The following is a 142,019-nucleotide window of genomic DNA, read 5'->3' on the forward strand; positions in this document are numbered from 1 at the left end:
AGACACACACACCCTCAATTTAATTCACAAGTCTCTCCCTCCCCTCAGAAAGTCCCACATCATAGCCTCCAAAAAACAGTAGCTAAGAGGGACGTCTTCCTTTTGTGTCATATTTGTAAGCACAGGTCCAGGCTTTAAGTGCTCTGTCTGAGCAGTTTTTTGGTCTTGGGAGGGTTTTTTTGCCCTACCACTTTCCCTGCGAGAACCTACTCTATGCCACTTAATCTGAGCAAATAGTAACCCACAGAAAACCCATATTGTGCCTAGAAAGTATGGGACCATGGTAAATGTGGATGAGCCCTAAGACAAGCAGGGCTCCTTTGCTGCTTCTGTAATTTAGCAAAATGTTGAAGATTAGATAACAAATAAAGGGAACGTATTTCAAGGGCATGTGTTTCAATAACCAATGGCTTATGGTTATTAGTTAGGAAAGGAGATCTCCACCAAACATCAGGAAGAACTTTCTGACAGCAAGAGCTATTCGACAGTGGAATGGTCTCCCTCAGGAGGTTGTGGACTGTCCTTCCTTGGCAGTTTTTAAGCAGAGGTTGGATAGCCATTTGTCATTTGCTTTAGCTGACTTTCCTGCATTGCAGTGGGTAGGACTCAATGACCCTCAAAGTCCCGCCCAACTCTACAGATCTATGGTTTTGAGGACTGTTTTGCACCCTGTAAGAGCTGCAGCAATGGTGGAGGACATATAACATTCCATACACCTCCCATGTTTCCCTGCTCAATCTGAGCAGGCTGAAAGCAAAGAGTAAGGTTACCATAACTTCCGTCATAGAGCTTCAGTATGCTGATGACAACATAGTGTGCGCACGCTTAGAGGATGACCTCCAAACCATCCTAAATATCTTTGCAGAAGCTTCTGAAAAGCTTGGCCTATCACTCAACATCCCAAAAACCAAAGTGCTGCACCAACAAGTACAAAATAACCCCTCTGCAGCGCCACAAATCCAACTCAGTGGTGTAACTTTGGAAAATGTCAATCACTTCTCCTACCTAGGCAGTTATCTTTCCACAAGGGCCAACATTGATGACGAAATCCAGCATCGCCTGAGCTCTGCAAGTGTGGCTTCCTCCCAATTGAAGTGCAGAGTGTTTGAGGACCGGGACATTCGCAGGGAAACAAAAATGCTTGTTTACAAAGCTATTGTACTACCAACCTTACTACATATTTGTGAAACATGGACCACTTATAAATGCCATCTCCAACTCCTCGAAAGATTCCATCAACGGTGTCTCCAAAAAATTTTACACATCACTTGGGAAGACAGGCGAACTAGTATCAGTGTACTGGAAGAAGCAAAGATCACCAGTGTTGAAGCAATGATTCTTCAACATCAAGTTCGTTGGACTGGTCATGTTGTGCGGATGCCTGATGATCATCTTCCAAAGCAACTACTCTATTCCGAACTTTAAAATGGAAAGCATAATGCTGGTGGTCAACAAAGAGGTTTAAAGACTGTCTCAAGGCAAGTCTTTAAAAATGTAGTATAAACACTCACAACTGGGAAACACTGGCCTGCGAGCGCTCCAGTTGGAGAACAGCCTTTGCCAAAGGTGTCATGGGCTTTGAAGACACTTGAACTCAGGACACAAGGGGAAAACATGCTAAGAGGAAGGCACGCTTGGCAAATCCACACCATAATCAACTCCCGCCCGGAAACAATGTTCCCACTGTGGAGGGACATGTGGATCCAGAATTGGTCTCCACAGTCACTTACGGACACATTGTTAAAACCGTGTTTATGGAAGACAATCTTACTCGGCTACGAGGGATTGCCAAAGAATGTTTCCCAAACATTGGCCATGCTGACAGGGACTGATGGGAGTTGGGAGTCCGGTCGCATGTGGAGACCCCCAGTCTCCCTATCCCTGGGCTCTGGCAATGACATCAATACACGTTTACCAAGCACACCTACTGCTGGTTTGTGCTATTGCATGCAGGCTGGCTCGATGCAATAGTTAAGACAACAAGCAAGTTTGTTGAACCAGTCAGTTGGCCGGAAGTGTACAGGTTCTTGAAAGAAACACACACGGAGGGCAGACACACACTGTCCTTGCCAAATGACAGCCTTCTGAGCTTGCCGTGGGCATTAGGTTACTCTCACGGAGCCACACAGAGGCGAAAACGGTTTTCCATATCTCCTGCTGAAGGGATTTTTTTCATGGAATGTCCTGAAGGAATAAAAGTGATTTGCACTGGTCATGAGTCATAGTTTGGAGGCTAGGAAGAGACTCTTTTGTATCATTCATGGGGGATTACTGAGTTACTTGTCTGATGGGTTCAAGATGGACGGGTGTTTGCAGAGCAATAGTGTGAGAAGCATCGTTTTGCCCAAGGGGTGCAGTTCAGATTTTCTTGTTATTATTTATTGCATGACAACCTAAGAGCTTCCTGGGTCAAGCTAAGAGCCCCTCTCTTGCAACATCCTGTTGCCAACTGTCACCATCCAAGTGCCTCAGGGAACAAAAACGGAAAACAGCCATCTCTCATTGCATGTCCCTGGCATTCGATATTCAGAGATCAGCTGCCACTGAACATGGAGGTTCCATTTAGCTATTATAGCCAATAACCATTGGTAGAACTGCCCTTCATGAATTTGTTTAACCTTTTAGAATGATTTCATCTCCTCATGTATTTAAATAAAAGGTTGTTTGCTGCTTTAATGCCTTTAGCCACTTGCTTTGTCAATCCCCCCCCCCCCTTTGCTCATTTTATCATGAACCTACATTTGCTTTGGTCAGAGTTGTGCTTTTTTATTTTCTCCTTTGAATCTGACATTCTCTGCTGAAAAGAAGCCTTCTAGCTATGTATTTAACCATGCTGGCATCCTCCTTTTTTCAGGTAAGCCACCTCTACAGGTAAGTCACCATTTACTATTATTCATAAAGTGTCTGTAATTGACAAGCTTACAATTTAATAATTCAATCTGTTTAGCCAGTCTTCTTAATATATCTTTGCCTTTCCTCTTAATCCAAAATTCTTTTTTTTAAAAAAAAAATGCCCTCTGTGTAGTAAGTTCTTTCTTTCTTTTTCCATTTAATTTTAAATAGACAAATTTGTTGTTCTCAACACTCCGGAGCTGCCTTGGCTTAAAGGTGTATGCTGGAGATTTACAAGGCATTAAGGTAAAATTGGTAGGGATATAATGGGCATTAAGTATTTATGAGAAAAGGTGGAATGGACTGAGTCACCCTACTTTAAATGTTGGATTGGATTTGTATTTTCATTGGATGGAAATTCCTTTTGACTTAAAAAAAAAAAAACACAAGTGAAAGGTGACATGGGGAATATTGGGGTCAAATTTCCATTGTATGGTTTATCAGTTTGTCTCGGGGGTTTCTTCACTGTGCTGTTCTACATTTGTTATTGTAATGTAATATTGTACTGAAGTAGAAATCTTTCCTGAGTAATCTTTGCTGCCATCTAGAGTACTTTAGCTGGAAAGGCAGGTTTTATAAAACAACTGCCCCAGAAAAAGAACACAAAGCTGTATTGATCGCTCCTTGTATTTGCAAAGTTCTGTACCCTTAATCAGCACCGTGAGATTCTCACATGCTGTTTCTCAGAATTATGGCACTTTTGAGTTGATTGCCTTTTTGCATCCTTTTCTTTCCTTTGTTAAGGGCCAACCATCGTGGCATCCGTCCAACTTCTTCCAGATTTGTTGTTGTTGTTTAGTCGTGTCCGACTCTTCGTGACCCCATGGACCAGAGCACGCCAGGCACTCCTTTCTTCCACTGCCTCCCACACTTTGGGCGAACCCATGTTCATAGCTTCGAGAACACTGTCCAACCATCTCGTCCGCTGTCATCCCCTTCTCCTTGTTCCCTCCATCTTTCCCAACACCAGGGTCTTTTCCAGGGAGTCTTCTCTTCTCACGAGGTGACCAAAGTATTGGAGCCTCTGCTTCAGGATCTGTCCTTCCAGTGAGCACTCAGGGCTGATTTCCTTAAGAATGGATAGGTTTGATCTTCTTGCAGTCCATGGGACTCTCAAGAGTCTCCTCCAGCACAATAATTCAAAAGCATCAGTTCTTTGGTGATCAGCCTTCTTTATGGTCCAGCTTTCACTTCCATACATCACTACTGGAAAAACCATAGCTTTTACTATACAGACCTTTGTTAGCAAGGTGATGTCTCTGCTTTTTAAGATGCTGTCTAGGTTTGTCATTGCTTTTCTCCCAAGAAGCAGACCTCTTTTAGTTTTGTGGCTGCTGTCACCATCTGCAGTGATCATGGAGCCCAAGAAAGTAAAATCTCTCACTGCCTCCATTTCTTCCCCTTCTATTTGCCAGGAGGTGATGGGACCAGTGGCCATGATCTTCGTTTTTTTTATGTTGAGTTTCAGACCATAGCCCAACTCATCTGTGACCCCCATACAAATCCCTATCTCTGTTTTTACTCTTCAGAATCAAGGTGCATATGTAGCCTTGCTGTCTAAAACTGCATCCATGCACTCTGCCTCCTTCATTTCCGTGTAATAAACCCATCTTTTTCTACTTCCTGGTGTGACAAGTTCTTTATTAGGCATAAGGGTTAAAGGTATGCCATACACATATTTTTTATGGACGCACGTACTGACCCCACAAAAAGGGTTCCAGGCCTCTCGGAGTTTTGCGTTGAAATCACGTGTGCATTAGATATGCATGTTGTTTCTGACGTACACCTTGCAACACCGACCCTTCCAAAAAATGTGTCTTACGGAAATAAATCAATGCTTTTCCCCAGGAGGGAGAAGGGACTGATGCGGCCAGTCAGTCCCTTCTTCCACCTCGTAGAAAAGCCCGCAGGAGCCGCGCGCTCTTTAAAGAGTGTGCGGCTTCTGCGGGCTTCTGCAGGAGGTGGGAGAATTCCCCCACCTCCTAGAAAAGCCAGTAGAATTCATGCAGCCCCTTTAAAGTGCGCGCGGCTTCTGCGGGAGGTGGGGAATACTCCCAGAGCTTGTCGGGGCTGGTGGGGGAAGCCCGGGCTTCCCCCGCCAGCCCCGATAAGCTCCTGAGCAGCTCTGGGGTAGCCCGCAATGCCTCTGCAGGGCAGCAGCGAGCCTTCATCCCGCTGCCCTGCGGAGGCTTTACATGGCTATCCCTAGCTTTTGTGGGAGGTGGGGGAAGGGACAGAGCGTGGTAAATTCCCTTGTGTAGAATTTTAGTACCCTCGCCAGGTTTCAGCCAAATGATGGGCAGGGAGTCATAGAGGGTTTTGGGAAAAGGCTCTCCAATCTGCATGGTCTCCCTGTCCCAGCAGGGCCCTTCAAGGCTCCATCTTCAGGCAGTTGAGCCATACTGTGCTCATGTATCATCCCCTAAATTGGGTGGGGGAAGGAGAGAAGAGATGGTGTATTAAAACATAGCCTAGGTCTTGCAGAAGGAAGGTTATATCCAGTGCCAGTTGCTAGCTATTGCAAGGAATGTCTCCTGTAGGTTACCAAGTATTATTTTTGCATAGTATACAGGAGCTCTTAAACATGGAATGAAATTGTTTTACTTATCTGAAATTGTGTGATCTATTGTGATGGTGATCCATTGTGATGGTGTATTTCCAATGTCCAGTGTGATCTATTGTGATGGCGTATTTCCTGGCATAGTTCTGTGAAACTATGACAACTGCATAGCAGTTGGAATCATGGCAACTTCCAACAAGATCAAATGTTGGGGGTTCGGTGTGTATCTTCCCCATGTTGTCTGCAATGAACAGTTGGCTGGCTGGAATGATTTTCTCTGGTCTCAGGCATCGGAAGATGACCACGTGGTCAAGACCTGTGAACAGATTCCATTCAACGGAAAACTCTTCTTCATGAAGTTTGGCAGACTCATAAATCATTTTGTATTCCACAACATTGGACTCCAAAGTCCTTATAGAGTTGGTGTCGGACAACTTGATAACGGAAAGCTTATTGCCCTTTTCCATATTTTTGACCCACTTGTTGGCTTGTCCTTGAGGATCAATCATTAAAGCCCTTTGTCTTGAGATGGAAACAATGATGCCATTGTCAATCGAAAAGGAATCAATTGGCAACCCAGCAATCTGCCAGGCACAGATCTTGACTGCTTCCGCTAAATTGCTACTCAGGCTGAAATCAGAAGAAGAAGAAGAAGGAGAAGAAGAAGAAGAAGAAGAGGAGGAGGAGGAGGAGGAGTTGTTTGGATTTGATATCCCGCTTTTATCACTACCCAAAGAAGTCTCAAAGCGGCTAACATTCTCCTTTCCCTTCCTCGCCCACAATAAACACTCTGTGAGGTGAGTGGGGCTGAGAGACTTCAGAGAAGTATGACTGGCCCAAGGTCACCCAGCAGCTGCATGTGGAGGAGTGGGGAAGCGAACCCGGTTCACCAGATTACGAGTCCACCACTCTTAACCACTACATCACAGTAGAGCATGGGACTTTCTCCTCCTTGCACAAAACCAGCCATTTCTTCTGAAATTCTGTATGGTAATCAACAGTAAAGGCTTCCTTTACCACCGTCCCTGAAGATAACAAGACATCCCCAGTGAGGTCAGGGTGCCGAAGTCCTGGCAAGTGTGTTGCTTCCGTCCAACTATCCTTCTTGCTTCCCAAGCCACTGTTCAGCTTTTCAGCCCTGTCCAGCTTCTGAGAGCGTTCGTCAATGCTGTTTTCAAGTTCTTTCTTCCGGTTATTAAGTTCTTCAAGTTCATCCTTCAGGTCCTGGAGGCGGTCCATCACTTTCTTGAGTTCTGCTCGCTTCGTATTGAGCTTCTGCATTTCTGCAGTGAACAAACCTTCATCTTCCCTGAGTTGTTCACGTTTTGGGGGCGCCTCCTTTGTGACACAGTCGTGCACGTCCATGGCTCTCACCCCGTTGCACAAGCCTTCGCAGGTGAATGATACATTCTTTAGGACAGCTGGCTGAAAGTCTGAATGGTTGATGAACTTCTCTCTAATTCTCTTAGTTAAAGCTGGTGGGATATTATATTTGTCATAAGTCTTCAAACCTTTGTGGAATTTCAGATCCCCTAGAGCCTTTTTGGAACTACAGTGGTGCCCTGCAAGACGAATGCCTCGCAAGACGGAAAACCCGCTAGACGAAAGGGTTTTCCGTTTTTCAATGCGCTTCGCAGGACGAATTTCCCTATGGGCTTGCTTCGCAAGACGAAAATGTCTTGCGAGTCTTGAGATTTTTTTTTCGCTCCCCAACCCCTTTTTCTAAGCTGCTAAACCACTAATAGCCTTTTAGCAGCTAATCCGCTAATCCCTTAAGCCTTTAATAGCCGCTAATAGCCACTAAACCGCTAATAGCGCTAAGCCGCTAATAGGGTTGCTTCGCAAGACGAAAAAACCGCTAGACGAAGAGACTCGAGGAACGAATTAATTTCGTCTTGCGAGGCACCACTGTACCTGAAATTTCACATAAATACATACATATTAAAATATTTTCAAAATAAGAATTTCTCATGAAAAAAAATCTGGAAGATTTTCAACCTCCCTCCTTTTACCCCGAAATAGTTTTTGGAGCAGCCAGGTGATTCTTTAGCCAAAGCAAATGGATAAGGTAATATAATGATTCACTTCCCATAACAATTGTATCTATGGTCCATTTAATTGCATTGAATGCAAGGAAGGCTGATGCCCATTGGACTTTTAGGGCAAGCTGCAGGAGACTCAACAGTGGTGGGGAGGTAGAGCCAGTGATAGGCAGAGTCAACTAATTCTAGATTTCTCCTCCCCCTCCTTCCTGATGAGTTTTATAACAGCAACACTGGGGCTAAGGAGGAGCAGGTGGAGGCGTGGGCTGTCTAAGGACAGCTTAGCTTGAAGGGGCAGTGCCCCACTTGCCCATATGGACTAAAGTCTACTGGTTGAATATCTTAATATATAATATAAAGTGAGATGATGACAATGCTCAGTAACAGCAAAGAAGCACATGACAACCCCCCCCCCCCAAATAAATGATTTTTTGTTGTGTTTGGTTTTTACAGCTTCCACTTGGATCAGGCTTTCTTTCTGTCTTTTCTCTCAAGCGCTTCATGACCAGCTTGAAAGGTCCTGGTGGATTCTGCATGGATTTGACACGGGAGGTATTTGCCGGGTTCAGGTTATCGAGAGCCGAAAGGGCAGCTTCCAGGGCTGGCATTGGTTCCGGTAGGTTCCCCTTGCACTCCTCCTGTAATCACATCAAATATATTCACAGAACATGGTCAGGATGCTACCGCACAGTCCAGTGGAACAAGAACTTTGCAAGAGCAACCCTTTCCTTTCTTCCTGCAGCTGCAGCCACTGGATGTGCCTTGACTGGAATTGATTGAGGGCCCTCTCGGTGGCTGGTCCCCACCTGTCAAATGCACTCCATGGCGCAACGGGCACAGGGTCACCCAGAGAGTTTTAGAACTCAGTGGAGATTTGAACCCTGGTTGCCCCGGTCTAACACTCTATCACACTCACTCTCTGGTGACCCCACAAAAGCAGAGCAGTTTTAGCACAACGTTACTTTTAGCATATGTGTGTTTGGAAGAAATGGTTTCTCCCTGCTCTGGGGTAAATAGCAGTCCTGGGGAGGCAGATCAGATCTGGGGGGGGGGGGCAAGGGGTTGAATTCCCTCTCAGCAACATCATGTTCCCAGTGTGACCAGCCCCTCTTATGTCGCTGCTCTTTAGTTAGAAACCAACCAAGGAAGGGCACATCCTGTGCTGACAGTGCAGCCCTGTGCATATTTATTCAGCTCCCGTTGCTCGGTCCCTGCTCCTGCCAACCTAGCAGTTCAAAAGCACGTCAAAGTGCAAGTAGATAAATAGGTACCGCTCCAGCGGGAAGGTAAACGGCGTTTCTGTGTGCTGCTCTGGTTCGCCAGAAGCGGCTTAGTCCTGCTGGCCACATGACCCTCGGCCAATAAAGCGAGATGAGCGCCACAACCCCAGAGTCGGTCATGACTGGACCTAATGGTCAGGGGTCCCTTTACCTTTAAGTCTTACTGAGTTCAATGGGGCTTACTCTCAGGTAAGTTGGCATAGTTGGCATAGGATGGAGAACCCTCTCTTTCTCTCTCTGGCCCTCAGAACTCTCCTATGACAACAACCCCTCACTTTGTCCCCCAATTGTTTTTGTCTGACTGGACTATGTCCATGAACTCTGGCAACGTCCCTTGCTTGTCTGGATGGGGTGTGGATATGAAGAAACCATCCAGCTGTACAAAAGGTAAAATGGGCATTTGTCACCCCTTCCACTTCTGTCTCTGGCCCTGCCCACCACTAGCATGTGGCCCTCAGAAGGTTGCCCGGGAGGAGATGTGGCCCTTGGGCTGATAAACATTCCCACACTTGAGGTGCAACCTTAGGACTGGAGTCAATGGTAGTCCTACTCAGAGCAGATTCACTGAAATTAAAGGACAGAACTAACTTGGGTTCCTTAATTGCAACGAGTCTACTCTGAGAAGAACCAGCATTGCATACATTCCTCCAGGGAAACCACAGATATGGCAGAAAGAGCACATCACTGATAGCTCTTTCAAACTTTCTTAGTTTGGATTTCTCATTTATGACGCTGCACTGTTGGAAACATGAGCTCTGATGGGGAGGGAGCGCCAGGCTTACGTGAATCCCCTGAGCAATAGCTGCTGCTTCATTGGCCTCCTTCTCATCTGCCGCCACAAGCTCCTTCTTGGCATCAGAAACCTCAATGGTTTCCTTTTCTATGTGGATCATCCTTTTCTCCCTTTCTGCGGAGGTCTGAGTCAATTCTGGTTGAAGAGCTGTCAGCTCCTTTGGCATCACTGCAACCTAAAGAGGACAACCAAGGTAGAGGGCATAATCAAGATATTAATTCCTTACTGTTCCAATCTTCAGTTCACCACATTTCCTAATCAATTTCAGATATGGGAGGGAAAATGGTGACAAAAATGCATCAGCATTTTAGTGTGCAATTAGGTGCAAGAATTGACCAGTGATTTTGCTTTCTAACTAATCAGGAGCTGTAGTTTGTTAAGGGTGCTGGGAATTGTAGCTCTGAAAGATACAGTTCCTAGGATTCTTTGGAGGAAGTCATGTGTCTTATAAACATATGGCGTGTATTCCATTGTCTTTGAACAGCCCTGTTAATAAGACCGAGCTTGGAATGGATACTGCAGATAATGAAAACAGTTACAAGTTTCCATATAATCTACCTGTTCCAGTCCACACTTACTTGTGAAGCTCCAAAATCAAGCTTTTGAAGGTCTGTAGGATAGCAATTTGTCATTGTATCCACTTCTTGCATGTCGGCCCTCTCATCTGCTGCAGATATGTTAGGCACGTCCCCCGTGTTCAACAGCATGTTAATGTCCTCTACAAAGGACTCGTCTTTTATTCGGTTATCACATAAAAAGAACACAGTGTTTTTGTTGGCCACCTCTGACTGCAGCATGACCTTCTTGATATCCTCTCTCCAGTCCTCTGTGCTGTTGACCTTCAGGAGTCTGTCGTAATTCCTGAAGGCTCCCAGCTAGGTGGCACTCCCAGCAATGCCCACCAGCATCCCATAACTGAATGACAGTGAAGTTGCAAACAAAAGACTTTGCATGAAATACATGTTTCGCTAAATCAAGTGAAATGCTCTCTGTGCACCAGATAAGCTCAATATAAACTTAAAATTGGATTGTGATTTAAGCTGATGCCCCTTGCTTGGTATCTGAACAAACAAACAGCAGAGGAGTTGGAGCTGAAGGTGCTGGCAGCAGGGGTGCCAACTTGAATAAAATATTGGGGGGGGGGAGGCAGGCAAGGCAATAGAAGACATGATGCGGTACACACACACCATTTGAATGGCAATGCCCATCAACTTTGGTACATTACCATGTTTTAAGATTTAAGGGACGCGGGTGGTGCTGTGGGTTAAACCACTGAGCCTAGGGCTTGCCGATCAGAAGGTTGGCGGTTCGAATCCCCATGACGGGGTGAGCTCCCGTTGCTCGGTCCCTGCTCCTGCCAACCTAGCAGTTCAAAAGCACGTCATAGTGCAAGTAGATAAATAGGTATCGCTCCGGCGGGAAGGTAAACGGCGTTTCCGAGCGCTGCTCTGGTTCGCCAGAAGCGGCTTAGTCACGCTGGCTACATGACCCAGAAGTTGTACGCCGGCTCCCTCAGCCAATAAAGCGAGATGAGCGCCGCAACCCCAGAGTTGGTCACGACTGGACCTAATGGTCAGGGGCCCCTTTACCTTTACAGAAAAGGAAAATATTAAAATGACAACATATTAGGTTGTCAACAACAAATATCCTATGGCATCTGACAACAGAAGAGGGAGAAACAGAGTTTCAAATTGAAGATAAAAGGTTAAACGGTTTAAATGGATGCTGCTCATTATTTCTCCCCCCATCCCCATTCATAATTCAAGGGCAGAGCACATGGCTTTACACATTGGTCCCTGGAATCTCCAACACCTGAAACCCTGGAGAGCTGTTGCCAGTCATTGAAGACAGGGCTAAGTTAGATGGACCAGTGACAGCGACAGCTTTCTATTTTGCTAACCATGGAGGTTTTTTTATCAACCTCCTGATCCTAAATCAAGTGTCCCTTCAGATAACAAACACACCACAGTACAGGATTCTATAGCAAGAGCTGCAGCAGTTGCAGATAGTGGCTAGATGTGGTTGGGGGAGATATGTTAGGGAAAGAGTTAATATAGTCTGGAATCCTAGGATGTTCTTTTTCAGTTAGGTCTGTTATCAAGTGCAGAGAGGGAGTTTTACTGTAAGTTTGTTTTATACTGCTATGTGCCTCAGAATAAGTCTGTAAAATCTCAGAAATCTGCCAGGTTCTCTTGTGTGTGTGCTCGCGCGCGTGCGTGCGTGCATTTTCAGTGCTTTTTTCGGGGGGGGGTTACGCAGGGGTATGCGTAGCCCTAAACATTTTGTGAATCTAACGGGAGAAGAAACTAAACATTTTAAACATTTTATTTTCTTCTCTATCACGGTGAATCATCACTACCATTGCTACTCAGACAGAAGCGAGCGTTTAATATGTGAAGTAGGATTTGGAATCTAGCCTCAGGTAATGTATGTTCTTTGCACTTTTGTCCATTTACTATATTTATTTCCCCTGATTTGGTGATTTCTTGAGTCAAAATGAGAGTACCCCTAAACATTTTTAAAGGAAAAAATCACTGTATGCTTTAGTATACTAACTAAAGTAATGTGCTATGTTTAAAATCCTGGAGCAGCTTCTGCACATATAAATACCACAACATGTGCTTTCTTGAAGAGAAGCACATTCCTCACTGTCCATTTACCCCAGAAAAGTGGCCTCAAATCTCAAATCCAAAATTTCATCAGCAATGGCACGGATGAAAATAATGGGCAGGTAACTTGTGAAACGCCCTGTAAGACACAAAGGAAGACAGTAAGTCTCCATGCAGCTTTGCCATTCCTTCTGGTGACCCCAGGCAGATAGTTGAAACTGCTGATAAAGGTGTGGCAAGGTCACGTCACATCAGAGGTCGTAGGTCTCCAACTCCCAGCATCCCTGACCACTAGTTAGTTAGGGATGATGGGAGTTGTAGTCCAACAGTATTGGGGTCCCAAGGTTGAGAAAGGCTGTCCTATTGCATTTAATCTGACATCATACCTGTAATATCATTCCTTCCACCTCCTGGAGGCCCCATTGCTGAAAGAAGCAGAACCTCAGCAAGAGCGAGCCTTGAGGTGTCCTTCTTTTGTTTTTCTTTTCTTTTGCATTGAGGAGTTCTTTAATCAGATGCAACACTAAAACGTCATTCTCTTTCAGTTACTCTAAGGCTATCAAAGAGTTCCTATGACCTTCCAGATATTGTTGAATATGAACTCTCATCATTCTATTATTATTATTATTATTATTACTATTACTACTAGTACTACTTTATGTAGTTGCTTTTATTTATGTATTGTTGCTTTTTTAATGTATTGTTACTTTATGTATTGTTGCTTTTATTACGTGCACTATTTTATGAATTGTTGCATAAAACCCTGGGATTCCTCAGGCTGAAGGGTGGGGTATAAATTAAATAATCTCAGGTCATACTGCTTGGGACTTATGGGAGCTGGAGTTCCCCATCCCTGGTGTTCAGGATGATCAGTTCCTTTCTTAAGCTCTGGGACCTATTTTACAAAACAATTCAATGCCCATAGTGAAGATATGACGCTTCCTGGTGCATAAGCAAAGCCACTTATTTAAATTTGCATGAGTATATGTGTTTAAACAGACCTCTTTCTGGAAACACGTTATTCTTCATCAGCTTTATGCTTTTGGGACGTGGCGTGGATGGTCATCATCCATTCCCATCGAAACCTCTTGGTAATAACGGTCACATTTCTTTCTTCCATCAGCATTGGTTCACACCATGGCAAAGAGGAATAGACCCTCACCCACCGAGTGGACATGGTCATCTATTAAAAAAGAAGAGCAGATGAAGATTGTTCTTTGACAGAAGGCACAGTCAACCATGTAGACCTGTGACTTGGGGCAGATCCAGTTATCCTGGGCTCCACTCTGTCATGTGCCAGCCCACCTCCAGTGCCTAAGCCAAATCCAACCTACACCCGGAATCAAGAGTTGGTGGGGTCAACCATGGTCCTCACCAAGGCAACCAGGAAAAGACCACACAGCCAACAGAGTGGACATGGTAATCTATTTAAAAAGAAAAGCAGATAAAGATTGTTGCATGGCGAGAATCATAGAATTTCATAATGTGCAAGGACCGTTACAAAAATACGTCGGCTACAATAGCTTCAGAGAATGAAACACTTTTATTAAATTATGCTAAGAATAATTCCCACATGGTGGCAAATATTCAGCATATGCTTGTTTGGTAAATTTCTTCATAATTCTTGCCAAAAAAGAAGTCTTTCACAGTGTTTGCATATATGTCTGCAGTTGCAATAATAAAATACTTGAACTATTGTGGTCTCCCTGATATTTGCTAAACTGTATACTGTACTGCTAAAACTTACCAATCAGTTTTTACTGTTCTGTCTGGAATCCAGCTACAAATTTGCTGGTGGGTGAGAAAGGTGGGCTCTTTGACACAATCCTACTCAGTAACATGTACACATTTCTTGTGTGCTCAAAACACTTTATTGGTGTATTTCTCAGCAATGCTGCCATTTGCACATAACAGGGAGCTGAACTCAAATGTGCTGAGTAAACCTTTATTTTAAATTGGGGTTATGGGAGTGTGCTTTGCAGTGAAAGGCTTTGCAGTGCTGCCTGGTTTAAAGAAAACAGCAAGAAGGGCGAGTAGAGTATGGGAATCTCTGTCTATCTGCTTTGTGTGCGTGATGCTTCCCTCAGTCGGGGTGCAGCTCCGAGTTGGTTTTATTCAGAATATTTACACGACGTGCAATGAGAAAAGTTCTTGGGGGTGGTTTGCAACAATAAAATACCGAAATACCACTATATAGCTGCCCTTTATGGGCACGGGAGTCAACGCCACGGAACTCGAGTCAAGGAAGAAGACGCGTGTCTGGCGGTCTCTTTTGACATGGGCCCCGCATTCTTGCAGGTTGGGGTTGGCAGAAAAGACACGTGTGTGCGCGCGCACGTGTGAATGAGCGAGCGAGCGCGTGGAAGGAATGTCGAAGGCCGGCCGGGCCCCGTCCCTTCGCCCTCTGACCCGGAGGATCCCCGGCCCTCCTCGCCAAGGAACACGCCGCCGCCACGGCAAAGGAGGGCGGCCGGGCGGCCCTCTCGGAGCCTCGCCGCCCCTCAGCCCTGGCCTTGACGCGCGCGCGAAGCCCGGCAGCCGCCGCGCGGGCCTCGGTTCCAGGCGGGACCGTTAGAGCGGGTGCGCAGGCGCAGAGCGAAGCGGAGAAGGCGCTGGGCAGCCGCGTCGCCATGAAGCTGTTGGCGGCGGCGGCGCTGCTCCTCTTCTTCGCCGCCGGCCTCGGTGAGTGAGGGCGGCGGGCTCCCTCACGCGCGCGCCCCGTTTAGGGACCCGGACTGGACAAGCTTAAGCTGTGGCCCTCAGGCGCCGTTGGACTACAACTTCCATCATCCCTGTCCTCTGGGCCTTCTAGCTAGGGGATGATGGGAGTTGTAGTCCAGAAACACCTGGGGACCCCCCCCCACCCAGGTTGAGAAAGGCCCGAGCACCTGTGAGCTGCCTATCATAAAATGAACACGCTGCCTGATGGTTTAAAAACCCTCAACGCGGTTTACAAAAAGATAAAAGCACTGAGTAGACCTACAAAAGTTAAAATACTAAAACGGGTTGCCTCAGCTTTCTAAGCGTCTCTGAGCAGGGAACGCTTTGCGCAGGCTCCTGCTTGATCTCAAGTGGCAGGGAGTTCCCAAGGGCAGGTGCTGCCAAACGAAACGATCAGGCGCTGAGCAATGAGTGGGGCAGGTATTGCAGGTAAACGGGTCCCTATCTGAAGATAGTATCTGGAAGTTCAGTGTTCAAAGTACAGTGGTGCCCCGCAAGACGAATGCCTCGCGAGATGGAAAACCCGCTAGACGAAAGGGTTTTCCGTTTTTCGATGCACTTCGCAGGACGAATTTCTCTATGGGCTTGCTTCACAAGACGAAAATGTCTTGCGATTCTTGAGGGTTTTTTTCCGCTCCCCAACCCCTTTTTCTAAAGCGCTAAACTGCTAATAGCCTTTTAGCAGCTAATCCGCTAATCCCTTAAGCCTTTAATAGCCGTTAATAGCCCTTAAACTGCTAATAGCACTAATAGCGCTAATCCGCTAATGGGCTTGCTTCGCAAGACGAAAAAACCGCAAGACGAAGAGACTCGCGGAACGGATTCTTTTCGTCTTGCGAGGCACCACTGTATTCCATATATATTCTCAGCCATCCTTAAAACAGCACAGAAAACTGGTCTACTATTACCATTTTAACACTATCTGAAGAAGTGTGCATGCACGATAGCTCATACCAAGAACAAACATAGTTGGTCTTTAAGGTGCTACTGGACAATTTTATTATTTTATATATATATTTCTACTGCGTCAGACCAACATGGCTACCTACCTGAATCTGGGTCCCTATTTGTTAAGGGCTTTACCTTGATCTTGGCCAGTGCCAATCTGTGAGCGCAGGCACTCCATGCTGACCAGGCCTCCCTCCTGTCAGCAATTGCGCTGCAGAATTCTGCCCTAACTGCAGCTTCCAGCTCAGTCCCGAGGGAAGCCCCACACAGAACACATACAGAGATGGGTACAGCAGATGGTTTAAGGTAGATGTGGGTATCCAGTTGTCAGATTACTCTCTAGGAAGAGGGGTCAACCTCAGTGTGGAGGAAATGTCCTTTAAAATCTGTCTCTGCCTTGGAACCTAGGAAGCTGCCTTAACCAAGTCAAACCATTGGTCCATGTAGCTCAGTATTGTCCACACTGACTGGCAGCAGCTCTTCAGGATTTCAGGCAGGAATCTCTCCCAATCCTACCTGGAAATGTCAGGGATTGAACCTACCCCTGGCCCAGGGCCCTTTCCCCTTAAAGGAGTGCAAAAATGGTATCTCACACCAGTACAATCAGCCCATTTTCGTTCCTCCTGCTCACCAAACTGTTGTGGGGAGTTAGGCTCATATCAACACATATTTGAGGTGGGAAAGTTCTGGGAGGAAAGTATTTGTCAAAATATATCTCAAAATCTCCAGAACTGATGCTGCTCAAGTCTTCTCACAGGCGATGATGTTAATGTACAGCTCAAACCTCTAAGTTCTCTTTTAATAGTGGCTCATAATGAGATACTAAAAGAAGTTGTAGGGTGCATCTCTGACAAATTAGTACAATAAAATATGGCAAATAGCACTTGTGGGGAAATCAACATGAATAAAATTGGCATAAGGTTTGAAACATAAATTCGCTTGTAACAGATTGGTATAGCTTTGTTATGCATATGGCTAGAAATGAAAACAGTCTAAAACCTTTTGGTTAACAAACTGCTTATTGCTTTCTATACAAATGGTAGCCTGGAATAAGAACTTATTGTGTTATTTGGATGTTATTTTGGATGTATTGCCTTCTGGGTTAGGGTGGGATATTTTATTACTTGTGTACAATGTCATTATATGTTGTAAGAATTTAATAAATGGGGGAAAATAGAAAAAAGAAGAATGGTACTGATAAAGGCACAAGGGTTTGTCTTTCCTACTTCTCTATTCAGTTAGCAATCCTAATTTATATGACGTAAATGTATATAGAATTTCTAGAGAGACAGCCCCCTGCTCCCAAGCAGGCTGCAATATAATCTAAGGACCTCTCCAGACTAGTCTGTTGTGGGTGTAACCTGCCACATATCATTAAGGGTGTTTCCAGACTCACTGTTTTCATGTGGGATTCAGCCATTTCTCAGCGAATTCAGAATGTGCAACTGAATGTGACTGGATGTTATTCTTAGGTGTCTTACGGTGCTGTGACATTTGCGCCTTATAGACATTAAATTGTGATTAACTTCTTAGCATTTTTCTTCTTCTCCAGATTGTCAAACCTTTTTGGACATCACAATTCCAAAGAAAATTCCATCCAACATGACAGAAGATGGTCTAGGAGAAGATGAGGTATTTGGAATTAAGAAATATACTTATTCAAAAGTTTGTGCTATGGAGTGAACATCTACTCAGTGGATGATATTTTGCACAGTGATTCCCATGGGAGTCAACTAGATACCTCTGGGAAACCCACAAACAGGGCACATGTTCCACACCTCCAGGTGAGTGAATGAGCAGAGATCCTCATGTGTGCACTTTACAGTTGTGCATAAGAATCTTTGGCTCCAACCGCCTCCAGACACTCACACAGGACCTTCACCACCTTCACTGGTTCCGATTTGAAAGAGATTTAGAGCTGGGTATCATCCGCATACTGGTGAACACCCAGCCCAAACCCCCTGACGATCCCTCCCAGCGGCTTCATGTAGATGTTAAAAAGCATGGGGGAGAGAGGAGGGAACCCTGAGGCACCCCACAAGTGTGAGCCTAGGGGTCTGAACACTCATCCCCCAACACCACTTTCTGGACATGGAGGAAGGAGTATAACAGTGCCCCCAGCTCCCAGCTCCTCTAGGCGGTCCAGAAGGATGTTATGGTTGATGGTATCAAAGGCTGCTGAGAGATCCAGCAGAACTAGGAAACAGCTTTCACCTTTGTTCCTAGCCCGCCAGAGATCATCAACCAGCATAACCAAGATGGTTTCAGTTGCATGATGAGGTCTGAATCCCGATTGGAAGGGATCCAAATGGTCCACATCCTCCAGGCGTGCCTGGAGTTGTTCAGCAACTCGACTAGACAGGACTCTAGCACTCTCCCTCCCTGGCCTTACTCCTGTGATGTAGTCTACCTCTTTCCAAATCTGAGCGACTTTATCTGCAAAAAAAACTTTGCAAAATCATTGCAAGAGATCCTTGGGTCTTTATCAGGGATCACTGCCTTGCCGTGGCGAAGGGGCTTGAAGAACTCAGAGAAGCTATGAACTATGCCGAGCAGGGCACCCAAGATGAACAGGTCATAGTGGAGAGTTTGGACCAAACGTGATCCACCTGGAGTAGGAATCGGCAAGCCACTCCAGTATCCCTGCCAAGAAAACTCCATGGACAAAGACAACAGGTATATAAAAGTTATGACGCTGGAAGATGAGCCCCTCAGGTCGGAAGGCGTCCAACATGCTACTGGGGAAGAGCGGAGGACAAGTACAAGTAGATCCAGAGCTGATGAAGCGGCTGGGCCAAAGCCGAAAGGACGCTCAGTTGCGGATATGCATGGAAGCGAAAGGAAAGTCCAATGCTGTAAAGAAAAATATTGCATAGGAACCTGGAATGTAAGAACCATGAACCTGGGTAAGTTGGATGTGGTCAAAAATGAGATGGCAAGAATAAACATTGACATCTTGGGCATCAGTGAACTAAAATGGACGGGAATGGGCGAATTCAGTTCGGATGACTATCATATCTACTACTGTGGGCAAGAAACCTGTAAAAGAAATGGAGTGGCCCTCATAGTCAACAAAAGAGTGGCAAAAGCTGTACTGGGATGCAATCTCAAAAATGATAGAATGATCTCGATACGAATCCAAGGCAGACCTTTTAACATCACAGTAATCCAAGTTTACGCACCAACTACTGGTGCTGAAGAAACTGAAATTGACCAATTCTATGAAGACTTACAACAGCTTATAGAAGTGACACCAAAGAAGGATGTTCTTCTCATTATAGGGGATTGGAATGCTAAAGTAGGGAATCAAGAGATAAAAGGAACAACTGGCAAATTTGGTCTTGGAATTCAAAACGAAGCAGGGCAAAGGCTAATAGAGTTCTGTCAAGAGAACAAGCTGGTCATCACAAACACTCTTTTCCAACAACACAAGAGACGACTCTACACATGGACATCACCAGATGGGCAGCATCGAAATCAGATTGATTATATTCTCTGCAGCCAAAGATGGAGAAGCTCTATACAGTCAGCAAAAACAAGACCTGGAGCTGACTGTGGCTCAGATCATCAGCTTCTTATAGCAAAATTCAAGCTTAAACTGAAGAAAGTAGGAAAAACCACTGGGCCGGTAAGATACAATCTAAACCAAATCCCTTATGAATACACAGTGGAAGTGAGGAACAGGTTTAAGGATTTAGAATTGCTGGACAGAGTGCCTGAAGAACTATGGATGGAGGCTCGAAACATTATACAGGAGGCAGCAACGAAAACCATCCCAATGAAAAGGAAATGCAAGAAAGCAAAGTGGCTGTCCAATGAGGCCCTACAAATAGCGGAGGAGAGAAGGCAAGCAAAATGCGAGGGAGATAGAGAAAGATACAGGAAATTGAATGCAGAATTCCAAAAAATAGCAAGGAGAGACAAGAAGGCCTTCTTAAATGAGCAATGCAAAGAAATAGAGGAAAACAACAGAATGGGAAGAACCAGAGATCTGTTCAAGAAAATTGGAGATATGAAAGGAACATTTCGTTCAAAGATTACCATAATAAAGGACAAAAGTGGTAAGGACCTAACAGAAGCAGAAGACATCAAGAAGAGGTGGCAAGAATACACAGAGGAATTATACCAGAAAGATATGGATGTCTCGTACACCCCAGGTAGTGTGGTTACTGACCTTGAGCCAGACATCCTGGAGAGTGAAGTCAAATGGGCCTTAGAAAGCATTGCAAATAACAAGGCCAGTGGAAGTGATGGTATTCCAGCTGAACTATTTAAAATTTTAAAAGATGATGCTGTTAAGGTGCTACACTCAATATGCCAGCAAGTTTGGAAAACTCAGCAGTGGCCAGAAGATTGGAGAAGGTCAGTCTACATCCCAATCCCAAAGAAGGGCAGTGCTAAAGAATGCTCCAACTACCGCACAATTGCACTCATTTCACACGCTAGCAAGGTTATGCTTAAAATTCTTCAAGGAAGGCTCAAGCAGTATGTGGACCGAGAACTCCCAGAAGTGCAAGCTGGATTTAGAAGGGGCAGAGGAACCAGAGACCAAATTGCAAACATGCGCTGGATTATGGAGAAAGCTAGAGAGTTCCAGAAAGACATCTACTTCTGCTTCATTGACTATGCAAAAGCCTTTGACTGTGTCGATCACAGCAAACTATGGCAAGTTCTTAAAGAAATGGGAGTGCCTGATCACCTCATCTGTCTCCTGAGAAATCTCTATGTGGGACAAGAAGCTACAGTTAGAACTGGATATGGAACAACTGATTGGTTCAAAATTGGGAAAGGAGTACGACAAGGCTGTATTTTGTCTCCCTGCTTATTTAACTTATATGCAGAATTCATCATGCGAAAGGCTGGGCTGGATGAATCCCTAGCCGGAATTAAGATTGCTGGAAGAAATATCAACAACCTCAGATATGCAGATGACACAACCTTGATGGCAGAAAGTGAGGAGGAATTAAAAAACCTTTTATTGAGGGTGAAAGAGGAGAGCACAAAATATGGTCTGAAGCTCAACATCAAAAAAACGAAGATCATGGCCACTGGTCCCATCACCTCCTGGCAAATAGAAGGGGAGGAAATGGAGGCAGTGAGAGATTTTACTTTCTTGGGTTCCATGATCACTGCAGATGGTGACAGCAGCCACGAAATTAAGAGACGCCTGCTTCTAGGGAGGAAAGCAATGGCAAACCTAGATAGCATTCTAAAAAGTAGAGACATCACCTTGCCAACAAAGGTCCGTATAGTAAAAGCTATGGTTTTCCCAGTAGTGATGTATGGAAGTGAGAGCTGGACCATAAAGAAGGCTGATCGCCGAAGAATTGACGCTTTTGAATTATGGTGCTGGAGGAGACTCTTGAGAGTCCCATGGACTGCAAGAAGATCAAACGCATCCATTCTTAAGGAAATCAGCCCTGAGTGCTCACTGGAAGGACAGATCGTGAAGCTGAGGCTCCAATACTTTGGCCACCTCATGAGAAGAGAAGACTCACTGGAAAAGACCTTGATGTTGGGAAAGATGGAGGGCACAAGGAGAAGGGGATGACAGAGGACGAGATGGTTAGACAGTGTTCTCGAAGCTACAAACATGAATCTGACCAAACTGCGGGTGGCAGTGGAAGACAGAAGTGCCTGGCGTGCTCTGGTCCATGGGGTCACGAAGAGTCGGACACGACTGAACGACTAAACAACAATGACAAAGGTGGTTCTGTTAAATTGTGAACCACCTGAAAGAGTCTCCTTCTGCTATTTTCTGCAGATGCAATAGAGGCGGTGAAGAAAGTCCTCTTTGCCGTCGCCGTCGCCACTTGGTAGGCTCAACATTGAGCTCTAACCTGTGTCCGGTCTGATTCAAGATGAGGTTTCTGCCACCGGCGCTCTAGCTGTCTCAGTGATTGTTTCATCACTCCCAGCTCCGGGGAAAACCATGGGGCTGTCCAGACTTCATGGAATTGGAGAGGGCACTTCAGAACCAGACAGTCAATAGCCCTGGCTTAGCCAATCGCCGGACAGCAGCAGCAGCAGTCCTTAAGAGCCCTTCAGTCCCCGCCTCAAGGCTGGTGGAAAGAGGCCAGGCAGGACCCTTCAGGCTCTTCTCAGGCAGTCCTCCTGAGATAAAGAGGCTCAGCCAATCCCTGCCATAGCTTTTCTGCCATCATCAAATACATTTCAATAAAGACTGTTCATTTCATTTGTAAAAATTCTGTTTCAACATACTCTTCTGATTTATTGATTTATTGATTGATTGTTTTGTTTTGTTTTGTTTTGTTTTGAATTGTCCAGAGCACACAGACTTACATTATTACAATAAAAAAGAAGACGTACACAATTCACCTGCAGCAACAGTAAGTGACCCCCTAGTCTTAACCCTTTGGCTTCTGGGTGTGGGATGTAAAGGTGCAGCCAAGTGCGACATTCCAACAGAGGACTGACGGCCTCCATGTTCTAACCAGTTGCTGTGACAACCAGTTTGTCGGTTGCTGGTAGTTTTGAAAGATAACTGCTCAGCTGCAGTCGCCTCAGGACCAACTTCCCTCTGGTATAGTTTATTTGCTTGTTATGTAACCTAAGCCTGCCTTCAGGTACAGTTCTGTAAACCTGAATGAATCTGAGAGTAAAATAAAGGTAAAGGTACCCCTGCCCATACGGGCCAGTCTTGACAGACTCTAGGGTTGTGCGCCCATCTCACTTAAAGAGGCCAAGGGCCAGCGCTGTCTGAAGACACTTCCGGGTCACGTGGCCAGCGTGACATCGCTGCTCTGGCGAGCCAGAGCCGCACACGGAAACGCCGTTTACCTTCCCGCTAGTAAGCGGTCCCTATTTATCTACTTCCACCCGGGGGTGCTTTCGAACTGCTAGGTTGGCAGGCGCTGGGACCGAGCAACGGGAGTGCACCCCGCCGCGGGGATTCGAACCGCCGACCTTTCGATCGGCAAGCCCTAGGCACTGAGGCTTTAACCCACAGCGCCACCCGCATCCCGAGAGTAAAATAGCGTTATATTAATATGATTCAGATTCATGTCCATATTCTTTAAGAGGGATTCAAAGGGAATTTTAACCAGGAAGGCATCTTTATTAGTAGAACTCAGACGAGTCAGCGACAAGCTGATCGCTGCATAAACTTATAAAGGGGATTGTTTAACTCTGCTAAAGCAAACCTTCCCACAATGGGGAGGCTGTAGCTCAGTGGCAGAGCATGCGCTGTGCATGGAGAAGGTCACAAGTTCAGTCTCCAGTGTCTCTAGGCAGAGACCCGTCTGAAACCCTGGAGAACCATGGCTTGTCTTAGCATGACACGTGACCCAGGCCACTTACTAATCTGCTCCTGGTTTTGATTTCAGGCGCCCATAATGGCTAGCTCCAGAAGGTGATCAGGTTGGGCCTTTTCTAGTCCACTACTACCTCAACAGGGCCACTGGTCTTATTTTGCTCAGAACTATCCAGAAGGTCAGAGGCAGTATGAGAATTCTCAGTTTATGCACCATGCCTGCTCTAGGCAAAAGCGCCCCACAAAAGATTTATTTGTCTATTTCTTAGAAAGTATCTTACCCAAACTGTTCAGCAGCAAGCTCCCGGAATGGTTTGTTGTTGTTGTTGTTGTTTAGTCGTTCAGTCGTGTCCGACTCTTCGTGACCCCATGGACCAGAGCACGCCAGGCACTCCTGTCTTCCACTGCCACCCGCAGTTTGGTCAGGTTCATGTTTGTAGCTTCGAGAACACTGGTTTACAAGGGATCAAAGAAGCCCAATAGTACCATAGATTCCGGCGTATTAGGCGACTGGGCGTATTAGACGACTCCCCAAATTGGCAGCTGCAATTTGGAGGTTCGTCTTATAAGCCCAGTTGCCTAAAACACTGGGCAGCTCTGCGCCAGGAGAAAGCCTCCCGCGCAGAGCGGAGAGCGCTGCCGGCTGCTGCTGCTTCTGAAGCAGCAGTGGGCGGGCTCCGCGCCAGATGGCTTTCTCCTGGCGCAGAGCGGACCCTGTCGCAGGCTGCTGCTGCTTCGGAGCTTCCGCAGCAGCGGCAGCAGGTGGGCTCCACTCCGTGCCGCCCATACCCGGCGTATAAGACGACCCCTGACTTTTTAACCTCTTTTCTGGGGTTAAAAAGTCGTCTTATATGCTGGAATCTACGGTAGTAGTAGTAGTAACACAATAAAAAATGACAACACATAAATAACAATGGAACTTCCCAATTGAACTTCCCATTCCAGCAATGATTAAAAATGGATGAATCTAAAAGGCACTGAAAAGAAGAGAGCGATGACATGGGAGAAGCCTCCTTAGAGAGGGGAACTGGGTCCTGAGAGAAAGGCCTAAAGTTCATGTGAGATTCTGGCCCTCCCCCCAAATTCTGGAGCCAGCCTGGATTATAATTTATGCTGTTATTCCTATTTCTCTCTTTAAACGCCAGCTTCCAAAATGTCATTCCACAATTCCAACATACTGTTATGCTTTAGTGTGACCTGGAAACAGAAGTCAAGAGAGGACTATGTGGACACCAACTACTTTGATGCTTTCTTTTTCCTTAAAAATAATAAAAAAAACATGTTTTATTGGTTTCGTATAAAACAAATATAATAATAGCAATAAAGAAATAACACTCAGACTACATTGCTTATTAATTGCCAAGGACATCAAAAGTCAATAAAATATTTAGTTCAGCACCCCCTATGGTGTCTCTTGAGAACAACCCTTGGATTTATTCTATGGAAATTAATGGTTACCACTCAATCCAGTGGGAGGACAAGCAAACCACTGCAAAGGGAGACAACATTGTGGTCAGAAGAACCTTCCCTCCATTCCCTGACACTGTGTAATCATAGAATCATGGAATTGTTGAGTTGGATGGGACCCTTGGGTCATCTAGTCCAACCCCCTGCAGCGCAGGGATCTCAGCTAAAGCATCCATGACAGAGGGCCATTCACCCTCTGCTTCAGTGGTGTTGCTTGGGTTGTCAGCACCCGGGGCAAGGCAAGTAATTTGCGCCCCCTAACCCAGGGCAAGGCAAGTAATTTGTGCCCCCCGCTGCACTGTCCCTCCCCCAGATAGTCCCTCGCTCTCTCTCTCTCCGCACCGCACCGCACGCCTGGCACCCTCCCCTCCACAGTGGGCGGCAACCCGGCGGCTCAGATCGGATTCGCACAGCCAGCACTGCAGTGAGAGAGAGTGAGTGAGCCAGGTAGGGGCAGAGAGCTGCGAGTGCGAGCGCCCCCCCCCCCAGATGTTGCGCCTGGTGCGGCCGGCCCCCCCTGCACCCCCCACGCTACGCCACTGCTCTGCTTAGAAACCCCCAATGAGAGAGAGCCCACAACTTCCCAAGGTGATCTGAGCCTCACTTATGGGAAGCACTGCAGTAAAGAGCTGGGCCTCCATCATTGTGATAGGCAGTTTGCTACTAGTATTTATGAATGCTGTGCCTCTCCACTTAGCACTGCCAGCATATTTCAGAAGCATCCCCTGTTTCTGTTCCTCAGCTTGCTAGCTGACAAAGACAAAGTGCAGCGTTCTAGGGGATCTTCATTAGTTACCTCTTCAACCCAACCCTATGAGACTTTTCCCAGAGGGCAGTCTGTGAGTCTTTTTGCAGTGCCAACGTAAATATCATTTTGTTCTTTTCTTCACAGAACATTTTTGCCCAATGACTTTTGGGTTTATACGTACAACCGAGGAGGCTTTGTTAATCCCAGTTCCCCACATATTCAGGTAAAGCTTTTTAATTGTGTTTGCATGTCATTTCAGGCATTTATTGATTGATTTTAAGTGTTTGTACACCACTTGTCAGATGCATCACCTCCCAAGCAGTGTACAGAATTTTGAGGCAATATTGTTATGGGTGTGTGGAGTACCATGACTCTCCTAAATTCCTGCATGCAAGATTCTGCCCCACCCCCCACCCCCACCCCCAAAAAGCAATGTAAAATACAGGCTAACCCTGTTTTTCCCCAATGGATAATTCCCTGGCAGGTAAGTCATTAAGAAACAAACAGAAAGGAAGTGTTGGTTTTGCAAACTTGAAGGCGGCGGGGAGCGGGGCAGGGGGTGGGGAGATGCCATAGCACGAAGTGAGTGTGAGGAAAATCCCACGTCTCTGACTTAGCTTCTGCCAACTTAGCAGTTCAAAAGCACACCAGTGCAAGTAGATACATAGGTACCACTGTGGCAGGAAAGTAAAGGGCATTTCTGTGCGCTCTGGCTTCCATCACGATGTTTCTGTTGTGCCAGTAGCAGTTTAGTCATGCTGGCCACATGACCCAGAAAGTTATCTACAGACAAACGCCGGCTCCCTCAGCCTGAAGCAAGATGAGCGCCACATCCCATAGCTGCCATCCAGGTGTCCTTTACCTTTACCTAGAGGGCCGCAATATGAGAATGGCTGGGGTGGCTCCCTGCTTATGAAAGGCTCTCCCAGGAAGGCACCTTTATTACATATCTCTGGGGGCCAGGCAAGAACATATTCCTCTTCTCCCAGGCCTTTGGCTGATTAAACAATCTATGGCCTTTTAAACGGTGGGTGGTAGTTACTGTTTTTGCTTGTTACTACAATAATCTATTTTTGTATTTTTACATTGAAAACTGCCCTGTGATCCTCAGATGGCGTGCACACATTTGATAGATAATAGTAATTCCCTTGAACAGCACAAATAACTGTGGCTAGGCTCTCTCTTTCTAAGACAAGCTATCACTGGCACATCGACTTGAATGGATGGAAGATGGTTAGAAGCACAATTCTGGGGGAATTGAAACTGTGCGGCAGGAGGGGGAGGGTTAAAAACTGCATGTAAGCCTAGTTGATAGAGAAATTCAATTGTGTAAATGCTGCATCAATTGCTTTTTTCTCATTTTAAAAAATAACTTTAGGGTGAATGCTTCTATCAAGGATACATACAAGGGTTCCCAAACTCTGTTGCAATACTCAGCACCTGTCATGGGCTCAGGTAAGAGATTCCAACAGCCTAAGTCAATTATCTGTCAAGCCTAGCAGCGACCTGTCTCCGGCATAATCCAGGCACCAGATGTTTCACAAAAATACATGCAGTATATGTCCTGTCTCTCCCATCCCCATCCTTGTGTTTCACACTCCTGACTTTCTTCAGTGGAAGTTTGCAAGAGCCCAATATATTTGCTCTTCTCTGAGCAGTGGAAAGTTCCCAGGTGTGGTGCCTACCCAGGTTTGGTTTCCTTTGGAAGGAAATCACTGGAGACTTACTTGTGTTTTGTAATATTTGAGTTTATTTACAAACATGCAGGTTGAGCATAAGTGCAGGAGGCCCTGCTTAAGCATTCCAGTAGACAGCTAAATACCCCTGTCCCTGAATGAGGTATCTGGAGGAGATGGCCAGCACCCTAAGATACTGTGCGCCCAAACACAGGGCTAGCAGACTCCAGGGATTAATCGGCAGCCCTTATGCCAGCCGTTTCCTTCTCTATACATTCATACCTCGGGTTGAAGTAGCTTCGGGTTGAGCATTTTCGGGTTGCGCTCTGTGGCGACCCGGAAGTAACGGAGCGCATTACTTCCTGGTTTTGCCGCTCACACATGCGCAGACGCACATGTGCAGTAGCAGCTAATCGCTACTTTCAGGATGCAAACGGGGCTCCGGAACAGATCCTGTTCGCATCCAGAGGTACCAGTGTAATGTCTTCTTGGAATAATTTAGGGCTTATCCACACTTATCTTTCCTCCGCTCTTTCCTGGCACAGCCCACAATTTAAAGCTCTGTGTCTGAGCACCTGTTTCTAGCTCTGGCGCAGGCTTCCTCAAACTCGGCCCTCCAGATGTTTTTGGCCTACAACTCCCATGATCCCTAGCTAGCAGGACCAGTGGGATGGCAATTGTAGTCTCAAAACATCTGGGGGGGGGCGAGTTTGAGGAAGCCTGCTCTGGAGCATTCCCTGTGAAAACACACTCTTTAAAGCTCAACTGGAGCAAATGTCAATCAGTGGAAAACCCAAATGGATGTTTGCACTGATTCAGCTTTAACAAGTGTTTTTTTTCTGACAAACTGCTCTGTCACAGAGTGTTAAAGCGTGGGCCCTGGACCTCTGCCTGAAAGAGTGGGACCAAAGATAAGTGTTGCTCAGCCCTTAGTTTTCAAAGGGAGAGAGAGGGTCAGCATCATCAAAGGGCAGCCAAGGGGAAAGGGTGGAGCAGAATGTGTTCAAGGGGCTGAGGGTGTTCAAAGTGAGTCATGGACGGTTTTTCTTGGGGCATGAGCACCGAGAAGTGGAGGAGAGGTGCCAGATAAGGAATGGGAGTTTGTTTTGACTCTGGGAGCAATCAAGAAGCCACTGCATGTGAGGTAGGGTATTGTGTGCTCAGAGCGAAAAGGGAGTTATGAAAGACATTCTTAGCATCCCACGAGTTTGAGGTTAGTTTGAGGGACGCGGGTGGCGCTGTGATCTAAACCACAGAGCCTAGGACTTGCCGATCAGAAGGTCGGCGATTCGAATCCCCGCGACGGGGTGAGCTCCCGTTGCTCAGTCGCTGCTCCTGCCAACCTAGCAGTTCAAAAGCATGTCAAAATGCAAATAGATAAATAGGCACCACTCCAGCAGGAAGGTAAAAAGCGTTTCCGTGCGCTGCTCTGGTTTGCCAGAAGCGGCTCAGTCATGCTGGCCACAGTGACCCAGAAGCTGTATGCCAGCTCCCTTGGCCAATAAAGCAAGATGAGCGCCGCAAACCCAGAGTTGTCCGTGACTGGACCTAACGGTCAGGACTCCCTTTAGCTTTAAGCTCACTTTTCCTACAGTCTCCTTGAACCTTGGCTAGTACTTTCTATTCTTTCCAGAGGGCTGTTGCAGTTTGAGAATGTCAGCTATGGAGTTGAGCATTTGAAAGACTCGGCTAATTTTGAGCACCTGATTTATCAAATAAACAACAAAAACCTCCAGAGTCTACTTAGGAGAGAAGATTTGCCATCTACAGAAAGACAACCGGGGAGCGAGGGCATGCCTTATAAGTTGCTCTCAGATAATGCGGTAAGTGCTAAGAGGTTTCTTGCCTTCTTAAACTGGCCTTTAGGAGTGATTACCACCAATATTCATTTTTTGTTTGGAGTCCTCCCTGAGAACTTGGGTTAGTAGGCTTACAATACAGATGCAATGCAATAAATAGACAATAGCTACTGGGGTGGGGAAAGGTGTATTTTCCTTTGTATGCTCATTCCATAACTTACCTATACTGGATGTCTGTGATGTACCTGTACACAGGATATGGAGAATAAGTTTTTAAAAATTAAAAAGAACAGAAAAAGGCAGTGGCATAGCATTGGTTGCTGGCGTCCAGGAGGGTGTGTGTGTGCATCTGCCAGGTGGGGGGAGGGTGCACGCGCACTGGGCGGAGGTATGCCAGCCCAGCCCTCAGTGCTGATGCCCCCAGAATGATTCCATCCCCAATAGAGCAGAGTGGGGCCATCCTGAGCATCTACCTGTGTTTCTCACCCGAGGCCCTTCTTAGTGGGCCCTGTCTGAGGTTAGTGCAGATAGTGGCAACCTGAAAATGGGACTTTTCACTGGTGACTCCTCAGTTGTGGAATGTTGTCTTCAGGGAGGTGCACATGGCATGGCACCACCATTTTAAACTTTTAGGTTTAATTTGATCCCGAATTGGGGTCATATTGTATAGCTGGTTGTGGTGTTCATCTCTTAGTAGTGTGGCATAGGACTTATCCTTTCTATAGTATTGCAGAATGAACACTTCCAGTTTATTTTTCTTTTTGATATTTGTTTTAAACATCTGTACTTGTATCCTTTTTATGACGCCTTAAGACATTTTCTCTTGTAAATGGTGAATAAATGTAAGAAACAATAATACCATCAGGTGGACTTGATGGCCCTCTTGCTTGACTCTCATCTTCATGTCTTGACCAATACCTGCTTGCCTCCAAACATCAAACCCTAATGCTAAACCGTATCAAAGCACCTTTCTGGGCACAGCTGTGCATATTTTCCGAATGCGGCTTTGGATTTTTTAAACGTTATCCACACTCCTCTGCTGAAACCCTTAAACAGCAATGGGACTTGAGTGCATTGGTGCCTATTCTGGAGAGATTTTCTGTAGATGAATAAATTGGGAAAGTGAGAACCACTGTTAGGTGAACTGGGCAAAAGCACAGCTTTTGAAGTGATTTTTTTTCAGTGGAGCAGCTTGATGCAGGCTTTGTTCTAGTAATCTGCTGCTAACGTTAACCCATTTTGTATAAAAACTCCAGGGACCAAAATACAAAAATTATTACTAAATGTGATTTATTTTGTCTTTCCTCAGCCACTGTCAGATGTCACTAAAATACACAGATACATAGAAATATATATCGTTTTGGATAAGGGTTTGGTAAGTTACTGACCATGAGAAACACATCTTCTTGGAATGCTAACAAGGGCAATTCATTGAACCAGCATGGTGTTGTGCAGAGGTTTTCAGCCTTTTTGAGTCCATGCTCCCTTGACCAACTACCGTATTTTTTGCTCTATAAGATGCACCAGACCACAAGACGCACCTAGTTTTTGGAGGAGGAAAATAAGAAAAAAAATATTCTGAATCTCAGAAGCCAGAACAGCAAGAGGGATCGCTGCGCAGCAAAAGCAGCAATCTCTCTTGCTGTTCTGACTTCTGTGACAGCTGCACAGCCTGCATTCGCTCCATAAGACGCACACACATTTCCCCTTACTTTTTAGGAGGGAAAAAGTGAGTCTTATAGAGCAAAAAATACAGTACATTCTTTCTGCGGCTGCCCTGTGGGGAAACACACCCCAAGCCTCAGAAGCCAAGTTATGTCACCCCTTGCCTGCAGCCTCTCACCCCTTTTTGAACACCTTCCCTTGTGGAGTAATCCCTCAGCCTCCTCTTCTTGGGAGTCCTCCAGGCAGCTGCCGCCACTGCCCCTGGTCTCTGAACCACCCCAAAGAGGCCCTGGGAAGAGGATACCCCCAGCCTTAGCAGCCCAATGGACATTGGCCAAAGGTGAACGTGAGGCCAGCACCATACTCACCTTAGGAGGCTGCTGTGGGTTGCGCCAAGCCTGCAGGGTGGAAAGGCTCCCTTTGGCACTGGGCACTCAGCTCCCAGGAAGGCATTGCATACAGCAAGCACAAGAAAGGTCTGCATGGCGCCTACCTGCCTGGCTTCCTACTTATTCGTCCATTCTGAGCAGTAAGGGCTGAGCTCTCTCACCTACTTGCTTGCTTACTCCGAAGCTACCTCAGCTCCTGGCAACCAGCATCCCCTGGCCAGCCTCAGAGGCACCATTTGTTGAGAATTTGTGTATGTGCAGCTACTCACACAGAGTCAATTAAGGTTTGGCAGACAGCCAGAAGGCAATCTGAAGAAGTCTGCCTGGTGATAACAGAGGCATGGAGACAGCTCCCTGACTGGTCAAGCTCTCTCAAGGGAGTGATAATTAGTGGCCTACTAACTGGTAGTTTGTGGTTCAGTGTGTCAGTGAGTGTAGGAGTTGTGAGTCGTGTCAGAGAGAGCTAGCTAGAGATCCGTGTTCTGTTCCTGTAAATAGTCCACTCTATATAATAAAGACCTAACTACAAGTTCCTGGTTCCTGCTTCGTCTATCCTATCTGCAGCCAAGTCGCCAATTGCTTCCGTGGATTCTGCGTGTACTCTGCTAGGTCTAGCTAAGGTCCTGCAGCTAGTCAGAAAGTTGCGAAACACCAAATAGGTTCTGCCAGTAGATTAAGGGCAGCAGATTGGCGTAGATTGGTTGCGGCGAGTTCCTGAAGCAGTGGACGCCTAGGTCACACTATTCGCCTGTGGAGCTTGTAGCCAGGGTTGCTGCAGCAAGCAGCTCCTCCTTTGGGAGGCAGAGACGCAAGAGGGCATCAGAGGAGGAGGGAAGGAAGGAAGGAAGGAAAGAGGGACAGAGGCCAGTGTTGCCTTCGGCACCCCTGGCCATCTTTTGGGCACCCCAGGGTGCCATGGCACATGGGTTGGAAACCACTGGTGTAGAGGATAGAGTGTTGGTCTTAGATGGTGAGATTTGGCATATAGGGTCTAGCCATTTTCTCTCAGTCTAATCTGGTTTGCAGGGCTACTACTGAGTATAAAATGAGATAACACCGTATACTCACTTAGCCTATTAGCAGTAGACTGCAATTCAAGCATGGCAGGAGGTTGTTGAGGACCCTGAAGACCATCTCACCCTGCTAAGGTTGTTTGATTCACTGCTATCCTACAGACACACATGCACTGAAAGGCGAGCTCTAAGTGCATTCAAAGCACTTCACATCCCTTTACCATATATGTTGGCCCAACGTTTGGTTCAGCTCTCAGACCAAGTTGCATATGACCCAGTGTTCTGTTGCACACACTGGCAGTCTACCATAACTATTGTCTATTTTATTGTTTATTTTTGCTATGATTCACGCAACTGTTTTTCTCTCCAGTACAACTTTTTGGGTGGAAGCAAAGAAATTGTAACCGACAGCATAGCACAGCTTATTGGTTTTGTCAACAGTGTAAGTGACTGCCATGTTTTGTTTTTCTTTCGTACTAACAAGAGCCACTTGGATGTTTTCACTTGGCTATCACTCTTAACAGCCTTGCCTTGCAAGCATCTGCTCTGGCAAAGTAATTGCATAGCATTGGATGATAGGTCTTCTGCGACTGGACCTAATGGTCAGGGGTCCCTTTACCTTCAGTAACAGTGAACCTTGAGTTCACACACTCCTTATTCCCCTCCGCTCTTCTGGCACAGCCATGAGAAGGAGATCAGAAGCTACTTGCTTCCCATTTAAAACTAACCAGAGTTTCTTTTATGTCTGAACTGGGACCAGGATGAGGTGGGGTGGAGGAACCCTGTTTAGTTAAAAGTACCGTTTGTTGAAACAAACCAGGATCAAACTTTGGTGTGGGATCTTGACTTGTTAACAAACCATAGTTCGAACTAACCAACCTCCACAGTTCAGAAGTCTCCAGTTAGTTTAAAACCATAAGTGGACACGCTATAAGAGGAATGGGGAGGGGACAGCATTTGAGCCCAAGGATCTATATGTGCCTGCAGTCTGAAAGTCTCATTCTCAAACCTTTACTGAGTGGCTGCCGAGACCATATAACACCAGTCCTGAAAGAGCTACATTGGCTCCCAGTACGTTTCTGAGCACAATTCAAAGTGTTGGTGCTGACCTTTAAAGCCCTAAACAGCCTTGGCTCAGTATACCTGAAGGAGTGTCTCCACCCCCATCGTTCTGCCCAGACACTGAGGTCCACCGCTGAGGGCCTTCTGGCGGTTCCCTCACTGTGAGAAGCGAAGTTACAGGGAACCAGGTAGAGGGCCTTCTCAGTAGTGGCACCCGCCCTGCGGAATGCCCTCCCATCAGATGCCAAGGAAATAAACAACTATCTGACTTTTAGAAGACATCTGAAGGCAGCCCTGTTTAGGGAAGTTTTTAATGTTTGAAGTTTTATTCTGTTTTTAATGTTCTGTTGAAAGCCGCCCTGAGTGGCTGGGGAAACCCAGCCAGATGGGCGGGGTATAAATAATAATAATAATAAGAATAAGAAGAAGAAGAAGAAGAAGAAGAAGAAGAAGAATAGGCGTATGTACAAGATTCCAGTAGGGTTCAGTACAAAAAATAAATAAATCATTCATCAGAAACCTGCATCTAACACTTACGTTCCCTGAAATGAATCCTCATTTCATGTTGCCGAACCTGGCTACTATCTCCATGTTAATTCCCCCCCCCCCATCCTGAATGCTTACATTTGTCTGAATGGCCACTCCTAGAAGAGTTTGGATTAATAAGCTTAGATTGAATTATCTGATACCAGGATGTGGGTGACTGATTCTATTTGTCACAGCAGCCGCCACTCGCTGCCCACCATCGACATGCACCTGGACAGTGTGTGTGTCGCTATGTGTGCACTGTGATGCCCCCCCAAGCTGTCTGGAGGCTGCCTCCCTGAGGCCACCCCCTCATTTGCCTCATGGGCGCACCAGCCCTGAGCCCCTGGCTTCTTGCATGTGTGATGGCAAACTGGTGAGCCCTGGCACAAATTAGGACCGGGCTCTTACAATCACCCAAATCTTTGTGATGAATTCTTCAAAAATTAAGTTGGAACCGCTGAACATGTATTTTGCTCTGCCTTTATTTGAGCTTGCATTCTTTCCATCTTTTCAGATGTTTTCTAGCCTTAACATTACAGTTGTTCTATCTTCTTTGGAGTTCTGGACGGACCATAATAAAATCTCAACATCAGGAGAGCCCGATGTGTTACTACGGAAATTTTTACGCTGGAAAAATTCATATCTTGTTCTACGGCCTCATGATCTGGCACTTCTGTTAGTGTAAGGAGATATATTTTATCATATAGAGCACTCTAATATTGCTATAGCATGCATACTCATCTACACTGAGAGATAGTGACTCACTAACATAGGCACTATCTCCCTGGGGCTCTGAGTGCCCAAGCACTCACAAGGTTTCACATATCGGGGCTGGGCACCCACAAAATGCAGGGCCAGGGGCGTGGGCACCATGCCCCGTGCCCACTGAGTTTGGGCAGAGGGTGGAAGAAAGTGTGGAGTTTGGGTGGGAGGGGTCCAGTCGCCTCGCTGCTGGAGCTCACGCCCTGCACTACGACGTCATGATGTGGGGCGTGCTGGGCACCCACAATGTGGGGCCCAAGTCAGTGTTGTTGTTCTCTAACATTTCAGAGAGGCGTCTTTCTGGTGGGGATTGAGTCTGGAACCTTCTGCGTGGAAAGCGGGCATTCCACCCCTGAGCCATAGCTTTCACCCTTTACTGAAATATTTATCATAGAACATTGTGCCCTTCAACAATATTTCTTCCTTAGAGTAGGTAGCAAATATCAATAGCATAAAGGTAAAGGTAAAGGTACCCCTGCCCGTACGGGCCAGTCTTGACAGACTCTAGGGTTGTGCGCCCATCTCACTCAAGAGGCCGGGGGCCAGCGCTGTCCGAAGACACTTCCGGGTCACGTGGCCAGCGTGACATCGCTGCTCTGGCGAGCCAGAGCCGCACACGGAAACGCCGTTTACCTTCCCGCTAGTAAGCGGTCCCTATTTATCTACTTGCACCCGATAGTGCTTTCGAACTGCTAGGTTGGCAGGCGCTGGGACCGGACAACGGGAGCGCACCCCGCCGCGGGGATTCGAACCGCCGACCTTTTGATCGGCAAGCCCTAGGCGCTGAGGCTTTAACCCACAGCGCCATCCGCGTCCCCCATAAATAGCATAGCCTTCCATTAAAATGCAGTGCTGTGCAAACTAGGGACAGACACATCAGTTTAGTCCACTTCATATAGCCGTTTTGCATGTGCTCACATTTTACATGTGTTGTTTGCACATTCCATGTGCAGAATTCCCCCCTCCCACTGAAAAATCATCCCAAATGTAGTAGTTTTTTTTAAAAAAAATACTTACGTGGTGATCTGAGGGATGACTCTACATGTTTTCTTTTGTTTAACAACTCAATGAGCTAGAAAATGATAACTACCGTATTTTTCACTCTATAGGACGCACCCGACCATAGGACGCACCTTGTTTTAGAGGGGGAGAACAAGAAAAAAAATTCTCCCCCTCTCTGCTCAGCGCCCCTTCATCGAAGCGGCAGGAGAAACGGAGCCCCTTCCATTTCTCCTCCCGCTTCGCTGAAGGGGCGCTGCGCAGCTCTCCCTCCCCCACAACCTGAAGCCAGGAGAGTCTTGCTTTCCTGGCTTCAGCGAAAGGAACCCGAAGCCTGCGGAGGCTTCAGGCGGCTATCTTTGAAGCCTGGAGAGTGAGAGGGGTCGGAAAGCAACGCGAAGCCTCCGGAGCGTGGCGGGAGCGCTCCCTCTGCGCTTCGGAGGCTTTGCGTTGCTATCGCTGAAGCCAAGGAGCCTGCATTCACTCCATAAGATGCACACACATTTCCCCTTAAATTTTGGAGGGGGAAATGTGCGTCTTATAGAGTGAAAAATACGGTATCTTCTCCCTCCACTGTCAGTGGTAGAATGCCTCTGAATACACTTGGTACACAAGTGAGAAGAGTGCTCTTGCGCTGAGACCCTGCTTGGCCACTGAGAACAGGATCTTGCACTAGATGGGCCTTTGGCTTGATCCTGCAGCCAGGCTGCATGTTGAAAAGAGGGCTGCAAAAGCATCTGGGAGCGTTATGGTGTATTGTCTCTCTAATGGGACTCAGATGGGAAAAGCAGGTGGCTGCCCTGATGGCTGATGAGGGGGGTAACCTTTTCACTGTACTAATTTCCTACAAGGGCTGTCATGTCACCATGCCTTGTTGCTGCCCCATTCCCTGCTTCATGTGGCTATCTCCTGTTTTACAAAGGAAACTGTTAATGTCAGCCCTCAGACCAGTTAGTGGAAATTTCCTAGGAGCATGCCCTGTTAATCTTAATGGGACCTACTGCTGGGCTTGGGATTGCACTATTAGGATCAAAGGATTTTCAGCCTTTTTGTGCAGTTATCTGAAAAATATAGCATTGCAAGAGCGCCAGCAGCTGGCCATAGAAAGTGAACCGACCTTTCCGTAGGTAAAGCTGAAATAAAAAGTGCCTATGATTAGTCACTGTGTTGTAGATAGCATACCAGAGTTCAACCAGAGAGACCTGTTTCCAGATTCCTCTTCGGCCATGAAGCTCACTGAATAATCTTGGTCCATCATTCTGTACAGTGGTACCTCGGGTTAAGTACTTAATTCGTTCCGGAGGTCCGTGCTTAACCTGAAACTGTTCTTAACCTGATGCACCACTTTAGCTAATGGGGCCTCCTGCTGCCGCCATGCCGCCGGAGCACGATTTCTGTTCTCATCCTGAAGCAAAATTCTTAACTCGAGGTACTATTTCTGGTGCTGGAGGAGACTCTTGAGAGTCCCATGGACTGCAAGAAGATCAAACCTATCCATTCTGAAGGAAATCAGCCCTGAGTGCTCACTGGATGGACAAAGAAGACAAGACTCCCTGGAAAAGACTCCGGTGTTGGGAAAGATGGAGGGCACAAGGAGAAGGAGACGACAGAGGACGAGATGGTTGGACAGTGTTCTCGAAGCTACCAGCATGAGTTTGACCAAACTGCGGGAGGCAGTGGAAGACAGGGGTGCCTGGACCAGTTAGTTGAATCCAGCACAGTATTTATATTGTGCCCTTCCTCACAAAGCATTTTGTCACAGAGTTGCCTGAGAGAGCTGCGAGTGCGAGCGCCCCCCCCAGATGTTGCGCCCGGTGCGGCCGGCCCCCCCTGCACCCCCCACGCTACGCCACTGGAGAGACAGAGACTTTGCCAACCTGGTGCCCTCTAGATGTTTTCGATTACAGTTTCTGTCATATCCAGCCATCTGTTGGCTGTGGCTGATGAGAGTTGTAATCCCAAACAACTGGACAGCACCAAGTTGGCAAAGCACCTGTCATAGATGCAAGACAGAAACTGCACAAGAAAACGGTGTCCTTCTCTTGCATGGGAAAGCATAGAAGCACAGCTCAGCGGCCCCTGCCAGGAAAAGTTTCCCTTCTACTGAAAGATTTCAGCAGATGTTAAAGCTAAATAGCAGATTGCTCACCTGGGATTGTGGGCAAATGATGGTGGAAGGGACCAGCTGTGGTAACAAGACCTGGGAAAGCCACTGTGTATGTAATGTTCTCCACCGCTTCTTGATTATGTGAAGATTTTGCCATTTCTTTTGAAGACACAATCCCTTTAGCTACTCCACCATCTCCTTTTGTGTTTTAGTTACAGGGAGAAACCTAATTATATAGGAGCAGGATTTATGGGGAAGCTGTGCCTCCGGAATTTTGATGCAGGAGTCGCTCTGGTACAGTATGGCTGAACTTTCTTGGCTAAAGTGTATATGTTGCCTGTCTTGGATTTAGGTACAGTGGTGCCTCGCAAGACGAAAAGAATCCGTTCCGACAGTCTCTTCGTCTTGCGGTTTTTTTCGTCTTGCGAAGCAAGCCCATTAGCGGATTAGCGCTATTAGCGGTTTAGCGGCTATTAGCGGCTATTAAAGGTTTAAGGGATTAGCGGATTAGCTGCTAAAAGGCTATTAGCGGCTATTAAAGGCTTAAGGGATTAGCGGATTAGCTGCTAAAAGGCTATTAGCGGCTTAGATCAGCTGATAAGCGGCTTAGATCAGCTGTTAGGCAGCTTAGCCATCAGCTGTCAAGCGGCTTAGCTAACAGCTGTTAAGCGGCTTAGGGGCTTGGGGAAAAGGGGGGGAGGGGGGAAAACCCCAGGAATCGCAAGACATTTTCGTCTTGCGAAGCAAGCCCATAGCAAATTCGTTTTGCGAAGCACCTCCAAAACGGAAAACCCTTTCGTCTAGCGGGTTTTCCGTCTTGCAAGGCATTCGTCTTGCGGGGCACCACTGTATTGCAGGGGTAGATAACCTGCAGACACACCCTTTAGGGTATGAACAGGGATGCCTATTCAACTTCCCTGTCTTTGGAGCAAAGCACAATATGATCTTAGGTTCTACAAAATGAACTTAAATCCAGTGGTATCTCAGGTTAAGAACTTAATTCATTCTGGAGGTCTGTTCTTAACCTAAAACTGTTCTTAACCTGAAGTACCACTTTAGCTAATGGGGCCTCCTGCTGCCACCGCGCCGCTGCTGCACGATTTCTGTTCTCACCCTGAAGCAAAGTTCTTAACCCGAGGTACTATTTCTGGGTTAGCGGAGTCTGTAACCTGAAGCGTCTGTAACCTGTACTAAGATGCTCCTAAAATACGCTCCTAAGAGACTTGTTTGCATTTAGTCACCCATAATGGAGTGGAATAATCTGGTTCCTGATTCCAGTTTTCCCTCTTCCTTCTAGTATCAGAAGTCGATGAGCAAAGAGCCATTCTCCGTCATTCTGGCCCAATTGCTGGGCCTTAACCTGGGGATGGAATATGACAACGGCAAAGAGTGCAAGTGCCCAGGAGGTTTCGTCTGCATAATGAACACGGAAGCAGTGTAAGTACTATGACTATTGCACTGAGCAGCTCATAGGTAGTCCTATAGTGTTAGGACTGGACCTAAGCCTCTGCTTGCACTTTTGATAGTGGAAGGCAGCAGCAGAGCTCATCTCCTGTAGCCTTTTTAGACTTTACCGATTGGTTGGGTGAGCGTTGCTCCCGGACGGGAGGAAGGAAGTCAAATGACACCGAGGTTCGGTTCAGAGAAAGAGTTTATTCTGCTCTCCGGACAGCAGAAGGCACTGCGTGAATCGGTTCACAGCAAGCACAAAAGCAAGAGAAATTGCATACAGTATATATATCTTCCAGGCATCCTCTCCCCCCTTCCCCAGGAATCCAGACACGTAAGCTTATACACGTAAGTTGACATCACAGATGTTCCTGCTCCTGTACTCTTAACCATAAAAGGGTGTTCCTGTTCCTGTGCTCTTGGCCATAAAAGGGTGTTTCTGTTCCTGTACTCCTTATCTTGGGGTAAGAAGGTCACCAACTCTAAGAGCACTCCTGGCGCTGTTCCTGGGGGGCTGACAAGGTCTGTGCGTCATTGTGGTCAGGATGTAAGATAAGACCCAGGTGTGTCATCCCTGCTCCACTTTGGAACTGGCAAGGCCATTCATTAGGCGTCACGGACTGATAAAGGAGAGAGCTTTTGTTTATACAGCTGTGTTCTTGTTATGCATTTGCTCAAGTGCTCAAGTTAATGGTTTTTCGTTAATGCACCCTTGGAGAAGGAAAAATGAAGAGTTGGGGGCCTGTTTCAGACTGCCTGCACGGTCAGATTTTAGAGTTTGGAAACTCATTCCTTCACTCCTATCTCAGCACTGTACTGAGATTAGAGATAACAGAAATGGTGGCTACTCTTCTGCAGTTTACCATCATAGACCAGGCACAGGCTTATCTCCTGTGGTTCGTCAACAATAACAACAACAACATTTATTTATATGCTGCCCATCTGACGGGGTTGCCCCAGTCACTCTGGGCAGCTCCCAACAAAAAATAGTAAAAGCACAATACAACACCACACACTACAAACTTCCCCTCAACTTCTGGGACAAATTCAGAGGCCAGGAAAGCCTAATTATGCCTGTGGGTCTGATGTTCCCCACTTCTGCCATAAGGGGTGAAGTTCTGCTATACCTGTGTATAAATAGGGCTTGTGTATTAGCAAACGTTGAAGAGCCAAAAATCTTCCACTGCTATTTGGTATCTGCTGTTAGCATTTTGTACTAAATGTAACTGGAAAAAATCCAGTACAGTGGTACCTCGGGTTAAGTACTTAATTCGTTCCGGAGGTCCGTTCTTAACCTGAAAATGTTCTTAACCTGAAACTGTTCTTAACCTGAAGCACCACTTTAGCTAATGGGACCACCCGCTCCTGCTGCGCCAGTGCCACATGATTTCTGTTCTCATCCTGAAGCAAAGTTCTTAACCCGAGGTACTATTTCTGGGTTAGCGGAGTCTGTAACCTGAAGCATATGTAACCTGAAGCGTATGTAACCCAAGGTACCACTGAAAGTAGAAAGTGTAAAGCTTGTTTAATACTGGTAAAGGTAAAGGTACCCCTGCCCGTACGGGCCAGTCTTGACAGACTCTAGGGTTGTGCGCCCATCTCACTCAAGAGGCCGGGGGCCAGCGCTGTCCGGAGACACTTCCGGGTCACGTGGCCAGCGTGACGAAGCTGCTCTGGCGAGTCAGAGCCGCACACGGAAACGCCGTTTACCTTTCCGCTAGTAAGCGGTCCCTATTTATCTACTTGCACCCGGGAGTGCTTTCGAACTGCTAGGTTGGCAGGCGCTGGGACCGAGCGACGGGAGCGCACCCCGCCGCGGGGATTCGAACCACCGACCTTTCGATCGGCAAGCCCTAGGCACTGAGGCTTTTACCCACAGCGCCATCCGCGTCCCTGTTTAATACTGGAGACCTATGCTATTTCTCCCCTCAAGATAATTGGAGGTGGTTTTAAAGAGCGATCATGCTGTGTTCACTCATTTCTCCTTTTGCCTCTAGACAGCAAGTTCTTTCAGGTCTTTTCTTTCAATAATTGCCGAACACCCACAACTTATATTTTAAATACATGGCTTCCCTCCAAGAATCATGGAAACTATACTTAGTGGTTGTGAAGTGTAGCTCTGTGAGAGGTATACTACAATTCCCAGATTAATTGGGGGAAGTCATGTGCTTTAAATCTATGGTGTGGATGTTGACCAGCTGAAAGTAGGACAAAATAAATGCTCATTTTAAAAAGCTGGATCTTACCTTTCATTGTTTTATAGTGATTCAGTATGATGCCTCGGAGCCGTGTCTGCAACTATGCAGACTGTAACAAAACTTCTTGAAAACTTCATAAAAATGTTAAAAGGTTTTTATTTGTTTGTTTTTTGGTGGAAAAAGATGTTGCTCAGGTCACCTTTCAGGTTTCAGAGACTGGCCTGGCCTCCTGCTGCGCTCGGCAGCCCTCCATTCAGCATGCATAAGAAGGAAGGGGCTCTTGTTTTTATTTTTATTTATTTAAAATGTGTTGAGTCTGTATGCGTGCTTGCCATGTAATAATATCAGATTCATCTTACTATGTTTCAGACTTTCAAGTGGAATCAAAGCTTTTAGCAGCTGCAGCATTGAAGACTTCCAATATTTCATTAAATTCAGAGGAGCCCACTGTCTCTCTAATCGGCCTAATTTAAAATTGTTTTATAAGAAGCGAAGTGCCAGAAGCAGAGCGCTTTGTGGGAATGGTGTTCTGGAAGCTGGAGAGAAGTGTGACTGCGGCTCTGAAGAGGTCAGTACCTCCTAAATAGAATCATAGAATCATAGAGTTGGAAGAGACCACAAGGGCCATCGAGTCCAACCCCCTGCCAAGCAGGAAACACCATCAGAGCACTCCTGACATATGGTTGTCAAGCCTCTGCTTAAAGACCTCCAAAGAAGGAGACTCCACCACACTCCTTGGCAGCAAATTCCACTGTCGAACAGCTCTTACTGTCAGGAAGTTCTTCCTAATGTTTAGGTGGAATCTTCTTTCTTGTAGTTTGGATCCATTGCTCCGTGTCCGCTTCTCTGGAGCAGCAGAAAACAACCTTTCTCCCTCCTCTATATGACATCCTTTTATATATTGGAACATGGCTATCATATCACCCCTTAACCTCCTCTTCTCCAGGCTAAACAATGTTTTCTAGGTTTGTTCATTTGAATGTATGTCCTGCCCTGTTCCAGGTGTTTTGGGTTGATTATTTAAAATAAACAGAGAAGCAGACATTTAGAATAACTCCCACCTACCTCTGCCTGCCTTCCACTTTTGCTCTGGGAAGCCTCCAGGGCGGCTCAAACTCCCCTTTCGGAAAACTGGCGAGTTCCCGCCTCCCCCCTCGGAAATAAAGACACGAGACACCAGAATTTTAGGTTAATGGGTCAAATTAGGCCACAACTTTATTGATTGCAGGAATTGAGCGGTATTGGTATTGGCTTAGGCATTGGTCCTATTGACTAACCGGCTTCAGCCTGCTTGCTTGAAGACCTGCAAGTGTTAACCACCAGTAGGGGGAGTCCTGCTGATGCACATCAACTAGGAGCTCCCCCGGGGTCACCGGCCTGGCGTGCCATAGGCCCACACCTCCATAGGCTTAGGACAAGGCCACGCCCCCCGGAATCCTTTACCAGACTACCCTTCGATTTGGGGGGAAGGTGATGGCGCTTCCTTCCCCCCCCCCTTTCATCTGCATAACAACACGCCTACCCAATCAGCTGGAGCAAGTAAAGAGGGAGATCCTCCGCAGCCCTAAATAGGGCGGGCCACGCCTCCGGACCAGCCGATTGGCTGGCCGGGGAGATGACACGTCCAAGGATTCCCCCAGTATCTCGGGGGCTTTGAGCCAGCCCCCACGTGCGTGGGGAGGGGCGTGAAGCCCGCAACCGCACCTCCTCTCCAGCTCGGAAGTGGCTCTGCCTTAAACCAAGTGGCTCTCCAAGGTTTCAGGCAGGATTCTCTTCCAGTCCTACCTGGACATGATGGGCATTGAACCTGGGAGCTTCTGCATTCAAAGCTGATGCTCTAGCTCGCAGCAAAATGGAAGAGTAATGAAATCCCCTCTATTCAAGATTGGATCCAAAAGCTGACAGAATATGCTGAATTAGATGGTTGATCAGGAAAAATAAAGAATAAATCAAAACAGGAATTTGTTTCTAAATGGGAGGTTTTCAAAGAATATCTGAAAAATAAATATAGTAGTTTAAATTCTGTTGCAGCATTCGAGGAACTTCAGTAATAGTTGTACGGTAGATATAAGAAATTAGATTTAATGAGAATAAGTTTCATTATAAAAAAAAATGTGTATTGGCAATAAGTAATATGAATTTGAAGTATGGAATAGACGGGAGGTTGGGTCTTTAGTGTTAAGACCAATAGATGTTTTATTGTTTGCTAAGAATATTATGTGTCTAAGGTTATTTTTGTAATTTGTGTATAATTTGGTATTTGTGTTTTTTGTTTGTTTGTCTTTCTTGTTGTATAAATAAAAAACTTTAAATAAATAAATAAATAAATAAATAAACCAAAGCTGATGCTCTAGCACTGAGCTACAGTAAGGTTACCAGATTTTTTTCCCCAATGAATCTGGGGACACTTTTCAACTTCAGTAGGAATGGTAGGATTTTGTCAGGGGACTGATTTGTAAATCCGTGGACTGTCCCTGGGAAACGGGGACATCTGGTAACCTTAAGCTACGGCCCTTCTGGTTGTTTCTGCCTGCTCCTGATGTGTTTAAATTGGGAAAATACTTGTCGCATTCTCTTCTAGCACAGCTTTTGAAATTTAAAAACATCAACAACATGGTTATCAAAGGAAAAACTATGTAGCAGTTATTTGAAAAGCCAACCAAAGCCAACAGGAGACCATATGTGTGTGTGTATGTGTGTGTGTGTGTGTGTGTGTGAAGACCAGTTTACTGTCAGGAATTTAAAACTAACCCTATATCCAAACAACAGTACAAAAAGCTCATTGGCTTAGAGTCAGGTTAGTTTAGGGACCCATATATATCTGCCTAGGAATTAAATTTACCTTCTTGAATTGCCTCATGGGAATTGCTTTGTATATTAAAAATAGTATTATAATCAGGTTTATTTGAGTAAAATTTGAAGTCAACCTTTCCCTTTTGTCTTTTGAAATTCCTCTGTGTTAAAAAGCATAATGTAGCAGAAAAGATTTGGGCAGATTCCATGTATAAACCTTTACTTGTATTTATTTAATAAAATTTACACTCTGCTTGATTATAAAACAACAACCCTCAAAGCGGCTTACAAAAAAAGCTTTGGAGTTTCAGCTTTTACTTTCATATTTTTTTGCACTGTCTAAACTCTTTACTGACCCCAAACAAAAAGCTGTATGATTTTTGTTTTCAGGAATGTAAGTACAGTAAATGTTGTACGAGCTCATGTACATTTCTCCGTGGAGCAGTGTGCAGCAATGAATTGTGCTGTGAAAATTGTCAGGTAAGATGCTAAAGTACTCTCTTCACTGCCTTGGCCACACATTCACCTCACTTTGTTTGAATCGACATTACAACTTCCTCTGAATTTTATCTCCGCAACCTCTGTGTTGCAGCCAATGCGCATCCTACACAGAGCTGGCCCATCAAAGTTAATGGACATGGCAAGTTTAGTTTCATTAATTTCAGTGGGTCTACTGTGAGTAGAACTTAGTTGGTTACAACCATTTGCAGCCGGATGTAAGATGCTAATTAACACTGAACTGCAATCAGATCAAGGAAGGATTTCCTTTAAAGATGGAATGCCACTTTTGAGGATTTCCATATCTACAATTAAATGCTGGTGTTGTTCAAGGGTAGGGAAAGAATCTCGGGATCTCAGCAACAATGTAAGCACTGACACAGGTGAGTGTGAAGGTTTACCAGAGTTCTACAGGCCATTTAGGAGACATCCAAATAATAAATCTGGCTGGGTTTCCCCAGCCACTCTGGGTGGCTTCCATAGAAACAAAAAATACATTAAAATATCACAGATTTAAAACCTCCCTGAACAGGGCTGCCTTAAGATGTCTTCTAAATGTCAGGTAGTTATTTATCACTTTGACATCTGATGGGAGGGCGTTCTACAGGGAGGGCGCCACTACTGAGAAGGCCCTCTGCCTGGTTCCCTGTAGCTTTGCTTCTCGCAATGAGGGAACCGCCAGAAGGCCCTCGGCGCTGGACCTCAGCGTCCGGGCAGAACGATGGGGGTGGAGACGCTCCTTCAGGTATACTGGGCCGAGGCCGTTTAGTGCTTTAAAGGTCAGCACCAACACTTTGAATTGTGCTCAGAAATGTACTGGGAGCCAATGTAGGGCTTTCAGGACAAGTGTTATGGTCTCGGTGGCCGCCCCCAGTCACCAGTCTAGCCGCCGCATTCTGGATTAGTTGTAGTTTCCGAGTCACCTTCAAAGGTAGCCCCACGTAGAGCGCATTGCAGTAGTCCAAGCGGGAGATAACCAGAGCATGCACCGCTCTGGCGAGACAGTCCGCGGGCAGGTAGGGTCTCAGCCTGCGTACCAGGTGGAGTTGGTAGACACGGTTTTATTGATTGCAAGGCAATGCACATGGCCACCAGGCTAATGCAGTTACTGATCAAAGACGGCTCACTGCACTCAGAATTATACCTTCAGTGGCAACTCATCTAGCCTTCTGGCAGAAGAGACTCTTGTACCTTTTTTTCTCAGCCCAAGGCCGGGCTTCACTAATCTCTAGGGAAGAGGCAGGATATAAATAAATATATAATAAAATACTACTACATCTACTACTAATAATAATAATAGTGGATCAGTAAGATAGTCGCACAGTCTGTTTCCCATGGGATTCTTCATCAAAGCCTTGTTGCTCCCATTGCTCTGTCCCAGCTCCTGCCAAGCTAGCGGTTCGAAAGCACACCAGTGAAAGTAGATAAATAGGTACCACTGTGGCGGGAATCCTCCTCAACCCTAGCTGTAGTCCTCCGTGAAAAATGCTATTAATACTTTCCTTCTTCCTTTTCCTTTTCACGTAGTTCAAGCCAAGAAACACAATCTGTAGAGCAGCTGTAGATAGCGTCTGCGATTTCCCTGAGTACTGCAATGGCAGTTCGGCATCCTGCCCAAGCAATGTTTACGCCCAGAACGGCTATAGCTGTGCCTCTGATTCTGGCTACTGTTATGGTGGATCCTGTCAGTCAGCTGATCTACAGTGTCAGGATCTTTTTGGTGAAAGTAAGTGAGACAACTTGCTTTTTTGCTTCTTTTCAAAACAAAGTGAAATATTTACCCTTAAAAACAGCAACCAAGCAAGCAAGCAAACAGGTTCCTTCTGTAACCAAATTGTGTGTGCATGCCCACTCGCACCTATACCACGAGCCTTCCTCAGCTTTTATGCCAGTTGCCCATCCTATGAGTCCTGGGTTTCTCTTGGACTCTCTGAGCAGAATTCAGCGTCACACGATTTAGATTGTTCCATCAACAATGTAAGCATTTCTGCTTGGCAGATGAAATCACCTCCCCACTCCTCCCCCCGCACCCTGTTTTGGGGGGATCTCCTGACACACCTGCCCTTTCACCTGAGCTGGCTGGAGGGAGAAGCCCATGGCATTAGTTGTGCTGCCTTCCACATTTGCAACTATTGCCCAATATGGCTGATTGCCAAGGCATGCTTCTTCTTCCTTGGTGCAGAAGATGGCCACCTGAATTCTGACTGGTATGACCAGGTTTATGCATTTTATGCCAACTTTAAAATCACTCTACTAGCTACCGTATTTTTCGCTCTATAAGACACGCCAGACCACAAGACGCACCTAATTTTTGGAGGAGGGAAACAAGAAAAAAAATATTCTGAATCTCAGAAGCCAGAACAGCAAGAGGGATCGCAGCGCAGTGAAAGCAGCAATCCCTCTTGCTGTTCTGGCTTCTGGGATAGCTGTGCAGCCTGCATTCGCTCCATAAGACGCACACACATTTCCCCTTACTTTTTTAGAGGGAAAAAGTGAGTCTTATAGAGCCAAAAATACGGTACCTAACTACCTAACTAGGGACGCGGGTGGCGCTGTGGGTAAAAGCCTCAGCGCCTAGGGGTTGCCGATTGAAAGGTCGGTGGCTCGAATCCCTGCGGCGGGGTGTGCTCCCATCGTTCGGTCCCAGCGCCTGCCAACCTAGCAGTTCGAAAGCACTCCCGGGTGCAAGTAGATAAATAGGGACCGCTTACTAGCGGGAAGGTAAACGGCGTTTCCGTGTGCGGCTCTGACTCGCCAGAGCAGCGATGTCACGCTGGCCACGTGACCCGGAAGTGTCTGCGGACAGCGCTGGCCCCCGGCCTCTTGAGTGAGATGGGCGCACAACCCTAGAGTCTGTCAAGACTGGCCCGTACGGGCAGGGGTACCTTTACCTTTAACTACACTTAGGCACAAGCCAAAATGTTGTTAGTTACCATGCCAACCTGTTCAGTTAGGTTGTTTTGGTGAAGCCCTTATGAGGAATCCTGCTTCCTCTGAAGACCTATCTTGCCAGGATTCTGCTCTCACCGTAGCCATTGAGATGCCAAAAAGAAGCCTACAAGTAGCTCTCCTACTCCTTCTGCCTCTTTCTACAGGAGGTTATACTGTATATAGATCCATCATAGCTAGTAGCTATTTATAGACCTACCATTCATAATTTTGCTAATCCCCTTCTAAATCCATCTAAGTTAGTGGCCTTCACTACACATTGCAGGGATCTCCATTGTTTAACTATGTGCTGCATGAAGAAAATATTTTAAATAACTAAATAATTTTGCTTCAGTGAAAACAAAGAGTCTTGCAGCACCTACAAGGCTAACAAATTTATTATTTGCGGAGGCAAATCCAATATATCAGACTTTATGCATCAGACTGATTTGTTTTCACACATATGAAAGTATCAGTTCAGAGCATTGCGAAAAGAAAACTATTAAATGTTTCATTTTAGTCCTTCTAATCAAAATCCTTTTAATATTTATAGAGTCAAAAAGTGCTCCGCAAGCATGTTATGAAGAAATTAATGGTGAGACAGATAGATTTGGACACTGTGGGATTGACATAAGAAAGGGATTTAAGACTTGTTCTTTGCGGTATGTGATTAGGAAACAGAAGAAACTGTGGCAGGATGTTTGTGGGCTGGCGGCTTAGGCATCTTCTATTGTATGGTGCATGTTTTTACTGTTGATATAGTATCAAGGCAGCCAGGTGGAGTGGGCTGTCATGACTCTCCCACAGGGACTAGGACACCCAGTTGGAGGGACGGCACTGGGTTTCTGACCCTGACACTGGTGGTCAGTCCCACTAAACTGTGGTTGACAGTCAGGTGTCTGCTGAACCACATCCTACATCTGAGTACAGGGTCAGATTTAAGGTGCTGCTTTTGACCTTTAAAGCCCTTCACGGGCTAGGACCCTCGTACCTACGGGACCGCCTCTCCCGGTATGCCCCACGGAGAGCCTCAAGGTCCATAAATAGCAACACCCTAGTGGTCCCGGGCCCTAAGGAAGTTAGATTGGCTTCAACCAGAGCCAGGGCCTTTTCAACACTGGCTCCGGCCTGGTGGAACGCTCTGCCTCATGAGACCAGGGCCCTGCAGGATCTGATTTCTTTCCACAGGGCCTGTAAGACAGAGTTGTTCCGCCTGGCCTTTGGCTTGGAGCCAATTTGATTCCCTCCCTCCCTCTCTTTCTTTTTTCTTTTCCTTCTCCTCCTGCGATGAGGCTACATTTTAATATTTTAATGTTCCATTATTTTAATGTTGTATCTTACTTTTGTTTTTAAGTTGTAATCATTCATCTTGTTTTTATTATTGCTTGTAAGCCGCTCTGAGCCCGGCCTTGGCTGGGGAGGGCGGGGTATAAATAAAAAATTATTATTATTATTATTACAGCATCAAGGCCAATGGTGCTGGAGCCAGGATTGTCATGGGCATCTTTTCCCCCAAGACCAAGTACCACAGTGTCTCCCACACTGTCAGTCCAATGGTGCAAGAAGCATACCAAATGGGAGGTCATAGAGGTTTACAAGCCCAAGTAGGGGCAGATCTTGGTAATATGGTGCCCTGCGTGAGGCCCAAATTTGACGTGTTCCCCACTCCACCCCAAGCTGCCTTCCAAAAGCCGGAGAAGGGAGGCGCCAAGCTTTGGGAAGGAGGCACAAGGCTCCCTCCCACCTCCTTCCTAAAGCTGGGCAAGCGCTAACTAGGCTTTGGGAAGGAAGCAGGAGGACTCTAGGACCCTGTCAGAGCCCTCACGCCTCCTTCCCAAAACCCAGTGCTTACTTTGGGGGGAGGTGCACCCTTGACTCCTGTGCCCTGGGCTGGGGAACCAGGTGCGCTACCCTAAATCCGCCTCTTTTCCAAGCCTTGTTGGAGCAAGTTGCACACCAGGCTCTGTCTCTGGTGCTGTAACAAGGACCTGTGTGGCACTGTGGTCTAAATCACTGAGCCTCTTGGGTTTGCTGATCAGAAGGTTGACGGTTCGAATCCGCATGATGGGGTGAGCTCCTGTTGCTCTGTCCTAGCTTCTGCCAACCTAGCAGTTCAAAAGCATGCCAGTGCAAGTAGATAAATAGGTACCACCCACACCCTCACACACACACACACACATACAAACAAGCAAACCACACTGCAGCTAACTGAACACAACCAACCAAGCGTTGGACTCTCAAATCTCTCACAATGCCATCATAAATGAATAGATATCTAGAGGACCTACCCACACAATGCTGACATAAAAACCCTGCACGAATACTACACAACAGAACAAAAGATCAATATCTTTCTCCCCTTTCCTCTCTCTTTTCCCCCAATCGCATATGTGTCTAGTACCAAATGTTAACGAACTGTGAAAAAACCTCTATGAATTGAAAGTAGAGACACTATATGTACTTTTTTGTCTGTTTGTTTGATACACAATAAAATCTTTAATAAAAACTAATTTAAAAAATAGAGGACACAACACAAAAGAAAAATGTATTGAGAAGAATGATTGATTAATTAATTAATTAATTAATTGTAGATTGCCTTTCACCAAAATGATTATAAGGTGGTTCACATAAGAAAATCAATACAGCAAAACCATACAACAACAACAAATTAAGATATGCCAAAATATATCCCTTGGGCACAAACTGTTGGGCAGTAATCTTTGATGCCAGGTGTTTCAAAGGTTGAGGAATGACAGCCCCTCCCGTTTGTCATCTGTGTAATGAAAAGCATGCATTTTTAGGTAACATGTTCAAAAACATACTTCTGTTGTCAAATCTGATATTTTGAAGGTGAAAAAAATAGATATTTCCAATACATAATCCCCAACTCTTTGCAAATGTGTGGTCCTGTTCTTTTCTCCAAATGTCTTTGATAGGGATATCAAATGTGGAAAGTTAATTTGCCTCTATCCAACCAGAACGCCTTATGTTGACATGGACGTTCCAGTTCTGTACATTCCGTTCCAAGATACCCTTTGTATATCTCTGGACCTTCAGCAACCAGAGGGCTTTCCGGACCCAATGCTGGTGAAAGAGGGTACAAAATGTGGAACTGAAAAGGTAAGGGATCTGACACAGCATGACTATTACTGTTGCTTAAATGTTGTCACCAGTGCGTATGGTGTCCTAAAGAGCAGCACAAGCAAAAGGAAGACCACTGGTCTCATGCTTGAAGAACTTAAAATCTAAATTCCAGCTATGAAGAGACAGGTATGATGGGCTGGGAGTGATGGGAGAAGCAGAGATGGTAATCGGCAAATGCAGTTAGATGTTGTTTGTTCATAAAGTATACCTAAAGTGGGGGGGACGGACCTCAAGGCCAGGGGTCTTAATGCAGCCCTGCAGACTTTCCTGTCTCCTCAGGCCATGCCCCCTCCACAGATCTCACCTCTCGTTGGCCATGCCCTGTGCCCTCCTGGACTGCTTTTGCTCAGCTGCAACAAGTCCCTGAGCAGTGCTGACGCCTCTTGCTTGCCTGGGTGGAAGCAGTGGTGTAGCGTGGGGGGTGCAGGGGGGGCCGGCCGCACCAGGCGCAACATCTGGGGGTTAGGGTTAGGGGGCGCAAATCCACGGGTTAGGGGGCGCAAATTACTTGCCTTGCCCCGGGTGCTGACAACCCACGCTACGCCACTGGGTGGAAGAGGGAGAGAAGGGTGTGCATGTGAACCCACACAGCACGGCCACAGACTTGCACGGCCAGCTTCTGTCACCCCTCTTGTTCCATCCACTTTAGCATATGGCCCTTGGAAGACTAGTGGGGGGGAACGGTCTTTGGCCTGGAAGGGATTCTTGGTCCCTGGCCTTTGTCCCTTGGCTTCCTTTCAGTTGGGGATGATGCAGTGTTCTTGGGCGATCTCCATATGCCATTAGGAGTGCCCCTCCTGCCATGGTGTTCTTCCTCCAGTTCTTCCTCTTTTCCTCTTGCACCAGACTGAGACGAAGCGAGAGTTGCTACTACCGCTGATTGCAAAAGGGGAAGCAAGTGAGAAAATACCTGCTCATTGCAGCAGCCAGAGACATGACCACTATCCCCCCCCCCAGCTTGTACTCCCCCTAGCAGCCACTTGGGATGCAGGTGGCACTGTGGGTTAAACCACAGAGCCTAGGACTTGCCGATCAGAAGGTCGGCGGTTCAAATCCCCGCAACGGGGTGAGCTGCCGTTGCTCGGTCCCTGCTCCTGCCAACCTAGCAGTTCGAAAGCACATCAAAGTGCAAGTAGATAAATAGGTACCGCTCCAGCGGGAAGGTAAACGGCGTTTCCGTGCGCTGCTCTGGTTCGCCAGAAGCGGCTTAGTCATGCTGGCCACATGACCCGGAAGTGTACACCGGCTCCCTCGGCCAATAAAGCGAGATGAGCACCGCAACCCCAGAGTCGGCCACGACTGGACCTAATGGTCAGGGGTCCCTTTGCCTTTACCTTAGCAGCCACTTGCCACTCACTCCTTAATCTGCCTGTAGGCTTCATTAGCTGCCCTCTGACTTTCTTTTTTTAAAAAAACAAAAACAAAACAAAGATCTTTATTGAAATTTAACATATATACATAATAACCAAAATTCCCAATGATTCCCTCACATAAAATATAATATCTAAATTGCAACAGCTGCAAAATTATACACTTAATTATAAGACCCACCTCCCACCCTCTACTTCCCTCCACAGCAATTCAACTTCTTTATATTTCTTTCTTCCTTTTTTCCCTTGCATTCTGTAATATATTATTTTTGTTAAATTCTGATTTTTCCTTCTTTCTTTATTTGTTTTGTTATTGCTTACATTTTTTATTGTAAGCTTATTAAGATGTCATTTTAGAACAATATTTTGACATATAATCTTCGAAATACTTCCACTCCATTCTTAACTTTTGATTTGATTGATATCTTATAATTGAAGTTAATTTTGCCAATTCTATATACTCACTTAATTTACAAAGAGCCAGTGTGGTGTAGTGGTTAAGAGTGGTAGTCTCGTAATCTGGGGAACCGGGTTCGCGTCTCCGCTCCTCCACATGCAGCTGCTGGGTGACCTTGGGCCAGTCACACTTCTCTGAAGTCTCTCAGCCCCACTCACCCCACAGAGTGTTTGTTGTGGGGGAGGAAGGGAAAGGAAAATGTTAGCCGCTTTGAGACTCCTTAAAAGGGAGTGAAAGGCGGGATATCAAATCCAAACTCTTCTTCTTCTTCTTCTACAAATCCACTCTTCCTTTGTTGGTATGTCCTGAGATTTCCATTTAGTAGCAATCACTACTCTGGCAGCTGTGCCCTCTGACTTTCATAGGAGGTGGAGGAGACTGGAAGAGGAAAAGGTTTTTAGGCACCAGTGCTGGACAAGAGGATGGGATGAAAGCAGGGCATTATGGTTAATCTTGTCCCCCACCCCCCAACCTCCCCTGCTAATGCGGTTTTCCTGTAAAAAGGGTAGATCTGGATTAATGGAGGAGGGGAAAATACAGACTAGCACTTTGATGCAGGTGACATTGTACATACAATGGAAAAATCTTGCATACAGATCTCGCAATAAACACCTGTCTGGAAGCACTCATAGATGCAGTCTGGTGAGTGCAAAAGGTCTGTTGCAGGGCAGCAACTCTTCTGAAAACTGAAAATTGATTTATTTATTTTTAAGGTTTGTCTCAAACAAGTATGTGAAAAGTATGACGTCCTGAAATATGATTGTGATCCTACAAAAACGTGTTTGGGGCATGGAGTAAGTAAAACAAATGTTATATCTTCCATGTTGGTGTTTCTGCTATAAAAAGGAGGTGGGGGTGTTTTCTTTCAGAAACTATTTGGTGTTTTCTTGTGTGCCTGAAGTTGGCTGTACATATGCAAAAGATGGAGGTGGTGTAGTTCTTTTTCTTTCTTTTTTCCAAAAAATTTTTTATTGGTTTTCACAATATTATAAACAAACAAATGCATAAGACAAACAAACATAAATCATAGCCTTATTGAAAATTACACTTGTTAACTTTAAGTGACTTCCTTGCTTCCCCTTGGTTGAATTTCATTGCCTATCCTTTTAACGGTTTTCCAAATCACAATTCTTATAAAATTTAACTTAAACATTAACATCCTTAAATCTTCACATTATGAAATTAAACATGTTAATTCATCACTTAACATAAATAAAATCCTAAGCCAATTAAGTATCTGCAAGCTGTTTTCGGTTAATTTAACTTAACATATTTAACTAAATAATCATTAAATTTAATCCACTCTTCCTGATACTTCTCCTCCTTCTGGTCGCGGACTCTTCCGGTTAGGTCAGCTAGCTCTGAAAAATCCATCATCTTCATCTGCCATTCTTCTATCGTTGGTAATTCTTGGGTTTTCCACTTTTTAGCTAACAATATACGAGCAGCAGTTGTGGCATACAAAAATAATTTAACATCTTTCTTGGGCAATTCCAAACCTGTTATTCCAAGAAGAAAGGCCTCTGGTTTCTTTATAAAGGTATATTTCAACATTTTTTTCAATTCATCATAAATCTTTTCCCAGAAGTCTTTCACCTTGGGACAGGTCCACCACATATGATAAAAGGTTCCTTCCTTTTCTTTACACAAGGTGGTGGAGTTCTGATGTGGTGGATTGGACTGTCCTACTTCAGACTACAGCTGGGGAGTTTCATTTTTTACTAAAACCACTTTGTGGGTAGAAAACTAGCACAGCAAGAAGAGTTCAGGTAATCCTTCTAACTGCTGTGTTAATTTTCTACTTGGAAGGAATTAATATGGGAACTTTTCTTAAAAAATCTCCAATGCATAGCTTGAAGTGGTACAGCCAGCTCTTACCACTTTAGGATTCTTCGACTCCATTCTCCTTCATGTGAAACCACCCCACCCCCCACCTTTCACAGGTGTGATTGTATGATTTCATGTATGTTTGCAGGGGAGAGAAATAGAGCTACTTGCCTGCATGTGTGTCTCTGGTCTGCATGTGTACTAAGCATGTGTACTTTATGTGTGGTAACTTCAGAATTTGCATGGTCACTTTTGCCACAACCACTGTTGGCATGTGATCTGTAGAGGGTTGACCAGTCTTGAATGTAGCCCATGGCCTGAAAAACATTAGCCACCACCCCTGACCTAAATGCATGCTTTCCGCTGCTAATTGTGAGATCAAGGCATCTGTTAACACATTCTAACACATCCATGACTTGGTCGTGGATAGAGGAATTGATCTGGCATACATAACAGAGACTTGGTGGGACATGGCCAATGGCTCTATTATTGCTTCTGCTTGTCCACCAGGTTTCTCTTAAGCACTGCAACCGAGGGTATGTGGGTGGCAGAGTGGTGGTTATTGCAGCAAGTTTTAGGAAGTCGTTAGTTTTCACCGGGCATCCTATTAAAGAGACTCAGTTTTCTGAATGCATGTTCTAGAAGTTGGGCAGGATACCTATTGGGGTACCAACCTCCCCACTGAACCAAGAATTCCCAGCCTGAGCTGCTTCAGGTCATGGCAGATGTTCTGCTGGAGACACCTAGTCTGGTGGCTCTAGGGGATTTGAACATCCATGCTGACATGACCTTACACAGGACCGCTTGGGACTTCATGGAAAGCATGGCCTTCATGGAGCTGTCCCTGAATAACTCTGACCCTACTAATAATCATGGACATGCCTTAGATCTGGCGTTTACCACTGTGGATGTGGGTGGTCTGACATTAAGTTCCAGTACAACAAAAGACGCGGGACGCGGGTGGCGCTGTGGGTTAAAGCCTCAGTGCCTAGGGCTTGCCGATCGAAAGGTCGGCGGTTCGAATCCCCGCGGCGGGGTGCGCTCCCACTGTTCGGTCCCAGCGCCTGCCAACCTAGCAGTTCGAAAGCACTCTCGGGTGCAAGTAGATAAATAGGGACCGCTTACTAGCGGGAAGGTAAACGGCATTTCCGTGTGCGGCTCTGGCTCTCCAGAGCAGCGATGTCACGCTGGCCACGTGACCCGGAAGTGTCTTCGGACAGCGCTGGCCCCCGGCCTCTTTGAGTGAGATGGGCGCACAACCCTAGAGTCTGTCAAGACTGGCCCGTACGGGCAGGGGTACCTTTACCTTTTTACAACAAAAGAAGTGCCATGGTCAAATCACTTCCTGGTGCAACTAGACTTCTCTGTGACCCCCTCTGCAGGGAGGTGGGACTGATTCGAATGGTCACTTAATAGATCCAAATGACTTCCAAAGAGTGGTGGCGGGTATCTTGTCCCCATGTTGATGGCCTCTCAGCTGATTCCCTCTGGACCCAGCCATTATGGCCAGTTATTATCTAGTCTCAACTCATCCATTCTTGGGCAAAGTAATTGAGCAGGTGGTTGCTCAACAACTCCAGGCATGTCTAGAGGATGGGGAATATTTGGTTCCCTTCCATTTAAATGAGTACCAGTGAATGTCCTGTGTGTCTGGAAGCGGTTGGAGGATGGAAGGCAGCTAACAGATTGAGGTTGGATCCTGACAAAACAGAAGTACTGTTTTGGGCGGACAGTGGGCAGGACTTCCTAGCCCTGAATGGGGTAACTGTGCCCTTGAAGGACCAGATGCTCAGCCTGAGAGTCACAGCTGTCCATGGAGGCGCAGGTTAATTCTATTTTCAGGGCAGCTGTGTACCTGATCCATCTGGTACGCTGGCTGAGACCCTACCTGCCTGCACACTGTCTCACCAGAGTGGTACATCCCTTGGTTATCTCTCGATTGGACTACTGCAGCACGCTCTGTGTGGGGCTACCTTTGAAGGTCCAACTCCAAGGGCCTTCTGGTGGTTCCCTCCCTGCGAGAAGTGAGGTTACAGGGAACCAGGCAGAGGGCCTTCTCAGTAGTGGTGCCCTCTCTGTGGAACACCCTCCCATCAGATGACAAGGAGATAAGTAACTATTCAACCTTTAGAAGACATCTGAAGGCAGCTCTGTATAGGAAAGTTTTTAATGTTTAATGTTTTATTATGTTTTTGTATATGCTTGAAGCAGCCCAGAGTTGCTGGGGCAAACCACTCAAATGGGTGGAGTACAAATAATGGAACTATTATTATTATTATTATTATTATTATTATTACTACTACTGCTGCTGCTGCTACTACTACTTTACCCTTAATTTTATTTTAGACTAGAGCTGAGGCCCTACTCAGGAAATACAGTGGTGCCTCGCAAGACGAAAAGAATCCGTTCCGGGAGTCTTTTCGTCTTGCGGTTTCTTCGTCTTGCGAAGCAAGCCCATTGACGGAGTAGCGCTATTAGCGCTATTGACATTTTAAGAGCTAAAAACGGCTTTTTAAGGCTTGGGGGATTAGCGGTTTTGCTGCTAAAATGCTTTTAGCAGCTTAGCGATTCAGAATAAGGGGGTTTGGAGCGGGAAAAACCCCCCAAAAAATGTCGTCAATTTTCGTCTTGCGAAGCAAGCCGATAGGGAAATTCGTCTTGCGAAGCGCCTCTGCAGATGGAAAACCCTTTCGTCTTGCGGGTTTTCCGTCTTGCGAGGCATTCGTCTTGCGGGGCACCACTGTAATAAGAATAAAATTTTCTTAAAGCATATTTTTCTGTTTAAGATAAAGCACGTAAGCAAGGAGTAAACGTTTGCTATTCCTCCCCCCTTCAGATTTGCAACAACAAAAGAAACTGCCACTGTGATCCAGGATGGGCACCTCCAAATTGCAAGGAAAAAGGAGGCCCCCTCGGAGGAAGCATTGACAGTGGGCTTCGCATGCTGGCTTCTGGTTAGTAAAAGCAAGACCCTCCATCCTGACAAACAGCTCTGCTGCAGTAATATCCAAACTGTTTAGAATTAGGACCCACCTTTCACCTCAGCCTGAAACCATGGGACTGGGTTTCATTTTTGTTTTAAGCCATTCATTCCCCTCTTTATTCTTCCCTTGAATTTTCTGTCTTTCCCAAGGCAGAAAGATAAAAAAATGACAGCACGTTAGATTAATAATCATTCCTTTTTCCAAAGGAACTTTAGGATTGTAGGCTGTGTGTTTATGAGAGTCAGTGTGAGTGAAACGTTTTAGAATTCTTGGTGCCTGAACTAAACTGCAATTCCCAGGAAATGGGGGAAGGGTGGCGGTTAGGCTGGTATAAAATTGGTATATGTTTTCAGAATAGACATAACCCCTCTCTCCATCCCTGTATTTCTAGGTCTCTTTAAGCAAATGTTTTAGTACTACTGCCCATCCCTAATAATAATAATAAATTTTATTTATATCCCGCCCTCCCCAGCCGAAGCCGGGCTCAGGGCGGCTAACAATACTAAAATAGTGCAACATTATAAAAATTAATTAAAATCAAAATTGATGGCAACCATAAACTAAAGTTTTGTAAAGATTGCCAAAGGAGGGAGTCAGGCTGCACCCTGACCGAAGGCCTGGTGGAACAGCTCTGTCTTGCAGGCCCTGCGGAAAGATGTCAAGTCCTGCAGGGCCCTTGTGTCTTGTGACAGAGCGGTCCACCAGGTTGGAGCCGCAGCCGAAAAAGCCCTGGCTCTGGTTGAGGCCAGCCTAACCTCTCTGTGGCCTGGGACCTTCAATATGTTTTTATTTGAAGACCGTAAGTTCCTCTGTGGGGCATACCAGGAGAGGCGGTCCCGTAGGTACGAGGGTCCTAGGCCGTATAGGGCTTTGAAGGTTAAAACCAGCACCTTAAACCTGATCCTGTACTCCACCGGGAGCCAGTGCAGCTGGTATAGCACCGGATGAATGTGATCTCGCAGCGAAGGAGTCTCGCCGCGGCATCCTGCACCAGGCTGTGATGGACTTGTGTATTCTGATGTGCCAGCTGAATCCCTGTGGACTAGTACAAAGTCAACGTGGGTGTAATTGCTGGTGTACAATTAATTGGGCCAGAACAAAGCTTATTGGTGCAAGAGTAAAAAAATCCAAACAATATCTTCTTCTTGTAATAGCCCTGGAGCACAGGAGACACTTTACCAGGAGCAGTGGCGTAGTGTGGGGGGTGCAGGGGGGGCTGGCCGCACCGGGCGCAACATCTGGGGGTTAGGGTTAGGGGGCGCAAATCCACGGGTTAGGGGGCGCAAATCCACGGGTTAGGGGCCGCAAATTACTTGCCTTGCCCCGGGTGCTGACAACCCACGCTACGCCACTGACCAGGAGACGCTCTTGCCAAACTCCAGTGAAAGGAACAGGAGCTGTACATGAGGATAGCACTTAGACACAGGAGAGAGAGAGAACACTGCAGAGAAAGAAGCTAAGACATTCCTAGTGCTACCCAGTTACTGCTTTTCTGCTGTAAGCTGCAAGCAGAACTGCAACTGATTTCCTACATCATTAGTAGCAGGGCATTTTTCTATGTGTATAACCTGATACGTTCTGCTGACACCTGTCGATTTGACATAACTTCTGTCTGCAGCTTCACTGTGACCTTTGTGAAGGATGTCATTTTATAACCCCATTTTATATATATTTTAAAACGGTCTTTTAACTTAACACTTTTCCAGCTCTCCATTTATTTTTTTAATGAAAGAGAGGAATAGTGCTGTAAAACTGTGTTACTACAATATTACATTTTTATACAGCAATAATGCTAAATAAAAAAAATAAAAAAAACCTTTCTGGTTGTTGCTGTTTTAGCAATGTGGAAAGAGTTTGCTTTCTAATCTTTAAAAAATTATATAAAATTGGAGCATTGAGAGCCAGTGTGGTGTAGTGGTTAAGAGCGGTAGTCTCGTAATCTGGTGAACCGGGTTCGCGTCCCCTCTCCTCCACATGCAGCTGCTGGGTGACCTTGGGCCAGTCACACTTCTCTGAAGTCTCTCAGCCCCACTCACCTCGCAGAGTGTTTGTTGTGGGGGAGGAAGGGAGAGGAGAATGTTAGCCGCTTTGAGACTCCTTAAAGGGAGTGAAAGGCGGGATATCAAATCCAAACTCTTCTTCTTCTCTTCATTGGGCAGTGCCACGCTAAAAATGTCTAATGCGGCAGCTCTCCTGGTTCAGTCTTTGCTGTGAAATTTGTTTCCATCTAGATATTACAGAAAGAGCCATAGAAGACAACATGCGGACGTGGGTGCTCCTGAGCATATTTCTCTTTCTGCCCATTGTGGTTGGGTCAGCCGTCCTGATTGTCAAATGGGCACGAATCAGCAAATACTTCATAGAGGAAAGCGGGTCCCTAGGTGATTCAGAGTAAGTCACAGTTTATCAGAGCCTGCCCTGTACACACCTGAAATCTTCTGGTACATCCACAATTTGGACAAATAGGACCTGCAACAGAATGCAGTCTTCTTCAGCCATGGCGACCTCCACATGCCCTTTCCCCTCTCACCCACTTTTGCATTGGGCTGGGGGGGGGGGGTTGGGGGAAGTCCCTTGCTTAGGGATTTTTCCTAATTTTTGTTGTATTTCTGCAAACCTTGGGGTTCGTCTGAGCCTGCTGATGCGTCAGAGGTGCCATTTTAGCTACATAATAACACAGATAGGAGTTTGCTGTTAGTATATATTGGGGGGGGCTGTATATCCCTCCAGATGTGGTTGACCATACTGGAGGGAGATGATGTCCAACAACAAAAGAAAGAAAAGCAAGGATAGGAAACCTGTGTTGTTGTACTGCAACAACCCATTATGGCTAGTGTTCAGGAAAGATGGGAGGTGTAGTCCAGCAACCTCTGAAGGGCCATAGGTTGCCCACCCCAGTACATATAATAATAATTAATTTTCAGACTGTATAGTAAAGCTAACTCCATGACAAAGCTGAGGCATGCTTATCTGTATATAATTGAGGTTAAGTACCGGTAATCTTAGGGATGCGGGTGGCGCTGTGGGTAAAACCTCAGTGCCTAGGACTTGCCGATCGTATGGCCGGCAGTTCGAATCCCCATGGCAGGGTGAGCTCCCAGCTCCTGCCCACCTAGCAGTTCGAAAGCACCCTGAAGTGCAAGTAGATAAATAGGTTCCGCTTTATAGCGGGAAGGTAAACAGCGTTTCCGTGTGCTGCGCTGGTGCAGGCTCGCCAGAGCAGCTTCGTCACGCTGGCCACGTGACCCGGAAGTGTCTCCAGACAGCGCTGGCCCCTGGCCTCTTAAGCGAGATGGGCGTGCAACCCTAGAGTCGGACACGACTGGCCCATACGGGCAGGGGTACCTTTACCTTTACCTTTACCTTTACCTTTACCTTTATCTTTACCTTTACCTTACCGGTAATCTGAATTCTCATTACATTTCAGATCTTATACTAGATCCGATGAATATAGCATGTCAGACAAAACAAGGTAAGCTTCAACTAACTTAAAGTATACTTGTTAAAAACAAACTAACTTTCCTTCCAGAGCTGGTTGCAGTCTAGAAAAGGATCACTCCCTAATTTATTTCATTCCTTTGTGATAGTGAAACATGGATTAAATTGTCTAGTTTTCCCCACCACTTAAGGATGGACTGGGTTTCTCTGCAAAATCTGCATGTTACCTTTCCTTCCAAGGAGCCTCAAGGGAACACACAGTAAAATAAGACCTGAAAATAAACATGGGCAGAGCAGTCTTTTACTCTGGTTACTCAGGGGTTGTGCGTGGGGGTGGCCAGAGAGTGATTCTGTTGTTCTGCCAGCAAAGTAACTGTCATATCTACTATTCAGTCTCACTCTACACCAGTCCAAAAATTCGAAGTCAGCTTGGGATGTGAGGGCGATCTGGCTGCGACATCTGTCGCCCCATTGATCGCCAGGGTTGATTCGGCTGATCTGGCTGGCTAGGCGGGTGTCCCCTTCCTCCCTCACCGCTCCATGTGCATCCCTCCCGAAGCTGCGCGCTCGGTGGAAGAGGACGACCCTCCCAGATAGAAGGAGTGTACCGTTCTTCGGTCAAGGGTATACAATAGCTGCGCTCCCCTGCTAGAACCTCCAAACGAGCTCAAAAATTAGAAGTCAGCTTAATAGTCACAATAGACACAGCATTCCTGGAAAACCATCAAAGCTTACCAATTCTGGACTCCACCAGCAACGATGCCCACAAGCTGCCCCCATATGCACCATTGCATCATCAGATACACAGTGTGCATCCCAGTGTCCCCCAATGGCACAGATCCAGTGGCACAGCCAGCAGTCAGTCCTCTACTGCTAGTCTCCAGGCACCCCTACAAGCCAGACTGCTTGAACTCTCAGATGTTGTTCTTTTAGCACAACACACAAAGGGGAGGAAGGAGAACCCCCACAACACAGCACCCATATAGCTCTGGGCTTAGGGGGCCTTCAAAGAGCACTCACATTTGTCCTGAGCCAAGACAATGGATCAGGGCCTCCCCGCAAGGTTATCCAAGGCCAAGAGTAGAAGATGCAACAGGCAGAGTCACAGACACCCCGCAACAGCCATCAGCCTCCAGTTGATCACTGCACTGAGTGACGGATTGTGATGCAGAAGATGAGAGTTTGTGCCACATCAAGGTTGAGGTGGAAATACCCTTACTCAGCTTTTGTATACCTAACTGGGGGGAAATCCAACAGTGATGTCAGGGGTAAAAGAAAGGGAACTTTTAGGAGGCTGTCGACATGGATTCCAGCCCAGGGCATTTCCTGAACCAGTCAGCCAAAGCAACACAAATGGATGACACAGCTCATGGGGCATTGATTTTCCCTCATCATTAACACCAAGAGGAGTCCATCAATACCTTAGAAAGTGGTACTATAGACAGCCGATTATTTGGGCAATTTTTATATTAGGGCACCAGCTTGATGTTAGGAACACTTTTGCTATAACACAACCCCAAAGAGGTGGGCCTCACTTGTGGTTGACATGGAACATGAGTTGGGATGGAACAAACAGCATGCAGGAATCAGTTGCACAACCCAAGCCTTTCTAAACAAGGAGGAATTTTGCTTGTCTCCTGGAGGGGACTGTCAGGCAGGATTCCAAAGAATAATAATAATCAAAATGTTCATTTTTTGCTATTCTATCGGAATGTATGGCTATGAGTCTCCTTAAATTACAGATCATAAATATATAAATACTACAACTACAAACAAAAGACTCATTAAATACTGTCCTATTAATGACAGCGATGTTTGCTTTTTCTTATTTTCTTCTGAATTTTTTGTTTACAGCATTCTACATTCTTATATTATTAATCATCATTACTCAGTTTTAACTGTATTTAGTCTGTTTAAAATATATGATAGTATTTGTTCTAATTGTTTAGATACTCTTTTCTCAATTCACATGGTTTCATCAATTCAAAAATGTTAAATGGCACACCTAAAACTCTGCCAGCCTTCACCAGTGTGGTGCCCTCCAGATGTTTTGGAGTGCAGCTCCGGTTGTCCTCAGCCAGCTTGGCCATTTGATGCCAGGGCTGAAGGGAGTTGTGGTCTGAAACATCTGGTGGGCACCACGTTGGTGAACAAAGCAGTGACAGGCATTGCTTGGGAAACTGTTTCATAACAGCAGCAGCACTTCCAGGCAAAGCCCCACACTAGATCTTGCCCCACCTAGGAAAGGTACAAAGCAAAGCCAGTCCACCCAAGAGGCAAGGTAAAGCGACTGCCACAGGCAGCAGGATTCACAGGGGCAGCAGATCTGGCCTCCAAAGTACACAATCACCTGCTGCTGCTGTGGTGGCAGTGACAGCACTCCTTGGAGGCCGGATCTGTGCTTTCTTTGGCAGCCCACCCCCCATGCCACCTCTCAGTGGCGTAGCGTGGGGGGTGCAGGGGGGGCCGGCCGCACCGGGCGCAACATCTGGGTGTTAGGGTTAGGGGGCGCAAATCCATGGGTTAGGGGGCGCAAATCCACGGGTTAGGGGGCACAAATCCATGGGTTAGGGGGTGTAAATTACTTGCCTTGCCCCGGGTGCTGACAACCCACGCTACGCCACTGCCACCTCTACAGCGGCCTCTTGGTGAACAGGTCTCCTCCGACTCTTGTTCCCAATGCACAGCTTTATTCCCCCCAGTTCCTGATGTAGATCTTCACTCAGCCCTTCCTCCCTGATAGGCAGGAGGTGCCAGGTTGTGGTTTGCTTAGGGGCCAAGTGTCTTGGGCCAGCCCTGGTACAGAAATTTCAAAGACAATGCAGGGAGTGGTGAGGCTTCTATGGGAGAAGATGGTTTTTCTCTTCTCCATCTTTCTGGGTGGTGCTAAGGAAATGCAGATGCACCATTTATTTTTTTGCCTCGTTTTGCGGATTCTCCTTATTGTATTGCTCCATCATGTCTTCTCTCCTCTCTCCTCTTTCCCTCCTGCTGCCCCTGGCATGTGAGTAGCTTGAGCAACCGAGAAGACACAACGTGACCAGACCTGGGCCAGGCTCCTGCTGTTTATATGACTTGTTGCTGCCTAATAAATCACTGCTTGCTTATACAGTACAGGTGAAAAGTATTCTGTGATCTCGTTTTTTGACAGAATTACAAGCCTGGTAGATGAAGGGAACGCAGTGGATGTAGCCTACCTTAATTTCAGCAAGGCATTTGACAAGGTGCCCCATGATATTCTTGTAAAGAAGCTGGTAAAATGCGGTCTTGACTATGCTACCACTCAGTGGATTTGTAACTGGCTGACTGACCGAACCCAAAGGGTGCTCATCAATGGTTCCTCTTCATCCTGGAGAAGAGTGACTAGTGGGGTGCCACAGGGTTCTGTCTTGGGCCCGGTCTTATTCAACATCTTTATCAACGACTTGGAGGATGGACTCAAGGGCATCCTGATCAAATTTGCAGATGACACCAAACTGGGAGGGGTGGCTAACACCCCAGAGGACAGGATCACACTTCAAAACGACCTTGACAGATTAGAGAACTGGGCCAAAACAAACAAGATGAATTTTAACAGGGAGAAATGTAAAGTATTGCACTTGGGCAAAAAAAAATGAGAGGCACAAATACAAGATGGGTGACACCTGGCTTGAGAGCAGTACATGTGAAAAGGATCTAGGAGTCTTGGTTGACCACAAACTTGACATGAGCCAACAGTGTGACGCGGCAGCTAAAAAAGCCAATGCAATGCTGGGCTGCATCAATAGGAGTATAGCATCTAGATCAAGGGAAGTAATAGTGCCACTGTATTCTGCTCTGGTCAGACCTCACCTGGAGTACTGTGTCCAGTTCTGGGCACCACAGTTCAAGAAGGACACTGACAAACTGGAACGTGTCCAGAGGAGGGCAACCAAAATGGTCAAAGGCCTGGAAACGATGCCTTATGAGGAACGGCTAAGGGAGCTGGGCATGTTTAGCCTGCAGAAGAGGAGGTTAAGGGGGGATATGATAGCCATGTTCAAATATATAAAAGGATGTCCCATAGAGGAGGGAGAAAGGTTGTTTTCTGCTGCTCCAGAGAAGCGGACACGGAGCAATGGATCCAAACTACAAGAAAGAAGATTCCACCTAAACATTAGGAAGAACTTCCTGACAGTAAGAGCTGTTCGACAGTGGAATTGGCTGCCAAGGTGTGTGGTGGAGTCTCCTTCTTTGGAGGTCTTTAAGCAGAGGCTTGACAACCATATGTCAGGAGTGCTCTGATGGTGTTTCCTGCTTGGCAGGGGGTTGGACTCGATGGCCCTTGTGGTCTCCTCCAACTCTATGATTCTATGATTCTATGATTCAGATGGGAGGGGTACAAATAACAAATTACTACTACTACTGCTGCTGCTGCTACTACATACCCTCCCAGATTGCTGAGCTCCATCTGCCCCTCATTTCCCATGCACATACATCCATCGTTGTTGTTTAGTCATTTAGTCGTGTCCGACTCTTCGTGACTCCATGGACCAGAGCACACCAGGCACTCCTGTCTTCCACTGCCTCCCGCAGATTGGTCAAACTCATGCTGGTAGCTTTGAGAACACTGTCCAACCATCTCGTCCTCTGCCGTCCCCTTCTGTCTTTCATTACTCCCTTTTCACTCTGAGCACACAACACCCACCTCACATGCAGTGGCTTCCTGATCGCTCCCAGAGTCAAAATAAACTCCTATTCCTTATCTTGCACCTCTCCTCCACTTCTCCATGCTCATGCCCCAAGAAAATCCCACCCATGACTTTTGTCTCACCTTGAACACCAGCCCCTTGAACACTTTCTTCAGTGGAAGTTTGCAGCAGCCCAATATATTCGCTCTTTTCTGAGCAGTGGAAAGTTCCCAGGTGTGGTCCCTACCCAGGTTTGGTTTCCTTTGGAAGGAAATCACTGGAGACTTAATTTGTGTTTTGTAATATTTGAGTTTATTTACAAACATGCAGGTTGAGCATAAGTGCAGGAGGCCCTGCTTAAGCATTCCAGTAGACAGCTAAATACCCCTGTCCCTGAAAGAGGTATCCGGAGGAAATGGCCAGCGCGATAAGATCCTGTGCGCCCAAACACAGGGCTAGCAGACTCCAGGGATTAATCGGCAGCCCGTATGCCAGCCGTTTCCTTCTCTATAATGTCTTCTTGGAATAATTTAGGGCTTACCCACACTTATCTTTCCTCCGCTCTTTCCTGGCACAGCCCACAATTTAAAGCTCTGTGTCTGAGCACCTGTTTCTAGCTCTGGAGCAGGCTTCCTCAAACTCGGCCCTCCCGATGTTTTTGGCCTACAACTCCCATGATCCCCAGGACCAGTGGGATGGCAACTGTAGTCTCAAAACATCTGGGGGGGGCGAGTTTGAGGAAGCCTGCTCTGGAGCATTCCCTCTGAAAACACACTCTTTTAAAGCCCAACTGGAGCAAATGTCAATCAGTGTTAAAACACAAATGGATGTTTGCACTGATTCAGCTTTAACAAGTGTTTTTTCCCCAGCAAAGTGCTCTGACATGGAGCGTTAAAGCGTGAGCTCTGCCTGAAAGAGTGGGACCAAAGATACCATAAGTGTTGCTGAGCCCTTAGTTTTCAAAGGGAGAGAGAGGGTCAGCATCATCAAAGGGCAGCCAAGGGGAAAGGGATGCAAGAAATAACAAGACCATAAAATGAAGCTGAATTTTTCATAAAGTGACGAAAATAACTGTTTACTTGGCCGTTTTCCTATGTCGCAAAGGCTGAAATTTCAGTTCGGTGGAGGAGGGTCAAGATATAAACTGATATAAACTGATATGCATGAAATTTTAAATATAGCTATATAATCTCTATTGTACAGTGGTGCCTCGCAAGACAAAAAGAATCCGTTCCGCGAGTCTCTTCGTCTAGCAGTTTTTTCGTCTTGCGAAGCAACCCTATTAGCCGATTAGCGCTATAAGCGGTTTAGCGGCTATTAGCGGCTTAAGGGATTAGCGGATTAGCTGCTAAAAGGCTATTAGCGGCTATTAAAGGCTTAAGGGATTAGCGGATTAGCTGCTAAAAGGCTATTGGCAGCTTAGTGCCTTAGAAAAAGGGGGTGGGGAGCGAAAAAAAATCGCAAGAATCGCAAGACATTTTCATCTTGCGAAGCAAGCCCATAGAGAAATTCGTCCTGCGGAGTGCATTGAAAAACGGAAAACCCTTTCGTCTAGCGGGTTTTCCGTCTTGCGAGGCATTCGTCTTGCGGGGCACCACTGTAGTTAAGACCTTTGGAGCAGGCATTTTTTTAAAAAAAAGTTTTTTTATGAACCGCCTTAATGATTTATCATCCATTCCCATCAAAACGTCTTGGTAATAATGGTCACATTTTTGTCTTCCCTCAGCATTGGTGCACACTATGGCCAACAGGGAAAGACCCACAGAGTAGACATGGTCATCTATTAAAAAAGAAGAGCAGATGAAGATTGTTCCTTGACAGAAGGCATAGTCATCCATGTAGACCTGTGTCTTGGGCGGATCCAGTAATCCTAGGCTCCAGTAATCCAGGAATCATGTGCCAGCCCTCTTCCAGGCCTCCAGTGTCTAAGCCAAATCCAAACTACAACCGGAATCAAGAGTTGGTGGGCCTCACCAAGGCAACCAGGAAAAGACCAAGGAGCTACAGAGTGGACTTGGTCATATGTTAAAAAAAGCAGAGCAGATGAAGATTGTTCTTCGACAGGAGGCATAGTCAACAACTTGAGTAGGAATCAGTGAGCTGACATACTACTTGTTGGGCGTTCATCTTGATTTGCTTGCACAAAGCTTATGCAGAAGTTAGATTATATCTGGACTTTATAGAGCAATCTGAATGACTGAGCACTTTAATCCACTTTAACTGCACCAACCTAAATCTCCTGTGCACACTTGAATCCGTCCCACAAAATACTAGCAAGGAGGTGGCCAGAGAAAATGGCAGCTTAACCAGACAGGTGCTGGGCTGCGACTAGGCGGCTGGCAGCTGGGGAATTCTTATGCTGGCCGCTTGGATTGGCAGACTTTCCCACCATCCATTTATTTGATTCCTGACCAATACAGCCAGGCTAAATAAAAGGCTTCCAATTCTTCTCATTGTACTTGTATTGTTATTTACGTTTAACACGCAGCCTTCTATTACGCTAATTTGTTTTCGAGTACTCTAACAAATTAACATTTGCACGTTGTATTTTACAAGGATCAGTTGAATTCCGCAAGGAGATTGCTATTTGGATAATATGTTTTAAGGTAATCTTTGAATATTTTATTTTATTTACAAATTCAATGAACGATTGTATAATAATGCAAATTCTTGTATTGTATCCCCCCCTTTGTTGTCTTAATCTTTTCTTTTTTATTGAATTAAAATACAAATATATAAACATACATAAAGATAATTAAAAAAATAATAATAATACAGCCAGTCTAAGTGGGCTGGGCTTCACCCCAGTCTGCCCCCAGCCTATAAAGGCTGGCTGTGCCCAATCCCAGTCGGCTGAAGAACATCCCTCCTTTCCCACCCTAATCAGTAATACTGTGGGTTTTGTAGGTTAACCTTTTGCTTCCTAGGGTACTGTGTTTGTGGGCCCTGCTATGGTTCTATAATGGTTGCTGTTTTTGGAACCGGGAAGCAATTGGCCTGCAAACAGATTGGCCCCATTTGCAGGTTTTGCTTTCCCCATAGCAACAATCACTATTTGTTGCTATTTGTTGTTAATATCGGTTGAAAATATTAATATTTTCCTTTTTCCGGTGGTTATTTATTAAAACAGGGGTCAGCAAACATTTTTTGGAGGGGTCTGTTTCACTGTCATCCACATACTGCCAGAACCACCTTTTGTGAATCAAGAGCAGTTTCCCCTGGCCTCATAGTCATTGTGGATTAGCAGGAGATGCTGCAGAATAGAAAGGAGATGCTGCTCTGTGTTGACTCGTTAACTTGCAGGTTTTGCCTAAACCTAATCCAACCTCCACCTGGAATCAATAATCCACAGGGTGGACATGATGAACATAGCTGTCAAGCGTCCCTTATTTGGCGGCACAGTCCCTTATCCCAGCGCCATGTCCAGCTGCTGTCCCTTATTGATGATGTCCCTTAAATAAGCTACTGAAGGTAATGGGGCCCTTTCTATGTCCAGCTGTGCTTTGTCAACAACAAATTGTTGCTGTTTTTTTGTGTTGAATATATGCTATATGGTAATTTATGGACCTAATGGGTATCTAAAGCCATTTGCATGCAACAAAATATGTATTTTATCAAAGTAATTGTTGATCCCTTATTTTGGCTGCTGATCCCTTATTTTCGAGGCTGCTGGTCCCTTACTTTCAAATCTGTAAGTTGACAGCTATGATGATGAACTTCATGAAGAATTTGTAGTAATTTCCAAAGGTGCCCAGGGTGGACATGGTCTTATAATCCTCTTCAACAACTGAAATGTCCTCTGTGCACCAGATAAGCTCAATATAAACTTAATATAAGATTGTGATGTAAGCTAACACCCCTTCCTTGAATCACTATCTATTAAATACTGTTAAAAGTTATGTACTATGACAAATATGAACAGTACATTGTTCCAAAATAATTATGTCAAAACATGGGTTGAAGTTTTAAAAGATATGTCAAGATAAAATTGTCATTGCTGGACAAAATTTCAGTAATAAAAATGAATGTTTTGCCTAGAATGATGTTTTTATTTCAAGCAATACCTTTTGTGACTAATGATTTGTCGAAGAACATCCATCCCTTCCTACTCTATTCAGTAGTGCTCTGGGTTTTGTATGCTAACCTTTTCCTTCCGGGGTTACTGGCTTTGTTGGAGTTCTATAATGGCTGCTGTTTTTAGAGCTGGAAAGCAATCTGCCTGCAAACAGATGGGGACAAAAATCTTTATTGAAAGTTCAAAAGTACATCATAATATGTGCACTAAACATGGTGAGACACAAACAAAAAAGAGAAACAGAACCCCGTGTAGAAAGGAAGATAAACGGTGGGGAATCCAAAACTGTATATTTTACAATGTTGTTATTGTACTTCACCAGATCTTAACCTATTACGGTATTTGTAAGAATGGATTCCAAAAATCACTGAATTTGTCCATGGCAAATCTGTGTTTATATGCAAGTTGTTCATATGTTGGAATTTGTATAAGTCTTCAGTCCAATCACGGAAGAGAGCCACATTATCCCTATAACATCTCCAACAGTTAAATACCTTTGCTAGCCATTTTTAAACAAATGTAATGGGGTCCAGTATTTTCTAAATATTTTGTTGTTGTTGCAGGAGCCTCAAATTAAGGTCCAGAGACACCCTTGTTATGTTTTTTTAATTTACTTAAGCAATTATTTATTTATTACTGTTTCACTGTATTCTTGTGAATCGCTTTGGGACGTTACGTTACAGGAAGTGATCCGTACACTTAATAAATGAAGCTGGCAGGTAGTTCCATATTTTGTCTTGATTTGAGCGGACCTGTCAAGCCATAAAATTCATCAGGTGGCCTTGGGCAAGTCATGGTCTTTCAGACTAATTTCTAGACTTCTTTTGACTATGAATAGAAAATGAGAAATTCATGAGCTCATTGACATAAGAATGGGATATGGGATAGTAAATATGATTATTATTAATAATAAATAATTTGTAGAGCAAGCAAGGGGAACCTTTAGGAGTCTAGATGAAGCTGAACTACAGCACACATTGGCCATGCTTGATGAAGCTGGTGGGATTTATTGTTCAGCAACAACTGAAGGATCTAAGGTTTCCCACAGCTGGTAAACAGTGAGTTGCTTTTAAATATAAACACTACGATGTAGCTTGATTTTGGAAGACTGTGTGTAGTTGCAGTTGTTGCACATACCTGGCTGAAATCCCACCTTAAGACATTTTGCTGCCTGTATTGAAGTCCAAATTGTGTGTGTGCGCGCACATACACACCAGCTCAGGTGTACAAAGCATTGCTGCGCTATTCAGATACAACAATTCCTGTCTTCATGTAATCCTCCCTGCTCTTGCAGGCCAGTTTTGCCAGGCTACAATACAGCCTAATCCATATTTATTTCGGTAAAATCCTGTTGAAAAGAATGAGACTTCTAAATAAACATGCATAGGATCGGACTTTATAGCAGCTATGCTATTCAAGATACTTATGCATACTTACTTTGTAGTAAGTTCCACTGGACTCAATGGGACTTACAGTGGTGCCCCGCAAGACGAATGCCTTGCAAGACGGAAAACCCGCTAGACGAAAGGGTTTTCCGTTTTGGAGGTGCTTCGCAGAACGAATTTCCTATGGGCTTGCTTCGCAAGACGAAAATGTCTTGCGAGTTCCTGCGATTTTTTTCCGCTCCCCACCCCCTTTTTCTAAGGCACTAAACTGCTAATAGCCTTTTAGCAGCTAATCCGCTAATCCCTTAAGCCTTTAATAGCCGCTAATAGCTGCTAAACCGCTAATAGTGCTAATCCGCTAATGGGGTTGCTTCGCAAGACGAAAAAACCGCTAGACGAAGAGACTCGCGGAACGGATTCTTTTCGTCTTGCGAGGCACCACTGTACTTCCATTTAATCATTCAGATAATCAGAGTGCAAAGGTTTATGTGCAACAGAGACATGGAAATGTGCTATCAATTAACACATTCAGTGTGATTCCATGACAGATTTATGACTGATATATGAGGGTAGTCTCAGAAGCAAAAGCAAGACGGAGACAGCAGTGTGCCTGCTTTTTGAATAGCAAAAATAATCCCCACATGGAAAGTTTATTCTAAATATAATAAAAGTTTCAAGTCAAATTGAAACTTTGTCCCATTCCACAATGAAAATTTTACAATCTATTCTCCACACATCTGACTGCATTGCCCCAGCCACTTTGGGTCGCTTCCAGCATATATAGAAACATAATAAAACATTAAACATTTTTTTAAAAAAAATATTCCCTATACAGGATTGCCTTCAGACATTTCTACCAATGAAAATAGGGACGTCCTAAGCACTAGAAGAAAGCACTAGAACTTTTGACTGTGTTGACCACAGCAAACGATGGCAAGTTCTTAAAGAAATGGGAGTGCCTGATCACCTCATCTTTCTCCTGAGAAATCTCTATATGGGACAAGAAGCTACAGTTAAAACTGGGTATGGAACAACAAATTGGTTGAAAATTGGGAAAGGAGTACGACAAGGCTGAATATTGTCTCCCTGCTTATTTAACTTATATGCACAATTCATCATGTGAAAGGCTGGGCTGGATGAATCCCAAGCTGGAATTAAGATTGCCGGAAGAAATATCAACAATCTCGGATATGCAGATGACACAACCTTGATGGCAGAAAGTGAGGAGGAATTAAAAAACCTTTTATTGAGGGTGAAAGAGGAGAGCGCAAAATATGGTCTGAAGCTCAACATCAAAAAAACTAAGATCATGGCCATTGGTTCCATCACCTCCTGGCAAATAGAGGGGGAAGAAATGGAGGCAGTGAGAGATTTTACTTTCTTGGGCTCCATGATCACTGCAGATGGTGACAGCAGTCACGAAATTAAAAGACACCTGCTTCTTGGGAGAAAAGCAATGACAAACCTAGACAGCATCTTAAAAAGCAGAGACATCACCTTGCCAACAAAGGCCTGTATAGTAAAAGCTATGGTTTTCCCCAGTAGTGATGTATGGAAGTGAGAGCTGGACCATAAAGAAGGCTGATCGCCGAAGAATTGATGCTTTTGAATTATGGTGCTGGAGGAGACTCTTGAGAGTCCCGTGGACTGCAAGAAGATCAAACCGATCAATTCTGAAGGAAATCAGCCACTCTCCTTTCTTTACCTTTTTGGCCTGCCGGCGATCCCGTCCCCAAACTTTGGCACCCCGTCCAAAAAAAAAAGTGAGAGTCGCGCGCGGCATCTTGGGATTTGTAGTCCCCTCCCTTGCCGGCTCCTTGGCAACGAGGGCAGTCGTCGCCATGGTTTCCCGCCTGACCTTTCCTAGTGCCTTGTCCGTGGACGGAAACCCCTTCACAGCGGAGCATCTAAGGGCCGAGTCCGTTCAGCGAGTGGCTGCGGAGGCTGAGGGAACCATTGTCGTTCTGTGCCTGGAAAATATATATTCATATATCGTTTTTGTTAGGCAGCGCCATGGACAGCTTTTCCACCAGGACGCGGGTGGTGGGGACCTTTCCCGCTGTGCGTCGCGTCGCGGGGCGCCCGGAGAGGACCTTCCTTGCTTCTGCCTCCGGATTCCGTCGCTCGTGCCGCCGCTGCCGCCCGAGGCTGGTCGGTGACCGGCGACGGATGGGCGAAGGCGGCAACCATGATGCCCGGGGAGACCCCACCCGCGGCGGCCGCGGCGGGGATCGCGGCGGAGGCGGCCACGGCCTGCGCCAACTGCGGGGCCCTCCAGCAGGTAGGGAGCGAACCCGGGGGCTTGTGGTAGGCTTCTGAATTCAGGCCAGTCCCCTGAAACGTGCCTTGGGGCATGTGAAGAGTTCCTTGTTCAGTGCCTTGGGGCATGTGAAGAGTTCCTTGTTCTGGGCCTTTGAACATGTGAAGAGTTCTTTGTTCAGTGCCTTTGAGCATGTGAAGAATTCCTTGTTCAGTGCCTTGGGGCATGTGAAGAGTTCCCTGTTCGGTGCCTTTGAGCATGTGAAGAGTTCCCTGTTCAGTGCCTTGGGGCATGTGAAGAGTTCCCTGTTCGGTGCCTTGGGGCATGTGAACAGTTCCCTGTTCAGTGCCTTGGGGCATGTGAAGAGTTCCTTGTTCTGTGCCTTAGAGCATGTGAAGAGTTCCTTGTTCAGTGCCTTTGAGCATGTGAAGAGTTCCCTGTTCAGTGCCTTGAGACATGTGAAGAGTTCCCTGTTCAGTGCCTTGGGGCATGTGAAGAATTTCCTGTTCAGTGCCTTGGGGCATGTGAAGAGTTCCCTGTTCAGTGCCTTGGGGCATGTGAAGAGTTCCTTGTTCTGTGCCTTTGACCATGTGTTCCCTGTTCAGTGCCTTGGGGCATGGAAAGAGTTCCCTGTTCCATGCCTTGGGGCATGTGAAGAGTTCTCTGTTCAATGCCTTGGGGCATGTGAAGAGTTCTCTGTTCAATGCCTTGGGGCATGTGAAGAGTTCCCTGTTCGGTGCCTTGGGGCATGTGAAGAGTTCCTTGTTCAGTGCCTTTGAGCATGTGTTCCCTTTTCAGTGCCTTGGGGCATGTGAATAGTTCCTTGTTCTGTGCCTTTAAGCATGTGAAGAGTTCCCTGTTCAATGCCTTGAGACATGTGAAGAGTTCCCTGTTCAGTGCCTTTGAGCATGTGAAGAGTTCTCTGTTCAATGCCTTGGGGCATGTGAAGAGTTCTCTGTTCAATGCCTTGGGGCATGTGAAGAGTTCCCTGTTCGGTGCCTTGGGGCATGTGAAGAGTTCCCTGTTCAGTGCCTTGGGGCATGTGAACAGTTCCCTGTTCAGTGCCTTGGGGCATGTGAAGAGTTCCCTGTTCAGTGCCTTTGACCATGTGAAGAGTTCCCTGTTCAGTGCCTTTGACCATGTGTTCCCTTTTCAGTGCCTTGGGGCATGTGAAGAGTTCCATGTTCAGTGCCCTGGGATGTGCCTCTGGGCATGTAAAGAGCTCCTTTTGGACCTGCCTGATTAGGAGCTGCTCACATACTCTTGCATGTGTTGTGCAAATGCCAGACTTCCAGGCAGCTTTGGAGCTGGAGCAACATTGAAGCCTCGGCATGTATTTATTTCCCCCATCAAACGTAATTCACCGCTATTTCACGAACTTCGAAAACAAGTGTCACTTTCCACATATCATTTTGCTATGTGGTCTGTTATTAAAAGAACGTACTGTGGAATGATGTATAAAAAGATTGTTTGAATTGAATTGAATTGTTTTAATGAGGCGAAAGCACATTAGTCAAATTAAAGTGGACTGTGGCTAAATCAGTCTATCAGGTTTCGATAACATTTTCTGTTAGATAATGAAGTTTACATTGTGGCCTTTCCTAACCAGCCCAGTAAACATTTTTGAATACACGTTTATTCATTTGCTGAGACTACTTTGACTTGCTTGTGATCTGCCCTTATTTTGTTTAAAGGGCCTATTGGTGATTTGAACTTAGAGGATTGGGTAGGTTTCTTGGTAATTTTTTATATTGTTAGTCATTCCCTGAAAAGAAATATAGCTTTAAAATATATGTGTATGCAGTGAGGAATACAGCTGTAAACTGCTGTAATCTAAGGAACCTATTTTGGCTTTTGCTACTGGGAAAACAGGACTAAAATAAGCCCCCCCCCCAAAAAAAAAGTGGGAGGGGGAAACTATTAGTGCTGTTGTAAACAAAAATAAAACTTTTATTATCTCAACGTTATTGTACAGAACACCATAAAATTAAGTAACAGCAAACTTTTCAATACACACAAAGTAAGGTTGCAGTCCTAAATACCTGGAGTAAGCCCCCTTAAACACATTGGGACTTGCTTCTTAGTTAAGACTTTCAGCCTGATCATTTGCATATTCTGCTAACAATAGACAAAGGCCGCTACCCTAAACTCATATATAATTACTTTATATGCTATTCAATTTTAGTAAGTAATATATCTTTGAAATTCTAGTATAACTCAATACCATTTTCCTAATTGCACCATTGTCTGAAAGAGCCATAGCTTCCTGAACATAAAGGTTTTAATGTGATCATTGCTTCCCATTGCTGTGACTTTGAAATCCATTTGTGAAATTCCATTGCTTGCTGCAAAGTGAGAACGAGTGAAAGAACATATTTGTGTGTGTGCATGTATATGTCAGCTGAAGGAGAAAGCCTTCTGAGGTACAGTTTAGCATAGGAATTTGTAGTACAGCTCACCTCCACTGCATCCCATTTTTCCTTCATCCCTTAATTGTAGTTTGTAGAATATCACAACTGTACAGTGTTTGCAGGTATGTTACATCACCCTTTCCTCCAAGTTTTGCTGACCCTTCAAAGGATTCTCTTCTTCCCAAGGACCTTATGGTACTTCCATAGCAAATTTTATAGGAAGCCTGTCTTCATTGACAACTCTGGGAATCACCACTGTATAACAGGAAGAGGGCAAGCTGTCCATAGCTCAAATAGAAGCTGTATCCAAAATGCTAGAAAGCTGCAGTTTGGCTTTGAGGTTCTTGCATCTATCATATTTGATAAAGTAAAGGTAAAGGGACCCCTGACCATTAGGTCCAGTAGTGGCCGACTCTGGGGTTGCGGCGCTCATCTCGCTTTACTGGCCGAGGGAGCCGGCATACAGCTTCCGGGTCATGTGGCCAGCATGACTAAGCCGCTTCTGGTGAACCAGAGCAGCGCACGGAAACGCCGTTTACCTTCCCGCTGGAGCGGTGCCTATTTATCTACTTGCACTTTGACGTGCTTTTGAACTGCTAGGTTGGCAGGAGCAGGGACCGAGCAACGGGAGCTCACCCCGTTGCGGGGATTCGAACCGCCGACCTTTCGATCAGCAAGCCCAAGTGGCACAGTGGTTTAACCCATTATTCCAATTCTTTGGATATGCTTAAAATTCCTAATTTCTGGGCATGTGGGGCATGGAGCTCTGTCCACTGCTTCTTTTTTTAATTTAGGTACTGTAAATATACTAACCTAAGATTATTCGGGTTCTTTTCCCTTTTTATTTTTTTATTTTTAAAAAATCATCTAAGTGATTTTTACATATTCATTTGCCACCTGCTTCATCTTGTCTGTGATTGCATTGCCTTTCAGTTTTCCTATTTTTTTGCTGTCTGCAGACTAAAGGTTCCTAACATGTTCCCAGTTTGGGTAGTACGAACTTAAAATATATTATTGGAGTGTGGGGGCTGAATTTCCTTAACTGGCTTCTACGTTTTTTTCTTTCAGAATTTAAATGAATACGTAGCTGCCCTAATTGCATTAAAGCAAAAGATCATTGATACTGAGTAAGTACGTTGTCACCATTTTTGCACAAATGTATTTTTCGCCTGTGTACGCATAACAACTGTTTTCATTTTTCCGTTCTTGTGCACAGCTTGACTGCTTTCAATTTTATTCAAACCCAATGGGAGTAAAATCCCCTGCTCTGCAAAATTGTATGGCCCTGATGCAGTGCAGCAGACTTAACATTTCAGCACAGGACTGCAGGAGTTCTTGTAGTCCACAAAGGCGCTGGGGGGGGGGGAAGGACTGTAAATGGGCAAACATTGATTCGGGTAGCACATAATGCTAAGCTAAAGATGACTTCGCACGAGCACACAGGCTACTGAAGAGAAGGTGACAACAGTTGCCCTCTTCCTGCTGTTGTGCTACCCAGAGCGAAGCCATGGTTTGGCGTAGTGTGGCATCCTCCCAAATATGGTACAAGATGTAAACCAGGAGCAGACCTTGGTTACAGCTCGTGGTTTGTCTGGAGTGAGCCAGTCCATGAGCCTGGCTTTGGATAACCCACTGAGAGCCAAACCATATCTTACTCCCAGGTAGCCCTCACTGATAACGCACACACTTACACTAAGGCATGGTTTGGCTTTACATTATGTGCGGCCATACTGTGCAACGTATTATCTATATTGGTGTGAGAAGTGGAAGGACGTGTTACATTTTTAAAATAAATAAATCTGATTTTTTGTAGTAATGTGAGAAAGCCTATCTGCCCTTGCTAACTCATATATAAAGCACAGAGATCAGTTTCAATATGCACCAGGCACAATAATATTTCATGTATTTGTTTGTTCAGCATGGACCTTCATTTAATTCTACCCCCCCCTTCTCTCTCTTACAGCCACTTGCTGACAGAATACCAGCAAAAGTGCAACGATATCCTTTTGCGTTTCTTTTCCTAGGAAATAAATTTAATGTGTATTGCTTGGAGCAAAGCACTGTTGTGGGAAATCTAAAGTGGTGGTAGGGTGTGTTTAAGTCTCAGAACTTAATGATACATAGTGAGCACGTCTGTACTGGGTGGCTGAACTGCACACCCTACAGATGTTGTTGAAAAGGTAGCAACTTTGTGACTTGAAATCTTGGTGGCGTAATTTTCCAAGGCTCAGATTACCCTGAGTTGCATCAGGCAGCAGCACACAGGTAGGGAACAGCAACCACAGTGTCCTTGACAGAAAGGAGGCATCCCGTTTCCTTGGCAACGGGAACAGCTTTTGTGAACATTGTGTGAAAGAGGCTTCTGTAACTGAAGCCGCTAGTGTATCCTGACCCCGTCTTTCACTGTCATGCTAAAGCCTGAAGGTTGCTGCTTTGAGGTTAATTTTTTTTAATATCTGGGTGCAGGTGCTTTAGAAACAAGTGTTGTTGGGCTTTCATTGAAAAATGCATACATGCTGGGGGAAAAACCAGGCTCCTAACTGCACAGATTGAAAGGGATAATCCAGAGTGTGCAAGCTCAATATATTCATCATAACCAACACTTCATTTTGTTTGTTAGGTATGTATAATATGTGTATCCCAAATACTGCTGAAGGCTGTTAACAGAGTAAAATACAAAGGATAAAATGGGAACAGCATAAAAGAAGGTAAAACTGATAAAAACAACATCCAATTGAGCAAACTGCAAATCTTAACAAGTCAGCTTATTGGACCAAAAGTCTGTCTGAATAAAAATGCTTTTTGCGTGTCAGCAGAAGATCATCAGAGAAAATGTTTCTCCTGCTGGAGGTGTAGTTTATAGGTAGACCCCAGGCCTGTAGAGCATAGGTAGGCAAATTATGGCCCAGGGGCCAGATCCGGCCCGCGGACGGTCCAGTTATCAGCGTGTTTTTACATGAGTAGAATGTGTGCTTTTTTATTTAAAATGCATCTCTGAGTTATTTGTGGGGCTTAGGAATTCATTCATTTTTATTTATTTTTTCAAAATATATTCCAGCCCCCAACAAGGTCTGAGGGACAGTGGATCGGCCCCCTGCTGAAAAAGTTTGCTGACCCCTGCTATAGAGGCTCAAATCTTGCATGTGAGATTTGTCAGACCATGGTAGGAAAAATGAAGCATGCAAAGACAAGCTGCCATTCACATACATGGTAAAAGCAAACTCAACCATGGACATATCAGGTTCTGCTCTGTACAGTTCTCAAGTTCTTGGGCCCTTGAGAGTGATAATAAAATATCTTGTTCTTGCTTCCTTCGATGCAAGACATCAAATACACCCTTTTCGTACATGAATATTGCTATCAGACTCATAAGAAATGCCTCTGAGGCACAGTGGGTTTTGTTGATCTGTAACTGTGGCCATCGAGCTAATCTCTGCATTTCAGGTTTTCTTTAACCAAATATCACAGCTTCAATTTGCTGTAAGGTAAGAACTCATTCTGCTTGAATTCTGACGCTGTGCCCGCAGCTTTGGGCTTGGGAATTATCACTGCTTGATGAATCTCTGGGTGTTAATAATTTGTTCTACTGTACTTTGTCTGCTCCCTGAGACAAAAGAGTGAGGTGCTGAGAATAGTTTTTAAGCAAATATGTTTGAGAGTGCAATGGGATATTATAAGGACATTTTGGTTTGGGTTTGCTATGTGGCTTGGGCCAAGGTGGGAGGGCATAGGACTACTGTGACTTTGTGTCCACGGAGACAGTAAGATATTGCATGCAAGTCTCTTGCTTCGTTTCCACTTCTGTTATATTAATTGCCCCGTTTCAGAGAAAATGACACACTTCGTCACCAAGTGGAGCAAATGCTGCAGAAAATCTTGCCTCTAGAAAAGTGTCAGGAGGAGCTGGGATCTGTGAAAGCAGAGCTGGAGGAGAAGAAGGTAATTAGAAAATATTTAGAAAGAAAGTGGTGAGGCCTGCTTTGAGACATCTGGATTGCTTGTCCCTGAGTGAGGGCTTGCACCTAGGAGCCCAAGAGTGACCTTGAGAAGGTAGCTGGAGGGTTGTTCTGTAATCCCTAAGTGCAGGGAAGGGGAGCTTCAGACCCACAGGACTAACTGATTAACCCCTCCAGGCCTCCCCATTTGGCCCATGAGAACATCTTTTTATTCTGAAATATTCTGGCCCTCAAACCGAGGGAGGAACGAGGCACTGGAGCCAATGGATGTCAAAGAGAACAACAACTACCAGACTTTTAGAAGACATCTGAAGGCAGCCCTGTTTTGGGAAGCTTTTAATGTTTGATGTATTTTATTATTTTTTTGGAAGCCGCCCAGAGTGGCTGAGGAAGCCCAGCCAGATGGGCAGGGTATAAATAATAAATTATTATTATTATTATTATTATTAAGCTCATTCTTCCCTTGGCATGCCAGTGCTGCCAGCAGAGGGACTCCCTCTGTCACCAGTGTGCGGAGGAAGCAGCTGTATCAGACCCATAGCCGATGGAGCTCATTCTTTCCTCGGCTCTTCCGCTTTTCAACATCACAAAGCTAATATTGCCTAGCCCTAGTAGCATCAGGGCCAGAGTCTTTTTAGTGGTGGTTCCACAGCTGTGGACACCCCTTCTCCGGCAACCTTATTTAGTGTATGTCTTCTCACTTTCGCGATGCTGTTTTATGATATTAGGAATCAATGCATTAGCTGTGAGAAAAGATTTCTTTATTTGCATGTCTGTACTTTAATCACTATCTGTTTCTTTAACTAGAGTTCACTCAAGATATACCAGGAAACTCATCTGGAATATGTTCGGGTGAAAGATGAAATGAACAAAAGTGACACGATGTGAGTCATATAAATGAACCAAATAGTGAATTTATACTATTTTTCACCTTTGCAGTTAGATGAAAAATTCTTCTATGTTCAGATTATAGTAATGTTTGCGGGGAAAGAGAGGGAATTAAGAACTCTCTCAGTGTAGGAATTAATCAGATGCTACCGTATTTTTCGCTCCATAAGACATACCTGAGTATAAGATGCACCTAGTTTTTAGAGGGGGAATGCCAGAAAAAAAAAATTCTTTAAAGGGCTGCCCTCTGTCCCTTCCCCCACCTCCCGCAAAAGCCGTGCTCCCTTTAAAAAGGGTGCGGAGCATGTGTGCTGCTCTTGGGGGCTTTTCCCCGAGGAGGGACTGACGGGCTGCCCTTCTCCCTCCTCGGGGAAAAGCCCCCAAGAGCCGCACACACACTCCACGCTGCTCTTCAAAGGTGGTTCTTTGCTGCAGTGAATGGAGTAGATATGTTCAGAGTGGCCTGTAACCAAAACTCATTGCCCAGCTGGGCAGCATGCTGTCTCTCCTTCGCCATGACTTTTCTACCTGCTCCTCTCCCTTGATGTATGATATATTTTATGGACAGACGGTGTAAGCAGTGGTGACGATTGTGGGGTCCTAGCATCACAAAGAACTGGGCGCGGGTCCAGTTTCTAATTCAAAACTCACCCGGAAGTGTAAGCCTGAGCTACACAAATCATAATAAACCTGTGTTATCAAGGAAGCTTTTATGTTCTGTATATTAGATTGAACAAAAAGCCAAAAATCTGTATCAATAGAAAAAATATCCTCATTTTTGTGTGTGTGTTTTTTAAAACATGGTCAGGAAGAAGAAACTGGAAACTAAAGTGAAGAAACTTGAAGGTAATTCACTGCAAATAAATTCACATTTCAGATACAGAAAACCTTTCGGTTTAAAGTAGTACATTGTTGTAAGAAAAGAGAGTGTTGCATAGTTTATGTGTATTTTAAGTAGGGTTGAGAGGTACACCAACAATTTTGCCCCAGTCAGTTTACCTTAAAAACCTGAGTTTGATTCGCCTTTTGCTTTCTTCGCTGTTGCCTTTACCTTTTGCCCCATTTCAACTAATATCAGGATTGCACTGTCAAATGCTTTGCTTCTATTTCATGGGAATAAAAGAGAGAACAATTCCTTAGATAAAATTGAGTTAGTTGGTGCGAGAATGAATTGGCTTGTAAAAGGTTAATTATACATCTGGGTGGAATGTACACACATATAAAAACCATTCTGAAAATGCTTTTTTTAAAGTGTTTTAAAAAATACATTGAATTTTCCATTAGGCTCACCATCTAGTGTCACATTGTATATTGCACTTAAAACATTTTAGTTGCAGCTGTGTAGCCGAGTCCCTGTTTTAATGAATTCATGACTTAAGGCAATCTTGGCATTTTTATACTTTGATTGACAAAGTATAAAAATGCCAAGATTGCCTTAAGTCATGAATTGTTAGAATTTAGAGTGGTCTGTTGCCAGAAAGCTGTAAAATAATTTCATTATTTAAATCATAAAAGGTTTATACTATATTTTCTCATGAAAATATATGAGAAATGACAGCAGGAAGACAATTGTGCTCTCCTGTCCTGGCTCTGGGCAGTTGTTAGTAGCTGTGACAAGATCCTGAAATTAAGAATGAAAGCTCCTTAAAATTATTTCTTGTTTGTTTTTGTCCTGATTTTCATGTCACGTATTACTCTACCTGTTTAATGTCCAAAGGAAAGTAAAATAACTGTTAAGAAATTTGTCTCTTGAGTGTTTATAAATTAAATGTCAGTGTAGTACCTCTGCCAAACCCCTGGTAGCTGAATAACTTGCGGAGCTTGATCCACTTACAAAAAACCTAGTTGGATTGCTGCATAAATTTTTATCCGAGTATAACATTATGCAAAGAACTCAGACTTAATTATTGCCATTTAAGGATACCTGTATGCATTTTAGGGTCTTATAGCAAACCTTGAAAATTCTAGTTCCCTAGGGCTCATTAAGCAAAATTCTAATGCATGTGGGCATTTACACATTTGGAGAAAAAGCTGTGGAGCTGTTGTGTGCAGTTGGTAGGATAATGCATGTCTCTGACTGAGCCAAGCGGCATTCATCCAGTGTGATGAAATCCTAATGAAATACATGATAGTGCAGAGCTGAATGCTGCAACCCCTAGATAAACTGTTAGAGTTTGACAAATCTGAAAGGGAAGGCATCACCATGCAAGTGCATTTCGCCCTTGTTTGCTGGCTTTTGTGCCATTAAGTCGAGCTTAATGCTTTTCATGCATTTTGATGGCTTTCTTCCTTTAAATGAAGAGGCTGCAGCAAAGCACATCCAGGAATTCAAGCAGCTGAAAGCAGAGAAGAAAGTTCTTGAGAAGGAATTGAAGAAATCACAGGTAACTTTCTGAAGCAGGGGTTTGGGGTGGTTGGTTTTTTTGCATTTTTGCAGTAAGCACAAATTAGTGTTTCTTTGCATGCTTTGTTATAAGCTACAGAGTAAGTATCTCCTCCTAATGATTCCTCCCCCAAGATGCAGAGTGTGTGTCATAAATGTGGGCTTGGCATGGCTACTTTTCCCACTGTTCTTATCTGTTGATGACTTATTTCCCATCATTGCAATGGGTAAACTGGTGGAAGACTAGACAATGTGGGGAGAACTGATCACAGAAATTGTTTAGGCTGCTGGGCAGAATTGTTGCTGCTTTAAGGTCCAAAGTAAAAAAGTTGTTACACGGTACCCATGTCCCATGATAATTGGGGGGGGGGGGGTTAAAATAAAAGACAGCTCTTTCCTCCTCCCTCCACCTTGGACCTTACAGTCTAAATTTGGACAGAGGGAATGAAGAGGTAACAATAAGCACAGAAGAGGAGGGATAGGAGATGGCAAGAGTAGCAAGGGACAGTTCCGATTTTCCACCAAGCCTATGAAACCAGGGAGCCTGTGAGCCTCCAGCAGTGGCGTAGCGTGGGTTGTCAGCACCCGGGGCAAGGCATGTAATTTGCACCCCCTAACCCATGGATTTGCGCCCCCTAACCCTAACCCCCAGATGTTGCGCCCGGTGCGGCCGGCCCCCCCTGCACCCCCCATGCTACGCTCCAGATGATGGTGGACTCCAACCCCTATCAGCCCTAGCCAGCATGACCAGCTGTAAGGGACGATGGGAGTTGTAGTCTAGCAAAATCTGGAGGCTCCCAATCCCTATACAGTGGTATCTCAGGTTACGAACGTAATTCGTTCCCGGGGTCCGTTCTTAACCCCAAACCGTTCTTAACCTGAGGCGCGCTTTCGCTGATGGGGCCTCCCCTCGCGCCGCCGGCACGCAATTTCCTTTCTCATCTTGGGGCAAAGTTCTTAACCCGAGGTACTACTTCCGGGTTAGCGGAGTTTGTAACCTGAAGCATTTGTAACCCGAGGTGTTTGTAACCCGAGGTGCCACTGTATAATACATTTGAGAGGTCATGAGGTAATTTAAACAGTAACCAGAGTCGAATCTCTTTCCACTGACAATACTACAAGTTAAGGATGTTAATGTGGTATGGTTTTCTTCCCTTGATGTTGACAGGAGAAGACTGATGGCTTCCCGAATGCAAAGCAAAAGAAAGGTGATGCTTCGCTTTATTTTACCTTAATAGAGTTTCAGTGGCAGGGTTCCAGTTTTAATTGTTGATCTGATATCTGTGTCTGTCTTATTTCCCCTCAGTGCTGAAGAATGCTGAGACCCAAAGTGAGAGAGCAAGTCCTGTAGCAGACCTAGACAAAGGTTGGTATGTATGAATATTTTCTCTCTAATATAAGAAGATTGCAATTGCTCATAGCTGCTGTTCTTTGAGTTGTCATCTGTACAGTCATCACATCCTCACACTACAAGGCCTCACCCTTCAGCCCTACTTGGATTCTTGCAGGTACCCTAAAGGAGCTGAATAGGAGAGATTGCCCACTGCATGGGACAAGTGCAAGGCCCCAAGATCTGGCTGAGAAAAGGGCTTGAGAGCATGGCCGCCTCAGCCAGCGAGCCCAAAGGTTCTGCTTTGTGGTCATCCACATGTAACAAGCTGCATGACGATAGGTCAGGGGTCGGCAACCTTTTTCAGCCATGGGCCAGTCCACCGCCCCTCAGACCATGTGGTGGGCCAGACTATATTTTTTTTGGGGGGGGGGGGGGATGAACAAATTCCTATGCCCCACAAATAACCCAGAGATGCATTTTAATTAAAAGCACACATTCTACTCATGTAAAAACCCCAGAAAGGCCCCACAAATAACCCAAAGATGCATTTTAAATAAAAGCACACATTCTACTCATGTAAAAACCCCAGAAAGGCCCCACAAATAACCCAAAGATGCATTTTAAATAAAAGGACACATTCTACTCATGTAAAAACCCCAGAAAGGCCCCACAAATAACCCAAAGATGCATTTTAATTAAAAGCACACATATTACTCATGTAAAAACCCCAGAAAAGCCCCACAAATAACCCAAAGATGCATTTTAAATAAAAGGACACATTCTACTCATGTAAAAACACGCTGATTCCTGGACCACCCACGGGCCGGATTGAGAAGGCGATTGGGCCGCATCTGGCCCCCGGGTCTTAGGTTGCCTACCCCTACGATAGGTTTTATGTCAGCTTGAACTTGTTACTCTGCTGCAAGTATTCTTTGCTTCTTAGAACTGCAGTTGGATGGAGACAAATTATTTATCATTGCCTAAGGCGAGGTCGTCAGACATGATACCCAAGACCTTGCTTTCCAGCATCTAACCCCCTACAAATTATTGAACCACTGAGAGACTGATTCATTGCTCACTAATGCTGGGTGTCTCAGCCGTGGCCTGTCGCCACTGCCCCCTTGAAATTAGCAGCACGTTTCTATGAGCGTGGAGAGTGTTGGACGGCCAAGCAGAAGGCAACATTTGCAATTTCCCCAGTTTTGTAGAGTGAGTGGAAGCCTAGGGGATTAGTTGGCAGACAACAGAGCTGTAAGGAATTGATCTGCGTGGGTGGGGAACAAGCTGTTGGGTTCTGTTGGGGAATTTTAGAAGAACAGTTGTGATGCATTTGGGGTGGATTGCAGAGAGGTGTTTTAGAATTTAACCCTGGTCTTCCTGGCAAAGCTAGTGATTTGGGGCTGAAAACATTTGTGCTTTTGTATATGCTGGGCATGGGCGCGGGTGGCGCTGTGGGTAAAAGCCTCAGCGCCTAGGGCTTGCCGATCGAAAGGGGTGCGCTCCCGTTGCTCGGTCCCAGCGCCTGCCAACCTAGCAGTTCGAAAGCACCCCCGGGGGCAAGTAGATAAATAGGGACCGCTTACTAGCGGGAAGGTAAACGGCGTTCCATGTGCGGCTCTGGCTCGCCAGAGCAGCGATGTCATGCTGGCCATGTGACCCGGAAGTGTCTCCGGACAGCGCTGGCTCCCGGCCTATAGAGTGAGATGGGCGCACAACCCTAGAGTCTGTCAAGACTGGCCCGTACGGGCAGGGGTACCTTTACCTTTACCTTTTATATGCTGGGCATCTGCTGAGTGGGAGTTTGGGCTATCTCTTCAACCCTTCCCTTCCCACCTCAAGCTGTATAGGACACTAGAACTTTTTTTGTTTAGAAGGCCATGTCTGAAGTGCAGTTGCCATTTTCAGATCAGCAGGCAAAATTTTGACCGGTCTGCCCACCCAGGTTCAGTTGGGTGCATTCATGACTTGTTCAGGGGTGGGGAGAAGGACACATTTGCTTTCAAAGAAGCTTCTCTACCTGGTTGCCTGGAAGTGCTTTCTTTCCGGCTCCAGGTGACAAGACCTGAATCTATCCCTCTCCTTTTATGTGCAAGTACCAACCAGGAAGCCATGGCCACATCATGGGCAAAGCTATCAGTCTCCCTTCTTATTTTTGCAATGTTCAGGAGGTGTAATCTTCTTATATTTATAATGCTGAAATATTGGTGTGTGGTTTTTTTGTTTGATGTTATATTTGCTAAAATGGTAAAGGTAAAGGTACCCCTGCCCGTACGGGCCAGTCTTGCCAGACTCTAGGGTTGTGCGCTCATCTCACTCTATAGGCCGGGAGCCAGCGCTGTCCGCAGACACTTCCGGGTCACGTGGCCAGCGTGACAAGCTGCATCTGGCGAGCCAGCGCAGCACACGGAACGCCGTTTACCTTCCCGCTGGTAAGCGGTCCCTATTTATCTACTTGCACCCGAGAGTGCTTTCGAACTGCTAGGTTGGCAGGCGCTGGGACCGAACGATGGGAGCGCACCCCGCCGCGGGGATTCGAACCGCCGACCATGCAATCGGCAAGTCCTAGGGGCTGAGGCTTTAACCCACAGCGCCACCCGCGTCCCTGTTATATTTGCTATTATGTTGCTATGAAATTGCTATGGAATTGTTCTTGCAGTGGCTGATTTTGAGATGCATTCCTTTTTTTTGCAAGCCGCTTTGAGCATGAATCTTTTCAAGGAAAGGTGATATGCAAATAAAACGGTGATCATGCCACAAAGTGCTGAGAATACCAACAAAGGGATACAACCAGAGCTCCTTAATTTCATTCCATTTTTTTTAAAAAAATCGCCGCTTACTTGGCAAGCAGAGGCAAGAAGGAAATGATGCAATTTAAATAGATTCAGGAGGATTTCTTGCTATTGCTTATCATGTCAACAGGCTGAATCCTCTGAGGAGACACAGGCTCAAGGGAGTTGCCAAGACGGGGAAAAGAACATGCTGGTTAGCTTGTATTGTAAAAAATTGTGTCAAGTCAGAACTGCTGCTGAATAGCCATCGATTTGTCGAGAAATTGGGCTGACTCATTTGTGCTACCTCGGGTTAAGTACTTAATTCGTTCCAGAGGTCCGTTCTTAACCTGAAACTGTTCTTAACCTGAAGCACCACTTTAGCTAATGGGGCCTCCTGCTGCCGCCGTGCCACCAGAGCACGATTTCTGTTCTCATCCTGAAGCAAAGTTCTTAACCCTGAGGTACTATTTCTGGGTTAGCGGAGTCTGTAACCGGAAGCGTATGTAACCCGAGGTACCACTGTATTTTTGTATAGCCCTGCAATCATTTTCCAAGGGCGGTTTGCAAGAAAGGGCTGCGTTCATATCACTGCTCATATGTTTCCTGAACATTGGACCAGAGTGGTGGGCCTCCGTCCCCTGCTCAACTCTCCAAGGAAATAGCTAACCAGCAGCAAAGAGAGAGCTGCTCTGTTGGGAGTTGTCACCTCCAGGTGTCTTTAGGTAACAGATCCTGACATAGCAAGCTTCCTTCAACTTTACTGAGAAGCCTTGGCAAGTCAATAGAGGAGGCCTAGTAGGCTAGAGGGTTGCCATCACTGGAACAGACATAACCTCAGCAGTTTGGGATTTGCTTCTTATTCCCTGTATTAGTGAAGAAATGTGTGAAGAAATAGATATATATTCTATTAATCCATGTTTCTCTGCAAGTACCATAACAGTTTGGATGCCTCTTTGGTTATTTTACAGAGAAAATTAAGCTGCTGTTGCAGGAGCTCTGGATGTGTATTGACAGCTCGACAGGAAAAAGTCAAATCAACAAAAATGACTACATCTTAGGTGAGACCCAAGTACTGTAGCTCTAGAGATAATTGGAAGTACAGTGGTGCCTCGCAAGACGAAAAGAATCTGTTCCGTGAGTCTCTTTGTCTAGCGTTTTTTTGGTCTTGCGAAGCAAGCCTATTAGCGGATTAGCGCTATTAGCGCTATTAGCAGTTTAAGGGCTATTAACGGCTATTAAAGGCTTAAGGGATTAGCGGCTATTAGCTGCTAAAAGGCTATTAGCAGCTTAGCGCTTTAGAAAAAGGGGTTGGGGAGCGGAAAAAACCCTCAAGAATCGCAAGACATTTTTGTCTTGCGAAGCAAGCCCATAGAGAAATTCGTCCTGCGAAGCACCTCTGAAAACGGAAAACCCTTTCGTCTTGCGGGTTTTCCGTCTTGCGAGGCATTCGTCTTGCGGGGCACCACTGTAGTCGCTTTCCTTAGAGAGAGAAAAAGTATGTTGCAATTTTCAAGAAGAGTAAAGAAAAATTGCCTCTTTTCTCACCTGCAGCAACAGATTTTCATGGTCATTCAAGAGCACGTGGAAAAAAAAGTGAGTACTTTTAGAATGGCACTCTGCCGTTGAATCTCACAACAGAGGGATGCCAATAATTAACTTTTAGAATGACTTTGCACTATGCTTTTAATATTTGCATAATTTAAATGCAAGAACAAAATATATGCATATATACTTGCAGGGCATTTGCGGTTGTCTCTAGGCTGCTGGAAATCTTCCTTGGTGTGTCCTCATTCCTCCTCTGCCTTCTTCCAAGACTGCGCTAGGAATGTCTTACACTTTTTAAGGAAAAATTTTGTGAGGGTCATGGGAAGGTTACAAAAACTGTACGGCACCCCAGAAACACAGCAGGGGCCCCCCGAGAGTGGTCAGTAAAATTAACACCTGGATTTTTAAAATTAAAAAATAATAATTAAGGGGATACTTTCTGGAGGGCCTGTGGAGTTGCAAAAAACCTTTCAACAGCACAGTGGTGTACCTGTAGGGCACTCAGCAACATGTATAATAAACCATTTGTTTTAAAATTGGTTTGAAAACATTTTTTCAAACCTTCAGAAAGTGGAGGAAATATGGAAACCTTGTTTACATTGTAGATGATCTTCTGCCCCATAGAAACGCCACGGAATCCTCAACAATTCAGGAAACCTCGAGAAGAGAGGCCTCCTGGTTGTCCTTCGCCTGAAACCTGTACGACGCACGTGTCTTTGGCACCGTTGCAGACAAAGCTGGGCGACAGACTTGCTGGGCATGGTAGCCCAGTAGAAAGCAAGGCCATGGAAACCGCGGGCGCTTACAATGGTGGCGGCACTTTTTACGAAGACAGATCTCTAGAAGTCATTTCAGAGACAGATTTGGGAGAGGGCAACGTGGATGTTTTTAGCACGGAACAGGACGAACTCGGTGAAAATCTGCGAGATATTTTGAAGTGGGTTAGGCCTCTTCCTCCTCTGCTGTCTCCCATACAGTTTTCACCTGCTGCTACTCCAGTAAGTCAAAAGATGGGTTAAAATCGTGTGCCCTAGTAATGTCATAATCTTGATTTAATGTTGACTTAATACAGTGCAGCAAGTCTACTTGGGGATGGAGCCAGGTGGCCAGAAAGAGGCAATGCTATCCATGGGTAGTACACCTGGCTCATTCTCAGTTGAACAGGCTTTGCTTCATAGTGCTCCAAAAAGCAAAAAAATACTACCCCCACCCTCCCGATAGCAGGATAAAATCAGTAAATGTGTAATATACCTGGGCAGTGATTTCTCTGTTATACCACTTTCAACTATCCAAAAAACTCCCACAATTACCTGCCTTCAGAGTATAGTAGGCCCGGACCTAAAAGAATCGTTACCATTGTATCCAGTTTAATGGAACATAATACAGTGGTGCCTCGCAAGACGAGATTAATTCGTTCCGCGAGTTTTTTCATAGAGCGCGTTTTTTCGTCTTGCGAAGCACCACGGCGGGGAGGGGTGGGGAGAAGCAGGGCAGCTGCCGTAGCCGGTCCTTGGACTCACCCGCGCCTTGTGGACACCGCACGACTCCGGCTGCAACGCTGGCTGCTGGCGGCAACGGCTCCTGAGGGGAGCGCGCGAGGGCGGTGGGCAGCGGCGCGAGGCAGCCGGAAGGTCGGCCGGAAGGTGGGAGGGAGCCGGAGGAGCCGTCAGCAGGAAGGTGGGAGGGAGCCGGAGGAGCGGGGAAGCGAGTGTGCGTGCGTGCAGTGACCGTCGCCATGACACGAGAGGCAGGGCCGTTTCGTCTAGCGAAGCAAGCCCTTTAAAAAATCCGTCTTGCGAAGCACCTCAGAAAACGAAAAACCCTTTCATCTAGCGGGTTTTTCGTCTTCCGAGGCATTCGTCTTGCGGGGTACCATTGTACTACTACTACTACTACTAATAATAATAATAATAATTTATTTATATCCCGCCCATCTGGCTGAGTTTCCCCAGCCACTTTGGGCGGCTCCCAATCGAGTGTTTAAAACAATACAGCATTAAATATTAAATTCCCTAAACATAATTGTCAAACAGTGGGATATAAATTAAGACAATAAATGTGGTGGCAGCTCCTGTTGTGATTCATGAGAGCAGCGGCTCTGTCATAGGGAGCTGTTGTTTTTTCTCCTTCCCCGACTAAGTAAGAACTGTTAAAGTGTAAAATGATAGTTTTCTCGGTTAGGATGTCATCCTTGCTAATTCCATTGCTAGGTTAAAACAGTTTGGTTTTAGAATACAGTGGTACCTTGGTTTAAGAACAGCTTAGTTTATGAACAACTTGGAAACAGAACGCTGCAAACCCGGAAGCAGGCGTTCTGGTTTGTGAACTTTGCCTTGGAAGCAGAACATGTTCCACTTCCTGTTGAGTGTGTTCCATTTGTAAACTGAGTCCTCCGCTGCTATGAGAAAGCACACCTTGGTTTAAGAATGCTTTGGTGTAAGAACGGACTTCCGGAACAGATTAAGTTTGTAAACCAAGGTACCACTGTATATTGAACACCTGGATTTTCAGCTTCTGGCTGCTGCTATTTTTGTGGTGGTCCTGTGTTTTAGTTTTATTGACTGTGCGTCACTTTGAGCATTGCTTTTTAAATAGTGAAATGACTCATGTTTTTATGGATTAAGATGAACCTTTGCAAGTGAGCTAAGCCCTGTAAAAAGGAACTCTCTCTCTTTGTTTCTGATAGATACTCCTTAGTTTATCTTGGTCTTAGTTCTCATTGAAGTGGCAAAACCTCTGTTCAAGAAACCTCAATAGGAAAATGTTTCTCAGAAAGAACTACTTCCTTTTTTCTAGCTTTCTATGGTTTGGTTTTTATGGTTTCAAAGAGAATGCTACCATGTAAAGCTGCAGCTCTGATCTGAAGTGGAACAGCGCAGAAGTAGATTTACTGGTTTACTGAGAACTACACCTCAGTCATGTTTTTAGTGCATATCTGTTTTGATGCGTCTTTAGCAGTATCAGGTTTTTGAAAGGAATGAACAGCGTAACTTGAATGGCTGTTCATAAAACATTCGAACTGTTATGAGTACTATATTAATTCTTCTCATTTATCTCTTTAAGGATACGTTATTTGGAAACTTAACAGATTCCAGTGATGAAGATGAAATGAACCAGGATGTGGAAATGCTTGAAAATATTTTGGGGGGAAATGAACCAAAAGCTGAAATTCCTTACGAGAATCATTCAGCAGAATCTCGGAGCAAATGCATATCTTTTAGCGCAAACAATACAAATGGCAATTCTCAGGAGTCACCTGAAAGACTTAGCAAATTGACGGAAGAAGAGTCGGCACTGTGTCACGACCCCGTGACAGAAACATCAGTATATCCTAATGAGGGAGGTGCCATATCAAAGAGTGAGAAGCGTCTGCAAGAGAATTCTGACTTTTTGGAGGCACACACAGCCACTGAACCAGCAGGACACGGTACAGAAAACGTCAACAAAAACTTAGATAATATGATGAAAGCGAAAGACAAACTCATGATGCCTGCTTTATTGTCTCCATCGGCTAACTTACAAGGTCAAGAAAAAACAGCTGAGCCAATGCCCATGAAAGAAGACGTTGGAAGCAGCATTGAGCATGTGCACAAAGAGCCTAGTCGCTTCTTGAAAGAAGAGACGGAAGAGCTCATTGAGACAGTGGGAGGTGATTGGCCTCAAACACCCAAAGGTGGCCATCAGCAGCAAACCAAAGGGTCCATTTTAGCTACTGAAAATGTGCTCGTAGCTCCTGAAAATTTTAAGGATGTTTCTGGTGATGTGCGAGAAGGAATGGGGCCTGGCCCCAGTGACATCCAATCTAAATTTAATTTTGAGAAATCAAAATGCATTGGTGAAGAACACACTGAACCTGTAACAACAGACAAACAAAACGCAACTGAAGGGCTCTGCTCAGGCAGCAGCGATGATGCATTAACAGAAGAGAAAATGAATTTCGTTAACCATAATTTCCTCTCTGAAATGGAATGTTCTAGGGTGCTGCTGCCGCAACGAGATGCTGAGGTAACATTTACACAGGACTTTGAAAAAGATTCGCATGTCTCCGATGCAGCCATCAAATCACAATGCGCAGAAGAAAATCACAGTAGTGAAGAGGAATGTGACAAGCAATATGAATTAAATGGGGAGAATAAACTAGAGAATGCTGATACCTTGAGGCCCCACTCCCATATTACAGTGGCGAGTGATGGATGCAATAATTCATTGTATCGTATAGGTGAAAGCAGCACTCCCCCTTCTGTGCCTACTAAACATGAAGAAGATGACCAGCAGAAAGTTGAAAATGAAAACATTGTAGGCAAAATGAAACCCAAATCAATGGATGTAAAAAAAGAATGTGCAGAACTAGAACAATACATTGAACAAAAAGATTCTGTTAAATCACTACAAGAGGAGCCAGATTATCAAAGCAGTCCTATGTTAGCAGCACAAGCATTTATTATTGAAGGGTGTCCTGAGGGGTCTCTTGAAAGTAAACACACACTCTTTGAATCAGAGAATGTCACTGAAAGTGCTTCAGAACCAGGGTATGTTGAAAATGCAAACATTAAACCTGATTGTAAGTCTAAAACGCATAGCGTTTCAATTAACTTTCAGCACGCTGAGGCTGTTGAGGAAGATATATGCCTGACATCAGAACGGCTTGAGAAAGAAGATAGTGAAGCGCTGAAAATGACAGAAACTGGGACTGCACAGTTTATTATAGAAGAAGGAAGTGAAAAAACATCTCTTGGAACTCTGTGTGACAGAAATATGGAGCCCAGTTTGATTTTTAAAGATTTGCAGCATGGAATAAATGATGCGCCACCTCAAGAAAAGGCAACCTGGAATGCTGAAAGCAATTCATCTGATAAAATGAAGCATGCTGCGGAAGGGACAGAAACGAATTGCAAGTGCTGTGTAACAAACGGGGTGGAATTAGAACAGTACACAAATGAAGGTCTTGCTCAGCCTGTTCAAGATGAATTAGAAGCAGAGATTGCAGTTATTGAAACTTCCTCTGTCACTACAACAGTTGGTTCTAAGTCCACTGCAGAGCCCTCCAATGTCACTGTGTCCAACGTTGAAATCAGTTATGAGCTCTTCAGCAGAAATGGCCAAAGCTCTGTCCCAGGGTACATTACCCCATCCTCTCCAAGCAGAGAAGAAGATGCTGATCATTGGGATCACAATTCTGGGGAAGACTTGACAAGTGAAGAGGCAAATGTTCTCGAGTCTGACGTAGACAAAAACAAGTCCCTGGATTGTTGGAGTTTCCATGAAATGGAAATTGAACAAGCCAGAGAGCAGCCGACTCTCAGGGAATCCCAGGTAATGTCTTGTGGGGAGCTCACTAAAGCACAAACTCCTGAGGCATCGAGCCTAAACAGTGTTAATACTGTAGACATCTTTGTAGTGAGCGAATCGGTTCCAAGTGATGAGAAGCTTCTTGTTCCTCTTGATAAGACGTCAGGGATTCCTTCAAGAAAGTGTGAGCTAGAACATAATCTGAGCGAAGCAACAGCTAAAGAAACTGATGCAATATCGAGCAGAGGCGCAAGATCTGAAGGGGTGAATGAGCTGGCCGTGTCTGCAAGTGCTATCATGCTTATGAAATCATCTACCTTGGATTCACCAGAGGAAGAGGTTTTCCCATTAAGGAAGGCGAACTGCACAGAACCACAACCAAGGCTTGCAGCATCCAGAGCAGATGTGGGTGCTGAGCAGCAGCTGTCCCATGTAACAGAAGAGGCATCCCCGAAATATACGCCGGCTGCAGCACATGACACTGGCTCCCATGTTGCTGAAGTGACGGAAGGGATGTGGGAACATTCATACGCAACAAGACGGACGTGCAGCGATGAAAATACCTCCTTAAAATCTGAATCTCTTACAGCAACAGAGAAGTCGGAAGAGAGGCAAGCAGGACAAGACATTTCAGCAGTCGTTTCATTGATGAGACAAGGGCATGACAGAAAATCTCTCTCCAGGAAGTCTCCTGCAAGTGATCCAGAATTTAATAGTGCTATAGTTGCACCACACTCGGAATACAGTGGCGCTAGTGTAGAAACCTCAGAAACCCAGTTAGATTTCTTTAAAGGGAAAGCAAGTGCTGAGGAAGAAAGAAGCTTTAGCCCTTCAGGATGCAGCTCCAGCCTGACGCAGAACCAGTTAACACCCGTCTGTCTTGATGAGGACGCCAGTGCCCCCCACAACAAGGAAACCCATGTAAAGAACGAGGGGGAAACTCTTGCTGCTCAAACCAGCCGGCATTCCGTACCACCTGCCTCCGAACCTTCCAGCTCTAGCTCTAAACCACAAAAAACAGTGTCTGAGAAAGTGGAATCTCCCGCTGGTCTTGCATCTCACGGAAATAATGGAGCGTTTGAACCATCAGACTCTATAAATGTTTCAGCAGAGGCAGGTCTTAGGCCTCTCCAGAGAATACCTAGCTGCAAGGGGAAGAGGAAAAGCCGGCAAGCACTGCTCACTGAGACCATTTTTGCCAACGCAGATGCTTCCACGCCTACGGTGTATTCTCCTCCAAAAACCCTGACAAAAATTAGGGAAGAGATGGGCCCTCCGTTACCTCCTTTGCTCCCACCTCTGATAGCTACTCCCCCAAGAACGGTTAGGCCCCTCTCCCCGGTGATGTCATCGTCTAGCCAGTCTTCTTTGCCTTCCCCATTTGATGGAATGGTTTCTCCTTTACGGGAAACTCCAGTTCCTCCTCTAAGGTCGCCGCTGTTGGATATCCCAAAATGCAAGTCTCCCGCTACATTTACGACCCCTTCTCCCTCGGGCACACCGATGCGTCAGAGGGCTCTGTCTTCGCCTCTTCAGTTTTGCGCCACCACTCCCAAGCACGCCCTCCCCGTGCCTGGCAGACTTCCTCCATCGGCAGTTGGCGGGACTGCGCCACCCGTACCCCAGGAAAACTCGGTGAAGATCTTGGACAGCATGTATCCAGAGCTATCCGCCCGAGCCAGAACTCTCAGCATCCTGAAAGGTAACATTCAGCTGAGTAGGTCGTCTTCTCTAGACGGCAAGAACGCCCCACAGCCGGTCCATCAGATCAGCGGCTTTAAAGCAATTGCTTCCGTGTCCACTGCTTTTGTTAAAACGGGGAGCAGCTTCAAGCCTGACCCAGAGCAACTGTCTTCCAATGTGTGTTACGCTGGGAAAAGGGCATTAGTACCTGTGACTGTGCCAAAGAATGCCAAAAGGCTAAGGCTAGATAGCAAGTCTCCAAAATCAAACTTCTGCAAGGAGGAGCCTTCAGGTAGAGTCCTAGATGCTGGCTTACGGTGCCCTGCTGAAGAAAGTATCCATCTGAGTAGCGAGGGTGGTACTCACTTAACCGGGGAAGCCGATTCACAATTGCTTGTGGCTGCGAAGAAAAGCGATGACTCCGATAGCAACACTGTGATGGTAGCATTGGAGAAAGTTTCCAAGGCCTGTTTTGACCTGTTACCTGTTATCCGTAGCCACGTTTTGGTGGGCAATACCTCGAAGCTCCCAGCCATGAGAGATGAGGAGAAAGAAGCCGTTTATGAACTTGGCGTTGCTAAGAAGGTCAGTTACACTTCTTCTTGTTGTTGTTGTTTAAGAAATACCAATAAACTGGTTTAGCTCATACAACCAAACAATGAGCGTGGAACCTTCCGGAATAGTAGTTAAGATGGTAGAATCCGTAGAGGAGACCATTTGAACCCACCTCTCTGCCAGGCTAGCATGTTGCCTCTTGCAGTTCATATGTGGACATATAATTATGTTTGCTGTGGCTGATTAGGGATGTTGACTCATATCTTGGTTTTTGAAGCTAGATTTGCATGGCTTAACACACAGACATACACTTTTGAGCAAACGGTGGTTTTTCAGTCCCTTACAGTTAATATCCATGGGGATTTTGATGTTGTGTTTACCCCCAGTTTTTCTCAAACTTTTTGCACTCTCTCATTTCTTGCAAACTTAGCTGCTGCCACCGCCACCCATCCCGGCTCATCTCTTCCACAGGTGAGCAAGTGCACAAGGACTTTGCTCACAGTTGTCTCTATTTAGCCTGTTGTATATGAGAATCTAGGACACGAGTGGCGCTATGGGTTAAAGCCTCAGTGCCTAGGGCTTGCCGATCGAAAGGTTGGCGGTTCAAATCCCCGTGGCGGGGTGCGCTCCCGCTGTTCGGTCCCAGCGCCTGCCAACCTAGCAGTTCGAAAGCACCCCTGGGTGCAAGTAGATAAATAGGGACCGCTTACTAGCGGGAAGGTAAACGGCGTTTCCGTGTGCGGCTCTGGCTCGCCAGAGCAGCGATGTCACACTGGCCACGTGACCCGGAAGTGTCTGTGGACAGCGCTGGCCCCCGGCCTCTTGAGTGAGATGGGCGCACAACCCTAGAGTCTGTCAAGACTTGTCCGTATGGGCAGGGGTACCTTTACCTTTACCTTATATGAGAATCTGCAGGCTGAAGTGCTAATCTCGACATTAGCATTCAGAGCAGAGGAACTGTTACCCCCCCCCCCCTTAAACACCATAAAAATAAAGCAACATCTTCTGCTGGGGTGATGGGGGTGCAGTCATCCCCCGAAATCAGATGTGCACCAGAGAGGGTCCTTTCGAGGGGCAATATGGGCTTTGGCTGGTAATAAAGAACGTGCTGTGTGTTTAAGACCCCTGTATTTTCGCCCCACTCCACTTGACCCACAGACCCCCCCAAGTGAGAGTCCTGTCCTTTAGTTTTGTGTTTCACAGGTCTTGGCTTACAAAGGCTTCTGAAAGCAGATTGCACCGTGATCTAAATGCATCGAACAGTTCCACATCCAAGTTCTATCTGGATGTCTGTAATAAGGCGGAACTTGTGGAGGGAGTAGGGAAACCATCTTAACTCGGTCATCAGATCTGTAAATCTTGTGACCCTCCCTGCTCCAAACACCCAGGAACATGGGTGCCTTGAACTGCACAAAGAGGAGGGCTGTTGTGTAAACCTGGTTCAGGTGAATTTATCCCTGCCTTAGATGAACGCTTGGGCTCTAAAATTGTACGGAGACATTTCTGAAACACTTCAACTTGTCTGATAGTTTATTCATTTGGTGGAGTTGTTGAGCTCTTTGGGTTCCACTTCACTGACTAAGAGCCAGTTCGTGATGGCCAGTTTTTTAAGTGGCAGCGTGCTTCTGGAGTGATCACCTTCCCAAGTTCCTGTTTGTTTGTTTGAGTTTACATATATGCTGCTTTTCCACAACCAGCTATAGCCAAAGCCGCTTGCAGCAAACATTCAAAACATCAAAATACAGTGGTACCCCGCAAGACGAATGCCTCGCAAGACAGAAAACCCGCTAGACGAAAGGGTTTTCCGTTTTTCAATGCGCTTCGCAGGATGAATTTCCCTATGGGCTTGATTCACAAGACGAAAATGTCTTGCAAGTCTTGAGATTTTTATTCGCTCCCCACCCCCTTTTCCTAAGCCGCTAAACCGCTAATAGCCTTTTAGCAGCTAATCCGCTAATCCCTTAAGCCGCTAATAGGCGCTAATAACCGCTAATAGCGCTAATCCGCTAAGCCGCTAATAGGGTTGCTTCACAAGACGAAAAAACCGCTAGACGAAGAGACTCGCAGAACGAATTAATTTCGTCTTGCGAGGCACCACTGTACAAATGTGCGGAATACAGAGCATGCCAGTAAATTCAAAAGTCCACAGTTTAACAAACACAGAATAAAATTGATATTACCCCAAAAATAGGTCAAGAAAAGGAACCCCGATCCAGGCTTCAGTACATAAATGCTAAGCCAAAGAAGAGTTAACCGACAGCAAAGTTTGGCAACGCATTTTCTATCAGTACTCATTTGGTGTTTCTCTAAACATGCTTTCCCCAGTTGCTTAGGGTCAGACCTGAAATTAATCTCACCGGAAGCTCCCGCAGGTGGTAAGATTCCCTGTTACTGCATCTTTCAGGATGAGGGAACTTGAGGTCTTTCCATCCAAGAGTGCTTTTACCCACCCCCTCCCCCCCAAAAAAAAGAAAGACCATGGGAAGATTTGAGGGGAAAGATTCAGCACAAGGTCCACTGCCAAAATTGTGCTGTCAACCTGTTTTCAGGATTTTTTATTTCTGAGAGTGTTTCTCATTTGTGTTTGGATGCCTGGATAGGATAAGAAGCCAGGAAGATATCCACCCAGCCACTGTTCAGCTGTGCTGGCTCCCAACTTAGGCCCTAGCACATCTTCAACCTTATATTGGTATTAATTAAGGCCTTCAAAAATGCCCTGCATGGATTCCAGGTCTTTCAAACTTTTTAAGGTGGCAATTGTGCACAAATGTGAAGTTATCTCAGAATCTGGCAGAGATCCTTTTTCACTGGAGGTGATAGGGATTGGATCTTCTGCACGCATTGCTTGTGCTCTGCTTATGACACCTCCCCATAGATTCCTTTACACACATCACTGGCAGAGGTTGTATCTCATTGGGCTGCATGTGGAATGGCCAATTGGTCTTCTTTCATATAACGTTTCAGATGGCTCATTAAAAGAACATTCACTCTGCTGTTACTTCTTGTACCTGCCATGCCTTTAGTCCTTTGCTCCTACTATTGTGGTGTTTAGTTGCTGGTTTTCTGTATTTTTAACCTTTGCAGCTTACCAGTTTCAGCTGCAAACTGCCACGAGTGCACTTTTCCAGTGGTTTTAAAACATGTTTGTCCTTGTCCTTGCTTGGACAGATCTGTTCTTCTCTAATTTATCGCCTGTATCTGATAAAGAATTAGCTCTGAAGATCATCAGCATTTCTGTTCAAGGACAGAAGTATATTATTTTCTGATAATAAGGTATATTATGCATGTTGAAATATCCTCAACGGAAAATACCATTTTGCATGTTACAGCACTTAGCCGAGACAGCGTTGCAGACTATTCTGAAAAAACTGAAGAAACAGAAGATGACCTTGAGCCACAATCACATTCAGGCCCTCTGCAGGGTCTATGTTGGAATATGCCGGCAGCTGGGAGACCTTGAAAAAGCACGCCTGTTTTGCTACAGTCTTCTTAAGGAAGGTATGATCTGTCTTTGTCTTTTTTACGGCGGAAAGCATCTTACGCGTTATGTTCCAGCTGAATCCTCCTCAGATATGTTAATCCCTTTTGGATGTTTCATGGGAAGCGGTTCATAAACGAAAGAAATCAATGTATACTCTCTGTTTTGGCAAGGGTCTGTTTACCGGGGTTGTTGGCTGATTAAACAATCCACAGGCCTGGTTCATACATTTCGGTCAGAGCAACGCTGCAGTATTATGGAGAAGAAGTCTCCTCTGCAAACCACACCCTCCACACAACTGGCAAACTGGGCAGCGGGCCTGGTCTGTGTGATTTCCTGCCCTCCATTAATAAACAAAATGGGGAATAATTGCGTGGACTGGGCGTCTGCAGGATAAAGAACTAATGCAGAGGACCTTATTCACCCCTGGGGCTTCCTCCCTAATGGAAGGGCATGATCTCCTCCTCCATTGAGGTTAGGTTGGATTTGTTATATATATATATATATATATATATATATATATATATATACACACACACACACACACACACACACACACACACCGTATTTTTCGCTCTATAAGACGCACCAGACCACAAGACGCACCTAGTTTTTGGGTGAGGAAATCAGGAAAAAAAATATTCTGAATCTCAGAAGCCAGAACAGCAAAAGGGATCGCTGCGCAGTGAAAGCAGCAATCCCTCTTGCTGTTCTGGCTTCTGGGATAGCTGCGCAGCCTGCATTCGCTCCATAAGACGCACACACATTCCCTCTTACTTTTTAGAAGGGAAAAGGTGAGTCTTATAGAGCAAAAATACGGTACATTGCTTCCCGCTACAAAAAGTCCCGAAGTGATTCGCTAGCCAGAACAAAAATACACAAGCATATTAAAAACCTGAATCGGGATATAAGCATCCAGCCATCAGGCTACCCAAATGCAGTGGAGAGAAAATTATTTGCGGTTTTGTGTATTTGTGTTTTTGTTTTTTAAAAAATAAAAGTTTGTAAACTGTCCTGAAGGTAGAGGCCCAACCAGTGGACCCACTGGATCCTAAGTCAGCACAGCCATGGTGATCTCAGTGGGCTCTATCAGGGTCTCTTCACTATGCCAACCTGGGAGCGTTGCCCCTCCCGCTTCCTGGCTGCCTATTCTACCCTAGCACCACCAGCCGCCTATGCAGGCAATAAAGTTTTTGGATGTTTGCTTTTAATTTCCTTTTGCTTTTCACTTGTTTTTAACGTCCTATGATGCTGTAGTTTGGTTTTATGTTTTTATATCGTAAACTGCTGTGATATATGTGTGTGTGTGTGTGTGTGTGTGTGTGTGTGTATATATATATATATATATATATATTATATCCCGCCCTCCCCAGCCGAAGCCGGGCTCAGGGCGGCTAACAACAATCAAATAATCAAACAATCAAATAATCCAACACTCTAAAAACATTTCATTATAAAAATTAATTAAAATCAAATTAATGGCAACCGTTAAGCAAAATTCTGTGCAGGTTGCCAGAGGAGGGAGTCAGGCTGGGCCCTGACCAAAGGCCTGGTGGAACAGCTCTGTCTTGCAGGCCTTGCGGAAAGATGTCAAGTCCCGCAGGGCCCTAGTCTCTTGTGACAGAGCATTCCACCAGATTGGAGCCGCAGCCGAGAAAGCCCTGGCTCTAGTTGAGGCCAGCCTAACCTCTCTGTGGCCTGGGACCTTCAGGATGTTTTTATTTGCAGACCGTAGGTTCCTCTGTGGGGCATACCAGGAGAGGCGGTCCCGTAGGTACGAGGGTCCTAGGCCGTATAGGGCTTTAAAGGTTAAAACCAGCACCTTAAACCTGAACCTGTACTCCACCGGGAGCCAGTGCAGCTGGTATAGTACCGGATGAATGTGATCTCGCAGCGAAGACCCCATAAGGAGTCTCGCCGCGGCTTTCTGCACCCGTTGCATATATTTATCATACAGCAGTATCTAACAACTGTTTATATAAATAGAATAGAATAAGCAACAAGTCCCACCACTGCCACCCAGGGGTTAGGATTGCAGCCAAAAACCTTGGTGCTACCTTTAGGGTATGGCTGCTTGAGGAGAGCCTAAGATTCTTAGATCTAAATAGATAATTTTGTGAGTATGTGCTGGAGACACATTTAGCTGGTATGGAGGCGTGATTAATAGCCTGAGCATGCTCAGTGGTCTCCAAGAGAGAGTTCTGAGAGAGAGTATTGAGCATAAACTGGAAAAGGGACATGGAAAGGGGGAAAGATTTAGCCCCTCCCTGCTTATATAGTATTCCAAGAGTAGGGAATGTCTGCTTGGAAATAACTAGGAGCACTTCTATTAGTGAACCCCCTGCAACATTTTGCTTCAAGTCCAACTTGTGTTTTTATATATATATATATATATATATATATATATATATATATATACACACACACACACACACACACACACACACACATATTGATTATTGTCTAGCCTAAAGGGTTTTCCTTTCTTATTTTAATTTCTCCCTGCCAGATTTCCCCAAATCGGCCATACTCACTTTGTTTATTGCAAACATGTGGGATGAGATCTTTTCCTCAGAAGGTGTGATCAGCAAAGCTATCCAGCTGGTTGCCAGGCAGCGTGCAAGAGGGGAGGTGCTGAAATGTCTGAGAACTTACCTGAATTGGGAAGAGGTATGAGCATTTGACAGGATCCCTTTTTCGCATTTGGCCAGAAGAGAGTTGGTTGTTGATTATACAAGAGCAGAATCTCACTTTTCACAGAGGCATAAGAAAGGGCCAGCGTGCATATTTATTGTGTTGTCTGTTGATCAAATGCTGCTTTTTGAAGAAAGTGGGTTTGATTGGGGGGGGGGCAGTTTCACATGCTGCTGAATCAAATATGAGCCAAATAAAACCACTGGGGAAAAAACACTACTTATAATATTGCCATTTTCACTGTGAGGGGGGTAAAAAATCCTTTTATAGGCATGTGGGGTAGTAGGAAGTGGGAAATATAAAAGACAACATGTTCTCCAGTTAGAGCCTGCGGATGAGAGGAAATCAGAGCCGTGGAACTCCTTGGCACAAGGAAAATGCAGCAGCAAAGAATTTAGCAGTTTCCAAAGGCAAAGATGGATTTGATAGTTGGAATGTGATGCCAGTGATAGCCAGCTGATTATACCCAGTTCTGCTCCATTTTGGGACTGGTTGTTCGTCTGCACTACCATTTTGGGGCCAGTGGTCTCACTGATCTTTAGCCATCTCTATAAGGTCTTGTGGGTAGAATGTTTGAGAACAAAATCAGCATTCATTCATTTTTCCAGAATGCACCAGCAGATGTTGGCATGATGGTCTCCAGCCTGCTTTTGGCGATACAGTTGTGTCCGCAGATGGAATTTCAGCTCAGTGAGCAATTTGGAGAAGACCTGAAAGAGAGCACCTGGGAATATGTGTTTGCTGTCGATCTGCTGTGCTCACATCAAAAGTGGCGCTGGACCCACGATCACATCATAAGGTATTACGAGTCTTTGTTGTTTATTGTACTTAATAATTAAAATAAAGGTGTGCAGCCTGGCTCATCCATTCACCATAGGCTGTTTCCTCTAATACGCTTGCGGGGAGCGGCTGTTGCTAAGCCCACCTTGTTGTTCTGCTCTTACTGCAACTTACCGTATTTTTCGCCCTATAGGGCGCACTTTTTCCCCTCCAAAAATGAAGGGGAAATGTGTGTGCGTCCTATGGGGTGAATGCAGGCTTTCGCTGAAGCCCGGAGAGCGAGGGGGGTCGGTGTGCACCGACCCCTCTTGCTCTCCAGGCTTCAGGAAGCTATCCGCAAGCTGTGGGAGAGCTGCGCGACTTCGCTTGCGGAGAGCTGCCTGCACCCCGGAGCCTGGGGCGCGCTGAGCTCAGCACGCCCCAGGCTTCAGGCTTCGCGCAGCTCTCCCACGGCTTGCGGATAGCAGCCTGTTCTGGGGGCTGAGGTCGGGGGAAGCTTGGGCTTCCCCCACACCTGGGGGGGAAATAATTTTTTTTTTTTTAATTTCCCCCCAAAAAAACTAGGTGCGCCCTATGGGCCGGTGCGCCCTATGGGGCGAAAAATACAGTACAGTGGTGCCCCGCAAGACGAATGCCTCGCAAGACGGAAAACCCGCTAGACGAAAGGGTTTTCCGTTTTGGAGGTGCTTCGCAGGACGAATTTGCTATGGGCTTGCTTCGCAAGACGAAAATGTATTGCGATTCCTGGGGGTTTTTTCCGCTCCCCAGCCCCTTTTTCTAAGGCACTAAGCTGCTAATAGCCTTTTAGCAGCTAATCCGCTAATCCCTTAAGCCTTTAATAGCCGCTAATAGCGCTAATCCACTAATGGGCTTGCTTTGCAAGACGAAAAGACTCGCAGAATGAAAAAACTCGCAGAACGAATTAATTTCGTCTTGTGAGGCACCACTGTAATATGTTTTCTCAAATCGAAAGCATTTGGAGGTTTTTCATTCCAAAGGAGTGTGGTGTAGGTCTGGCAGGTCAAGCTGGTTTCAAGGGGCAAAAAGGGAGGCAGTCAGCACATATGTACTCATTGTCCGCTTCGTTCCACAGCAAAGAACTCTGGCCTATCATGGATAAGTGGATAAAGAACAGAAAGGGCGAGGGCAACGTATCTTCCCCTTCTGATATAATTGTAGCAACAGTGCTCAGACTGATTGGTGAGTATGCACTCCTGCAGCGCTTTCTCTGTGGCTACCAGGCTTGTTGGAATACTCTTTCCATTTGTCTGCTGGAGACATTGATATCCCCCACTTAGTCCACGTCTGTGTGCATGAATAAAAGGAGCCAGTAACTTGCAGTGGTGATGGCTTTTACATTCTGGCTGCAGTCTCTTGAGAACTAATAGGAGAGGGTTGTTGGCATCTCTCCCCACATCCCACCCCAAAAATAAGACTGCAGACTACGTAGTTGCATATACCATATTTTTCCGTGTATAACACGCTGCCTATTTTGGGGGACTCAAAATTAAGAAAATGGAGGATTGCCCGGAGTTCATGAGCTTTTCAGGGGCCAAAATTCACTCACCCGCCAGACCAATGGCAGCTAGCGCACGTGTCGCCGAGACAGCCTATCCCGCTCACCAACAGCAGGCGTCCCAATCACACACACAATTACTGCAGCAGCAGCCTTTGCCGCAACCACCAATCGCAGCTGACAAGATCATGCTCGCAGCAGCAACCAATCGCCCGTCCCAACAATGCGCTAACTGTGTATAAGACCAGCCCCAATTCTGGACATTGCTTTAGCAAAAAAAACCCTCGTCTTATACATGAAAAAGTACAGTACCTTTAACCCGTAAACTACAATTAATCCAGAATGCGGCAGCTAGACTGGTGACTGGGACTGGCCGCTGAAACCACATAACGCCTGTCCTGAAAGACCTACATTGGCTCCCCATACGTTTCCGAGTACAATTCAAAGTGTTGGTGCCGATATTTAAAGCTAAACGGCCTCAGCCTAGTATACCTGAAGGAGCATCTCTACCCCCATTGCTCAGTCCAGACACTGAGGTCCAGCGCCAAGGGCCTTCTGGCTGTTCCCTCCCTGCGAGAAGTGAGGTTACAGGGAACCAGGCAGAGGGCCTTCTCGGTAGTGGCACCCACCCTGTGGAACGCCCTCCCATCAGGTGTCAAGGAAAATAAACAACTACCTGACTTCTAGAAGACATCTGAAGGCAGCCCTGTTTAGGGAAGCTTTTAATGTTTGATGTTTTATCGTGTTTTTAATATTCTGTTGAGAGCTGCCCAGAGTGGCTGGGGGAACCCAGCCAGATGGGCGGGGTATAAATAATTTATTATTATTATTATTATTATTATTATTATTATTGATGATCTCTGCAGCGTCCTGTATCCATTTTATCTCTGGCTGAATGGCAACATGCCTCTTGGAGTCAGAGGGCAGAAGGACTGATTAATAGACGTGGATTTGGCTGTCTTTGTTCTTCCTTCGTTGTCTCCCTTCTGTTGCCTTCTTAGCTGTGCCCTGCACAACTCTCTCACGCTTGCTGCCTTATCGGAACCAAATAATATGTCCAGGATCTGACTCTTACCCATTCCCCTGCATTATGAAAATTCCTTGCTTATAAAATGCCAGGAGATCTTTGCTTCCTTCAGCAGGGCGAAGACGATCACTTTAAGCTCCTCCATGCGGCAGCTAGATGTCCGATGGGGGGGGGGGGCAGAAGAGATTTTCTAGCCTAGCTTCATCCTCATTCTTTTTCGTATGGAGTTATATCAGTGCCCCCCAGCCCCCCACACTCTGAAGTACTTTACATAACAATCACCCCTTTCTGTTGATTCTTCACAGGTCGTCTAGGCCAAATAGGACTGAGAGAAGGATTTTTTTCTGCTGTTGAAAACATCAGTTCCGTTATTGGGGTCTTTCTCCAGCATGCCAAAGAGAAAGGTAACAACCATTTTGCCCTGTACTGTAATGCAGTCAAGCATCTGACAGCTATTGCCCTGTGCTAAGGAGACGCCCAGGAACATTCGTGGGCGTTCTGCTTATTTAGACCATTTCTATACTGCTTCCTAGGGACGCGGGTGGCGCTGTGGGTTAAACCACAGAGCCTAGGACTTGCCGATCAGAAGGTCAGCAGTTCGAATCCCCGCGACAGGGTGAGCTCCCGTTGCTCGGTCCCTGCTCCTGCCAACCTAGCAGTTCGAAAGCACCTCAAAGTGCAAGTAGATAAATAGGTACCACTCCAGCGGGAAGCTAAACGGCGTTTCCGTGCGCTGCTCTGGTTCGCCAGAAGTGGCTTAGTCATGTTGGCCACATGACCCGGAAGCTGTACGCCGGCTCCCTCGGCCAATAAAGCGAGATGAGCGCTGCAACCCCAGAGTCGGTCACGACTGGACCTAATGGTCAGGGGTCCCTTTACCTTTACACTGCTTCCTATATAAAAATAATAATCTCTCTAGAGGCAGTGAAGCCCAGCTTCTGTGTGAGGGGAAATTGAAAAGCGAGTTTGACCTGGGAAACACAAATGCTTAGAGACCAGTATGCCAGAAGAAAGTGCCGTATTCCGCTGAGTTGACTGTGTTCCTTTCGCAACCCTGAAAGGCTTTTGGTCAAGGGCCTTATTGATGATTCTCTTTCCCATCTTTGCAGATGTGGCCTGGGGCGTCCAGTTGGCAGCGGCATATGCGCTTTGCGAGTTGGGTCCTAGCAATCCACCGAAAGTCTTGGAGGCCATACAAGCTTGGGAAGCAGCCAATGCGAAGAGCCTTCCTCCTGCTGTCACGAGTGGCATAGCAGAAGTCCGCAGTATACTGAAGTGTGCTGGCAGAACCGAAGGCTGCTCTTAAAGTTCCTGGAGGACGGCTTTTTTTAACCATACAGGAAAATGTGGCAGTGCCATCTGAAATAACCTTCTTCAAATGGGAAAAGTCATGAACCTCCTCTCATTGGAGGCTGGCGGAAAACATAAACTCTTGTTGAGATGTCGTGAGGACATCTTTGTTCAAAGTAGCCTGAAGTACTTTGTGTGGCAGTAGAAACAATAAGCTATTGAGCATTGCCTTAAACGCCACAAGAAGAAAAGACAATAGATTGTCTTACTAGCTCTTTAAATCGGGGTATGGGGGGTGGTGTTCATCTATGCAAATAGAAGTGTTCTCTTGCAAACGGTCTTGCAGGAATTCCTGAGACTACAAAGTCTCTTTTTAGTTACGCCAAATGTTCTCCAAACAACTTTCGCTGGAAACGTGGATGAAACGAACTTTTAAAAAAACATTTGTTTTGCTTCTTTGTTCACTAGTCTCTGCAAAGCTGAAGGCACTTTTAAAGAAGGATTCCTTCTCATGATGCGAAGACTTATCTCAAACCTGCAACCGTAAGCAGGTTTTGTAGATTTGAGGTATTGTTTCTAAATCAAGTGCATCTTTTTGACCAGAGATGACAGTGGAGCAAAACAAATAAATCCACATAATGAGAAGTGATAACTCTCTGGCCACTTTCAAAACTGATTTGTCTACTCCCTAAATTTGTCAATTTGCCTCAAAAGGAAAAGAGAAGATTTTCGATCAAATCATGTCCTTTATTCATGCTAGTAGGCCTTTCAATTTTAATGAATTTAACTGAAGCATGGTTTGAGTTCTGTACACAATATCTACAGTATATAGAAGAATGAGATGCTTTCTCTGTGAGAATGTGTATATATGGTATATTCATATAATGTGTTTCACATTTCATGTTGTTCCGCTTTGGGAATTTTACTACATATATATAGAAACTGGAGTTTAAAATAATAATTAAAAACCTTGAAATTGTATAAACATCTAATGTAGTTTCACTTGTTTTCAGATTATTTTTTACATGTCTGTATAATTTTTTTCTAATAAATATTATTTGTGCATTTAACAGATGAATATTTGCATAAGTGTCAAAATGTAATTGAAGTGACTATTTAGATTGTTTGTTTTGCAGGGATCAAACTTCATTTGCCACTCCCATGCACGCTGAAAATATGTATTGTTTTTAAGTTTTGCCTCAATGTTGGTTGATTGTGATAAGGATATCAATAATTTATTTTTAAAAAGACTCATTCTTTGCTTTTCTAACTACTCAGAGCACCTGAAACTCGCCCAGTTGTAAAACAGCTAAAATGTTTAAAGCAAGCCATCAATCATTAGAAGTTAAAGCCATCAAATCTAACTCCACTGCAATGCAGATTTTAACAGCAGCGTTAAAATATCAGCAATTAGCAAACACTTTCGCAAATAGAAACAGCTTGGCTGGATGCTGAAACAGATGGAGGGAAGTTAAAAGGACTGGCTCCATTTGTAGCAGAACACTCCAGAGCAGGGGTCAGCAAACTTTTTCAGCCGTGGGCCGGTCCACCGTCCCTCAGACCATGTAGTGGGCTGGACTGTATTGGGGGGGGAAATAATGAACGAATTCCTATGCCCCACAAATAACCTAGAGATGCATTTTATATACAGTGGTGCCCCGCAAGACGAATGCCTCGCAAGACGGAAAACCCGCAAGACGAAAGGGTTTTCCGTTTGCAGAGGCGCTTCGCAAGACGAAAATTGACAAAAATTCTTGCGATTTTTTTTTCGCTCCCCACCCCCTTTTTCTAAGGCGCTAAGCTGCTAATAGCCTTTTAGCAGCTAATCCGCTAATCCCTTAAGCCTTTAATAGCCGCTAATAGCCGCTAAACCGCTAATAGCGCTAATCCACTAATCCACTAATCCGCTAATGGGCTTGCTTCACAAGACGAAAAAACTGCAAGACGAAAAGACTCGCGGAACGGATTCTTTTCGTCTTGCGAGGCACCACTGTAAAAGGACACATTCTACTCCTGTAAAAACACGCTGATTCCCAGACCGTGTGCAGGCCGGATTTAGAAGGCGATTGGGCCGCATCCAGCCCACGGGCCTTAGCTTGCCTACCCCTGCTCCAGAGTGTGGGTGTTGCTATTGAGATGTTCAAATACTATCCTGTGGACATAAGGCACCCCCCACCCTCAGCGTCCTTCGGAAAAGCTTGTTTGTGTTTTATCATGGACCTTTACACATTTACCCAACAACTTTGGATTATATCCAAGCCTCTTCTCCATGAGGGCTACTACCTGAAGAGTTCCAAATAAGAGCACTCTGCGAAATAGTAAGAAAATTGGTAAAAAGTACAGTGGTGCCTCTGGTTGCGAACGGGATCTGTTCTGGAGGCCTGTTCGCAACATGAAATGAGGGCAACCAGCAGTGGCGCAGGTTGCGATCCGGTGCTTTTCCGCATGCGCGTGACGTCATTTTGCGCATATGTGCGAGCAGCGAAACTCGGAAGTAACCCTTTCTGGTACTTCCAGGTCGCTGTGGGACGTAACCTGAAAGAACGTAACATGAGGTATGACTGTACAGGTAAAGGACCCCTGGACGGTTAGGTCCAGTCAAAGGTGGCTGTAGGGTTGTGGCACTCATCTCGCTTTCAGGCCGAGGGAGCCGGTGTTTGTCCACAGACAGCTTTCCAGGTCATGTGGCTAGCATGACTAAACCGCTTCTGGTGCAACAGGACACCATGACGGAAACCAGAGCACATGGAAATGTTGTTTACCTTCCTGCCGCAGTGGTACCTATTTATCTACTCGCACTGGCGTGCTTTTGAACTGCTAGGTTGGCAGGAGCAGGGACCGAGCAACACCCACGTTCTGATCGGCACGCCAAAGAGGCTCAGTGGTTTAGACCACAGCGCCAGCCGCGTCCCAATTGGTGGAAAAAAATTGGTAAAACACTGCAACAAAATAAAATGTGATGACCCAGATTAAAATCGAATTGGGAGGTACAGTTCACCGTCTTGCCCAATGCTTTGTGAAAAGTCTAGTTCTTAAAAGCGTGCCAGAAAGCTGCCAGTGAAGGGGAGGCAGAAAAGCACTTAACAACTACACAAAGGGCATTTCCTGAGATGTTCCCACTTGCCACATATCAGGTGGTGATGAAGTGCAGGTAATAAACACTATACCTAAATACAGTGGTGCCCCGCAAGACGAATGCCTCGCAAGACGGAAAACCCGCTAGACGAAAGGGTTTTCCATTTTGGAGGTGCTTCGCAAAACGAATTTCCTATGGGCTTGCTTCGCAAGACGAAAATGTCTTGCGAGTTGCTGCAATTTTTTTTCGCTCCCCACCCCCTTTTTCTAAGGCACTAAGCTGCTAATAGCCTTTTAGCAGCTAATCCGCTAATCCCTTAAGCCTTTAATAGCCGCTAATAGCCGCTAATAGCGCTAATCCGCTAATCCGTTAATGGGCTTGCTACGCAAAACGAAAAAACCGCTAGACGAAGAGACTCACGGAACGGATTCTTTTCGTCTTGCGAGGCACCACTGTAAAGCACTTTTAATGTTCTAGATGTGTAAAGAATGAATTGCAGCTGTGAAGGTCCTGATGCAGTCCATGACCCTGGCTCGGGTCATGGTATTTACAGGTTTTTTTTTATCTGGATTGCAGAACCTGTACCTGCTGTTTGCATTTGAAGAAATGAGTGTGAATGGGACCTCTCCCCCACCCCCCATGTAAAGAATAGCTGTTGGGGGCTTTATATAGGTGTTCCTATTAGCCCCCACCAACACTGACAAGGGTCAGAGATGATAAAGGATTTCCCATTCCTGCTTAAAGTTCTTGAAACAGCATCACATATTGCCCGGTACGTTCCTGCCTTGATCGTGAAGCTGGACAGTACAGACTTGGAAATTAGGTAAAGGGACCCCTGACCATTAGGTCCAGTCGTGAGCGACTCTGGGGTTGCGGCGCTCATCTCGCTTTATCGGCCGAGGAAGCTGGTGTGCAGCTTCCGGGTCATGTGGCCAGCATGACTAAGCCGCTTCTGGCGAACCAGAGCAGCGCACGGAAACACTGTTTACCTTCTTCCCACAGGAGCAATACCTATTTATCTATTTGCACTTTGATGTGCTTTCAAACCCCTAGGTTGGCAGGAGCAGGGACCGAGCAATGGGAGCTCACCCCGTCGCGGGGATTCGAACCGTCAACCTTCTGATCTGCAAGTCCTAGGCTCTGTGGTTTAACCCTCAGCGCCACCTGCGTCCCGCTGGGTAGGTTGATAGAAAAGGAGACACTCCTTCATATATTTGGGACCCAAGCAGTTTCCGTTGTCAATATAAGTCCCTTGAATTAGGGTTGGAAGCAAATTAGTAACCAAGGCAGGTTTTGGGGCCACCACACACACCCAGTACATTGCAACAGTCCTGCCTGGAAGTTAGCCAGAGTATGAGTTGCTGGGGCCAAGATTTCTGTGTCCAGCAATGGTCATAGAGCCAGTGTGGTGTAGTGGTTAAGAGCGGTAGTCTCGTAATCTGGGGAACCGGGTTCGATTCCCTGCTCCTCCACATGCAGCTGCTGGGTGACCGTGGGCCAGTCACACTTCTCTGAAGTCTCTCAGCCCCACTCACCTCACAGAGTGTTTGTTGTGGGGGAGGAAGGGAAAGGAGATTGTTAGCCGCTTTGAGACTCCTTAAAGGGAGTGAAAGGCGGGATATCAAATCCAAACTCTTCTTCTTCTTCTTCATAGCTGACAAACCAGCTGGAGCTAGAAAGAGGAGCTCAGGTCCACTGAAGCCACTTGCGCCTCCAGAGCTGAAGCTGGATCTCTTGAACTCCCCCAAGTTACATACCTGTTCTTTCAAGCGGGGTGCGATCTCATCCAAAACAGGTCATTTCTCCAGTTTCCTAATCTGAGATCCCACAGGGCACAGCACCTCTGTCTTTTCCAGATTCAGCGCATTGCCACCTCCAGGCAACACTGCCTCTCCTGCTTCATATGGAACGGAGAGAGCTGGGTGTCATTTGTCGATGACACCTCACCCCCAATCCCCCGATGGCATCTCTTAGTGTCTTCATAAATAGTTCAAAGAGACTGCCTTATACCTTAAAGCGGGTTTCTAACATGGAAATCACAGTAGTTTCTAACATACATCCCAGTAGTGATGTATGGAAGTGAGAGCTGGACCATAAAGAAGGCTGATCGCCGAAGAAGTGATGCTTTTGAATTATGGTGCTGGAGGAGACTCTTGAGAGTCCCATGGCCTGCAAGAAGATCAAGCCTCTCCATTCTGAAGGAAATCAGCCCTGAGTGCTCACTGGAAGGACAGATCCTGAAGCTGAGGCACCAATACTTTGGCCACCTCATGAGAAGAGAAGACTCCCTGGAAAAGACCCTGATGTTGGGAAAGATGGAGGGCACAAGGAGAAGGGAGCGACAGAGGACGGGATGGTGGGACAGTGTTCTCGAAGCTACCAGCATGAGTTTGACCAAACTGCGGGAGGCAGTGGAAGACAGGAGTGCCTGGGGTGCTCTGGTCTATGGGGTCACGAAGAGTCGGACACGACTACATGACTAAACAACAAAAAAACATGGGAAGACCCGTTTGCTTTGTAGAGCCAAAACAAACACCATGTTCTGCATTATCCACCTCTTGCCAATAGAGGGCGCTTTGGTAAAACAATCGTTTCCATGAGTGGTGAAAATCACTCCACTGGCTATGGAGGGCTTATGCAGAAAGCCTAATTTAGGATTAACATACTACATTGTTTTTACAGCAACATCAAAGCGCATTTAGAATTTCATAAACACACACGTTAATCAAGAAATACGCTGCCCAAGACCTCAAGGGATGAATGCAATTGCATGGACTTACTCTGTGTTAAGGGTTGGTGGAAGATGGAGATTTTTGTTTCAGTCAATATCATAACATATGCCGTAAGCCTTAAAATATAATTTTGTCCCTATAGTACCATTTCCAAAGCAACAGCAATAAAATCAAACAGCAATGTGTGTGACCATCAATTAAAAGCCTTTTGAAACAAGTGGTTTTTAGAAAGCCCCCTTGAATACTACAATGGATGGGGCAAAGTGACCATCTCTTGGCCACCCACCGCTGAGGAGGTCCTCCCCCTGCTGTCTGCCAGTTTCCCTGATTTTAAAGCATGAATAAAGGTAAAAAAAGGTAAAGAATCACTGGACGGTTAAGTCCAGTCAAAGGCGACTCTGGGGTTGCGGCGCTCATCTCGCTTTCAGGCTGAGGGAGCCGGCGTTTGTCCACAGACAGCTTTCCGGGTCATGTGGCCAGCATGACTGAACCGCTTCTGGTGCAACGGGACACCGTGACGGAAGCCAGAGCACACAGAAACACCATTTACCTTCCCGCCACAGTGGTACCTATTTATATACTTGCACTGGTATGCTTTCAAACTGCTAGGTTGGCAGGAGCTGGGGCAGAGCAATGGGAGCTCACTCCATCATGGGGATCCAAGCCGCCAGCCTTCTGATCGGCACGCCCAAGAGGCTCAGTAGTTCATAACCTGACCCCAAACCGGTTAGGGCTTTAAAGACCAAAACTAGCACTTTGAATGTGGTCATGTAGCCAGCATAACTAAGCCACTTCTGGTGAAACCAGAGCAGAGCACGGAAACACCGTTTACCTTCCCGCCAGAGCGGTACCTACCGTATTTATCTACTTGCACTTTGACGTGCTTTCGAACTGCTAGGTTGGCAGGAGCAGGGACCGAGCAACGGGAGCTCACCCCGTCGCGGCGATTCGAACCGCCGGCCTTCTGATCGGCAAATCCTAGGCTCTGTGGTTTAACCCACAGCGCCACCCACATCCCGGATTGGTGTGAATTATGCAGGTTCAATTACAAATGCAAATGGAATCAACCTTCTCCCCCATCTCTAGGTAGAAAGCACCGGAATTGAATGATCTGGCTGTGATATCACCTCAATTTTCCGTTGACCTGAGTTCTAATCAGTATCCTCCTGCCTCCAACCAGAGAACCATAGGCTGCATAAGCTCCCTTTGCAGCACATGGAAAGTGATGAAGGTGTGAGGAGGAATGTGATTGGGGGGAGGTCAACAGGTCCTCACTGCAGGAGGTCTGAATTGCCTAAGGGACACCTTTTGTCAGCTCTAGAGGTGGGAAGCTTGCATGGAAACCACCTTAATTAAATACAATTCAGCCAGCAACAATCAGAAGAAGAGAAATCTCACGACACCTGCAAGCTTTTCTTTTCTTTTTTTATAATATTTTATTAGGTTTTTACACAAAAAATATAACAGAACAGAACTAAAGGAAAAAGAAAATATATATATACAAATTACAAAAGCACAAAAACAGCAACATAAAACAAAAAACATCAAAAAAGAAAAACATTAATAAAAACAATTTCATCTTTGTGGTATTTCTTTCATTTACTTATTTCCCGACTTCCCCAAACCTCCCTTCACTGTATTCCAAATCACATATTTAATCAGCAAATCCCTGCCCTCTGTCTTAATTAATCCTTATCTTAATTTTAATGTCTTAATATAATTTGATCTCCTTAAAATCTTAGAATATTAAATCTTTTAATTTTACGACTTTTATACTAATAACCTTTTAAATTCAATCTGATGTCATTTTAACATTCATTAATCTTATAACATTTCTGTAGATAATCTTTAAATTTCTTCCAGTCTTCTTCCACCGACTCTTCTCCCTGGTCTCTGATTCTGCCAGTCATTTCGGCCAATTCCATATAGTCCATCACTTTCATCTGCCATTCTTCCAGCGTGGGTAACTCTTGTGTCTTCCAATGCTGTGCGATGAGTATTCTTGCTGCTGTTGTAGCATACGACACCTGCAAGCTTTTCAGACTGGATGCTGCTTCCCAGACAGGTGACTCTCCATGGCTCAATTTGTAGATGTGAAAATATACAATTCTCCAGCATTTCCTCCTCACAAAGGAATTTAACCACCCAAAAGCCGTCCCTGAAACTTTCTACCGCTTTGGTGAAGTGAGGAGCATGAAACACTGTTTTGTTTTATTTTCGCAATCGCCCAACTCTTTCTTTGTTCACACTTTAGATATAATCCAACAAATGCTAGGAAGACTATGCCGGCGTGGAGGAGCACGTTGACGTCTTTGTTTCTCCCCTTTTTCCCTTTTAACTGCAAATTAGACCCTCTTTGCAGAGAAGCGCGGCAGATGGCGAAGGCTTAGTTTAAAGTGCTCATTACAATAATGCTCAGAGCCAAGTCGCCGTTGCCCCTTCGGAGCTTATTGGAAGGGAATCAGACCAATCAAGTCTCGAGGTAAAACGCATGGCAGGTTTGCAAGATGTTTTTATGTCACATCAAACAACAAGATTTTTAAAAACGAAAAAACACCATCAAAACAGAACTTGGGCTTACTGGACTCCGGCAGGTCCCAGCACAGCTCCAGAGGCTTAGCTTAACCCCCTGGGGCTCAATGCAAAACCTCCTGGGGCAGAGCACCCCCAACAGATGGCAGTCCAGCCTCTGCTTAAATACCTCCAGTGAGGAAGTGCTGCCCATCCTGTGGAACTGGTTTGATTTAAAATAAAATAAAAATTATACAAAAAAGGAATGATGGGAGTTGGAGTCTATAGATTTGGAAGGCAACATGGCCAGCCTGGCCATGAGTCCTGGGAGACCTGCTCCCTGCCTTGCAGGTCTTTTCCCACTTGGCCTGGGAAGGCGAAGTCCTGACCAATTCCAGCTACAAAAGTTGAGTCTGCTGAAGAGGCCAGAGACCATCTTGGCTGTCTCTTAGCGCAGACCCAGGTCACTGAGCCTGAGCTTCCACAGCTGCCATCCGCCATGAACCACCATTGGCAGAACTGGCAGCAGCAACAGCAGCAGATACGTTTCATGCTGAAAACAGCATTTTATTCTCTTCTTAATTGTGATAGTTTAAATGTGAGTTTTATATTTGACTTCCTTAAGTTTTGAAATGCTTAAGGTGTTTTTTACTGTTAACTTTGCGGCGTTGACTCCTTTGTCATGTTTTATTTTAAAATCTTTAAGATAATATTTTAGTTTCATGTTAATTACGTTGCTTTGAATGCATATTTTTATTTGACTTTATTCTGGATTGTTTTGATGTCTTAATAAGTTGTAAACAGTTTTGAGATTTTTTCCCCTTTAAAATATAAAGTAGCATAGAAATGAAATTAATGATAACAATGTATGCTGCACCAAGCGCAAATATTTTGTGCATTAGTCAAACTATCCAAGTTGCACTCAGTTCTCTATTTCCCAGGGTATTCCATGCATGATGATGGAAGTTGTGTTAAACCACAGATTAGCAAATCTCTTCTTGCTTCATTACCTTTCAAGCACACGGGTCATTCTTACTACAGTCTCTTAGAAATGTTTTATCCCTCAGACTTTCTGATATGTCCTTTTCATCATCGTTATCAAACTCTTGAGCCACCTAGGTCCAGTTGCGGACGACTCTGGGGTTGCAGCTCTCATCTCATCTCATCACGTGAACTTCTGCCAGTGGTGCTGTCTTAAGGAGAGACTCCTGCCAATCCAAAAACTTGGGTAAAAGGTAAAGGGACCCCTGACTGTTAGGTCCAGTCGTGGCCGACTCTGGGGCTGCGGCACTCATCTTGCTTTATTGGCCGAGGGAGCCGGCGTACAGCTTCCAGGTCATGTGGCCAGCATGACTAAGCCACTTCTGGCGAACCAGAGCAGCGCACGGAAATGCCGTTTACCTTCCTGCCGGAGTGGTAACTATTTATCTACTTGCACTTTGATGTGCTTTCGAACTGCTAGGTTGGCAGGAGCAGGGACTGAGCAATGGGAGCTCACCCCGTCGCGTGGATTCGAACCGCCGACCTTCCGATCGGCAAGTCCTAGGCTACCCCTGTCTCTGAAAGGTGGTTGATCCCAGAGGCTGCAGGTCCGTATTTCCTGTTGGAAATGAGGCATGGAAGAGACTGTGGTGTCTTTATGATATCTGGTTTATTTACACATATATACACAACCTGAACCTAGATGGAGGGACTGCAGAGCATTCACATCCTATGAGGGTCTGGCTTCCCCTTAAGGGCAGCACTGGATTCAAAAGAACAGCAAAAAGCCATCCTCTGTGTCTCTATGTTCCAGCTTGTCCTCCCCAGATCCCTTGGACTTCTGCCCCTTCTTCTCCTTCTCGCTGCCAACCAACTCTAAGGATCTCTGCAAGCCTACAGTGTTCAAAGCTGAAGCCCTAGACCTTGCATTCGCCTCTGTCCACTAGCACCCATCAAAGAAGGGGCACAGCTCCCATCACCAGCCTTTGTCTTCTGCTAATGCCCATCCATCCAGCTCTGCCAAGCCAGCTTGGCTCTTTAGCACAACTAAATCCAGGGGGTTTCCATGTTTGGTAAAGTTTAATCAAACTTTGTGTGGCGTTTGCCCTCCTAGGTGTGTGACATCATACTGGGTCATAAGGAAAGGGTTAACAAATTGTAAAATGATTAACCAACAGGAACCCAAGGGGAGGAGTTAGAGTTAGAGTTGTTAAGAAGTCAGTCTGGAGTTAGAGAAGAGAGAGGGAGGATAAGTCTGTGGGTTGGGCTAGTTTGATGTGAGAGAGTGAAAGAATCTCTTAAGAGGAGTCAGTTAAACAGTTGGGATGTCAGTTAGAAGGTATTAGGAAGGTATAGGCCAGTAAAGAAACTAAGGTTAAGAAACTGACAAGAAAAATTATCTGAAACTGTTGGGTTGAAATAAACGACAGACGAGTGACAAGTATCATACGGGAGGCATCTCTCGAGCATGTCTCAGAGAGTCCCTTTTATTGAATATTACAGCATTGCCACGTATGTGCTTGTTGCTGATTGGTTAACACAAAGACAAAGCAAGGGTTGCATATAGGCTGCATATAGGCATTAATCATCAATAGATTAAAGGTTGGGAAAGGAACACAGAGTTAGACAGGTATGCAAACCTCCTTATTAAACTATTTACTAATGATTGATATACTCCTTTATTAAACTACTGATTGATATAGCAAAACTTAAAAGGGCATAACCATCGCATTCCTAGATGTGGTCAACAACGCATTAGGAACAGGAACAGGTGAACTTAATATGAACTGAACATTCTAGGCAGAAACAAAACTTCCCATCATGGTCATGCTTATAATATGCTTATAAAATAAACTTGTTTATTTGGTTTAATGTTAACAACTGTGCATTAGTCAAACGATCCAAGTTGCACTTAGTGTACCCGAGAGAAACGGGTTGGTGGCAGCGGGGAAGCGATCACAGTGGTGGCAGAGGGATCAATAGACCATCAAACGTCCGGGGACCCTGTGTGATCGCCACACCTTGATTAGTTCTAACCTTTACTAAATCCAGGAATTATGAGGAGGGTCCAACACCCAGGAGTTTAGGGGAATATGATCCTCCCACAAACCTACAACACTACTAATGTAGATCAAAATAACACAAGGAAATCAATTCCTGTCATATGATGCACATGGCAGACTTGCATGTGAATTTTGTGTCATTCTGAAAAAAGTTTTATGGTTTAGTATTGTTTTTATGGCGGGGACACCGTAATATTTTTAGTGCCCCGGGGCCTTTGAAGGTCTTAATCTGGCCCTGAGCGCAGCAGCCTTTTCCCACTCGTCTTCCCCAGCAACTGGGCTCTGGAGACACAAGAGCCCATGATCCTGGGTGTATCTGCATAACGTAGTGCTCTTTAGCTGCAAGGAATTTGTAAAGAGAATCCTGGCATATCCATGGCAACAGCAGCTTTCTAATCTACTCTCTGCAACTAGTTTCTCTCATGTTCTTCATCTATTCAAATAAGCTCCAGCAGAGTTTGCTTCCTGGGAGTGTTCCATAGTATTGACTCTAGTAGGAAAAGCATAGCGCTCATAATTTTGATCACAAGCGTTTTGAAAGCAAAGGGTTTAATTAACCCTGTTTTTCCATCCTTCAAAGAGGCAGGGGGAGAATATGGTCGACTGAGATAGGCTGACCATGTCTTGGGCTGCCTATAATGAACAAGCTTTGAGTAATTGTTCTCTGGATATCCGAGTGAGAAATACTAGTTCACATAGTGAAGGTGACTCGGAAACTGCAATTAATCCAGAATGCGGCAGCTAGATTGGTGACTGGGAGTGGCCGCCAAGACCATATAACACCGGTCTTGAAAGATCTACATTGGCTCCCAGTACGCTTCCAAGCACAATTCAAAGTGTTGGTGCTGACCGTTAAAGCCCTAAACGGCCTCGGTCCTGTATACCTGAAGGAGCATCTCCACCCCATCATTCTGCCCGGACACTGAGGTCCAGTACTGAGGGCCTTCTGGCGGTTCCCTCCCTGTGAGAAGTGAGGTTACAGGGAACCAGGCAGAGGGCCTTCTCAGTAGTGGCGCCTGCCCTGTAGAACGCCCTCCCAGCAGATGTCAAGGCAATAAACAACTATTTTACTTTTAAAAAACAACTGAAGGCGGCCCTGTTTAGGGAAGTTTTTAATGTCTGATGCTGTATTGTTTTTAATATTCAGTTGGAAGCCGCCCAGAGTTGCTGGGGAAACCCAGCCAGATGGGCGGGGTATAAATTATTATTATTAATAATAATAATAATAATAAGCATATTAATTACTTCAGGACTGCAACATTTCTCCTTGCCTCACATGTAACATGCAGTTGAATGAATCTTTCCCTCCCCACTACTAGGGTTGCATGTTTTTCCAAGTGAGAGAAAAGTACCTAGGGAAGCAATTTTTAGCTGAATAACAGCCAGAGGGGGAAATCATTGAGCAGACCTTTCTCCCTTCGCATTCCACTACTTGAGCTCACACTTGTGAAGGTGCAGAATTGGCTGCCCTATTCAGCGGCCAGTCATTAAGTGTGTAGTTATCAACTGAGTGCTTATACTGACTCCCTTGAAAAGGGCCGTGTATCAGTTACAACCGTTGGCAGACTATTCCTTTGTCAGGTGGGTTGTGAGCTGATCGTCCAGTATGGCTGGCTGATAATTCCTTGGCAGGAAACAGAAACCTCCCCATTTAGGAACGTCTCTAAAAGATAACTATCAGAGTTTGGAGGAGGTGGCACCCCTCCAGCTGAAGGAAGGGGGCAAAGAGGCCGCGGGGAAAGTTGGCCGCAATTCAAGGAGGCAAGGACAGTAGCCAATGGCACAGGGGGAGTGACTGTGCTTACCTGACCTCCAGGTGGCCGAGTAGCTTCTGTTTACCAGGAGGGAGAGGGGTGAGGTGGTGAGCGAGATCACCACAATGCAGCTGTGCTGGTGGAGCCCCCCTCCCACCTTGCCCCTCTCCCTCCTGGCGACTCAGCAATAAGGAGGTCAGGCAAACTCACCCACACCAAACTCACTGTCTGCTACTGGACAGGGTGTGTCGTGCGTGGAAGGGGGAGCAGGAAAAAACTTAAACACGTAGCAGAGTTTAAAAAAAAATAGACCAGAGGCAATTGTACTTCATCCAGCAGAGCTTTACTGATACTGAAGGCGAAATAAGCATAATGGTCATGAATCCAGAACATTCAGGATTGGCACAGTCCATAAAAATCCAGTTGCAGCACTTACTATAAAACTTACAAGAACTTATAATAAGACTAAACTAAGCATACAGACCAGGGACACGGGTGGCGCTGTGGGTTAAACCACAGAGCCTAGGACTTGCCGATCAGAAGGTCGGTGGTTCGAATCACTGCGACGGGGTGAGCTCCCCTTGCTCGGCCCCTGCTCCTGCCAACGTAGCAGTTTGAAAGCACGTCAAAGTGCAAGTAGATAAATAGGTACCACTCCGGTGGAAAGGTAAATGGCGTTTCTGTGCGCTGCTCTGGTTCGCCAGAAGCGGCTTAGTCATGCTGGCCACATGACCCGGAAGCTGTATGCTGGCTCCCTCGGCCAATAAAGCGAGATGAGCGCCGCAACCCCAGAGTCGGTCACGACTGGACCTAATGGTCACAGGTCCCTTTACCTTTACTAAGCATACAGAAGAGAACACCAGAACAAAGGAGATAGAAGGAGAAAGTAAATAAGTGTGTGAGACCCAGACTCCTCCTGCTCTTACTATTATAGTCAGCATGACCTTGACAGAAAGATAACAGAACCAGCTGTGCTCAGCTTCCCAGCAGAAATGACCAAAACATCACGTCCCTCTGCTTGCTTCTTTCACAAAGAAAGACATATTCCAGAACAGTCCTGAACTAATCAGAATAGGAAAGATCAATATTTTCTGTACTAAGAAATGCAAACTGAGATGAGAGTTTTCAGCTGCAGTTGGTTGAAATGGGTACAGCCTGGAAGTCTGTCTCAGTTATTTTCTGTTTTGCAGGAGTGTCTGTCTACCCCTGTGTACTTATTGAGTTGTTGGGGTTTTTTTAAGCTTTCCATTTTGAGATCAGAGTTGAGATTATCTCATGTTGGCTCGAGCTCCACAAAGCTGGGAAACTGGAAGTGAAGGTTGATGTCCAGGCATCAGCAACGATGCTCAGAGAGCCAGTGTGGTGTAGTGGTTAAGAGCGGTAGACTCGTAATCTGGTGAGCCGGGTTCGCGTCTCCGCTCCTCCACATGCAGCTGCTGGGTGACCTTGGGCTAGTCACACTTCTCTCAGCCCCACTCACCTCACAGAGTGTTTGTTGTGGGGGAGGAAGGGAAAGGAGAATGTTAGCTGCTTTGAGACGCCTTCGGGTAGTGATAAAGTGGGATATCAAATCCAAACTCTTCTTCAGTGTTGCATATGGTGCTTGCTTACAAACTATCCCTGTTATGTACTGAAGTTCTCACCTTGGGCCAGCAGGGAGATACTGTAGATAGTTTTCACTCAGGTCCACATATGCAAATAAGGGATTGAAAGTGATGTTCAGTGATTGGATAGTTACAGAAAATGGTTACAGTTGCGTTCTAGTGGAGCTCTATATAAGCAGGCTGGCTGAACCCTTCCGTTCTATTTTGGCCTGTGAATAAACAAGAGCTGTTTGAAGAATCTCTGTGTCATCCCACCCACAACTTAACAATCCCCATGTGCATGTTCCCTTGGTTGTTCTGCCTAAATCCAGAAGGGGAGTGTCAGGGACCAGCAAAGATGCCCCAAGTTGTTCAAGCCCTTATTGTTTTATGAAGCATCCTACAGGATTGCTAGAAGACTACTCCTGTGTCTTGACACATGCCTGTTTGCTGCTTATATCAATAGCTGGCAGGATGCTTTTAAGAGTGGGAGGGGACCCTTTTCTAACACCCTTCACAATCCTTATGCTGGCTCACCACAGTAGAAGCTTTTTTGTGTTACTAGTAGGACTGAATGACGCGAGTGCTCGGATTTCTATTCTGGATTTGGCCCTGCAACATGAGGAACAAGCGGAGGAGATCATTCATTACCATGCTGAGATTTTCATCAGAAGGCATGCTACAAGGCAGCTGTGGTTGCTTTGAAACCATAAATGTTTGGTTGGGATACAATGGGCTGGGTGGGCTGCTGCCGCAGTTGGAAGACCTCTGAAGCCCGTGGGCCTAATTATTTTATTTTTATTTATTAAATTTGTTTACCGCCCTTAGCAGAAAAACTGGAAGCACAGGAATGAGGCTGTGAAGCATTCTTTTGTGTCCAGCTGCAAAGCAAGCTGGTCCCCCCTTTTCTGACTGCTTAACAAAGAAACAGACAACAAACCAAGAAGTAAGTTTAAAATATGATTTACTTACTCATTCATAGTCTAGCACTTGTTCTCCCCAACAACAGCAGTCAAATAATCACAGGCAAAATAGTTATATTTACAATACAGTCGTACCTTAGTTTTCGAACAGCTTACCGGTTGTTCTCAAATGTTTTATCTCCCAAACGCTGCAAACCCGGAAGTGATTGTTCTGGTTTGCAAACTATTTTGGAAGCTGGGGCTTCCGTGGCTTCTGATTGGCTGCAGGAGCTTCCTGCAGCCAATCAGAAGCTGTGCTTTGGTTTCCAAATGTTTTGGAAGTCAAATGGACTTCTGAGGTACAACTGTATAAGAAAGCTCATGCATATGCCCATAGCTGTCACCTTTTCCCTTTTCTTGCGAGGAATCCTATTCGAAAAAAGGGAATTTCCCTTTAAAAAGGCGAAACGTTGACAGCTATGCATATGCCTGTGCTGGAGCAATTGGATATACGTCTGCTCCCACTGCTGGCCAAAGAGAAAAGGAGGAAGAGAAAGGAACAGGAAATACTATATGTTCCTTCCCCCACAGGACAGGAAGGGAAATGACCTTACACAGAGCCCCCTCTATCAAATACATTTCTATGGTGTGGGTTTGCCTATCAGCAGCACAGCTCTATGGTCTTAATCCCTTCACTAGCAAGAATCTACATTGTTGAATGTGGCTGCTAACCTCCCACAAAAGCTTCAGTGCTGCCCCTGGAATGACTCACAGTTCAGGGCAGTGGGGAGCACATGACAGTTCTATTTGCGGTTTGCTCTGTGTTGGTTTATTGACATAGGCAGGTCAACTTCAGAGGACAGGATCACACTTCAAAACGACCTCGACAGATTAGAGAACTGGGCCAAAACAAACGAGATGAACTTTAACAGGGAGAAATGTAAAGTATTGCACTTGGGCAAAAACAATGACAGGCACAAATACAAGATGGGTGACACCTGGCTTGAGAGCAGTTCATGTGAAAAGGATCTAGGAGTCTTGGTTGACCACAAACTTGACATGAGCCAACAGTGTGACGCGGCAGCTAAAAAAGCCAATGCAATTCTGGGCTGCATCAATAGGAGTATAGCATCTAGATCAAGGGAAGTAATAGTGCCACTGTATTCTGCTCTGGTCAGACCTCACCTGGAGTACTGTGTCCAGTTCTGGGCACCACAGTTCAAGAAGGACACTGACAAACTGGAACGTGTCCAGAGGAGGGCAACCAAAATGGTCAAAGGCCTGGAAACAATGCCTTATGAGGAACGGCTAAGGGAGCTGGGCATGTTTAGCCTGGAGAAGAGGAGGTTAAGGGGTGATATAATAGCCATGTTCAAATATATAAAAGGATGTCACATAGAGGAGGAAGAAAGGTTGTTTTCTGCTGCTCCAGAGAAGCGGACACGGAGCAATTGATCCAAACTACAAGAAAGAAGATTCCACCTAAACATTAGGAAGAACTTCCTGACAGTAAGAGCTGTTTGACAGTGGAATTTGCTGCCAAGGAGTGTGGTGGAGTCTCCTTCTTTGGAGGTCTTTAAGCAGAGGCTTGACAACCATATGTCAGGAGTGCTCTGATGGTGTTTCCTGCTTGGCAAGGGGTTGGACTCGATGGCCCTTGTGGTCTCTTCCAACTCTATGATTCTATGATTCTATGATCACTACAGTCTAAGGAACACAGCCATTTTAGCCCAAGATATAAATATGAACTTACTCCACTGCCCTGCAAAAATCTTAGCTTGAAGGACTGTATCATATTTCCCCATGCAAGTCATCACTAGTCAACAGCATGTATTGTCATTATTATTTACAATATTGTTTACTATAATTGCTACTACCGTCAGTATTTATAGGCTGCCTTTCAAGGTTTTGACTCCCTCAAGGAAGCTCTCAAACATATCTGTAACATTGCGTGCTGAGGTCCCCCAAAACACCCTAACCCAATAACTCACACTTCACACATCATTTTTGTTTAAGGTTTTTGGCATAATTTTGGCCACAACTTTATTATCATACAAATTGTGAGTGGTTGCTTAGGCATTGGTTATGACTAGCTGTCCCCCCCGCCTTGGGGGACAGCACTGACTCCCGGACTCCGGCGGGAGCCAGTGTGGAGGAACAGGACCCAGGGATTACTGGAGCTGCGCCGTTCAGACCCTCAGTACCATCCCTGCCTGCTCCCAGGAGCTTACGCGGCCCGCACCCTGCACCAAGGGTTTGGACGAGGGGGATGGTAAGCCCCTGAATTCCTTTAACGGAATTCCCGTGCAGCAGCAGCATTGGAGGGGTAGGCACAGCCAATCCACACCCCTCCACCAACCAATTTTAACCAATGCCTAACCGCCAACCTTACAAGTTGTGACGATTTGCTACGCAGTAGGCAAAACCCAATTGGCACGCACTAATCAGCCAAAAGGTAAATTCCTACCAGGCCCCCGCACCAATGCAGGCGACCCCTAGACAGGCAATAGCAAGGTCAAAGCGCAAGCCCAATCAAGGGAGGGCGGGCGGGTGATCCGGTGCCCACAGCGAAAGAGAAAGGAAAATGCTGTGCACCTTGTTTAAATAAGCTCTGATCCCACCCCTAAATTGGCAACATCAAATTTACCCCAGTAACACCAACCACCAATCCAGTTCCATCCCTTTGAAACTAGCCTGCCTGTTAACCCTGGGGTGCTTTGTCTGGCCCCATCCGCAACACGTGCTCTCCTTTATTGAGAACACGCTTTACGAATAAGAAAACAATAGCAAAAATAAATAAAACACAACAGCACATCCAAAAATATCACCACAGTAGCAGATTAAAAGAGTATGAGCAGACCATAATAAAACAAGTGTAAAAGCAGACAGCAAAATTAGTACACTATAAGACCAGAGCAGAAGAGTAGTAAAATAACACCAATGAAAATCAGTTTGGAATAATAAAAGTCCTCAAGGTCCATTGAAAAATCATCAATGAAGGAGCTGTCTATACCAATCTAGAGAGGGCATTCCAAAGTCATGGGACCAACACTGAAAAGGCCCTGTCTCTTTTGCCCTGCACTCTTTCTTGCTTTATTAACAGTCAACAGACCATTAAAACTTTTTATAACCGTTGACAGTTACACTTGATGACATTAATTTTAAAATGTACATTAATGCAGCTGAAAAACACAGAATTAAACTACTAGACTCTCTCTGAATATGGCATTTCAATTCACATTTTAGACGTTAAATTTTGCCTCAGAGTTCGAATGGGAGTGCTTTAGGCTGCATTCAGGTGTTGGATTTATTATGTTAGTTTTACTGTGTATAATGCTAGTGCTTCCGTCCCAGTTTCCAGTGTTCCTTTCACACTACAGTTCCCATTCTGCTACGGAACTGGGGATTTTTGATTGATATACTGCCTTCTCACCCTAAATTTTAAATGGCGGAAATGAACTGCATGTCAGGATACCACCTAAAATTTCATCACATGAAATTACAGCGCAAAACTCCTGCAATGTTTTGAAGTTAAAGGTAAAGGTAAAGGTACCCCTGCCCGTACGGGCCAGCCTTGCCAGACTCTAGGGTTGTGCGCTCATCTCACTCTATAGGCCGGGAGCCAGCGCTGTCCGGAGACACTTCCGGGTCATGTGGCCAGCATGACAAGCTGCATCTGGCGAGCCAGCGCAGCACACGGAACGCCGTTTACCTTCCCGCTGGTAAGCAGTCCCTATTTATCTGCTTGCCCCCGGAGGTGCTTTCGAACTGCTAGGTTGGCAGGCGCTGGGACCGAACGACGGGAGCATACCCCGCCGCGGGTATTCAAACCGCCGACCATGCGATCGGCAAGTCCTAGGCGCTGAGGTTTTACCCACAGCACCACCCGCGTTTGAAGTTACAGGGTTGCAAATTGATTTTTTCTTTCTTTCTGGAAACAATATGAAAATGAACACTAAACTTCTACTAGATTTCCACAAGTGACTTTTATGTCATGGGGACTATCGCATAAAATGCAGGAGTTATCAGGTAAGAAAACGTCAGGGAAACAAAGTGCCATCTGAATGCAGCCTTAGCCTTGTGTTTGAATAATTAGGTACTTGAGTTGACAAACTGGAACAGGGGAGGCAGCAAAGAAGGCGACAGACCTGGAGACTAAGTCTTGGAGGAAAGGTTGAAGGAGCTGGCTATGTTTGACTTGGAGACGAAATGATTAAGTGGTGATTTGAGAGCCATATTGCTAGACATCTGAAGCAGTGTCACATAGACGTTGGAGTAGATTTGTTTTCTGTTGTTCCAGAAGGCAGGAGAGTTTAAATTATGAGAAAACGGATTTCATCTAGACTTTAGGGAGGACTTTCCTGATGCTGTTCATTTTTTTTTCCAATATAATTTTTATTCAATTTACAAATAAAACAAATTAATACAATTCATACAATTTTTTAAATCCATACTCTTTTTTTGACTTCCCTCAACTTGGCTGGTACTCCTTCCCTTCTTAATTTCCTACACATTTCTAAAATCTCATCTAATTTATAAATTAAATCTTGTTTCACTCCAGTTCTAATCTTTCTTTTTTACAGAGCTTCATTAAAAGTTACAAGCGTTATTTGTTTTTCACTTAGATTATGCATATATTCTGCAAACTTTTCCCATTCTTCGGTAAATCTCTGATCTCGTCGATTTCGAATTCTTCCTGTCAGTCTATCAAGTTCTGCAAAGTCCATCATCTTCATTCTCCATTCTTCCAGTGTTGGTAACTCTTCTTGCTTCCATTTCTGAGCTATCAGTATTCTCGCTGCTGTTACTGCATATAAAAATAATTTCCTATCTTTCTTGTTTATCTCATTCCCTACAATACCAAGTAGGAGTAGGATGTTACGCGCTGTTCAGCAGACTGCCTCTGAGTGTGGTGGACTCTCCTTCATTTGAGATTTTAAAGCAGAGGCCATAGTGTAACAGCAGATTCCCTGTATCGGCAGAGATTTGACTAGATGGCCCCTGAGGTATCTCCCAAAGCTGTGATTCTACGATTGTTTTGGCAGGCATCAAATATGACACTTCACAAGGCGTCAAACACTGAACATCACTGCATTTCATCTGTCAAATGATGACGCGTACGAAACAACGCTCCATGCCAACAATCAAATACAGCCAATTACTAAATATCGTCAGATGCCAAGCATCCAACACTGTCAGATTAAAAAAAAACCACTATTGCATGGCAGCCATTAGATATTGCAAAATACGAATTATTTTTAAATATTGGGTTTATTATGCAGGGTTTTTTTGGGGGGGTTGATATCAGGGGATGGGGAAGTCAACAGGTTCATTCAGACAAGTTGTATAGCAGAGAGGCACTTACATGAATTGTGATGGTCGTTTGTGCCTTTCTTTGTTTTCCTTCAGAGAGATGCAAACAAACTACTTCCCCTCTCCCACTCAACCTCCCACGTGTAAAATTAAAATAAGACCTCCAACCCACTTTCAGCATGCCTCTGGGATGATTTCAAAGATTTACTGGTTGCTGGCAAGCATGGTGGCAGCTGAAACATGCTGTAGTTTTGAAGGGGGGAGGGAGAAAGGCCTCTGTTGCTACCCTGACAGGCACACATAAAGTATAAAAGCGGGAAAGGTTGAAAAGCCCCCCTACACCTGAATCGGATGAACTAGTTTGACTTCTGGAGAATAGGAGGTTAAGGGGTGATATGATAGCTATGTTCAAATATATAAAAGGATGTCACATAGAGGAGGGAGAAAGGTTGTTTTCTGCTGCTCCAGAGAAGCGGACACGGAGCAATGGATCCAAACTACAAGAAAGAAGATTCCACCTAAACATTAGGAAGAACTTCCTGACAGTAAGAGCTGTTCGACAGTGGAATTTGCTGCCAAGGAGTGTGGTGGAGTCTCCTTCTTTGGAGGTCTTTAAGCAGAGGCTTAACAACCATATGTCAGGAGTGCTCTGGTGGTGTTTCCTGCTTGGCAGGGGGTTGGACTCGATGGCCCTTGTGGTCTCTTCCAACTCTATGATTCTATGATTCTCACATACAGTCCTCTGAAAAGAACTGAAATCAACACTCCAATTTGCCACCTGCGAATGAAGGTAATCATTCACTTTCATATCTGTGGGATGTGATTCATGAGAGGCAGTCAAGTACAACATTCCTTGTAATGCTAGACAAGACATGTGAGGGAATGTCGAAACTTCCTGTTCCTCCAGGATGGAGCATCCTTCCTTTTGCATGTGAGAGGAGGTGGGCGTGACCTAACCTGTCCAGGTAACAAAAGGATGAGTCATGCAGCAATCTCTCTCTTTTTCACTATCTTCATCGTTTGACCAGCTTTCAGCTAGCAAAGGCAGTGGGATTATCTCCCCATATGGGCTAGATTCACATGTACATATTTGTAACTAAGTCTGTCTTCAAGGATCCAACTGTGAACTGATGTAAGTAAACTTCTTTTATTGACTTTGAATAAGATTATGGCCTTTATTTTTTTAAGAGGGGCTCATGGGAATTTACCAGGAACGTACAATTCAATCTGAGACAGACTGAACTGTATAATAGTCAGAGGCTTACACAAGCCTGCAACCAGCTATCTGCTGTGCATGTAAAAAGGGGAATGTAAACTCTGCTAAGTAAAGGAACTTGCTAGCGCAAGTTAGGAAGGATATTAATAAACAATATATCCTCTCCTGCCACCCTGAACATTCCCACAGTATCCACAGATAGGTGACATGAAAAGCGAGGCTTCATAATGTAGTGGGCAGGTGTTGTGAGCTCTTCCATTATGACACAATACTGTGCTCTTTGCAGCACTTTTTGAATACAAAGTAAGAACCGGGAGAATACCCAAAGCCTTTCTTTGCGGTCAAACTTGCCCACGTTTGATGTCATGTGAAGATCTCTCTGTGTGTTAGAGAAGGGGTAGTACCTCTGGAGGGGGAAGGGAGACATGTTGTACTTCACCAGATAAATTGTCCACCATTGGTCCCCACCCTGCACTCAGCTCTCACCTGTCTGCATGTGAGAGCATCCACACCCTGGGAATGGCCAGGTGAGGGCAGCTGATGGGTCTCAAACTCTCAGTGAGACTGGCTTTGGCGGACTGAGTGGACGAGACCAATAGTGGGTCCAATGGTCAAGGAGGCTGTTTCTGCACATGCTGTAGAGAGGGGCAGATGGGGCTCATCAATTTGGGAAGGTAGCCCACCTAGGAGAAGAAAACATCTGATCCAAAACCTCTGCTGCCTCGAAGGATGTCTTTGGTAGAAACGAAAGCTAAGGAGTAAATGCTACAGAAACCAGAGCGGAGTCCCTAAGATGGTTAGTTGCTTGTACGCCTCTTTCCAGCAACTCCTGCAGCCAAGCTGGTGCCAAACATACAGTGGTGCCCCGCAAGACGAATGCCTCGCAAGACGGAAAACCCACTAGACAAAAGGGTTTTCCGTTTTTCAATGCAGGATGAATTTCCCTATGGGCTTGCTTCGCAAGACGAAAATGTCTTGAGATTTTTTTTCGCTCCCCAACCCCTTTTTCTAAGCCGCTAAACCGCTAATAGCCTTTTAGCAGCTAATCCGCTAATCCCTTAAGCCTTTAATAGCCGCCAATAGCCGCTAATAGCCGCTAAACTGCTAATAGCGCTAATCCGCTAAGCCGCTAATAGGGTTGCTTCGCAAGACGAAAAAACCGCTAGACAAAGAGACTCGCGGAACGGATTAATTTCGTCTTGCGAGGCACCACTGTATTGCTCTGCTTTCTTCTGGACCATATCAGTGAGGCTCATCTTTGCTGACACCATCTTTACCACTAGGAATGGATTTCCAATGATATTCAAGGCCAAGCAGCTTCCGTTACATTCTGGCTTGGAAGCCTCAGCCCAGTCTCAAGTCTTACCCTAGGGATGGCTGTCTGTTCCTAGTATAACAGGCAACTGACAGCAACACCAGCATGCCTATGGAGGGATCGGTACTCCAGTCCACCTTTGATACATATAATAAATAAAGACAAAAGGGAAAGCAAATTTTCAGAAGACTGGGGGGGGGGGGGGCTATACACACACCTTAAAAGAATCAGGCAGCCAAAGATGAAGCACACTTTACTAAAGGGCTGCGATTTTGCAAGCATATAATTAAGAAACTTTAAAAAAAAGAAGATAATTTCCATGAATTATCTTTATAACAAGCTGTTCGTGTGCTCCTCTTGGGAGGTTACACCATGCAGCTTATTAAAACGGCACTGGCAAATATATCCCAATGGTTTTTAAGTATTAGGATGACGTGCAGTAATTAGGGACTCTGTCTGAAGATGCTGGTAATTGGGGGAAGAATAGCTCTATGCCTGGGACTCTCCAACTGTCTGCTCTGCAGTTATCTCCTTGGTATCAATGGAACTGCACCGGAGTAAAGGTTTTGCAGAACATCAGGCTTCAGCAGGATGAAATATTAAACTGCAGGAGGATGTGGAGGAATAGAAAGTAATATAAGCAGCTGGGAATTAACTAATGGAGCATTAAATTAAAAGAGACGAGAGGGTGGGGGGAGTTATTTATAATTTCTGAAACATATTTCTGTCTGAGATATGCTTTTCAAGAATCTCTGCTGCCTTATATTAGCAGGCTGGTGTCCCAAAAGGAATTTCACACTGAAACATTGGCAGTAAGCAAGCAGGTTATTAATATGCAAAAGTCCTTTAAAAAGGATGCAATACTAAACATAGCCAGATGACGATGAAGTTGTTAGAGCTAGGTGGCAAATATGTGGCCGTGGGAAGCTGTGAGGCAGCCTTCACCAAGCTGGTGCCTTTCAAACATTTTGAAGAAGAAGAAGAAGAAGAAGAAGAAGAAGAAGAAGAAGAAGAAGAAGAAGAAGAAGAAGAAGAAGAAGAAGAAGAGTTTGGATTTGATATCCCGCCTTTCACTCCCTTTAAGGAGTCTCAAAGCGGCTAACATTCTCCTTTCCCTTCCTCCCCCACAACAAACACTCTGTGAGGTGAGTGGGGCTGAGAGACTTCAAAGAAGTGTGACTGGCCCAAGGTTACCCAGCAGCTGCATGTGGAGGAGCGGAGACGCGAACCCGGTTCCCCAGATTACAAGACTACCGCTCCTAACCACTACACCACACTGGCTCCAATCAGTCCAGAAGAGATTGGAGTGATGGTCCTTGTAGCACCTGTCAGAAGGTCAGCAGCATTCTGCATCAGCTCAGGCTTCAGAGTAGTCTTCAAGGGCTGCTCCAAGTGAAGCCCATTTCAGTAGTCAAGTCTGGAAGTTACAGAAGTAGGGATCAACATAACAAGTTCTCGCTTGCCTGGAAAAACGGAAATGCTTCCTAATGAGTCAAAAACCTCCTAATGAGTAAACTATAGTTGAAGGTACTTCTGTCAACAACTCCAGCCTGCTTCTCCATCAAGGAGAACCCCCAAGCTAATCAGAGACAACAACCACAGGCAGGCTGATTCCCTCCAAACCATGGCCATTTCCTGTCAACATCACCTCCATCTTGTCTGTGTCTTATGGGCATTTACATGTTGCTCATCATTGCTGCAACTCTGCATCCTCCATCTTGACCTGTCTTTCTGCTGCCCCAAAGAAACAGATCAACCATGGTGCTGTGCCTTTCCAGAATGCATAGCAATAGAATAAACATGACATGACCCAATCCTTGCTTCTTTTCTTCAGGAGCTGAGCTGTGAGCAAAGTGGTTAACCTTGGTTTAAAAAAAAATCAGGTCTCCTAGGAGCCAGATGAAGGCCCTTTGTGGGTTAGATTTGCCTTCTGGGCTTCCAGGTAGCTGCTCCTGATTATTTATGGAGTCGACATAGAAGGGATCTGTCCATCATCCATAATCACACATTCTTAGTGTGAGGAGTCTGAGCATATTCAGTTCTGGTTTACTTCGGTTCAAGGGGAGATGGAAGGTGGCAGAGGATGTGTGGGAGGAAGGCGATGCCTTCTCAAGAAAGGTTCGCTAATTTCCGTCTGTTGTGCAGAATGAATGTGTCTGAAGCGCTTATTTTTGTACTTATGATGGGCCTTCAGCCAGAACAAGTCATCAGCCTGTATAATATGAGTCAAAACACAAAACATGTAATTACTTGTGCGTCTGTCAAGCTTTCCCGAGCCCTTTCTTTCAGTTTATATAACTACCGACAAATATAACCTATTTCTTGCTGTTCCATGAACAAAGGAAATTGGGGGCTATATTTTTACAAGAAAATGCTGCTGATTGCAACAGGTCCTTTCTAGCACGGAAACTGGAGAAATAACTTGCATTAGCACAAGCAAATGCCTGTTATTTGGTGGCATTCACACTATAGATTTTTGAAACAGGGAGACAGAGCTATGGAAAATACAATAATTTGAAATACCTTGGTGTTAATATCAAAATAGTCTACCCTAGAGATGCTGCGATGGAAATAGAATGGATATTTTGTTATCTATTCACTTCAGCTAAATTTTCTTTCGCATTGACTCATCTCATTTTCAATTATTTTGCATCCAAGTCTCCATCTCTAATCTTCTTCAGCATCTTCACTTAAGTGATGGAGTAAGTGTCTAAGGACAGCAACATCCCACATGAAATCTTAATTCTTCTAAACCGTGGCCATCCCTTCTTATATTCTCTTTCCACTATTATCAACAAATTCTCTGCAATGAGCTAAAAATTATCTATGGCCCAAGAGGCCTGGCTGGATAAATATATTACTACTCTCTTTTTTTTTTAAAATAATATTTTATTAAGTTTTACAAAAAGGGCATAAAACAACAATAAACAAACAACCTCACAGCAAAAGACAAAGAAAACAGAAAAATAGATACTACAACACACAAACACAAAACATCAAAATACGACAAAAGAAAAAATAAACATATTAAAAACAATTTTTGTCTCCTTGTATTCTTTACATTAACTTATTTCTCCGACTTCCCCAGACCTTCCTTCTCTGTATTCCAAATCGAATATTCTGTCTGCAAATTCTTTTCCTCTATCATATTTTAATTTTCTAATACTCTTAAAGTCTAGTAGATAATTGCATTTCCTTAAGTCTGACAAAATATTAAATCTTTCTCTGATCACTTTTTCCCAAATACCCATTCACCCTCAATCCGATGTCATCAAACGTTCATTATCTTATAATGTTTCTGTAAATAGTCCTTAAATTTTTTCCAGTCTTCCTTCACCGTCTCTTCTCCCTGGTCTCTGATTCTGCCAGTCATTTCTGCCAGTTCCATATAGTCAATAACTTTCATCTGCCATTCTTCCAGTGTGGGTAACCATTGGGTCTTCCAATACTGTGCGATGAGTATCCTTGCTGCTAATATATTACTACTCTCTGCAGGCTTCAAGACCTCATCAAGGATAAAGTTTTGTTCTACCATTATCTCAGCTTGTGATGACTTTCCGTGTAAACAGCAAAAGACAACACAATGTCTTTTCTTGCCTTTACTGCTTGCAACACTGACCTCAACAAGAGGAACTGGCTCTCGTTTATTTTGTCATAAGCCACTTGCCTAGATGTCACCAAGGTGTCTGAGCTGTACCGCAGCAGACTACAGATGCGGACTTGTAGGATGAAATAACTCTCCATATACAAAGAAGAAAACTTCCAAACAGAAAACTGGATAAACGTGGTCTTCTCCCTGACATGGTAATTTTATATGTGCAGGGATTTATTTGGTTTTTTTTAACAGGAGCATGCAATAATGTAGACCCCGATCTGCAGCTTGAAGAGGCGCAGCTTAAAGACAGGGTCACCACCAAGGAGAAAACGTGACGTGAATATTTTGTGTAATGCAGAACCTGATTCTAAGTCCAAGTCTACTGTGGTTTTGTGACTTGGTTCTGCCTCTTCCATGTGTCTGATATCGATACCATCAACAGCCTTATGAAACAGAAACTGTTTCATAATGCTCTCGTAGGGGTTCCATCTGAGTGGGGAAGAGCAGACTGGGTGTTTTGCTATAGGAATACGTGTTACAATTCCCACCTATCTCATTTCATCTGCTTTAATATCCTTCCCTCTCTGTCTGGCATGCTTAACAGTTTATTACGGTGAAGCAGCTATCATTGTGCAACTCCTGGACTGAACAGGATATGAAATGACGGTAGAATAAATTCACCATTATATATATAGAGAGAGAGAAAGAAAGAGTTCCTAGCTTCATCTATTTTACTTTATGTTATTTACAAGCATTTGCCCTCCATATTCAGTGGGGCCAATCCCCAATCAATCTCTAATGCAGTGGGTATGCTACGCTATGCTAATGCTAAAGAGTATAGGATTTGTAGAGTAGTAAGCTGCATAGGTTTGCTGGCTATCTCCACAATCTCACGGGGAGGTTTTTCCCAGTAAGGCTACCTGCTTGTACCTGTTGTGAGTGAAGCACATGCACTCAACAAGCTCCGCCTCCAAATATGGAATACTTCACTAGTAAGACTGGACCCCGTTTTACATGTCTGAATCTCCCAGATCTGTTTTATTTGCTCTTATTGGCTCCCATGTGTTTTTGTTGTTGTTGCTGCTTTGTGTTTTAATGATAACTTGCTTTTTCGACAGTGTTATGTACTGAAGTTCTCACCCTGGGCCAGCAGGGGGATACTGTAGATAGTTATGCAAATGAAGGATCGAAAGTGACGTTCAGTGATTGGATAGTTTGTATGCAAATGAAGGATCGAAAGTGACGTTCAGTGATTGGCTAGTTACAGAAAATGGTTACTGTTGCATTCTAGTGGAGCTCTATATAAGCAGGCTGACTGAGTTCCTCAGTTCAGTTCTGTTCCAGCTTACAAATAAAGAGCTGCTTTGGAAGAATCACTGTGTCGTTTGATATGTTCGCCCACAACGTAACTGACAGTACACAGCTTAGAGATTATTTAGCATCTTACATGTGCTTCTTAAATGAATGAATGAAAGCGGGGAGAAAATGTGCTCTTGCCATGCTAATCTGCCCTGTATCGTTCTGACTGTAGAGCATGTGCCACCCAAGTAAGCATGTTCCTGCTCTCAAATGCATGAATTAGCCTCAAGAAAGACAGAAAAGGTTATGAAGTTATTTTCCCTCTTTGATGTCTACTCCCTCTTGTCATCTAATGGTTATGTGATTGAAGGCATGTGGAGGACTTTTTGTTTTGCATCAAATGAAAGCAATTCACAGCAGGATAATTGACATTCCTAGTATTTTCCTGACAAGATAATAAGAAGCTGATTAATCTTTCCCTCTTATTTACCTTAGAATGAGTTTATAATTGTGTGTGTTCATCTTATGTGACAAGGAAGATACTTTTCCAGTTTACTACCAGCACTTCAATTCCCATCTAGCATATTGAATGTAAAAGTTTGAAGTCATGGCAATGGGGCGGGAGGGGGGGTTATGTAGCTTCTTTTGGGAAGTTCATAAAGTTCTACACCTATAGAAACAGTCAAGTGGTCTTGTTTAATTATACAGATAAATGTAATCAAGCCTAGCAAGCTGATCAACTATCGAGGATCTGGCTGCCTGAGGCAGTTGCCTCACCTTGCCCCATGGGTGGGACGGCCCTGTGTATAGGCATGAGAAAGAATTATGTAGCCTGATAAGAAGGAGCCATGGGCATGCTGTTTACTTTTGAGTAGAGGATGCTTTCTGCTGTCTAGCTGACTGTCAGTCTGCCTCCCCATGCTCAGCAAGTATATTTGTAAATAAACAGATATTACACAAAGATTCAAGAAAACCAAACCTTTAAAAAGCTGCCATGGAAACTTTCTGCTGCTTGAGGAAGTAGTGAGCGTGAAACACTGTTCAAATAAATGCTTTCTTCCCTTCAAACATTAAACATACACATACAAAACAGAATACTCACCCCCCCCCACCGCCGCCCTTAATGCTTTGAAAGATTTGTCTGGGAGCAATTTTTCCACTACATTATCTGGCTCTGCTTACGTAACAACTGTTTGCACAGAGAGCCATTGGCTTTAAGAATACTGCACTCTACCCATTAAATGGCAAAATGTTTTCCTAGAATCAGGCAAAAACAGCTGAGAACAAAATGGCTTTTGCAGTGTCAAAAGCTGCAAGGCCATTAGTAAGGCGAGTCAGCTAATGGATTATATCTGAGGCAGCCGCCTCGGTGATGTCAAGAGTGATGACGAAGATATTTTGGGAGGTTGACTTCTCTTGATAATAATTGAACAAAACCTACCTTTGGTGGGGGCAAAACATTACAAAACAACGGGCAGAAACACCGTCAAACACCTTCCAGGAAACCAACCTTGTATCTCTGCCATTACACTCTGGAAAATAACCTTGTAGATAGAGGTGGCAGAGAAGTCAAGACTAGGTGGTTTTCCCCCAATAGTTCCCATTATTCTATGGGGTTCTGTTCAATAACCTGGACTAAAGTAGAAAAACAGATAAACCTACCCTTAAGTCAGAAACTGGAGTCACCAGCAGGAGTGGACTTTGGTAATCATTGGTAATATGGTGCCCTAAGCTAGCCCAAAATTTGGCACCCCAAAATGGATCTTCTCAATTTTACGCCCCCTCACCTCAGCGTCCTGTGCGGGGGAACCACCTGTCACCAGAGTGAAGGTAAATATTTAGCCTCCAGATCAGGGATATCCCTGAATTCACCCATTTACTTCCTCCAATATGTATGTATGTATGTATGTATGTATGAATGAATGAATGAATGAGTGGCACTGTCTAATAGAGCTAGGCCACAACTTATGAGGGGGTAACATTCTGAGGATCGTGCCCATTATGTACTGAAGTTCTCACCGTGGACCAGCAGGGGGATACTGTAGATAGTTTTCACTCAGGTCCACATATGCAAATAAGGGATTGAAAGTGACATTCAGTGATTGGATAGTTACAGAAAGTGTTACAGTTGCGTTGTAGTGGAGCTCTATATAAGCAGGCTGGCTGAACCCTTCAGTTCTGTTCTGGCCTGTGAATAAACAAGAGCTGTTTGAAGAATTGCTGTGTCGTCTGATATGTTCACCCACAACTTAGCAGTGCCTAAGGTAAAATTGCATATAGTCAAAATGCATTGGGTTCAATTGCAGGTGGGACTGCCAAAGTCTTCCCCCCCACCCTCTTTTATTTTTATTTTAAATTGCCAAGCGCATCAAGCTGAATGTGCAATAAGTTGCAGGTTTACTGTATGTGGAAAAGTCTAGCACAGGACTTACATGCTGAGTCCCAAAACCAGGAGGCGCATTTTCCCATGCGAGATCATGGAGCCCAAAAGATGTGGCTTTTCCAGGGCTGTGCTCTCACGGCACCCCAAAAGGCACAATGCAAGATGACAGCCCCAAACAAATGTTTTCCTGAGGGGAGATCTCAGCGCGGAATCGAGCAAGATCACCACATCCAAAATGGCTGCTGTTGGGATACTGCCAGGGAGACAAAGTCCATCATGACTCCACGTCGTCTCCGGACGTCCATCGATCTCCCGCAGACACGCAGTATCAGCAATTAGCGACACGAGCTCCAGAAATAGCTTGCCACATTCCAGAGCCGATACACGCTCTATCAGCAGATAATGCACACAGTGAAAGATGCACTCAGGAGAGCATATTTACAACTTTATTCAGCGTTGGTCAGAACAAAGAGAAAACATGACTGCCTGCTTCAGTGTCTCCGGCACAGAGAGAGAAACGAAAGCAAAGACACAACAGAAACATCCTGTGAAACAGGAAATACGCAGGCTGTGACACAAACATCCTGCTCCCTTTTAAGCTGGAATGGAAATATCCTAACAGATCTCAGTGCGGAATCAAGCAAAATCACCACATCCAAAATGGCTGCAGTGCTCTTGCAGCAAAAAAATGGATGTCTCGTTTTTTTCAGGACATTTGAGGGGTATGCAATCAGAAACACCACTGCAGTGTTGACAAAGCCTCACACAAACAGTGTAAGCTATTTCCAGGCCTTGAGAATGATAACTGGACTTTGTTTTTTCAACAAGCTATTGGCCTGTGGCTGGGGAGAAATAAAACCAGCCACTATATAAATAACAAATTTTTGAAATCAATCTGAATTGATCAACTAACTCTCTCTCTCTCTCTCTCTCTCTCTCTCTCTCTCTCTCTCTCTCTCATACACACACTTTTCTTGAATTGTTTCAGAATCTAAGGCAGTGATGTCCCGGGTGGCCAAGGAACCTGCAGTAGGTGGTAATCACAGCTGTTAATGTGATACCTAGAAGGAAAAAATAACCAGTGTAATTGAAGATTCCCTAATGTTCTGCTCCCGGCCAAAGGGGGAACACCTTAAATGGAGCAGAGACACATGCCAGATGGTGCTGAAATGAGATTTAATTATAAAGGACAATCAATGACAAAACAGGTTGACGAAAACCCAGAAGAAGAAGAAATATCACTGGCACAAGTAGCCAAAACTACAGATTTCATGGTAGGATACAGACAGAACAATGATGTGCATTTTTGTGAAATAGATGAGGAAAATATTTTCTGTATGTACAGTGGTACCTTGGTTCTGAAACGCCTTGGTACTCAAACAACTTGGAACTCAAACCCTGCAAACCTAGAAGTAAGTGTTCTGGTTTGCGAACTTTTTTCAGAAGCTGAACATGCTCCATTTTGAGTGTTACACTTCCGTTTTGAGTGTTATGCTGAGGTCTGTCTGGTTTTGCTATTTATTTTGCATTTCTGTGGCTCTTTTTTGTGACTGTGTGGAACCCTGTTCATCTACTGAATGATTGATTGTGTGACTGCGGTACATTATTACTTTCATTTTATGGATCAATGGTCTCGTTGGATAGTAAAATTCATGTTAAATTGCTGTTTTGGGGGTTGTTTTTAAAAGTCTAGAACGGATTAATCCATTTTGCATTGCTTTCTATGGGAAAGCGCACCTTGGTTTTGGAACGCTTTGGTTTTGGAACGGACTTCTGGAACGGCTTAAGTTTGAGAACCTTCCCACTGGAGCGGTACCTTTTTTTAATAAAAGAATGGAAATGGTTTATTGAATATTTGCAGATAAATTGTAAACAGATTACAACACTGGCAGCATTGCTGTAATAACCTGCAGCTACATATGAGTATATGTTTAAAGAAGATAAATAAATGAGTAAGTTAAGTTAAGTTAGATATGCAGAAGGAACCATAGAAAGAGGGGGAAGGAAGTCAAGTTTTAAAATGTCAAAATGATTGTAAAATCAGTGAAATGTATATATCTGAAAAGTATAAATAATTTTTCTTTAAAAAATGTAAGCTCCTCAAGGCAGGGGGTGGGAATTTTCTAGTGAATGGGTCCTACAACATACCATATTTTTTGCTCTATAGGACTCACTTTTCCCCTCCTTAAAAGTAAGGGGAAATGTGTATGCGTCCTCAAGGCAGGGGGTGGGAATTTTCTAGTGAATGGGTCCTACAACATACCATATTTTTTGCTCTATAGGACTCACTTTTCCCCTCCTTAAAAGTAAGGGGAAATGTGTGTGCGTCTTATGGAGCGAATGCAGGCTGCACAGCTATCCCAGAACCCAGAACAGCAAGAGAGATCGCTGCTTTCACTGCGCAGCGATCCCTCTTGCTGTTCTGGCTTCTGAGATTCAGAATATTTTTTTCCTTGTTTTCCTCCTCCAAAAACTAGGTGCGTCTTGTGGCCTGGTGCGTCTTATAGAGCGAAAAATACGGTAACTTCTGCATCTTTAGTTCTTTTCTGCTGCTTGGAGGTTGATAAAAACAGGTTCATATTTCCCCCCCCGGTACTGAAAGTCAAGAAATGTCATGTTCTACCTGCACTCGCCCCACAGCTGGCCAAGAATGGTAACTTTGCCATTAGCCTTCCTAACCACTACATTAACACAATTGATGGCTAAAGGTATCTCTGCATCCCAGTTTCCCTTCCCCAGTGTGCCATTCACATTGATCGTTGTGTAACAAGCCTTTCTCCACCTTCATTTCCAATATTATATGAGAGTCTCTAGACTCCTATTATGACATCTCCTCATGCATAAGAAGGTCATGCTACAATAATTGAGCTTTTAATCATGCACATGTCAGAATAAAAGTTCGTATCGTGACTGTAACTCTTTCTGCTTCCTTCCACATAACTACAAAAATTGCAGTTTTTATTATATGGCCTCTGAGCAGGAGTCTTGGGGGAGCTTTGAAACTCAAGTTACTTACTATGTGACAGAAACCTGTGCTCACTTTTGTTTGCCCTGAATTGGAAATGTGTGTTCTATGGGAAAACCCACAAATTAAAAATGGACTATACTTCATAATGTAAAGTTTCCAGAATACAACATGTGGCAAACTGTGTGATTAGCATTTTTCAGTCTATACCGGCGCACGGTAATAACCATGCCTAATGTGTGTTCCACAAATCTCTACTTATCTCAGTGACTCAAGGCTAGTTCACATAAGTATTTTCATTACTTGAAGACTGCATATGAATATAAAGCACTGCAGATCTTAACACCAAGGGTGTTGCTTTTTAACAGAGTGGCATATTCAGTTGCTAGTGATCCTGGGCTGAAAAATAGCCCATAGTCTATTCCAGACCTTCCGTGGGGGGCGCTACATCCCCAGCTATACCAGCCATAAATCAAAAGGCTGAGAGCCAATCCCATATTTGGGAAGAGGAATCCTTGATTTTCTCATTATCCTGCTCTAATAGCTCCTTTCCCTTCTTTTTTCCATGCTAGATCTTTGAAGGCATAACTATGCATGACTTCTAGTTAGTGCATGAAGGGGTAAAGGATCATAGAGTTGTATTACTAGATAGACCTAGCTAGGCCATGCCCCCTCTCCCCACAGACAGTCCACGAGCCGGATCCTGAAGGCCATTGGGCCTGATCTGGTCCACGGACCTTAGTTAGTTCACCCCTGACGTAGCCTTATAAGGTTTACCCCAAGTGGCAGTAGCTCTCCAGGGTCTCAAATGGAGATCCTGCTACAAGAAATCTCTTTTTTTATTTTTAAAAAATGCTTTTCTAACTGGAGATCCCAGGGATCCATACCTGAAACTTTCTGCCTCCAGTCCATGACCACATCTCCCCCATGACAGTTTGTGGTAAAACGACGCCCAATTTCTGAAGCCCACTAATATTCATCTGTGTGGGGCTTGTTTACAATTCAGACTGCAAGTCAATGAGCACAACAGTCTGATTTTTACACCCTCGTCCTTGTTCTCAGCATGCAACAGATGTTGGAGTTGATGCCCCATAAATTCCTGGTGGATGCTGTCAAAACGATAGCAGGTGGCTTTGGCACTCACAAAGGCTTCCAGGCAGCTTTGGACATGGGAATAGGCATGTTTGCTGGATAAGCCGGCTGAAAGAAAAACAGAGCAGTTGGCAGGCTGCCCTTTCAGGAGATGGTGGGAATTTTAAGATAAATCAAATCTTTCACAGATCACTTTGCTTTTTGCTTCAAGCCAGTTTCCGGCAAAAAATAAATAAAAATACAACATTTGACTTGTGGTTTCAAGGTTGTCTCAATATTCCTAGAAGATTGGGGGGGAGAGGTTTATTTATTTTTATATAAATGAAAGCTTGAGAGCTGACTAATTTTTAAAAGAATGGAAATAAGCACTTACAGGCTTCAGTTTGGAGCAAAGGAGTGTGTGTAGGTTAATTCTTTCTGATGGCTGGTTTCGCACTTAAAACCCCCTCATAGTAGCTTTCTCTCCCTCCCACCCATCCACCCCCGTTCCAGATGCATGTGTTAAAAACTAAGCGTTCCCTCTCTCACCCCTCTTTTCCAAATCGCAGCCTCCTGAGGCTGCTTTTCATTTTAAATAGCTGTCAGGGCTTTAATACCCTGTTTACCCTTTAGGCTGCAATGCAGAAGAAACCAATTATCTCAGTGGAAATATTGGTAATGTGCAGAGATGTGCAAGGGGGAGGGCGGCAGTTATGATTTTTCTCATAATAGACGCTAAAGAATATAAAAACAGCCGGGTGAAGAACAGAGCCGGCCCACCAATGAGGCGGGCTGAGGCACTTGCCTCAGGCGGCACCCAAGAGCAACAGCAGCAAGGAGGAAGAGGAAGCCGCTGACCTGATGCTGCTTTGC

The 142,019-nt window shown here is 45.2% G+C and overlaps 3 protein-coding genes and 3 long non-coding RNA genes across 17 annotated transcripts; 4 read left to right on the forward strand and 2 right to left on the reverse strand.

Annotated features, from left to right (window-relative positions):
- Positions 1-5,561: 5,561 nt before the first annotated feature.
- On the reverse strand, positions 5,562-16,412 carry LOC310681183 (dynein axonemal heavy chain 3-like). 4 transcript variants are annotated; one of them, XM_083448769.1, is made up of 6 exons: positions 15,981-16,412; positions 12,124-12,315; positions 10,146-10,482; positions 9,557-9,742; positions 7,955-8,132; positions 5,562-7,014 (listed from the first exon to the last, which is right to left on the reverse strand). In XM_083448769.1, the coding sequence occupies exons 3-6, from the start codon at positions 10,362-10,364 to the stop codon at positions 6,371-6,373; spliced, it is 1,227 nt and encodes a 408-aa protein (XP_083304895.1). In that variant the 5' UTR covers positions 10,365-10,482; positions 12,124-12,315; positions 15,981-16,412; the 3' UTR covers positions 5,562-6,370. The 4 variants fall into 4 exon arrangements, with proteins under 4 accessions (XP_083304895.1, XP_083304896.1, XP_083304897.1 ...); XM_083448770.1 differs by lacking the exon at positions 15,981-16,412 and adding an exon at positions 13,178-13,263; XM_083448771.1 differs by lacking the exons at positions 12,124-12,315; positions 15,981-16,412 and adding an exon at positions 13,178-13,263.
- Positions 11,110-69,108, forward strand: LOC310681248. 2 transcript variants are annotated; one of them, XR_014513165.1, is made up of 3 exons: positions 11,828-11,989; positions 13,300-13,586; positions 66,836-69,108. It is a non-coding gene; the product is annotated as an uncharacterized lncRNA (long non-coding RNA). The 2 variants fall into 2 exon arrangements; XR_014513164.1 differs by lacking the exon at positions 66,836-69,108 and having other exon boundaries at positions 11,110-11,989; positions 13,300-13,872.
- LOC310681153 (disintegrin and metalloproteinase domain-containing protein 2-like) lies at positions 14,734-63,533 on the forward strand. Of its 4 annotated transcripts, none has more exons than XM_083448672.1 (21): positions 14,734-14,858; positions 17,398-17,477; positions 22,134-22,195; positions 25,478-25,556; positions 26,712-26,788; positions 28,643-28,832; positions 30,118-30,183; positions 32,246-32,317; positions 33,980-34,146; positions 37,546-37,627; positions 38,631-38,770; positions 41,350-41,548; positions 44,164-44,253; positions 45,799-45,997; positions 47,753-47,861; positions 50,136-50,319; positions 52,884-52,964; positions 56,834-56,951; positions 59,213-59,372; positions 60,409-60,453; positions 63,432-63,533. In XM_083448672.1, the coding sequence occupies exons 1-21, from the start codon at positions 14,807-14,809 to the stop codon at positions 63,457-63,459; spliced, it is 2,280 nt and encodes a 759-aa protein (XP_083304798.1). In that variant the 5' UTR covers positions 14,734-14,806; the 3' UTR covers positions 63,460-63,533. The 4 variants fall into 4 exon arrangements, with proteins under 4 accessions (XP_083304798.1, XP_083304800.1, XP_083304799.1 ...); XM_083448674.1 differs by having other exon boundaries at positions 50,178-50,319; XM_083448673.1 differs by lacking the exon at positions 14,734-14,858 and adding an exon at positions 14,928-15,326.
- A 111-nt stretch (positions 69,109-69,219) lies between the features above and the next one.
- Positions 69,220-71,355, reverse strand: LOC310681269. The gene is made up of 3 exons (XR_014513189.1): positions 70,971-71,355; positions 70,281-70,611; positions 69,220-69,287 (listed from the first exon to the last, which is right to left on the reverse strand). It is a non-coding gene; the product is annotated as an uncharacterized lncRNA (long non-coding RNA).
- Positions 71,356-72,589: 1,234 nt separating this feature from the next.
- ICE1 (interactor of little elongation complex ELL subunit 1) lies at positions 72,590-107,457 on the forward strand. 5 transcript variants are annotated; one of them, XR_014513116.1, is made up of 21 exons: positions 72,658-72,809; positions 76,268-76,326; positions 77,163-77,197; positions 78,666-78,684; positions 79,027-79,138; positions 79,963-80,039; positions 80,852-80,889; positions 82,345-82,427; positions 83,595-83,634; positions 83,733-83,792; positions 87,499-87,588; positions 88,082-88,123; positions 88,700-89,073; positions 91,139-95,632; positions 96,033-96,073; positions 98,932-99,100; positions 101,590-101,750; positions 102,383-102,573; positions 103,648-103,754; positions 105,403-105,501; positions 106,207-107,457. XR_014513116.1 is itself a non-coding variant. In XM_083448506.1 (20 exons), the coding sequence occupies exons 1-20, from the start codon at positions 72,717-72,719 to the stop codon at positions 106,401-106,403; spliced, it is 6,540 nt and encodes a 2,179-aa protein (XP_083304632.1). In that variant the 5' UTR covers positions 72,663-72,716; the 3' UTR covers positions 106,404-107,457. The 5 variants fall into 5 exon arrangements, 3 of the variants coding, with proteins under 3 accessions (XP_083304633.1, XP_083304632.1, XP_083304634.1); XR_014513115.1 differs by lacking the exon at positions 78,666-78,684 and having other exon boundaries at positions 72,590-72,809; positions 77,163-77,209; XM_083448506.1 differs by lacking the exon at positions 96,033-96,073 and having other exon boundaries at positions 72,663-72,809.
- Positions 84,490-87,049, forward strand: LOC310681262. The gene is made up of 3 exons (XR_014513179.1): positions 84,490-85,202; positions 85,554-85,970; positions 86,348-87,049. It is a non-coding gene; the product is annotated as an uncharacterized lncRNA (long non-coding RNA).
- Positions 107,458-142,019: the final 34,562 nt, after the last annotated feature.

This window comes from Podarcis tiliguerta (assembly GCF_965153285.1).
Source record: "Podarcis tiliguerta genome assembly, chromosome: 7".
Lineage (NCBI taxonomy): Eukaryota > Metazoa > Chordata > Lepidosauria > Squamata > Lacertidae > Podarcis > Podarcis tiliguerta.

Excerpts from the sequence above, each read along its gene's own strand:
- LOC310681153 (XM_083448672.1), top strand. The coding sequence starts at position 14,807 with ATGAAGCTGTTGGCGGCGGCGGCGCTGCTCCTCTTCTTCGCCGCCGGC. Across the intron at positions 25,557-26,711 it reads CCAGTTCCCCACATATTCAG|GGTGAATGCTTCTATCAAGG; the intron begins GTAAAGCTTTTT and ends AAATAACTTTAG. Across the intron at positions 41,549-44,163 it reads GTGACTGCGGCTCTGAAGAG|GAATGTAAGTACAGTAAATG; the intron begins GTCAGTACCTCC and ends TTTTGTTTTCAG.
- LOC310681183 (XM_083448769.1), bottom strand. The coding sequence starts at position 10,364 with ATGCTGCAGTCAGAGGTGGCCAACAAAAACACTGTGTTCTTTTTATGT. Across the intron at positions 8,133-9,556 it reads CTATTGCTCAGGGGATTCAC|GAGGAGTGCAAGGGGAACCT; the intron begins GTAAGCCTGGCG and ends ATGTGATTACAG. Across the intron at positions 7,015-7,954 it reads AGAAAGAAAGCCTGATCCAA|GGCACCACTGTAGTTCCAAA; the intron begins GTGGAAGCTGTA and ends TTCGTCTTGCAG.
- ICE1 (XM_083448506.1), top strand. The coding sequence starts at position 72,717 with ATGATGCCCGGGGAGACCCCACCCGCGGCGGCCGCGGCGGGGATCGCG. Across the intron at positions 95,633-98,931 it reads AACTTGGCGTTGCTAAGAAG|CACTTAGCCGAGACAGCGTT; the intron begins GTCAGTTACACT and ends TGCATGTTACAG. Across the intron at positions 99,101-101,589 it reads CTACAGTCTTCTTAAGGAAG|ATTTCCCCAAATCGGCCATA; the intron begins GTATGATCTGTC and ends TCTCCCTGCCAG.